This window comes from Podarcis melisellensis (genome assembly GCF_964234715.1).
Source record: "Podarcis melisellensis genome assembly, chromosome: 14".
NCBI lineage: Eukaryota > Metazoa > Chordata > Lepidosauria > Squamata > Lacertidae > Podarcis > Podarcis melisellensis.
The window spans coordinates 3205201-3326679 of record NC_138546.1 but is presented as its reverse complement, the minus strand read 5'-3'; the positions used below and the strand labels follow the sequence as shown (position 1 = coordinate 3326679).

At 46.6% G+C, this 121479-nt stretch overlaps 3 protein-coding genes across 7 annotated transcripts; all 3 read left to right on the top strand.

Moving 5' to 3' along the window:
* The first annotated feature begins 2786 nt into the window (after positions 1–2786).
* Positions 2787–17132, top strand: EIF3B (eukaryotic translation initiation factor 3 subunit B). Its single transcript, XM_081889205.1, has 18 exons — positions 2787–2987; positions 4744–4863; positions 4947–5004; positions 5649–5777; positions 6126–6283; positions 8155–8286; positions 8394–8460; positions 9124–9170; positions 9385–9595; positions 10574–10646; positions 12421–12543; positions 12953–13031; positions 13428–13566; positions 14087–14212; positions 15272–15349; positions 15876–15984; positions 16324–16440; positions 16539–17132. The coding sequence occupies exons 2-17, from the start codon at positions 4763–4765 to the stop codon at positions 16425–16427; spliced, it is 1734 nt and encodes a 577-aa protein (XP_081745331.1). The 5' UTR covers positions 2787–2987; positions 4744–4762; the 3' UTR covers positions 16428–16440; positions 16539–17132.
* A 1589-nt stretch (positions 17133–18721) lies between these two features.
* Positions 18722–55302, top strand: LOC309357117 (kinesin-like protein KIF19). The gene is made up of 20 exons (XM_081889103.1): positions 18722–18958; positions 21930–22010; positions 25832–25942; positions 28327–28414; positions 29333–29469; positions 30581–30706; positions 31224–31418; positions 32382–32534; positions 33619–33741; positions 34842–35010; positions 41785–41959; positions 44271–44457; positions 45646–45916; positions 47346–47467; positions 50024–50160; positions 50402–50504; positions 51941–52366; positions 54112–54268; positions 54434–54541; positions 54881–55302. The coding sequence occupies exons 1-20, from the start codon at positions 18833–18835 to the stop codon at positions 54964–54966; spliced, it is 3081 nt and encodes a 1026-aa protein (XP_081745229.1). The 5' UTR covers positions 18722–18832; the 3' UTR covers positions 54967–55302.
* Positions 55303–59065: 3763 nt separating this feature from the next.
* On the top strand, positions 59066–77163 carry CHST12 (carbohydrate sulfotransferase 12). Of its 5 annotated transcripts, none has more exons than XM_081889277.1 (3): positions 59066–59169; positions 72631–72773; positions 75404–77163. In XM_081889277.1, the coding sequence occupies exon 3, from the start codon at positions 75507–75509 to the stop codon at positions 76758–76760; it is 1254 nt and encodes a 417-aa protein (XP_081745403.1). In that variant the 5' UTR covers positions 59066–59169; positions 72631–72773; positions 75404–75506; the 3' UTR covers positions 76761–77163. The 5 variants fall into 5 exon arrangements, with proteins under 5 accessions (XP_081745403.1, XP_081745406.1, XP_081745407.1 ...); XM_081889280.1 differs by lacking the exon at positions 59066–59169 and adding an exon at positions 59632–59814; XM_081889281.1 differs by lacking the exon at positions 59066–59169 and adding an exon at positions 60898–61003.
* Positions 77164–121479: the final 44316 nt, after the last annotated feature.

Below are 121479 nucleotides of genomic sequence, written 5' to 3'. Positions count from 1 at the left end.
GGTGGTTTGGCAGTCCCCACCACTAGCGTGCCAGGGAGCAGCACCTTCGCTGTAGTGAAGTTGACAAGGTCCAGGACCAGTCCATGGACTACCACGTTGAGCAGCACTGGTGTAGACCATAGTGAGCAAGATGACTTTGTGGCCTGGCCATAAGACAAGCTTCCAGCATAGTCCTTCTGAGATAGAACAGGGAAAAGTGAGGGGGTCACTTCGCCATCTTGTTCGCCTACTCCAGCTCCCATCAAACAAAGGGTTTAAAGAGCCAGTGTGGCATAGTGGTTATAGAGTGTTGGACTAGGGCCTAGGAGGCCAAGGTTTAAATCCTGCCAATTGGCCATGACGCTTTGCACAGGTCTCAGGGCTTTGGGGGAATTAAATGGGGAGTGTATTCCAACTCCCATCATCCCTGACTGCTGGCCCTTCTCATTGGGGATAATGAGAGTCATAGTCCAACATCATTTGGGGAACCAGTGTGGAGAAGGGCTGTTCTAGAAGATCCTGGTCTATCAGACTGAAGAATATGCAAGGCACTTTGGTGGATTGGACGGCAAGGCCCACTTTGCCCAGCATCCTGTTTCTCAACTGTGTTGAGCCAGATGTACCGGTATCTGTAAATCTCACAGCAGGGCACTAGCCCTCTCCTGTGTCTTTTCTCCAGATTGTGGTGCAAAGATATATTGCCCCATTACATGCAGGGCTTTGTGTTCAGTATGCGTCAGGATAGCATGAGAAGGCCTTTGTGCTCGGGTCTTGCTTGTCTTCCTGGAAGCATCTGTTTGGCAACTGTGGGAACAGAATGCTGTACTAGACAGGACTTTGGTCTGATCCAGCAGGGCACTTCTGGTATTCTTATGATTCCTAGCAACTGTAGTTTTTAGTGATGCACTATCTGTTATCTCCAGGTAGGGCTGGGAGAGACACCTGCCTGTAACCCTGGAGACCTGTTGTCTGTTGATGGATAGACCTTATTTAGCTAGATTATAAGGCAGCTTCTTAGTTTATCTGTTTTAGACAGCTTTAGACAGCCATATGTGTAATGTCTTAACAGGTGAATTTGCCTGTTCTAAGTCTCATTAGCATTGATAGAATCTATAAAGAGATTTCCAATCTTAAAACTCTCAAATGCTTGTGGTGTTTAAAATATGCTGTTTCTTTATTTTTAATCTCACAGAAGTACCATTTGAGATGATTTACAATGTTTAAAATTTTATAAAAACATAAAATAACCAAGCAAGGAGGTGAGATCAGCAGCTGAAATGAAGTATAGAAACATTATCTGCCGTGTACAAGAGATTGTAAATAAATTGTCGTTAATTGACTAAAAACAGGAGACAAAGTGTTTGATTATCTAGCTGCAGCTGCCGACGAGGACTGCCTGGTTATCACACTGAAATGTGCTTCTACTCTAGGGAGGACATAGAGAAGGGCATTTGTCCCTGACACTTTTTAAAGATAAAGTGAAAAGTAGGTTTCAAAAGGCCATTTTAAATTGGAAGTCTATAGCATGTAAGTGCAGAATAAAATATTCTTAGTGATAACTAGTTTTAAGCCATGATTGTGTAAATCATCAGTATGTTAGAATACTGTATTTATTTAAGTCTAATGCGTCATCGAATCTAAAGCACACCTCAATTTTCTGAACCTTGAAACCAAAAAAAATTATTTGCTGGCGAATGTAAATGTGCCATCGAATCTAATGCACACCTTGATTTTTACAACATAATTTGGCCAAAAAAAGTGAGCAGTAGATTTGAGTAAATAAGGTATTTTGTTGGTTGTTTTGGTCATTCAGCAGCCCTGATAGTAAATACTGTGTTAGAGGCTAATGCTTTATAAGCGAATTTCTTTTATTGTAAAGGGAAAGATTGTGGTAGGGGCATACAAATTTATAGACTAGAGGATGAAGACTTGCACTTGTCTTGATTTGCTGTGTGATTAGAGCAAAGGCTTCTTTGAACCCATGGAAAACTTGTTAAACTGCTATAATTAAAGGGTTTGTAGCATCTTTATAATTATAAATAAAGCCATGTTCGATGTTCAAAGCGTTCAGTTTGGAGAAAGACTGGATGTGCCAGGTTACTTTCTTAGATTTTTGTAGTGGTGTGAAAGGATAGCAACCAACATTTGTAATAGCATCATTCCGCCCCAGTAGATTTCCCCCCCATCAGAATATAGAGAATTGAGTTTGCAAGCTCCATAAAAATGTGGATAGTGGAAGAAAAACAGCTTAGTGCTGTGGTGGCTGCTTGTCCTGGTTTAAGTGGCAGACTTCAAGGAGAGAGGCAGCCACTGGGAAGAATAGCTTGCCCCTAGATGGTCTACAGATGGGGGACTGTTCTTCTAAGCAAATCCTTGTTATACAAAAGGCAGTGAGAATGAGCTCTTGACGCAGCAAAGTAGAGAATGAAGTTTAGAAAAGCATGTAACAAATTACTTTGTTTACTCAGTATGTTTCTAGCAGCAGGATAGCTCGGTTGGTTAGCATGATGGTGATAATGCCAAGGTTGAAGGTTCAGTCAGCTGCATATTCCTGCATTGCAGGGAGTTGGGCTAGAAGGGACCTCCAGGTCCCTTCCAACTCTGCAATTCTGTGATCCTTATGCTAAAGGTCTATTAGTTTCTATAGTTAAAATACAGAAGACTGATTCCAATATGGAGTTTGCACTTCTGCTTTCAGCCTTTACCAAACACATGGCTAACCAAACCTAGAATATCCCAATTAGTTTTCTTTTATCCTGCAAATAAATTGTGGGCTTTGCTGTGTCTCTCATTCGCATACTTATCTTTTCCACAGAATTACTTGGAGATATTCTGCAAGAACGTCCACAGGAGGCTGATGGAATTGATTCAGTGATTGTGGTGGATAATGTTCCTCAGGTTGGACCAGACCGACTCGAGAAACTGAAAAATGTTATCCACAAGATTTTCTCAAAGTTTGGAAAAATTACCAATGAGTTTTACCCAGAAGCTGATGGGCAGACTAAAGGGTGAGTGACTGTCTTTTTTAGCTGTCATTGCTAGCCAGCCTAAAAACTAATTGACCAATCCTTCCCTCTCCAATGAGGTGCACCCCCACCTTTCCAGCAGGAAAGGGAAGGTAGGGAGACTACTAGCTTGGCCACTACATGGTGGATGGTGCCCTGAACGCCAGCATGGCCAGATCTTGAAAAGCTGCCTCTCCCTAGAAAACTTGTCACTAACTTTTCCTGTGAGGAAAGGAAGGTATGCTTTCTTGGGTAGGTGAGTTACACCAGGTGCTACGCTACCAAACAGGCAATCAGCCTTTAGCCGAGGAGCCTGTGGGGATTGCCACACAATTGTTAGGACACCCCAGCATACCTCAGCAGCTTCAATTTGAAAGGAAACCTGGTTAGTCACTTGTCATACTTACCAGAGGTTATTGATGCAGTCACCACAGTGAACACTGTGGCTGAAAATGAAAATGTCAGATCCTCTATGACAGGCATCTCCAACTCCCAAGAGACCGTGATCTACTCCTAGTTTAAAAAGAAAACTGGCAGTGATCTACCCATTGACATTGGAGGGTGGAGGAGCGGGGGGGGGGGTTGCCCAGAGTTGCAGAGCTTTTTTTTTTAGGAGGGAAGTACCCAGAGTTTTTTAGCTTTTCCCACTTTTTGTACACGATAAGGATCCTGCAACTTACCAGGATCAGCCAGGAATCTACCAGGGTAGATCACGATCTACTGGTTGGACATCCCTGCTCTATGATTATGGGTTTCCAGTGAGATATGGGACTGAAGTTTCAATGAACTTGCAACGTATAAGAACTGTTTTGCCAACAGTGGGCACATGCTATGAATTATTACTCAGGGGCGAAACTAGCTTTATTACACCTGGGTCACCCAGTTTGGCATCCCCCACGCACATTTGCGTACATGCACACAAACACACGCAGTTACCCCCTCTGGAGGCTTCACCTAGGGCGCCCCCCCCCCCGTAGCTATGGCATTGCATTACCCATGGACAGATAATACTTTTCGAAATTAATCTATGGGGAGTTGCCTGATAAAAGTAAGTTCTCTGTGAAATTAAACAAACATTTCGTAGAAGAATAAGTTTTTGTAAATTAAGTACTGACATTATCAAGTAGAGGAGGGAGGTTAAGATTAGCCAGGGTCTGCAGGGCGGTTTCACCCCTCCAAATGAACCACCAGCAGATAAAAAATCTGCCTGTCGCTAGTCGCCAGATCAAGAGCACCAGAGATCTTGCTTCCTTGTGCATTAAAATGCCTGGCATTCAGAATCATCTACCAGCCTTTCCCCCCTCATTCATTTCCCCTTTAGTGTCTCCCCTCTTGCCAGATGGCACATTATATGCTAATGTGGCAAACATATGGAGCCATAGCTCTATTTTTCAGCTGTTGCCATTGTCTCTGAGACAATGCAAATTGAAAAAAAATGTACCTTGCTCCTGCCCTTAAAATGGTGTATGCCACGCATGAGGGATTCTTGCACAGAGATAATTCTGAGGGCAGCAGCTGCAGGCCCAGCTTTCACTCATTGCACAGTGTCACATAGCATTTGGCACAATTATATAAACAAGCCTGAAATATGACTTTGGGGAAACAGTTGGTGTTGAATTCCGTTGAGTTGGAGTGTGGCTGATGTCACTGTTGAGGTTCGGCTGAATCCAGAGCATTGGGCCTTTCATTTCATGTATCACCTCTTTGGGCAATTTCAAATTAAGTTGTCAGCAATAACTAACTAGATGTTTTACTGCAGGTATATTTTCCTGGAATACATGTCTCCAACTCATGCTTCAGATGCCATTAAAAATGCAGATGGCTACAAGCTAGACAAGCAGCACACTTTCAGGGTCAACCTTTTCACTGACTTTGACAAGTGAGTATCGTCATTTCTTAAAAGCAGAAAAGATTGACTGTTTGAAATACAAAGAAGTATAACTGACTGAATCACATTTTCAGATACATGACAATCAGTGATGAGTGGGAAATTCCAGAAAAGCAGCCATTTAAAGACCTGGTGAGTTTTCAGATGCATGTATAGACTTTAAAGATCACTATGTCCATCAAGAGGCAATACTAAGTTTGTACCTGCGCAGGCTTGGAATCCCTCCATTGCGGGTCATGAACTCCTAATACTGTAGGTTGTTAAAGAATACTCCCACAGCTCAGCTTGAAATGTGAATGATACACTGTGGCAGGCAATCAGATACTTACTAAAATCTGAGCACCCCAGTGTTCTTTTTAAAAAATAAATATTTGTATATATGACTGCAAGATGCAAAATAATCTTGCCTGTAAAAATGTTAAGTGTTTGCAAACTTTTGTCAATGATCCTGATATAACATTTGCCCGTGTTACAGTGAACGTCTGCAGTTTTATGTCTTTCAACAAATGCAGATGAATATGGTGAATTTTGGCTTTCACTGTTGTGTCTTGGAACCATGGGAAGTTCACAAAGCCCCTAAGTGTGTCAGAATTCAGATCTGGATGTTCTCCAAATTTCACAAATTCAGTATAATACTCAGGAAATGTTGTGTCCAGCAAGTTGAGCTTTTATATTAGCTTTTCCATCGTTATTAACCCTGTCTCAAATAAAGACCAAATAGTATTTTTTTTTATAGGTCCTATCTTCTTAAACTGTTTTCCTTTTGACTTTTCCAGGGGAATTTGCGCTACTGGTTGGAGGACCCAGATTGTAGAGATCAGTACAGTGTGATCTTTGAATCTGGAGACAGAACCTCTATTTACTGGAATGATGTTAAGGATCCTGTCACAATTGAGGAGAGAGCTGTGAGTGTCCCTAGGAAGTATCTCTTTACTGAGAGCAGTCTTTTGTGCAGTGTCTGTAAAAAGGAAATATATAATGTGACTAAACATTCAGTTAGCATATGATTCAATGAATGTAATAGCTATTCAATACATTAGTGAATCACATCAGTTACATGGCTACCAGTTGACCATATTCACATATGAGATTTCTGTTTTTAGAATGCTGAGGGCCACAAATAAATTTAGAGGTCGATTGAAGTTAGATGTCATGCACCAGAGTAAGGGATTAATCCCAGATGCGTTTTTGTGCACCAATATGCAAATGAAATAGGATTCAAATGGTTATGCTATGCACTTTCCCCCTTGTAGCGATGGACAGAAACCTATGTACGCTGGTCTCCAAAGGGTACCTATCTGGCTACATTCCACATGAGGGGCATTGCTTTGTGGGGTGGAGAGAAATTCAAGCAGATTCAGAAGTTCAGCCACCAGGGGGTGCAACTCATTGACTTCTCACCTTGCGAAAGGTAGTGTATGAAATTAGTTGGTGGTGTTACTGTGGGAATCGGGTGTATAAAATATATTGCCTGTTACAGTTACGCACTCTATTTATTGATTTACCTATTGGGGGCTGTTACACCACATTTCAACCATATTCCTGGTATGGTTTTCAAGATAGAATAAAACAACATACAACTACAAACAAAACACTAAACTAAAACTTAAAGGATCATGGAAGTAGTGCAAAACATTGCCTGAAATGAAAAGAGCATAAAGTACGTATGAGGCTAACCACTCTGGGAAGAACATTTCACAGTTGAAGCAACACCTTCAAGAAGACCCTCAGGTGACAGGCACAGCCAAAGGAGACTCTGTACAGGATATGTTAATGTATGAGTAGATTACATTAGATCTGTTTGTTGTTGTTTGTACATGCAGCTCAGTTTTCAAGAGATCTTTTCATTCAGGACCAGTCAGGTCTGAGCAGTTTCCATAGCCACTTGGTGGAAACATTGGCTAAATTTATTAATAAGTTTGTAGATTTTCAGCTAGCAGAATTTGCAGGGTATGAAATATCAAACTGCGGCTATTTTTTTCTTGTGCTGAAGGTTCTCATACTCATGCTTTCTTGGCATAGCTTGTGTGAAATAGTTTGGGGGAAAAGTTGTTGAGTGAGGGCCCCCTGTCACACAGGAAGCTTCCCACTCGGCCTCCTAGCACAGAAGGGAAGGTGTTATGGCTCACCCTTGTCTTCTACCTCTTTTCTACATACATTCCTGGCTCCTGGAGTGGCAGGGACTCTTCAAGGCCTTTTGCTCCCAATTTTCTCTCTCTCTCTCTCTCTCTCTCTCTCTCTGTATTTGTCTGTTTTTCTTTCTAGCTAGGTCTTGTATATAGCATGATTCAAAACAGTTCTGCCATTTAGAGAGTGCAACTCTTGTTCTAATGAGAATTCCAAGTGGTCTGGAAGCAGCTTCCAAGACCTGTCATAGTTGATAGTGTAGTGCAGAGCTCTCCAAACTGTGTGTTGTGTGAATGCTCCCCACTCTCCTCCTGGGGCTGGAAAGGGGCTAGTTTAACCTCCAGTTTGCTAGGAAAAGTGAATTACTGTGTTGCAAAAAGTTGCATTTCCAAAAAGTATGTTGCCAACGTGAAAAGTTTGGAAAGCTCAGTTGTACCCCCACCCAAACTCTTGGTTGCCTCTTCAGTTCCTTGAACTAGCTAAGACTTCCTGCCTTTTGTTGGCTTTGAGTTGAGAACATAATTGGTCACAGACATTTGTGTTGTGGTTTGTGTTGAATCTCTCACATTTGTTTGCTGAAGGGTTGAAGCTGTTGGGAATGTTATATTTGGAGCCTTTGTGCTACAAACCACTATCATACCACATATGATTAATGCATAAACCTTAAAAGGGGGAAACAGGATGTTAGATGCTGATGTTTTTGAGGGCTCTGCCATTCACTCACTTGTCATTCTATTGCCTGCTTTTCTGCAGTCCAAGGAACTCTAAATAGCTGTTATGAAACTGACCAGTGTTTTGTTACTTTAATTCTAGAATTTGGCAAAGTTGAGTACTGCTTGAGTGACAAGGCCCTGGCATCAAGAATACAGTATCTTGGGTGCACCATGTAAAACACAAAATCTGCATTTTAATGGAAAAAACCTGCTTGATTCTTCACCATACATCAAGATGTGCTTTGCTGTCTTACAAAACGTCTACTAAGCATTGCAGTTTTGAAAGTATGCTTTCCCCCTGTGAAGTTGTATTCCTGGGAACAGAAACTAAGAAAGATAAAACATGCCCCTCTGATGAATTTCAAAGCAACTCAAATGTTTAAACTTGACATAAGACCACAGCTTTTATGTTTGTATAATTGATCTGTTCTTCTTTGTGAAGGTACCTGGTCACCTTCAGCCCTCTAATGGACACCCAGGATGACCCTCAAGCGATCATTATCTGGGATACCCTAACTGGACAGAAGAAGCGCGGATTCCACTGTGAAAGCTCAGCCCACTGGCCCATTTTTAAGTAGGTTGGGCAGATGGTTAACAAATTGCTTTTTTAAAAAAACAAACAAACATGGTTTTGTAATGGGAAAGAGAAACATATCCGATTTCTTGAAATTCTTTGCTTAGGTGGAGTCATGATGGTAAATTCTTTGCTCGGATGACATCTGACACTCTTAGCATCTATGAAACACCTGTAAGTCTTCCTTCCTTTCTGATGTAATATGATAGATTCTGTAACATGCCTATTCGCAGTCAAAATGTGCCAAAAGGTATACCGCTAATAAGAATATAAACTTAGTGGGCGATGTGCAAGCATTCATCCCATACCTATTCTGACTGCAGTGTTTGCACATCACCACTAATGCAACGTAAAAGATGTTGCTAGTTTGGCTTCAAATGTTGGACAGAGATTGCATTTTCTCTCACACACAAAACCTCCAGAAACCACCACAATTACTTGTGGAATAGCCTTCTTGTAGCTGTCTGTTAAGCTTTTTGAAATACTGTTTGTTCATAGTATTCTTTCCCCAACAAAAGTGAGGAAAAGGTGTATTGGCCCTTTTATGTCCAATAAAGACCATTTAAGGCTTTTGGTTTTTTTACATGTCTTAAGTATTAAAGTGATTCCCCATTTCTGTTTCTTGTGCTTGTGTTTATGTTAAGATGTTATTTTCTTCTTCGTTGATTGTTATGTTTATAGTTTCACAATGTTTTTATGCTTTGTTTTACATCACATTGGGGGGCTCTCTTAGGCAGAGAAGTAGAGTATAAACTTTAACAAAAATGTTATAAACTTAAATTGAGATAGATAGGTGTGTACTAGAATCAATTTTGACTTTATGTTCTCTCTTTCTAGTCAATGGGTCTGTTGGACAAGAAAAGTTTAAAAATCAATGGGATCAAGTGAGTATTTTTCTTTAGATCTTACTCTCCTTGCTGCTACTGCTGCTACTGTTATTTTTACCTTCGATATATCATTGTCCTCCTCACGGTGGCTCCCTCTCCTTTTCCAAAGTGTGAGAAATAGATTTCATTTGGCTCATGTGATGTATGGGTTTTTTATTTTAAAAATGTGCCTTAAACTAAATGGTTGCATGTTCTGTTTACCATCCCTCAGAGACTTCTCCTGGTCTCCAGGTGGCAACATAATTGCTTTTTGGGTGCCTGAAGACAAAGATATACCAGCAAGGGTGACGTTGATGCAGCTGCCCTCCAGACAGGAAATCAGAGTGCGGAATCTCTTCAATGTGGTGGACTGCAAGCTACATTGGCAAAAGAATGGGGATTATCTCTGTGTGAAAGTAGACAGGACCCCCAAAGGCACCCAGGTACGTGGCACCTAAGGTTCAATACAGAACTCTCTGATTTTGAAATCCCAACTTTTATATTATCAAAGCTAAGAGAACACTTGAAAGCCTTTTCTGTTTTTGATTGAAGCATTCTTGCTCAAAGAATGGCTGGGTGTAAATAATTTATTATTATTATTATTATTATTATTATTATTATTATTATTATTATTCCTCCACCTGCAACAGCTTCATGGTGCCTGATCTCCTCATATAAGTTGCATGGTTTGTGTTTCTGTCTATTCCCTCCTTTCTGTTTGCACTCTGTGTAAGCCCCATTGCTCTTTAACTACGGACTGCCAGTTCCTGCACTGGGCGAAAGCTTTTTAATGAACTCTTAGCACACGTTTGCTGCAGAACTGCAAGGATTACCAGAGAACATATTAAAGAATCCAATAATTTTATTCTAAATATAGATAGTTCACATGCTGCTATAAAACCTCCTGAATAGAAAATGACTCATGTTTACAATTACAGGGGTTGAGATTAAAATGAAGCTATCCCATCAGGCATGGACCTGTTTTCCACACAGTCTCCTGTGTGTCCCTACCCCCCTCCTGAGTGCAAATAGTTCCATTCTTCATAGTTGATGTCATGTGTGCCTGGAGATGGCGGTATCTTACTCTGACTAGTTTACTCCATAATAGCCTTGTCTAATATGTATTTCAGTTGAATACTTTGCAGTTCAGCCTTGTAGAAGAGAATAGATAACAGTGTCTGGAAGGCTAGCCTTGCTTTGGTTCTTCTTTGCTGCACTAATTCTAAAGTGCTGCAAGACACATCGTATTAAATAACAGTAGTGCATCTTGCTCTAAGTTATGAGATTTTAGGCACCCTAAACACTCAGATCCAAACAGCAGCAGGCCAGCTACTTCTGCTTTGTATTAAATGCACATCATCTCAAGTCCCTACCTGAGTAGATGACATGCCCACATCACCTTTTTTCTCCCCCCCCTGCAGGGTGTAGTGACCAACTTCGAAATCTTCCGCATGAGAGAGAAGCAGGTTCCTGTTGATGTGGTAGAAATGAAAGGTAAAGGATACATTTCACACAGCTTTAGCTCTCTATGCAGTACTTTTTGTCCTTCAGTGTATATCTAATTTAGAGTTTATAGTATATGAAATATAACAGAAGTGAAACACCACATAATGTAGCCACCAGGGTGCTGAAATGTATTCTTCCAATGCTACTCTCTGGACTCAGTCCTGAAGCTAGGATCAGAACCACTGTTCTAGGATCAGAACCACAGTGCCTGCAGTTCCCTTTTCCTGGAGGCAGTCCAGGAGACTACCATGGTTGATGGCATCAAATGCCTACGAGAAATCAAGAAGCAGGAGCAAGGTCACACTGCCCCATCCTGCTCTTTGCAAAGGTCATCCATCAGGGCGACCAAGGGGTGAACCCAGATTCGAATGGATCTAAATGATATGTGCCTTCCCAATAATGCTTGCAGCTGCCCCACCACAGCCCTCTTCACCACCTTTTCCCAAAGGGGGTATTTGCAAGTGGTTGATAGTTGTTCCAATCCAAAAGGGTCCAGAACCAGTTTCCTTACGAGCAGCCACACCACCGCCTCTTTCAATGCAGCAGGGACCATCCCCTCATGCAGTGAAGCTTTAACCACACTCTGGACCTAACCAGTCAGCCCTCCTGGACTAGATTTGATAAGCCAAGAGTGACTACAGTTGAGGGGAAATGGGGTGGTGCGCATTGCCGCCAGCAGCTTGCCACATCAGCTGATTGCATAAGGTGAAACTGATCCCACAAAACACCCCCGATAATGACACTATCAAGCAGAGCTGCAACAGGTGCGGAGTCAAGATCACTCCAAAGTTGAGGCTCTTCTCAAGCGTGCAGCCAATTGGTCATGATGGGTCTTAGAAAGTTCTAGAGGTCCCTCCACTCTAGGGGATGCAATGCGAGACCACACTGCCACATGGTAGGCACGGTTATGTGTTCTTACCGGTGTTGGGTCAGCTTCAGAGCGAGATTTGCACCATCTGCGCTCCAGTCTTCCTCTGGCCTGTTTCACAGTCCAACATTCTTCAGAGTACCAAGGAGCTGTTCAGGCTCTACAACACCAGAGAGGATGCTCATGAGCAGGCATAGGCAAACTCGGCCCTCCAGATGTTTTGGGACTACAATTCCCATCATCCCTGACCACTGGTCCTGTTAGCTAGGGGTGATGGGAGTTGTAGCCCCAAAACACCTGGAGTGCTGAGTTTGCCCATGCCTGCTCATGAGTGATCATGGCAACTTTGCATTTCATGTCGCCATTTTATAGGTAGGCAGGATCACCAGCTTTCTCCGCTGGAAAATCCCCCAGAGCATTGAGAAACACATCTGGTTCCATCAGTCTAGAGGGTGCGCCATCCACATGGCCCTCCTGCAGTGGGGACCTGCCACCCCCAGTCAAAACTTAACCTGATAATGGTCTGACCATCACAAGGAAGTGCATTGTGTTCGCCCATCTTCAGTCCATCCCTCATATCACTTGGGGTAAAGACACATCAAGAGAGTGCCGTGACTCGTGTGTTGGACCAAAGACCATCTGAAAGAGACCCGTGTTTGTCATGGAGTCTGAATTCTGTAGCTGGCCCAAGAGCAGCCTCCGCATGGATATTGAACTCTCCCGTGATTATCATTTTAGAGTCCTCTGAAAATATCCCAGAGACTACCAGCCTGATCAGGAATGCTGCTGGACAGCAGCATTTTGAATGTCTAGGAGACCCGCATGAATTAGAAGCCTTTTCAGAGGGGATTTGGCTAATTTTACAGGTTTAATGTAGGTCTTCCTCTCTTGCAGAAAGCATCATAGCGTTTGCTTGGGAGCCAAATGGAAGCAAGTTTGCTGTGTTGCATGGAGAGCCGCCACGAATATCCTGCTCTTTCTACCATGTGAAAAACAATGGGAAAATAGAGCTCATTAGTAAGTAGAATTCAAGAGGCTGTGCATGGGCTTGGAGTTTGAGGAGCTCTGTGTGTGTTGTTACAATCTGTTTTAAAATTCATTTGAACTTCATTTTGGCCAAATATCTTTGTCTTGCAAGACCTCTTGGATTTCTCAACTATTGAAATTTGGATAATGCAGCACTCGGTCATTTTTGTGACTGCAGATTTGCTGTAAAAGCTTATTGATGCTAAGTGAGGCTTCTTATATGAATGAGATTGTGTATCCTAGTTATTCCTGGTCTTGTCAACACTCAGGAGGCAGCATTAACGGGGGCATGAAGATTTTGATTACTTTGTTTTGTAAGGCTAAAATCTTTATTACAAAGGCATAATATCAACCTTATAAAGCAAGGATATTCGTCTCATGTATTTAAATCTTATTTCAGAAATGTTTGACAAGCAGCAGGCAAACACGATATTCTGGAGTCCTCAAGGGCAATTTGTGGTGTTGGCTGGTCTCAGGAGGTGAGTACTGTTTCTTGGCAAGCATATCTTGAGTAACAGAAGCTTTTTTAAAAAAAAGTTGGTTCTTAAAACAGGTTCCTTAGAGGGTGCCATCTTGGTCCACTGGAGCAAAAACCACACAGAGCTCTGTTTAATTTGAAATGGTTCTGCAGAGTTTTATTTCATCCTACAGAGTAAGAGTGATCGGCAGGTTAGTTTACCTTAATATAAAGGAAACTTGTGCCCTCTCCCAGACAAAGGACTTTATGAAGACTGTTTCATATCCAACTTCTCAGCTTTTAGATGATGGCACCTGATTCATACCCAGTTTCCAAAGAAATGTTTGTTCGATTGTTTCACAGCTTAAAAGTTGCCTGCATGTAATATATAAAATATTCTAATTATTTTTCTATGCAGCATGAATGGTGCCTTAGCTTTCGTTGATACATCTGACTGCACCATGATGAACATTGCTGAGCACTACACAGCCTCAGATGTTGAATGGGACCCCACAGGCCGCTATTTGGTGACTTCTGTCTCTTGGTGGAGTCACAAGGTATTATCAATACTTCCCCACCCCTTACCCTTATCCATCTTGAGCCTGTTAAGAGGTCTTGTGTTGTATTTGTTTTAGCTTGGATACCTTTTACCTATTAATATCATCATTAATAGCAATGCTCATTATTTCTTCTTGTCATTCTCATGCCTTGGTAGGCTTGGTGCATTGGTTCTGCTCTTAATTGTAGAAGAGGCTTGGGTAAAGGGGAGGAGATAATTGTGGGGCTTCCAATGTGTACTCAACTACTTAATGTGTTCTCCTCAAACAGTGAGATACTTTAGTTACTCTGGTGCCTGGCTTTCTGTGTTGGTACCTTGTTTATATGTAATTCAGATCTTTATAGTAAACATTTGCCATATACAAGTTAAGGCATCAGTTAATGGTCATTAGAAATCCTTTCACAACACCACAGAAGGGAATTTCAACGCTTTCAGCTTTTTAGGACTGCAAAGTGAGCGGCTGGGTGCGAAGAATGCTGCACCGCATGTGACACAACTTCACTGAACTCTCTTTCTAGGTGGACAATGCCTATTGGCTGTGGACTTTCCAGGGTCGCCTCCTACAGAAGAATAATAAAGACCGGTTCTGCCAGTTACTTTGGAGACCCAGGCCACCTACGTTGCTCACCCAGGATCAAATAAAGGTATGGTGTCCTTTGCGGTGGGAGGTTTGGTGTAACTTTTTGGTTTGATAATAAGAGAAGGAAGCTTGGTATTAGGAAAACAGCTCTAATGCTTCGGGAATTATAACACAGACAACAGTTGAAGCTCACCACAAGCTGGGGATAAGGAAGAGACATAGGTCAGCATTAGATCATATACTTTATGTGTTTCTGATCTCAAGTTCAATCCCTGACATCTCCAGTTAAATGTTCAGGTGGTAGGTGATGAAGAACATCTCTGAGATACTGGAGACCTGCTGCCAGTCAAAGTAGTCAGTATTGCACTACATGGGTCAGTGGCTTAACCTAGCAGATTGCCATGTCCACAAACCACTCCCCCAATTTGCAATTGCCTCCAGCAAGCCCAGCTGAGTTTATCCCTTTCCCACTGAACTGGGCCTCATTCTCCTGATTACATTGGGAGCATGACATTTGTTGATCCAGCCCCATTCTGATTCCTGGTGTGCTGCCTACAGCTCTTAGGAAGTGTACTTTTTACCAACATTAAGTAGTCTTGGGAAAAAGTATTTCTCATCTGCTGTTGTCTGGGGCTGCTGGAGAAGGGATACTTGCTCCCAGAGCAGCTTACAAGTATGTGGCTTGGGGGAGGAGATTTGGAAGTGTTTGGGGAATTATCCAAGCCAGAGAAAGACTTGGGGCCATAATGCTCTCTTGCTACTCGTGGAAGGCTTTGCAAATCACCAAGGAGGTCCATACTCTGCAGTAGTAAAATATTGGGTCGTAGTCAACTACCTTTTACTCAGACCCATTGAAATGAATAAACTTAAATTAGTTATGTTCATTAGTTTCATTGAGTCTACCATTGAGTAAAACTAAGTGGAATACCACTGTAGAACTAAGTATGTCTGATGGATTGCTGTAGTATCCTGTGCACGGTATTCGAAAGGCATGTATTTGACATCCTGCTTAGTTCACTTTTTCTTCTCAAAATATGCTGGGGCTATATGAAATGGCAGATTTGCTCAGTATAACATAAAATCATTTAAAAATACAATATGTAACACTTGTTTCCTGAAACAGCAAATCAAGAAAGATCTGAAGAGATACTCCAAAATATTTGAACAGAAGGATCGTCTGAGCCAGTCTAAAGCCTCAAAGGTAAGCTACCTTTTGATATCTTGGTGCTTTGGTTTTGAGTCCAGACACACCTATTTCCAGATCTAGAACCCTTGGATTCATTTTCCAAAGCTGCTTCTGGCAGGAACATTGTACAGTAAGGGAGTGCTGGGGCAGGGAGGTTGGAGCACACTGCAATATTGGAGCAGGGAAGTCAGTAAATGAGAACTCTTAATTCTTCTGCTGGAGAATATGGAACCTTTAGCAGTATTCAGTGTGGGGAAATGTCTGTAAATGCCTTTTCCTCCTTGTGGCATCATATGACCCAGATCTTGCTGCAATGAATTTCACAAAATGAAGCAGTCTGTTTGCACTAGTGAAAGGTATTTTGTCACCCCAGTCCTTCCCATATTTACATGGAAATAAGTCTCTTTGGTAATTTTAAGTAAGCATGTTTGGGATCAAAGCCTTGGAAAGTCCAGCTTCTCTCCCCATTTTGATTACTCCTGGGGAGGTTTCTAGCTGCATTTTGATTGAAGGTTTTATAGCAACCTCTTGTTTTCTGTAGGAACTGGTAGATAGAAGGCGAACAATGATGGAGGAGTTCAAAAAATACCGCAAGATGGCACAAGAGCTGTACATGGAGCAAAGGAATGAGCGGTTGGAGCTCCGCGGAGGTGAGTTGGCTTTCCAAGCATTCCTTGTCTTAGGCTGCAATCCTGTGCATGCTTACCGGAGAGTAAGCTGCAGTGAACTCAGCAGCCACATGAAGGCAAGTCTCTGTTAGGGAAAAATATTGGCAAAACTGTTACTGAAATAGTGTTGGGCTTACCTTAACAAAATAAATGATAAGCAAAATAATTAACAAAGAAGTTGATATGTGGCAGAACTAGTTGGTTTGAATGAGATGGCAGCTGTAGCTCTGCTCTAACGCAGCTAAGATTCTGTTTAATTATGGAGCCAGCATAATGCTGCCCTGAAATCATCCAGGTCTAATACTTTTTCTCTCTTTACAGGAGTGGACACAGATGAGCTGGACAGCAATGTGGATGACTGGGAGGAGGAAACTGTTGAATTTTTTATCAATGAAGAAATTATTACAGTTGCAGAGCCAGAGTAGTCCGAAAGCCGTGGTAAAACCCATTCACATTGTGTACTTGGGGTGGTAGGGAGGGGAAGCTTTGTTGAAATCCTGGAGACTGAGAGTTACCACCTTCTCCTTCCTTTGCAGCACCACCATATCTCGTACTGAGGAGGGATTTGTTCATTTCCAGAAGGTCTACACAACTTTGGACTTTTTAAAAATCCATATTCTCTCTCTGGAGGGTGAATGCGCAGGATTCATTCATTCTGACACATTGTAGTGCCTTCTAGTCCCCACTGCCTACCGTGGGGTCACTCGAAAGGCACTGCTTTTAAATTTTTATCCTTTATTGGGGGAGGGTTTAGTTTAATTTTGAAAAAAATCTACCACCAGTATTTGCTGCTTGACACTCCAGCAGTGCTGCTCTCAGCTGAGCAACTTGGAACTGTGGCCCTTACAACTGCAGCCTTGGCGCAACTTTCAGTGTCTTGCCACAAACTCACAATGCTTCTGTTTGCTGAAGACTGCTCCTGTGCCCAAACCGCACAGGTGGAAGTTGGTTTCATGTTGGGGAAGATCACCGAAAAAACTGTACTTCATACTATGTGCTTTAATTTGCGGAAGCAGCACTACAGTGGGCTCTACCCTCCTCCATTCAGATTGTGACTGGAGCTCTCCCAGGTTGAACATTGGAAATAAAGCAAACCTGTATGCTTAATAAAGAGGGCTGTGTTATATGAAGCTTTCTCACTTTCAAACTCATTCATGTGACGTTTGCCTGTAGCAAGTAACATCTTGCTATCTGCAAATTGAATTTGCATTCATTTGATTTTATATGCTTCCTCCATGCCCGACCACCAATAAGTGAGTTACAGATACATATTCTCAAGGTACATGGTCTCTGCAGCAACAAAATCAGATGCACTGGGGGTTTTATTTGCAAACAGCTTGAGTCTATTAAAAAAAACCCCAAAACAAAAGTGCCGTTTGAGTATTAGACCAATGTAGGGGGCCATTTGTTGCCTACTTTGAAGAGGAAGGCAAAGCTGTACTTAAGAGCTGCTAAGATCAGCTCCATCTGAGCATCATCGTCGTCATTTTATTTGTATGCTGCCTTTCCACAGTTAAAACAGTGCTCAAGGCGGCTTACAATACGAAAAGATTTACATAGTTACAAACAGCAAAGTAGTCATAAGAATAAACAAAACACATCAAAAATTACATAACCAAACTGAACAATTTCCACATAAAAATAAAGTTGCAAAAAATTATCAGTAACAGCAAAAACTCCCGACAAAACTCCCAAAATACCCCAGCAGCAGTTCTTGTGAAGCCTGTCAGGCCCCATCCTGGGCCAGGTAGAGAGAGGCAGGTCAGAGCCCAGTGCCTTGTAGTAGTAAATGGAAAAGAGGAACTCTTGAACCATAAAGGAGCATCTTCCATTGGAAACTAAAAGGTGGTTGACCTCCAATATATCAAACACATTGTGGCATTATAATAGGTAATGATATAGAATTCCTTCTGCTGCACAAACAGCTTTGAAGTTGGTGACAGTGCAGTAATCTTGGCACTGATCCACATATTTCAAGAAAGGTAAATGGATAGTACAGCATTCTGCACTTGTCTACATCAAGATATATTTCAGGGAGCAGGGTGACATTAAAACATGCCGTTCCTTTGTCTGCACTCCAAAGAAGGTAGCACATTTTGCTTACAAATTGGGATTACTCGGAGACATTAAAAATCTAGTGCAACAATGCCAAGCAGGTTTGTTAATAAGCCTTTGAATAGCTTTATGGAAGATTGATTTCCATGGAAGAAATAAGGCTGTAAATGACATAAGAGGTGACCCGAAGCCATCTCTTTCCCCCACCCCACCCAAAATCTGGTAGCTTTTAATGGTACACATTTCCACTTCCTAAATGAGCTGCCTAACTTGACAAAAACATGCAGGAACTCAAGGCCCCAATTTACTCCTATGATGTGATTTGGGAGAAGTAATAACTTAGTTTCCCATTTTGCTTTCTGAGCACCAGTTTTATATAGTCAAGACTTCTGAATAAGCATATTTGTCACCAGTGGATTGGGGGGGAAATGACACATTCTGATGTAAACATAGTGTTCCATGAAGTCGCATTCTTCTAATTGAACCTTTTTGCATAGGGTGGTTGTGACAAGGATAAAAATAGGGCCGCATATATCGCCCTGAATTCAAATGGGAAAGTGGAATGCAATTGTGAATCTCAATCTCTGCCGGCTGCTGCTTCTCTCTCCGGCAGCTGTGTGCACCTTCTGTTTCTACTCCCTCCACTCCATTGATGTCACCACCTGCTACCCGTGGGGAAATGGTAGCTTTTTCACCTGGCAGCCCTAAGCTGTGCCAAGCCAGCAGAGCGACTGCCTTTGTGAGTTGCTCTGAGTGAGTCTCTTTGGTTGACGCGATGGGTATCTCATCACCCAGATCGCCCAGCCCTGCAGAGAGGAGGGTTGCCAGGGGTTCTGCTACTGCTACAAACACCCCCAGCTCAGCTACCATGAAGGATTTGAGGGCAGAGGAGCAGTTGGTGGTGAGTCTTGGCAGCAACAGCAGCTTTTGCAACTCGGCCCCTTTAGATCTCTCTTTTTAGAAAAAAAGATGGGAATTTAAGAAGTTTCCTTGTACTGAGTCAGATGTAATTTGTTATTTAGTCGTGTCCGACTCTTCGTGACCCCATGGACCAGAACACGCCAGGCCCTCCTGTCTTCCACTGCCTCCCGCAGTTTGGTCAGACTCATGTTTGTAGCTTCGAGAACACTGTCAAACCATCTCGTCCTCTGTCGTCCCCTTCTTCTTGTGCCCTCCATCTTTCCCAACATCAGGGTCTTTTCCAGGGAGTCTTCTCTTCTCATTAGGTGGCCAAAGTACTGGAGCCTCAGCTTCAGGATCTGTCCTTCCAGTAAGCACTCAGGGCTGATTTCCTTCAGAATGGAGAGGTTTGATCTTCTTGCAGTCCATGGGACTCTCAAGAGTCTCCTCCAGCACCAGAATTCAAAAGCATCAATTTTTAGCGATCAGCCTTCTTTATGGTCCAGCTCTCACTTCCATACATCACTACTGGGAAAATCATAGCTTTAACTATACGGACCTTTGTTGGCAAAGTGATGTCACTGCTTTTTAAATGTATGTAAATAAGTGATGTACAATTCTTTGGGTGAAAGAGAGGGAACGGAGAAATCTTCGATTGGTTCGAGAGCAGACTTCTATTTGTTGCATTTATATTCCATCTTTTCTCCTCCATAGAAGTCAAAGTGGAGTACATGGTTCTCTATCTCCCCATTTTATCTTCACAACAACCCTGTGAGGTAGGTTAGGCTGAGAGGCTGTGACTGTTCCACGGTCATGCCTGGTGAGTTTTGTGCCCAAGTGGGGATTTGAACCCTGGTCTCCTAGATCCTAATCCAACATCCTTAACTAGTACACCACACTGGCTCTCTCCAGCCTTCCAGGTGTTTTGGTCTTGTAAGAAGCTGCCTTGGTCCATCTTGTTCAGTATTCCTTACACTGCCTGGCAGCAGCTCTCTAGGAACTCAAGCAAATTCCTAGCCCCACTTGGTGATTCCGGGGACTGGACCTGGGATCATCTGCAGGTATACCAAGATTCTCTACCACTGACCCAACAGCTCTTGTAGAGCTCATAGGATTGGAAGATCTGTCCCATCCCCAAATTCAAGAGATCCTTCTGCAGAGAGAACAAGCACTTCCCTCAGGCTCAGATACAGCCACACCGCTTTACATATCCCAGGGATAGTTAATACATGTGTGATCTGGTGTATGCAAACACATTTAAATAATAAATCCATTGTAAGGTGCAATTTCTTACGTTGCTGGGAGAGGGGTTGCTTGAAAGAGTCCGTCAAACTCTGCTATCATTCAAAAATATTTGTTTCATACCTGAAGTATTAAAAAGAAAAATCTGAAAGGCAGTAGGATTTCCTGGTTATGTGCCATTTCATCTGAATGCCCTGGCAGTTTGGGGTATTGCACAAAGGATCAGGGTAAACAGCCCTCAAAGAAATTCTAGCTCTCAAGGCCTCTTCTCATGAAGCAACAGCTAATCAAGGCTTGTTGTTGTGAAAATAGTTCTGTTCCCTGTAGGAACGGCGCTTGCAGCTCCAGGGCCAATCTCTGGCATATTCCCAACTTGATGACAATCCAGCTAAGAGCTAAAGTCAATTCCCTGATCTGAACATGTCCACTGCTTTTCACATTTTGTTCCCTTCCACGCCTCTGGATTTTGCAAAGATTTATTAGATCCAATAAGGGAGAGACAAACAGAGAAGTGAAGTTAAGGCCAGTCTCTGTAGTAGTAGTGATGTATTTCTAGTGACTTCAGACAAACATGGGTGGGTTTGGACAATCACTCTCTACATCCAGACTGTTTCTCTTTCCAAAATGTGGCACCACTAACCACACATATTTACACCAGCGCAAAATTAGTACAGGGGGAAATTGCGCAAGAAGAGAAGGGCAAGATGCAGACCATAAAACTGGCACTGAATGTACTGCATATCACTGAAAGTGTGTAGGATTGCCATATTTTGCTCCAGACACTATTTTCACTGGTTAAATCCTGGACATGTGGGAAATTCTGTATGGCAGCCCTAAAAGTGTGGTATTCAAAACAGTCCAGATATGCACAAGAATGGCTTGCCATCATGTTATTGGGATCTTTGTATTGCTCAAAATGCCTTACTTTGAAAAACCCTCATTTTCCTGCTCCATTTTCCTTAGAATTTTACCTTCACAGAGGTGGTAATACTGCCTGGGCTGTGAACATTTCACTTTAAAGGGGCTCACATGATGGAATCCTGTGCTGTACAATTAAAATCCCCTTCATGCTGACGAGTCAAGGGGAAAGTTACTGGTCTGGTCTTTGCCCTGATACACTAGTTTGCTTTGTGCAGGATTTCTTTTTTCCCCAAACAAGAAAGCTTTAAATCATACAAACTCCACTTCTAAGTAAACAGGACTGTCCAGAATTATTTACAGCTAATGCCTTTTAACACTGCATATGTGTTAAACATTCCTTTTCAACCAGGCCTTTGGCTGATTAAGCTTCCATGGCCTTTTAAATGTGATTGTGGGAGGGGAAGTTGTTTTGGGTTTTTTGCTCTATTTGTGCTTTTATCCTGTATTTTTATCTTGTGAACTGCCCTGAGATCTTTGGATGAAGGGTGATGTATAAATTTAATTAGTTAGTCAATTATAATATGATGATGATGATGCACTGTCCTCAAATTGCGGGTTTCCTTTTATTTAGTCTGCTAGCCTGAGTACCGTATTTTTCGCTCTATAACACGCACCCGACCATAACACGCACATAGTTTTTAGAGGAGGAAAATCCGTAGGCATGCCACCCGTAGGCATTCCCTCCTTAACACGCACAGACATTTCCCCTTACTTTCTAGGAGGAAAAAAGTGAGTGTTATGGTGCAAAAAATACGGTAACTTGACAGTTCGTGTGTTACAGGAAACCCAATTCTTGTTTCTGCCTGCAGGTAGCTCTCCGGATCCGTCCCATCAACGCAGCTGAGGTGGAGGAAGGAGCAAACATTATAGCTCACAGATTAGGTGACCAGGTGAGAAGATGGGCAGGTAGCTGCGGGTTGGATGGGAGGAACCATAGCCCAGTGGCAAAGCACCCGTTTGGCATGACATCTCCAAATAGAGATGAAATGCCCCCTGTTTGGAACACCAATGGAAAAAGAATGCTGTATGTACTAGATGGGTCTTTGGCCTGATCCACCAACCTGATTCTTACGTTATTAAATAGCCCCAGATTCAACCCCTGGCATCTCCAGGTAGGGCTGGGAAGAATATTTTGCTTATTAAATTTGTATCCCACTCTTTATCCAAGAAGATCAGGGCAACTTAACACAGCCACCCTCCCCTCCAATTTTTTTACCCAGTGAAGTAGGTAAAGCTAAGCAGAAGTGACTGGCGTAAAGTCGCAAAGGAAACTTCTTAATTGAGTTGAGATGTGAACCTAGCCCTCCCCATTCCCAGTCCAACACTAACCACGACACTCTCTTTTAAGAACATCACATTTAGAAAAACCGAGCAAAATGCATACATATTTGCAAACCCAGATTGCAATTTTCTGGTTGCAGAATTTCAAATGCAGGAATTCATATGCCTCCAGTAAAGTCATGTTGTGTGTGTATGTGTTTATTAGTTATTGCATCCTTTCTCCACCCTGCCTTTCTTCCAAGATAGCAACACAAGGTAACTCACAACTCAGAATACACAATGCAAAATACAATATTACAAGATACAATAAAAGCAGCCTGAAATCAAAGAGGAATCATCAGCAATAAATGATCAGCATCATCTGCCCCAAAATCAACACCAGCTAAGTCCCAGATGGTATAAAATCCAGGGAGTGGTTGTTGCAGAGTGTTCCTGTTATGTCTGTTAAATTAATTTGGGAGGAACCAATGAAAATTCAGTGTCAGTCTTTGAAACACTATTGGTCTCTCAATGCATGAACAGAATACCCCTTGAACCTTGAACACACATGCAAACATTCATACTTTTGTCTCTTTCACTGGCTACGTTCTAGGTGCAGAACACTGATTTCAGTCCGCACTAAGACTAGCAGGCATGCATTACTGCTAGTTGCCACCAGCCATCAAAAACAATTGAAGAAATGACTTCTACCCACTGGTGCCCATTGAGACATACATATAGCTGTTAACTATGCAAAGGATTAGTGACAAGACCAACATCCTAACACAGTACTGATATTCAGAGCCAGTGTGGTGTACCAGTTAAAGTGTTGGACTAGGATGTGGGAGTTCAAATCCCCCACTCAGCCATGACTTAGGGCTAGTCGCTGCCTCACAGCCTAATCTCCCTCTCAGGGTTGTTTTGGGGATTAAATGAGGAGTGGGGAAACCAAGTATGCCATCTAGACTCTTGGAGAAAAAGTGGCATATAAATGAAATGAATAAATAATTTGGTGGCTTTTGTCTTGCTTCTTCCCATGTTTTCATCGCTGCTTGGCATCTGTGCTCTAACTTGTTTCTGTTTTAGAAGGGCATATAATTTCTAATCTATTGCAAACAATTCCCTAATTGTGCATTTATCCAAGTTGCTGCCACACTTTCTCTGGAGCACTGGGGCAAATGGTTCCTTGAAGCAGTCCCTTGAGGCTGAATGTGGCTTCTCTTGATGTGTTTTCAGCGGAGAAAAAGGAATATATTTTTCCTTCAGCATGGGGGAAATTTACTCCCAGAAGAATCCAAATAAACTTTAACTTTCCATTTAAGAAATCAAACTTCTATTTTCAACTATGCATGGGACCAAGGTCACGTTCACGCCATGCATTTTAAAGACATCAAGAGTCATGGCTCCCTCCAAAGAATTCTGATTATTATTATTATTATTATTTTATTTAAACCCCACCCATCTGACTGAGTTTCCCCAGCTACTCTGAGCGGCTCAGAAAAGAATATTAAAAACATTATAAGACATCATACATTTAAAACTTCCCTAACCAGGGCGGCTTTTAGATGTCTTCTAAAAGTCAGATAGTTGTTTATTTCCTTGATATCTGGTGGGAGGGCATTTATTTCCTTGACATCTGGTGGGAGGGTGTTCCACAGGGCGGGTGCCACTACTGAGAAGGCCCTCTGCCCTGTTCCCTGTAACCTTACTTCTTGCAGCCAGGGACCCGCCAGAAGGCCCTCGGTGCTGGACCTCAGTGTCTGGGCAGAACGATGGGGGTGGAGACACTCCTTCAGGTATACTGGACCAAGGCCGTTTGTAAAGGGTGTGTGGAAAGTTGTTAGGAGGTCCCTAACTGAATTATTAAGAATCTGGGAAGCGGGGGTCAGTCTGGATGATATTATGTGTCCCTTCCACACCTGTGGTCCTGTGTATGTGTGACAGAATCCATAAGAGGAAACTCACCAAACTAGTTCCTTTGTAAATGGAATGGTTTTGGCTGGCCTGTGATTTATATGTCTAAAAAGCTTGCCACAGAGACAAATGTGTGGGCCTTTTCTTACCTGGCCGGATGCCACATCACCCTGAAGTGAAGAACAATAGCCCAAGTTGAGGTTGCTGTCTGAGTGAGCTGGCTAAAAGCTGCAGAGACAAAGACATGTTTGCTCTGTCCTGGAATTCCCTGGAAACTTAATGGGGAGGCGAGATCAGTTGCAGTGTTAATGCTGTGAGCTCCTCTCCATCCTATGCTCATATATTGTATATATATAAAACCATATATCCTAAAGGCACTGCAGTCTCCTGTGACCTTCATTCAAAGGAAACCGAATCCCTGAGAATGGGGTTGCTTGTAGTATTATAATTCCAAGCACCCTTGCTTAAAGCATTTAATCCTTCACACATTGCATTATGAAGACACTGAGATAGGGTTCTTTGAAGGATTTTTTACATCAGGTCTTCATCTCTTGATCTCCCCCCCCAAAAAAAACCCCCCTTTTTTTTACTTTGTTTTCAACAGTACCCAATAGCTAAGAGTAAGCCCTGACAAGGAGCCTGTGTGTTCCACCCCCTGAAAGCTGACTAAATGTGCAGCTATATAAATTAGCATGTGCAACTTTTGTGCGCATTTGTGTCATGGCTCTCCACCCCAGTTCTTCTAAGCAGTGCTCCAGCTTTTGAGATTTTGCAACCATTTCTTACCTCTTTAGGACAAGGTGTCCATTCTAAAGAGAAGTAATATGCAAAATTTACCTCTTTGGGGTTCACAATGCATACTTCTTTCATGGAAACATTTTGAACCCAGTACCAAGCTACTAATTCCACCCAAGGGTAAAGGTAAAGGTAAAGGGACCCCTGACAATTAGGTCCAGTCGTGGCCGACTCTGGGGTTGCGGCGCTCATCTCGCTTTATTGGCCGAGGGAGCCGGCGTACAGCTTCCGGGTCATGTGGCCAGCATGACTAAGCCACTTCTGGTGAACCAGAGCAGCGCACAGAAACGCCGTCTACTTGCACTTTGATGTGCTTTCGAACTGCTAGGTTGGCAGTAGCAAGGACCGAGCAATGGGAGCTCACCCCGTCACGGGGATTCGAACTGCCGACCTTCTGATCGGCAAGTCCTAGGCTCTGTGGTTTAATCTGCAGCGTCACCGAGTATTAGGCACTTAAACTGGAAATGTGGTAAATGGCTGTGACTGTTCGGGCAAGCTATTGCTTGATGTCCTTGATAAGTTTTGGATAGCACCTCCTATCAGATTGGTGAAGACGGCTTTTCATAAGCATTAATAGGCATATGGCAACAAAAGGGGATGGTTCTACACTGGAGACTTAGCCTGTGTCCGGCCCTATCCTGGGAGCGCCAGATTCAGTGCTTGAAGTTAACATCTGGTTTGGTTTTGGCACCATCACTATACTTGCCCAAACTCAAGGTGTGAATCCATTTCTCCATAACAGATGGTGGTTTTGATGGATCCAATGGAAGACCCAGATGACGTTTTGCGAGCTAACAGGTCCCGGGAGAAGGCATTCATCTTTGACATGGTGTTTTGCCACAGGGCAACCCAGGTAAAATTAGATTTCCCACCCATCTCTTAAGCAACCTGGATGCCATAGGCAGGGCCGGGACAAAGGCGTTTTGCCACCGGAGACAGAGGGCAAGGTATAAAATCTAATTAAGAACTTTAGAGGTTTTATTGTTTGCCAAGAAAATTATGTGTCTATGGTTATTTTTGTAATTTGTGTATAATTTGGTATTTGTGTTCTTGTGTGTGTGGTTTTTCTTGATGTATAAATAAATAAATAAATAAATAAATAAATGATGATGATGATGATGAACTTTAGAGGCCCAGAGCACTGAAATGATTACCATATGTAATTCAAAGCAAAATGCCAAACTGTCAAATGAAATTTTATTTTTTGAAATCGCACAAACTTACATGTGTGCTGAAACATACGTGCACATATATGACGTGCAACACATGACAGGAATCCAATCTACATTAGTGGGAAACCCCCCTGGTTTAAGTGGGTATAAGTAATAGAAAGGGAACAGAGAAGTTGGGGAAGAGTGTGGAGAGCAGTGTAAGGAAATCTAACAAACTTCTGATCCTTCCTAAGATGACTCCATTGATTATTTTCATTGAAATATCAATTGCCCAATTATTTTTAATAATAATAATAAAGCTTTTATACATGTGTGTCCCTGTTTCGCTGGTGTCCTGAGCACGTGCCTAGTCTGCCTGCTGGGTAATCCTGCACTGTGTCTATTGATCTAAAACAAATCTGTGCTGCTTCAGCAGCTACACTTTGGAACTCCCTGCCTCTTGATGTCAGCCAGGTTCCTTCACTGCATTCTTTTTTGGTGCTGATAAAAAACTGATAAAAAAAATTCTTGTTTAGACAAGCTAATCCAAAGGATTAAAAATGCTGATGTGAATTTTAACCTGCTTTAGTTAAACTTTTTGTATGTTTTATAATATTTTGGTCTTTTTTGCTTGATGTTATTGTTTTAACTTTTTGTGAATGAGAGGGTTGATGTTCCACCCCCCCCCCACAACCAAGCAGTGTATAAATTTTATGAAACAATAAACAAGCAAGCAAGCAAGCAAGCAAACGTGTTAGAAGCACTGCAGGAAGTTGGCTCTGCAGTTCTATGTTTCTGAGAAATAGATTTCTGAATTCTAATTTTAAAACAGAGAGGTATTTGTGGGGAAGGATCTCTCCACCTCCATCTCCCTTGTACATTTGCTCTGAGCAGTTTCTCTTAGGCAGACATGATCTGTTTGTATTCATCCTGACTCTTCTGTCTAACTCACTGGGGACGGCATTACCAAATTCTAAGCCTGAAGCAGAGTTGAGACCTGGAGGTCTCCTTGGGGAACGAATGAGGTCATATTTTCCTTGCCTGTTCGTTCTACAGGTTTGTTCTACAGATGAATGTGCTGATCTGAAACTTGCCCTGTTAGGCCAGGTTGTATAATTTCGTATCCCCGCCCCCCTTCGTAGGGCTTTGGGGAGCAGGTGTGAGGGCTCTGGCAGGGCCCTAGAATCTTCCTCCCATCTTCCCAAACCTTAGTTAGCACTTTCCTAGCTTTGGGAGGGGGGTGGGAGGCCTCTAGGACCCTGCCAGAGCCTTGAGCCTCCTTCCCAAAGCCCAGTGCCTTGGGAAGACAGTGAGAGGGCTGCAAGGTGGGCAGGTGCCAAATTTTGGCCTTCCTCCTCACCTGCATGACAAGGCAGTGTGTGGCCTGCAGGCAGTGGCGTAGCGTGGGTTGTCAGCACCCGGGGCAAGGCAAGTAATTTGCGCCCCCTAAACCTAACCCCCGGAGGTTGCGCCCGGTGCGGCCGGCCCCCCCTGCACCCCCCACGCTACGCCACTGCCTGCAGGTTCTGTGTCAAAGTATTTGTCATGGTCCGGTTCATGGGCGATTGAAGTCCCAGCTGGGGACGTCGGGACCGGGGGCAAGATGGTGGGGTGGGAGCAGGAACTGGAGTCCAGAAGCCAGAAGTCGGGAAGCCAAGGGTCCGAGGGTCAGGAAGCAAGGAGTCATGAAGTCAGGGGTCCGAGGATCAAGAAGCAAGGAGTCAAGAGCCAACGTAGCAAGGCAGGGAACGTGTTGCTGTGGCAAAGAGCTGAAGGGAAATGCTGACCCTATATCCCTTCCCTTATATCCCTTCCCAGCTCTTGCCACCAGGAGCTGTGAGTTACCAATCAGCCTCACCTCACAAACTTAGGAAGACCCCAGTCCTGGTCACAGGGCGCGGCTCCTGCACGCACACCAGATCGTATTCTTGTGACCCACTTGGTATTCAAGTGTTACTGGACTCCAGTTCCCAGCACACAGAATGATGGGAGTTGGAGTCCATCATCATCTGAAGATCCACAGATTCCCCTCCTCTGCATTAAGCTCGATCTGAAAGCTTGATCTGCTGCTCCTTATCGTTCCTAGGAGGAGGTGTACCTGTCCACAACAAAAAATCTCGTCGAAGGAGTCATTTCTGGCTACAACACTACCATTTTTGCATATGGCCCCACAGGTAAAGTGGAGAGTGAGATACGCGATGTTGGTGTTAGAGGTGGGCATGGTTGGGCAATGGCTAAAAGATTGCAAGGTATTCTCTCCCCCCCCCCATTTAGTCATAACCCTGGATGACCTCCAGCTGTTATATGGGAAGATTCTAAAGGAGGTTTGAGAGGAGAATTAATACAGAAAGCCTCTCAACTGGAAAGAAAATCTAAGAAGTAACCAAACAGCTGATTTAGATCAAGAGCACAGAAGAGTTTGTTCCCTCAGACCACACAGAAAATTGGAAACAATAAGAAAACAATGACTATCATAAATTGTGCTCAGGTGGAAAGCATATTTGAAATATTTAAAACGATGATGTTTCATAAAAGGCAACAAACCTGATATACTGTTAGCAGCACAAATTAAAACAATAAGAAGGTACGTGGTTAAAAACACTCAGGCCGGAGTGTGGCACTCAAATCAGAAGTGTAACACTCAAAACTGAGCATGTTTGGCTTCCAAAAAAAGTTTGCAAACTGCAACACTTACTTCCGGGTTTGCAGTGTTTGGGTTCCAAGTTGTTTGAGTACTAAGATGTTTGAGAACCAAGGTACCTCTGTACTGTAATATTGTTATGACAGGGTGCAGCAAAAGGGCAGCAAACAAAATCACCATGGAAGACGAGGTGGGAAGTCGACCAATCAATCAATCAATCAATCAATAGGTATTGGAGTGTATATGTTAAAATTTTTCCTTTTTCTTGAAATTTAATAAAATATTTTTTAAAAAAAATGCTAGGGATTCATTTTGAGGAGTGGACTGGGAGTGGATTGAGCCTCTCAGTTTGTGGGCTGCATCAAAGACTTGCAAGTTGGGAATTAGAGTCATTTCCAAAATGTTTGACTTTCTTACATCCCCCCCTCCACCTTCCTGTGTTTTCAACCAGGTGCTGGGAAAACCTACACTATGCTGGGGACGGATTCTGAACCCGGCATTTATATCCGCACTCTCAACGACCTCTTCAGAGCTATAGAAGCCACCAGTGGGGACATGGATTATTCCGTCTGCATGTCATACCTGGAGGTGAGATGGCTGGGCTGTGAGCTGTCAGAGGTAGATCTGAGGCAGAAGGGGCTCCAAGTTGACTTCGAGGTCAACTTGGGGGTGGAGACACCTGCTGGCAAATGAGGGGCTGTGGCTCACCTGCCCCACTTGCAGAAGGTCCCATGTTCCACCCCCAGCCTCTCAAGAGATTCCTGCAGGAAATCTAGGAGAAAGGCTACCAGTCAGTGTAGATCAGGCATAGGCAACCTCGGCCCTCCAGATGTTTTGAGACTACAATTCCCATCATCCCTGACCAGTGGTCCTGCTAGCTAGGGATCATGGGAGTTGTAGGCCAATCTGGAGGGCCAAGGTTGAGGAAGCCTGGCGTAGACAATACAGTCATACCTCGTGTTGTGAACGCTTTGGGTTGCGCGTTTTCGGGTTGCGGACTGCGCTGAGCCTGGAAGTACCGGAATGGGTTAATTCTGGGCTTCGGCGCTTGTGCATGCGCAGAAGCACAAAATGACATCATGCGCGTGCGCAGAAGTGGCACTGCAGGTTGTGAACGCTGCGGGTTGCGAACGTGCCTCCTGCATGGATCACGTTCGCAACCCGAAGTATGACTGTACAGTGGTACCTCGGGTTACATATGCTTCAGGTTACGTACGCTTCAGGTTACACACTCTGCTAACCTAGAAATAGTGCTTCAGGTTGAGAACTTTGCTTCAGGATCAAAACAGAAATCGGGTTCTGGTGGTGCGGTGGCAGCAGGAGGCCCCATTAGCTAAAGTGGTGCTTCAGGTTAAGAACAGTTTCAGGTTAAGAACGGACCTCCGGGACGAATTAAGTACTTAACCTGAGGTACCACTGTACTGAGCTAGATGAGCCAGTGGTCTGACTCAGTAGAAGCTTCCTATGTTCTAAGTGGCATCACTTATGGATGGAAAATCCAAATGGTCTCCAGCCCTTCTCAGCGACACCACCAGAGATGCATTGCAGGTCACACCTGTACCCACTTAGGCTGCAAGTGGGGACCCCCAGCTGCCTTGTGCAGTGAGCCCCCAAGGCTACAGGACTGGAGAGACTCCATTGGAACCAGTCTCTCTGCCCTAAACCCAACTCTCTCCTTTGTTGCCCTTCCTTTTCAAAGATTTATAACGAAGTCATCCGAGACCTTCTGAACCCGTCTTCGGGATTTCTCGAGCTGAGAGAGGACTCCAAGGGGAGCATTCAGATTGCAGGGATAACGGAAGTCTCCACCACTAATGCACAGGAGGTAAATTTGACTGGCTTTCAGTGGGAGAGGGAAGAATGCTAGAGCTACAATTCTCAGAGTGGTTGAAGAAGAAGAGGAGGAGTTTGGACTTGATATCCCGCTTTATCACTACCCTAAGGAGTCTCAAAGCGGATCACAATCTCCTTCTCCTTCCTTCCCCACAACAAACACTCTGTGAGGTGAGTGGGGCTGAGAGACTTCAGAGAAGTGTGACTGGCCCAAGGTCACCCAGCAGCTGCATGTGGAGGAGCGGAGACGCGAACCCGGTCCCCCAGATTAGGAGACTACTGCTCCTAACCACTACACCACACTGAATAATCAATCCCTCTCCACAGGGAATTCTGGGAATTGTAGCCCAGGGTGGGTGGTGGAATAGGAACCTCCTAAGAACTACGAGCCCCTCCCCCACTTTCTTTCCAAATTTGGCTCACTCCCAAAAACATGGTTGCACAAGTTCCTGACCTGATCCATGGCTGATCCTGGCCCTCTGTCTCCCCACTCGTATGGCTTTTGCTAGATCATGCAGCTGTTGACGAAAGGGAACAAGGAACGGACCCAGGAGCCTACGGCAGCGAACAAGACCTCTTCGCGTTCCCACGCAGTCCTGCAAGTGCTGGTGAAGCAGACGAGTCGGGTGAAGGACATCAACGAGGAAGTGAGGGTGGGAAGACTTTTCATGGTGGACCTGGCCGGATCGGAAAGAGCAGCCCAGGTAACCTTGACTATTCCCTCCTCTACCTTGTAATAAACAAAAACCTGCCCTTATTCCCTTATGGGGGACACAAGAGCCTTATAGAGCCCTTTGCAGGTTCTCCATCAATCGGAGGCCAACCAGAGAATATTGAGAAGCAAAGCAGCTAGTAAGCCTGATCTTTATTGATCTGTTGCAACAGGGTGCCCCCTTCACATGCAGGAGAAGGAGGACGACCCAGAACCCAGGTGTCTCCGCCCTTATATAGACATTTTAAATTGCCAGCCCTGGAGTCCAAGCCCACCCCCAGAAACATCATACATACATCACAGAAAGGGGTGGTCTACAACAGAAATCTGAGTGCCTTGTTTACCTCCTGCCTGGCAGGTTACCTGTTAATGCTTACTTGATCGGATACCCTGGGGAGCCTGGCCAGTCTTTTGTAATGATAAATACTTAGTTCCTGAGCCAGGTCACAGGCTCACCCTATTCATACACAGACATACCCTTCAGACAGGATTTGTGAATGTAAAGACAATGGGGAGGCTTTTCCATTTCCCTTGACCTTGCAGAGAAATCATTTGGTCGGTTTGGGAGTCAAAATGGTTTCCAGGCTGTTTTCCTGCGCTGCTTCAGACATGTGGTTCATATATTTATGTACGTGTTTGCTTGGTACATTTATGAACATTTATTTTATATATGAGACCTTATTTTTTTTATTTCAACCTCCCACCCACCCTCCAATCTGTTCACCTCCCAACTGTAATGACTCCGCTTCTGGCTTGGAAGCCATTGAAATATAGGGTCGGAAGGGACCCCAAGGCTCATCTAGTCTAACCCCCCTGAAAGGCAGAACTATTTTGCCCAACGTGGGGCTCGAACTTGCTACCCTGAGATTAAGAGTCTCATGCTCTGCTGGCTGAGCTATCTGAAAATCCCTTCTTTTCCCCATTGAAAACAACTGACCCGCTGCATCCTTCACAGACACAGAACCGGGGCAAGCGAATGAAGGAGGGGGCGCATATTAATCGGTCGCTTCTCGCCTTGGGAAACTGCATCAATGCGCTGAGTGAAAAGGGGGCCAGTCGGAACCAGTACGTCAATTTCCGAGACAGCAAGCTCACGCGTTTGCTGAAGGTACTGCCGCTTTCCTGCTTGGGGGAATTAGAAAGTCCGTTCTCAAACTTTTTTCTCTGGGCCAGGCTTTTGGAATAAAAATCGGCTTGCACCACGCCGAATTTTCTATTGGTAAAAAATACATTGGAGAACGAAAAGCAACTCTTAGCAGTGCTTGATTTAGAACAAAGATCACAACTACTTTATCACATGGTAATGGGACATCTAGAAAGTATAAAACAATGCAGCTGCATAAGAACATGAATCATTCCCCAAATATAATTATATATATATATATATTTAATTTTTTATTGGTATTTTATTTACAACATAACATAAACCACCCACCCACCCCAATACACAAATCCACCCTCATTAAACATGAACATAGCATACAGTGAGCATAACATACAACAATACAAACAACCAAATAAAAGACTTCCTTTATCCAAATATAATTATAAACAAGCCTGCTACATAGGTACCTGAAGTATGTGTACAGGCTCAACGAGAGCCTGCTTTTGTTGTGTGATCCCATTTATGTTAGGTCTGATTTGAGACAAACAAACTCTGATCTCTTCATCAACACAAAGAAGCTTTTCTCTTTCCCGATGTTTCATATTTGTCAGAAAAGATATTTTGAATATCTTTGAGTATTCTGCAAATAACAAAAATAAAAATAAAAATTGGATACTGTACTGCACATAAATGTTTCTTTGATTGCCCTTGAATCTCCCCACCACAGTCGCCATCCTCTCCTGCCAGACCCTTTGAGAGCCACTGGCATAATGAATACAGGCGGCGGAGGCATCTCACAAGTCCCGCAGATCCCTAGTCTCTTGTGACAGAGTGTTCCACCAAGTCGGGGCCAGTACTGAAAAGGCCCTGGCCCTAGTTGAGACCAATCTAACCACCTTGCGACTTGGCACCTCCAAAATGGTGTCATTTGTGGACCCTAAGGTCCTCCGCGGGGCATACCAGGAATACTTCAGGAATGTAGCAGATTATTGCTAATATATGAGAGTCTTTAATAGCACTGCTTTCAGAGGGCTGAGCTTGGCCAGCCATTACTAGCCAGCTATAAATGGAAATGTCACCCATGTAGGACTCGCTCGGAGGTAACAGCAGGACAGTGATGATTGCTCACGTCAGCCCGGCCAGCACCTCCTTTGAAGAATCTCGGACCACCTTGATCTACGCCTATCGAGCAAAAAACATCAAAACTAGGGTAAGGCGCTCTGTTCTGCTTCCTGCTTTTAAAAACTATTTATTTATTATCAGATTCTTACAATTGCAATGCCATGCGCACACAAAATAAAATGCCCCACCTTCGCCCAGAAGATAAGAGTGTCGGCAACACATCCAAAATGACATCCAAATGACATGATTAGCGTCTATTCCAGACAACCATTTGTATAGAAGGCAGTACACAATTTATGGTGCCCAAAAGGTTTTACAAATGTGAGGTGAGTCCTCTGTTTTCCTTTTCAGCTGTGTACATAATAAAGCTGTACCAATCAGCTGGAAAAGAATCTGTTCTTCAAACCTTGCGTTGATTTTATTGGTTTTCCACGAGTGCTATTTGCCGTACTTTTATCGTACCAGTTTGTCAAAGAAGCAACTCCTGAATTCTTCCAGTATCTTGCTATTACAAGCTTGGCTGCTACAAAAGGCAACTTATATGGGGTTTAAGCTGTGTTATCTCCTGTAAAAGGGACGCGGGTGGCACTGCAGGTTCCAGGAGTCGAACGGACTCCCAGAATGCATTGTCAACCAAGGTACAACTGTACTTGATTTTCAGTAGAAGTGATAACTCTTCATTCACAGGTGCTGTTTGCATCAGGTAGTATTTTAAAGACCTACATTGGCTCCCAGTATGTTTCCAAGCACAAATCAAAGTGTTGGTGTTGACCTTTAAAGCCCTAAATGGCCTCAGTCCAGTAGACCTGAAGGAGCATCTCCACGCCCATCGTTCAGCCTGGACGCTGAGGTCCAGCGCTGAGCGCCTTCTGGCGGTTCCCTCATTATGAGAAGTGAGGTTACAGGGAACCAGGCAGAGGGCCTTCTCGGTAGTGGCGCCCGCCCTGTGGAACGCCCTCCCACCAGATGTCAAAGAGAAAAATAACTATCTGACATTTAGAAGACATCTGAAGGCAGCCCTGTTCAGGGAAGTTTTTAATGTGTGATATTTTAATGTATTTTTAATCCTTGTTGGAAGCCTCCCAGAGTGGCTGGGGAAGCCCAGCCAGATGGGCGGGGTACAAATAATAAATTGTTGTTGTTGTTATTAAAACTGATTGCATCACTAGGTGTTCTCTGCCCCGGCAGGTGAAGCGCAACCTCCTCAACGTCTCATACCACATTGCACAATACACCAGCATCATTTCGGACCTGCGCCGGCAGATCGAATGCTTGAAGGCGAAGCTGGAAAATCAAGAGAGGGAGAAGCGTCTTCTCAGTCCTGCGGTCAAAGATGTCCAAGGCAGAGGAGATGGAGGTGGTTGGGTTGTCCTCTTCACTGTCTTGCTCCGTCCAGTAGGGCTTGCTTCTAGGATGCTCAGAGCTGCACCCTAAGCCTGGGGTGGAGAAAACTGTGGCACTCCAGATATTATCAGACGCCACCTCCCATCAGTACCAGGCAGCAATGGTCAGGAATGATGAGAGTTGTACGTCCAACATGGATAGATTGCAGCAAGTTCCCTCACACCCTTGGCTCTTTCACTGGTCCTACAGATTGTTGTCAGATTCCAGCTCCCAACAGCCCTAGACCATGTGGCCAGTGATCAAACCAAACCAAACATTTATTGTCATGTTCAATGACCAGCATTTTGTGACAATAATTTTATTAATTTTCAATTATAATCCAATAATAGCCTCATTATAACAATACCAATTTATAATGCAACCAGTAACATCAATCATTCAAATACCAAATTATATCATTTAGATAAGGTGGGGCCCCCACATGCTAGAACTGATGGTTTGATTATTTTCTTTATTTCTGTGTTCCAAAATCTCCATGATTTCAGTTACATTCTGTGATGGGATAATGAGCTGCTTGTGCGTAAAAGCTTGATCCCTCTGGTGTTTGGCAGTTCAGCCAAACCGAGGCACTAACGGAGCCTCCCAAGGCATGACTCCGTTAGTCGCTGGTAGAATCTGACAGTGGGCGTCTACGAAATTTACGCCAACATAAAAGTTGTTTCACGGACATGCGCCTTCGTGACTCTCTACGTGACAGCTTCCGGCGAAGGGTGGGAGTTGCCAACGGGGGTCTTGTTACCTCTGCACTATTCTCACTAGAAGTATCCCAGAGCCCTCCCTCCTCCGACTCCCCTTTTGCCGGAGCTTCTGCTCTCCCCCTGCTGGTTCCCTCCTCCGCTGCAGAATCTCTCCGAGTCTGCTGGAGCCTCTGCACCAACTCTCTTTCCGATGACAGTTCCCTGACATCCACCTCCCCCTCAGGGCCCCCTTCACCCCCCGCGTCCTCTCCCACTGGCGGTGAGGGCGGAAAGCCCCTAAAGGAACTCTCCTCGTCGTCCGAGGATTCAAACACTTCTAACCATGGCGTACCGTCTCTCTCCCCGTCTTCCTCTTCTTCGTCGGAGTCGGCTTCCTCACCCACCCCTGACTCTGGGAACCCTCCAAACTCTCCTTCCTCATCAGTGGTCCCAAAGTGTTCCCTTCTAAATCGTGCCACGGGTTGCGGTTTTTTTGGGAAACGCCGATGAAATGTTTCTATTAAAACCTCGTCATTGACTACCTCAGCGGGTACCCAAGTGTTTTCCGACTCTACTTCCCCCTCCCATTCTACCAGATATTCCACCTGATCCCCCTTCCACCTGGAATCAATGATTCCTGCCACGTTCATGTCGCGTTCTCTCTCTTCTATCACGGGCGTTCGGGAGACCTCTCTCTCACGCTCCCCCCCCCCATTCACGTCCCTCTCGGTACGGCGACAGTAATGACCTGTGAAATACTGGGTGCAATTTCATGTGACTGGGCAGTCTGAGTTTGAATGCTACTGGGTTCACCTGCTGTATGACCTCAAAGGGTCCCAATCTTTTGGGTTTCAGTTTCTTACAACCCCCCTTGAAAGGTAGTCCCTGGGTGGATAGCCACACCCGGTCTCCCACCCTTATAGTTTCACCTTCCCTCCTATTTTTGTCTGCTTGCTTTTTATATTCTTCCTTGGCTCTCTCTAAGTTAAGTTGTAGCTGACGGTGGATGGCTTCCATCTCTTCAACAAAATGTTCCGCCACCGGCACACTCCACCTCTCCCCTCCTTCCCCTGGAAATGCCCTGGGATGACACCCATAATTTGCCAGAAAGGGACTCAGCCCTGTGGACACGTTCTCAGCGTTGTTGTAGGCAAATTCTGCCAGAGGTAACTTATCTACCCAATCATTTTCTCGGTCCTTTACATAACACCTCAGGTATTGTTGTAAAATCCCGTTTGCCCTTTCCGCTTGCCCATTTGTTTCCGGGTGCCGGGCAGTGGAGAAATTGATTTCCACGTGCAGTAAGCTCATAAGTTTCCTCCAGAACCTGGAAGTAAACTGTTTCCCTCTGTCGCTGACCACCCTCAAGGGGGCGCCATGCAACCGGAAAATATGCTCTACGAACAACTTGGCGGTTTCCTCCGCTGTGACCGCATGAGAACAGGCTATAAAATGACACATCTTAGTTAATAGATCTACCACTACCATGACCGCCGTTTTGCCCTTGGATTTTGGCAGGTCCGTCATAAAATCTATGGAGACTGCCTCCCATGGCCGTTCTGGTGTGGGTAAGGGTTGTAAGAGCCCCGCTGGCGCCACCCTCTCCCCTTTCGCTCGCTGGCACCTGTCGCAACCCCTGACATATTCCCGTACATCCTCCCTCACCTTGGGCCACCAAAATTCCCTGGTAACCAACCACATGGTTTTGTGCTGTCCAAAATGCCCCGCTGTGGGGCTATCATGCAACTGCTTGAGTACTCTGCCCCTCAGTTCCCCATCGGGTATGTACAGTGCCCCTTTGTAATACAACGCCCCACTCTTTTCTTCAAACCCCCCTGTGTTCTCCGCTGTCCTCCTGAGTTCTCTGAGTTTCTCTTGGGCGTATTCGTCGTTCTCCGTACCCTCTAACAGTTCTTTCTGCCCCACCAAAGCCGCCCCACACACCCAGCGGTCTTCAGGGATTACGTGCCTTGCTTCCGGCGCCCCCTCCCCCTCTAAGTACTCAGGCTTTCTGGAAAGAGCGTCCGCCCTTACGTTCTCGGACCCTGGCACGTAACGAATCTCAAAATTGAATTTGGAGAACTCCTGGGCCCATCTCACTTGTCTCTGGTTCAGCACTCGGGCTGTTCTCCAGTACTCCAGATTTTTGTGGTCAGTCCGGACTTGAACCTTGTGCTGCGCCCCAATCAGCAAGTGCCGCCATCTCCGGAATGCTTCATGAATGGCGAGCAGTTCTCGGTCGTATACTGTGTAGTTCCTCTCGGATTTGTTCAACTTCCGCGAGAAGAATGCACACGGTCTCCATTCAGACGCATCTTTCCCCGGCTGGAGAAGCACGGCCCCTACCGCTCGGTCTGACGCGTCCGTCTCCACTCGCATTGGTTGCCGTAGATCCACGTGCAAAAGTTGCTCCTCCGACGCAAACGCTGCCTTTAAGCGTTCGAATGCCCCTTGCGCTTCTTCCGTCCAAGCAAATTTTTTCTTGCTGCTAAGACAATCCGTGATGGGCGCTGTTAAATGGGCAAAGTTCTTGATGAACTTCCTATAGAAGTTTCCGAAGCCCAGGAACCTTTGCACGTCCTTCTTGGTCTTTGGTGTTTTCCATTCCAGTACCGCTTGAACCTTGCCAGGATCCATAGCCAACCCCTTGTCAGACAACCGGTACCCCAGGAATTCCACCTCCCTGCTATGAAACTGGCATTTCTCCAGTTTCACCCACAGCCGATTTTCTCGCAGTTTGTTCAGTACTTCTCTAACATCTCGCACATGCTGCTCCTCATTCTCTGAGTACACCAGGACGTCATCTAAGAACGCCACGCAGTTCTTGTAGAGCAATGGCCCCAGGACGTGATTCATAAATGATTGAAAGCAGGCGGAGCCCGCTTGTAATCCAAAAGGCATAACTAAGTACTCAAACGCCCCCAAGGGGGTGAACATAGTGGTTTTCCACTCATCCCCCTTCCTCACACGTATCAAGTTATATGCCCCCCTAAGGTCCAGCTTGGTAAAAATCTTCCCTTTTCTCACCCGTGTCAGAATGTCATCAATTCTGGGCATAGGGAAAGTCACTGGTTCTGACACAGCATTTAGGGCCCTGAAATCACACACAAGCCTGGGTTTGCCCGTGTTTTTTTTGTCCACAAAGAACACTGGGCTGCCCCCCACCGCTCGTGACTCTCTGATGAAACCTCGCTTGAGGTTCTTGTCAATGAACTCCCTTAACTCCTGCATCTCACGGTCTGACATAGCATACAGCTTGCCCACTGGCAATTGTGCTCCTGGGAGTAAGGTGATTTGACAGTCAAAGGGTCTGTGCGGGGGCAGTTTATCTGCTTCCTTTTCACTGAAGACGTCAACCAAATCAGCGTATTGTGGTGGCACCTTCCCCTTGTCAGTCACTTCCATCCCTGCTAGAGTGGCTCTGGCCCCTGCCTGACCCTCTCCCTCCTTGCAGTGTTCTAGGCAATGTGCTGAACCAAAGGAAACAACCCTCTGATGCCAGCCTACTAGCGGATCGTGTAGTGCCAGCCAGCTCATTCCCAGAATGATGGGAGCTCCTCCCAAGGTGGCTACATTAAACGCTATCAGTTCTGTGTGTCTAGCCACCCTCATAATCATTGGTACAGTCTGTTGGCTCACTTCTCCCCCCAACAGTTCCCTCCCATCAATCGTGGTTACTTGCAAAGGCTTACTTAATGGGAGAGTTTGTATCTGGTGTTCAGCAGCAAACTCCTTACTCATGAAATTACAGGAGCTGCCTGAATCCAATAGCGCTTTTATCTTTAGTGGGTGTCCGTTTGGCAGTTCCAGCAACACCTCTATCACAAGCGCTGGTCTTGGAGGTTCCGGCGTGGGCACATTCACTACTCCCTGGCCTGGCTGCTGTGCCCTGATGTTGGCAACCAGGCGTTGGCTTTTACTTGCTCCTCTATTTCTCCTTCCTCCTTTCCCCCAACAGTTCCCGCCATGCCCTGCCATTCCTTCCTTTGCGGACAAACTCTGGCAAAGTGCCCTGGCTGTTGGCAGAGATAACATCTCTTTGCACTCTTTCCCTCCTTCTTCCGCCCTTCACTGGTGTTTGAAACTGCGCGCGCGCGCGCTGTTCCCAGTTCCATCGGCTCTGCGGGCGGGAAAGACGGCTCCGGAATCTCTGGAATGCGGAAGTCCTTCCAACGTTCCCCCTTTCCTTCCCGCTTTTCCAAAGCTCTTGCTTCTAGGCGCGCTCCTATGGACAGTGCAGATTTAGTCAGCTGGTCCATAGACTCCGCCCTGGGCGCCCGGGAAAGTTCATCTTTCACGGTCGGAGAGAGCCCTTCTTCAAATAACATTTGAATAGGTTCACTTGCTAGATCCCACCCCAGTCTATGAATAAGCATAGTGAACTCAGTCCAGTACTCACGTACAGATCGGCTCCCCTGTTTGCACCCCATCAACTGCCTCCGCACCACCCCCTGCTCAATCTCGCTGGAAAACATCAAGTCCATGGCGCGAAAAAACTTCCTCGTGTCCTTTAAGATATCATTATTCGCTGCCATCAGGGGTCGAACCCAGTCCCTCGCCCCTCCCTCTAGATGGCTAATTACGTACGCCACTCTAGAGTTCTCATCGGTGAAGTCATCAAACAGTAGATTGAGAGCATATTGCATCTCCGTTCTAAAGGCTTGATAGTTCCTGGGATCCCCCCCAAATCTCTGCACCAATCCAGGCACCTTTCTGGCAAGTGGGGCGGTTTTCCCCTTATCCGCATCTTGAGCCCTCCTCTCCTCAAGCCTCGCCGTTTGCAGCGCGAGCTGGACCTCCATCGCTCTGTACCTTTCCTCCAGGCTTGGACCTGCGCCCGCTCCAGCTCCTGCGGTTCCGGCTGGTTCGCTCATGATGCCCTCTGCTTGCACAAGCAGCTTACAAAGACTGTCAGATTGCTGTGATGGGATAATGAGCTGCTTGTGCGTAAAAGCTTGATCCCTCTGGTGTTTGGCAGTTCAGCCAAACCGAGGCACTAACGGAGCCTCCCAAGGCATGACTCCGTTAGTCGCTGGTAGAATCTGACAGTGGGCGTCTACGAAATTTACGCCAACATAAAAGTTGTTTCACGGACATGCGCCTTCGTGACTCTCTACGTGACAGCTTCCGGCGAAGGGTGGGAGTTGCCAACGGGGGTCTTGTTACCTCTGCACTATTCTCACTAGAAGTATCCCAGAGCCCTCCCTCCTCCGACTCCCCTTTTGCCGGAGCTTCTGCTCTCCCCCTGCTGGTTCCCTCCTCCGCTGCAGAATCTCTCCGAGTCTGCTGGAGCCTCTGCACCAACTCTCTTTCCGATGACAGTTCCCTGACACATTCCAGTCATCATAATAATCCCTTATACAACAGCTGCAATATTTATAACTTCTATTCGTGTTAAAACTACGGGTGAGGAAATGATCAGGATTAAGAAAAGAATAAGAAGCAGATGTGTCTATAAGAGGGAAAAATAATAATAAAAGAAAACAACTAAATGTAGCAGTGGATCATAGAATTGTAGAATTGGATGGAACCCAAAGGATCATCTTGTCCAAGCCCCTACAAGGCAGGAATCCCAGCTAATGAGTGAAATAAAACAGGCACCATTAAAAAAAAAGTTTTAGTCCCGTCACCAACTCCAAAGAGAGAAATTCCATGATTTTGGGTCCTGGCAGATTTTGCCTGCTTCAGCACAGAACATGGCCACCCTGGGAGTGATAGATGCTTTTTGATCTGCAAGGATTAAAAGGAACATACGGCGTTTCTGATCCTCCTGGCAGGTTTAGTAAGAGGGGCATGATAAAGGTTTAGCACAGGTGTCAGTAGAAGGAGCAGTGCAGGAGGACATGGGGTCCCCACGACCTCTCCAAAGTCTCAGGGACACTTGTGTTTGGCCAATGGCCAAGGTCCAGGGATGACAGGAGTCGTAGGGCAGCAACATCTGGAAGGCTTGCGGCTTGCTCCTCTCTGCCCTGGGTGCTAGAAACACCCTTAAAAAAGAAAAGGGGTGGAAGCAGAGGTGGGAAAGTGCCTGTGCTCTTGTTTTCCCACAGCAGAGGCTCCCCATGACCCTGGAGAGTACAGCCGTCAGCAGATGAACAAGTTGCGGGAACAGCTGGTCGGGGCTTTCAAGGAGCAGATGGACATGAGACGCAGCCTGATGGAGCTTGAGAAGACAGACATGGAGCTGCATGTAGACACCTCCAGGCATCTGCTAACGATTGCCGAGTGAGCTGAGGGACTGATGGGCAACTTTGCCTTTTTTGGGGGGGGGGGTCCTCTAAGGTGAAAAGAACTGGGTGGTATTAACGATGCACCTAAGAAGGGTGGCTACTTCTGCCCAGAGAGAGAGAGAGAGAGAGAGATCTGCATAAAATTGGCCGGTGCTAATTTATATCAACAGATGTAAATAAAGATTTAGGTAAGTAGCTGTGTTGGTCTGACGCAGTCGGAATAAAAAATAAAAAAATTGTCCAGTAGCACCTTAGAGCACCAGGCAGAGGGCCTTCTCGGTAGTGGCACCTGCCCTCCCAGCAGATGTCAAGGCAATAAACAACTATTTTACTTTTAAAAGACAAATGTTTAGGGAAGTTTTTAATGTCTGATGCTGTATTGTTTTTAATATTCGGTGGAAGCTGCCCAGAATGGCTGTGGAAACCCAGCCAGTTTGGTGGGGTATAAATAATAAATTATTATTATTATTATTATTATTATTATTATTAGAGACCAACTAAGTTTGTTCTGGGTATAAGCTTTCGTGTGCATGCACACTTCTTCAGATGCATGCACACAAAAGCTTACACCCAGAACAAAATTAGTTGGTCTCTAAGGTGCTACTGGACAATTTTTTTATTTATTCAGGTGCAAATATAGAAACTTTACTACTAGCAGGCTCATGCCTGGCGTTGTTCAGGAATTCTGAGGAACCAAAATAATAATAATAATAAATCAGCGCAGGTGGTTAAATTCATTGTGGTTTTGAAAGGTGCGGTCCAACGTCTTAATTCGAAATGGCACTCTGTGGTATCCAAACATGGACAAAAAACTTGCTCCCTCATCTTAGGAACCGTCATGCAAAATGGGCGGTGTATAAATAATAAATTATTATTATAGATATAGGAAGCAATGTCCAAATGCCCTTACCTGTTGGACCAATGCCCAGCAAACTGGGAAACAGAGAGCTTTCGTTAATATATAAAAAGGTAAAGGGACCCCTGACCGTTAGGTCCAGTCACGAACGACTCTGGGGTTGCGGCGCTCATCTCGCTTTACTGGCCGAGGGAGCTGGCGTTTGTCCGCAGACAGCTTCCGGGTCATGTGGCCAGCATGACTAAGCCACTTCTGGTGAACCAGAGCAGCGCACGGAAACGCCGTTTACCTTCCTGCCAGAGTGGTACCTATTTATCTACTTTCGAACTGCTAGGTTGGCAGGAGCAGGGACCGAGCAAGGGGAGCTCACCCCGTCGTGGGGATTTGAACCGTCGACTGTTTGGCAAGTCCTAGGCTCTGTGGTTTAGACCACAGCGCTACCTGCACACCTCTTCCCTTAATATATAGTAGGTAATAATTTTATAGAAATACAGTCTCAAGGTTATTGGGCAATGCTGGGAAGAGGTAAATGGTGTGCTTGCTCACCTTTGCTTCCCAGGTGCTCACTATGGAAAGGCAGCTTCAGGGCTCCTGCTTGAACCAGGCACTATTTTTGGCCCATCAAGGGATTCAATTAATCCACAAGGCCATTTTCCCCTGGACCACACACATCAGCTGAAGTCACTGGCGACATCAGCTAGTGGGTAGGAGGACAGGGTTCAATCCTGCGCTGGCTACATGATCCTGTTCCCAAGCAAGGAACAAGGTTACACAGGTGAAGGCAGCAAGATTTAATCCCTGGCTCCCAAAGTGCAAACATCCCTGCAGCTACCACCTTGTCTTTATAACAGCAGTTCCAGGGGTTGCGAAAGTTCTTGGGTGAACACTAGAGGGCACTGTAGCCTCTGATAAAGGAGGCTGCCCAATTACTGGGAGTCTTGATAATAATCATGCCAGGAGAAAACTTTATTTATTTATTTAAACTTCTAATACACTGATTTTTTTAAAAACAAACAAACCTGAAAGCAGTTTATAAAGACAATAAAACAATAACATTATTAATAAAAGTGATTGAAAACAACTATTTCAAAAAATTAAAATTACCAATAAACTCAAGAATGGATTAAAACACACACCAACATGTCTGAGCTGGCTTGTCTAAAGAAAAATGTTACTTTTTCCTGGCAAGCACCAAAAAGAGGGCCTCCTGATGTCAATAGGCAGGGAGTTCCAAAGTTACGTGCTGCTGCCACACTTAAAGATTGATTCCTTACAAACCCAGAACTGGTGTTCTGTAGCTCCCGGTTCCACAGATGGAAGCGTTCAAGGGGGCAGATATAGGGCAATGCGATCCCGCAGGTAAACTGGTCCCAAGTTGTTCAGAGTTTTACACACTAATAGGCCTTGCCAAGGTGTAAACAACCTTAATCTACCTGTCCTTTGTTTGTAGCTGGGAACAAGAAAAGGCCCACCAGACTGACAGGTATCCCAGCAAGCAGCAGGTGGGTGCGAAAGATGAGGAAGCCATGGAGGAGGCAGAGCGAGAAGAAGATTCGCCAGAGCCTCACGAAGTCCTGGTAGCCAAGGAGGAGATCAGCATGTTCTTATCTGAGCAACGGAAAACAGCTGTCTTGAAGGTAACACACTGCATCCCTCTATGAAAGCCGTGTTGTTGTTGTCTTGTGATGGGCCGAACCTGAGGCTGAAAAACAATATTTTATTTTATTTTTTAAAAGATATGCATGTCTGGAAATGAGCTTTTTAATTAGGGATTCTCCTCGAACCTCGCTGTGCTAGAGTCCACAATTAGACCTTGGAAGTTCTGCTTTGCCAGATACCGTGTCCCGCTCCTCGTTTAATTCGCACGACAACCCTGAGAGGTAGACTGAGCTGAGAGAGAACCAAGTGGGAATTTGAATCCTGGTTTTTCCCAGGTCCCAGTCCTGCTCTCTAGACACTACGCGGCTGAATGATGGGAGATTTGGGACAGGTGCTTCATAACCCTTTTACATGTGTTTTGGAACGGGGGGCATTATTGGGTTGCTTTTGTTTTTCTTACGTATTTTCTGTGTGTGTGTGTGTGTGTGTGTATAGTGATTTTGTGTTGTGAACTGCCCTGAGATCTGCAGGTATGAGACAGGATGCAAATTTTAATAATAGCAACGATAATCGTGGTAGTAATGATGATGCTGGTGCTGGCTGAGGTTTCGTTTAGTTGCTAATTAGAGGGTCAGAGTATTGCTTTGCTTCTTGAGTATTCTTAATGTTGTTTGTATTATTTATACGGCTAGTATGTTCTTTTTGTTTTTCCATAAATGCCATATTATATGAAATATCAATGTATTATATGACACATCCCCTTTCCCCCTTAGTAATATATACAGTACTGTATATTTTTCTTTGCTGTAAGTCACTTGGAGGTCTTTTGGTCACAGGTGACTAATATGTTGAATCAATACTACTACTACTACTACTACTACTACTACTAATAAAATAAATGGGTCAATCACATCTGAAAGTTTTCCAGTCTTTTCACTTAATATGCATTTCTTACTTTCACTAATTACATTTAAATCTCATAACTCATGTCTCTCTTCTTTGCAATATTTCATATATTTCTTCTTACAAAACTTCTTGTAGTCCTACTAGCGTAATTCGTTGATTACAGTTGCTCTTCAAACAGTTCGTATATTTCTTCCAATCTTCTGTAAATCTCTGGTCCTGCAGGTTTCGAATCCTTCCTGTCATTTTATCCAATTCTGCGTAGTCCATTAATTTTGTCTGCCATTCTTCTTTCCTCGGCACCTCTCCCCTTCCTAACTTAGGCCGACCTGGAGCAGCGCCTGGCAAATGCCAAAAAGAAGGTTTTGCAGATGGAGAAGCTGCTGCCTGAGCAAATCACCAGTGAGGGCCAGAGGGAAGTCCTGAGGCTCCTTTGCAAAGCCCACGAGCTGGAAGTCGGGAAGACCGAGTTGCAGGCCAACGCCTTGCGCAAGGAGACCCTGCTGTGCCAGAAGGACTTGGTCATCCACAGCCACCAGCAGCACAGGCACCTCTGCCAAGAGATAATCCAGCAGCAGCAGCAGCTGATAAGGGGTGAGTGGGCGGGGCCAGAGGCCAAAGTGGGCGGGGCCCTCACCTGTCAGACCAGATTCCAGGCACACCCAAGACAGAGGTTTCTAGGAAGGACCACACGGGGAGGAGACACTAGCCCAGCCCTGGTCTCTGTTGTGTTTTACAGAGGTTGTGGGCAGTTCTGGGGTGCCATAGAACCACGGAACTGGAGAGTTGGAAGGGACCCCTAGTGGCATCTAGTCCAGCCCTCTGCAATGCAGGAATCTCAAAGCATTCCTGACAGGTGGCCCTCCAACCTCTGTGTGTTTTAACAAACTTTTTAAAATAAAAGAATGGAAATGGTTTATTGAATATTTACAGATAAATTGTAAACAGATAAGAACATTGGCAGGATCATTGTAATAACCTGAGGCTTTATAAGAGTTTTAAAGTAGATAAATAAATGAGCAAATTAAGTGAATTTGGATATGCAGAAGATAGTGAAAATAAATTTGAGGAACGGCAGAAAGAGGGGGAAAGAAGTCGAGTTTTGAAACGTTAAAATGATTTAAAAATGAATGAAATGTATAAACCTGAAAAGCATAAACAAAATTTAAGAAAGAAAGAAAGAAAGAAAGAAAGAAAGAAAGAAAGAAAGAAAGAAAGAAAGAAAGAAAGAAAGAAAGAAAGAAAATGCTGCCAATGGTCCATTTGTGATACCTTATTTGTCTGCAGAATTAAGCCTCCCCTCTGGAAGGACCCAATGGGATATTTGTTGCTATCTTACATTAATTGCCCATCTTTCTTCCACGCTGGTGCCGATGCGGTACCCATCCAAGGGCTCTTCGCCCTCAGCAGAAGAGGACAGCTGTTTGCCACCTGAGGAACGGGTCCCTTCTGTGAGAATGTTTCCCTCTTAACCAGAGCAAACAAGCGTCTTCCATGAGGCAGCCCTTCAGATAATAATAATAATAATAATAATAATAATAATAATAATAATAATAATAATTTATTTGTACCCCACCCATCTGGCTGAGTTTCCCCAGCCACTTTGGGTGGCTTCCAACAAGGATTAAAAATACATTAAAATGTCACACATTAAAAACCTCCGTAAACAGGGCTGCCTTCAGATGTCTTCTAAATGTCACATAGTTGTTTATCTCTTTGACATCTGATGGGAGGGTGTTGCACAGGGCAGGGGCCACCACCGAGAAGGCCCTCTTCCTGGTTCCCTGTAACTTCGCTTCTCACAGTGAGGGAACTGCCAGAAGGCCCTCCGAGCTGGACCTCAGTGTCCAGGCAGAATGATGGGGGTGGAGACGCTCCTTCAGGGATACTGGGATACAGATATTTGGAAATGGCTGTCACATCACCTCTCCATCTTCCCTTCTCCAGGCTGTACAAACTCAGCTCCACACAACCCATCTGTTTTTGTGCCCTCACCTGTGTAAGCTTCCTTCCTTTTCTCCAGACCACAACATCCCCATTCCAGAGCCACTGGGAAAACTGTACCAGCTGCATATCCGTGAGTTGGAGGAAGGGACCCTGGGCCGGCTTCTGGCACTTCACTCTCTGATGTCCGGAGCGCTCCAGGTGAGGCAGAGCTATCCTTCCTTTTCTTGAAATAGGAACAGGGACATAGGAAGTTGCCCTCGACAGGGACAGGACCATCAGTTCAGCTGGCTTAGTACTGTCTGCACTGACTGGCAGCAGCTCTCCAGGCAGGAGGCTCCCCCAGCTTCAAACTGAAAATGCCAAGGGATTGAACCTGAGTGCAAAGCAGATGTTCTGCCATTGAGCCATGGTCCTTCCCCATACCTCACTGTTCTCTAGGGAGGAAGGGAAAACAAAACACGGGGCAGCCCTTGAAACTGTCCCAGAAACTCCAGCAGGAGCAGAATGCTGCAGCGAGGTTCCTCACAGGGTCTCTGCCATGGGAGCATATTCACCCAGTGCTTTACCAATTGCACTGGCTCCCAGTGGAGTATAGGGTCAGGTTCAAGGTGCTGGTTTTGACCTTTAAAGCACTTTGTGGCTTAGGGCCCTCGTATTTACGGGACTGCCTCTCCTGGTCTGCCCCACAGAGGACCTTGAGGTCCATGAATAACCATTTTAGAGGTCCCGGGCCCTAAGGAAGTCAGACTATCCTCCACCAGGGCCAGGGCCTTCTCAGTGATGGCTCTGACCTGGTGGAATGCTTTGTCCCATGAGACCAGGGCCCTGCAGGATTTAATCTCCTTTCTGTAAGACAGAGCTATTCTACCTGGCCTTTAATTTGAATTCAACCTGATCTTTTATTTCCCTTCTTTCCCCCCTCCCTTTTATGAAGATCACCCGCTCTGGGACCCCACAGCTAATTCTTCCCTGGTCTCCTCGCTGGCCCAAATAGGACTAATTCAGCCAGCTAGTCCTGGTGATCATCTAATGTTTATTGGATGGATTTCCCCCCTAAATTGATTTTTGAATTCTGAATTTATTGTTATTCACTTTTTATACTGTATTTTAAGCTGTTTTTTGTTGCATCAATTAAGTGTTTTATATTTGTTGTTAGCCGCCCTGAGCCCAGTTTTCTGAACCGGGAAGGGCAGGGTATAAATAAAAATTTATTATTATTTATTATTAACCTGGGGCCAGGCGGTGCAAAGGTAGGGCATGCTGGATTTTCCAGCTTTCAAATTCCAAAAAGGAGGGGTGCTAAAAACATGTAGCATGAATCGGGAACTCAGAAGATATTCTGATTAAATTACTTTTGCTTGGTAAGTAAAATGTGTGAAACATTGCATTAAAATAATTGAAAATGATTGCCACGTATGGTCACACCTTCGAAGTTGAACGGAATCTGTTTCGAAAGTCCATTCGGCTTCCAAAAAGTTTGAAAACCAAAGTGCGGCTTCTGATTGTCTGCAGGAAGCTCCTGCAGCCAATCAGAAGCTGTGGAAGCCCCATTGGACGTTCGGCTTCAAAAAATAGTTAGCAAACCGGAACAGTCACTTCCAGGTTTGCGATGTTTGGGAGCCAAAACGTTCGGGAACTAAGCTGTTCAAAAACCAAGGTACGACTGTACTGTCAGTTATATTGTTAATTCATTTGTTATTATTTAGCATTGCCTGACATTATAAGAAGGTGAAATTAAAATCCTTTGGTTTTCCATCAAACATAGACTTACCAAACTAAATGTTGTCCATTCACAAGAACAAGAGCAGATTTGAATTCTTCACACCCGAGAGCGTATTTTTAAGACCCCCTACTGAAGAAATTTTCAAAAATTAAGTTCCACCCCTGAAATGACATGCCCTGGTACATGAATATCCAACAGGTCGAGTGGTTGGGCACCGGTTGTTAGAAGTCGATCGCGGGGTAATTTTTGTCTGTGTCATCACTGTTCCCCCCTAAAAAATGGTTGACAATTTCGACCTTCCTCCCTAATAAAAGCTCAACAACTTTGACCTGAACCCAACCCCAAAAGGTAGACAATAATGTCTTCTTTCTTTAAAAAAAGCTCAGAAACTTCTTTGACCTGCCCTCCCATGGGTAGATCACTGCCAGTTTTTCATTCTGTGAGTAGATCACAATCTCCCTGCCCTAGTGTGAAGGATCAGCCTTGACCAGCCTTCTGGCAGCTGCTTGCCATTTGTGGGTGTGGCTGCCCCTTTTCCTGTCTGTCTATCTGATGATCAGCGATTTGCCACTTAATCAGGCTGCCAGCCTGGGTTGAGACGCCCCTGGGCCTATGCCAGCACATTGTCTATTTTATTCCCCCCTCTTTTTGCTGCTAAAATAGGATGGGCTCTCAGAGGGTCAGGGGGGAAAAATGCTCAGAGTGGTTTGGGTTTTGCCCTTCCTGTTCTAGGACATAGCTACAGTTGCCAGGGAAGTTGTCTGAAGAAGCAAACAAGAAGATTTTTTATATTTCATTTTACAACGTATATAAAACAGAGAGAGGGGTTATAACAACAGGTGAAAATTAAAAGATGAAAGACAGAACTATGGAATAGGCAGATGTGGAATGAGCACAATTGCACAAAATAACAAAAGACGGAAGCAACTATCCACCCAGCTATAAAATCTGTGATGGGAAGGTAGTCGATTCTAGAGTGCAGATCCACCGGGTGATAGAGATTTCCCCCTCTTGTCTTCCTTCCCTGATAGGATGGCTCTGCTCACGATAAGGTTCAGCCCCTGGAACTGAACAAAGAAGAGAACCAAAAAGGATTGCTGGAGCACAAGAAAGATTTTGTTTGGGGGTCAAAAATTGAGCTACCCCCAATTGTTGTGGAATCGGACAGGTACTTGCATTCTTTACAAAGCCCTCTCTGGTCCTTCCCCCACTGCACTCTTGCAGTCAAACACCTCCCTCTGGGAAGGGCCTGGGGCTCTTCTAACACAACAGCCCTCGCAGAAATGGCCAATCCCCTGTTTTCCATCTGATTTTGCCCGGGCTCATCCGGTGTTGTCTGCTTAATGAGTCAGAGGGGTTGCACTTCCTGGCCGTCCATCTCTCCCTCTCTCTTTTCTCGATGTTCTTAGCGACAGCTACAGATCGTCTAAAAACACCCCGGCCAAAAGGAACCATGACTGGAGCCACACCCCTGCTTTGGCCGACTTGCTAAGAACTCCTGTTCGCCAACAGGTCAGTTGGTCAACATCATCCTCTCCCTTTCATAGCACTGACAACAACCCTCTGGGAGGTTAGACTGCAAGAGAACATTTGGCAACCTGTCAGGCTCTGGGCAGCCAGCATTACCAAGGTTCTAGTCCCTGGGGCGCAACAAAGAGAGAGGGCTGTTGTCATCAGGCCCTGCTTCTAGGTTTTCACAATGGCTGCTTACTCTCAAATAGCCATATTTCATTTAACCCCCTTTTTTGAGCAGGGCATCTTCACAACATGTAACTGGATAGCTTGGTCAGTAGAGCGTGAGACTCTTAATTTCAGGATCATAGGTTTGAGTCCCACATGGGGGCAATATTCTTACATTGCATGGAGTTGGACTACATGACCCTTGTAGTCTTTTCCAACTCTGCAATTCTCCTTTCGCAAAATAATTCCCTCTTCTTTCCCCCCTGTTCAGCTTCTCTTTTTTCTGCTTCTCCTTGAAAACTCAATATTGACTATATTTTTTAACTCAATGGAACACCTGTGCACTTTCTCCAGGCATAGAGGATCCATCCCACTGATATTCTGGCTGGATTACTTAGCCACTTCTGTATCAGGGATGGGGAGCCTGTGGCCTTTCAGATGTTGCAAACTCAAACTCCCATCTGCTCCAGCCATCATGGCCAATGGTCCAAGATGGTGGAACTTGGAGTTCAGGAGCATGTGGGTGGAGAATGACAGAACATTGTTCTAAATTGTGCTCCAGCTATTTTATTTCCTTCCCTGTCGTCTCTCTCTCTTCTTTAGGTATCAGATGTGGTGCTTTTGTATCCTTCTCTCTCTGCCCCAGTTGCTGCAGGATAGTCATGAGCAGGAGGGCATGGGATGGAGGTCAATCCTTAACACATAAACATTTGGGTTTGGGGGACAGAGGCAGTTCCCACTTGGTGAGCTGCATGTTATCTGGATTCTAGAAACGGATGCTATTCTGCTTCCTGCCAAAAGCTCAGCAGCATCGTCTGGCTCCTGCCAAATCATGCCAGACTTGGTGGGTCTTTGGTGTGATGCAGTGGCCCAACTCTCCCATGTTCTTGTGCTTCAGGGCTCAAGGGGAGCAGGCGTATGGTCCAAAAAAGACAAGGCTGAAGCCTCAGAGAAGCACGGTCAAAACCCAACAGGGGTCAAGAGCCAAGGGAACAGGACCTTAGCCAAAGTCCTCACACCAGAGACAAGTTGCTTGGGATGAGCAGCAAGCCGTGAAGCTAAGCCTTCTTTATAGGGCCTAGTGGACAGGGATTGGCCCTGGAGGGTCAGCTGACCAGGTGCTTAGGCAGGGCGGTACTGCAGCCTAGATGGCACTGTTGAGCCACTGAGCTCAGTGTTGCAACGGAACTGCCTTTTGCATTGAAATATTTGCTGAGTAATAAACACAGAGAGAGCAAATGCTGAGTGTTGCTTGCTTTGGTTTCTAGAAGGTGGCCTCAGGCATCCCTTTGCGAAAGATGGCCTCCAAGCTACAGACCCCTCCTTCCCGCGACTCCGGTTGCAAAAAGTCCGATGAGGACATCTCCAGCAGCTCTCTGAGCCAGGAAGCTTTGAGGGAGATTGCTGAGGGCACCAGACGGATTGCTCTGATTGCTGCCCGTCGCCGTTCCCGAGCTCAGGACAGAGACCCCAGTGGGGAGGTCTCTTCCGTCCATGGTTTTGAAGAAGGGACTCTGGAGCTGCATCCCAGCTCCCCTCTGGGGCACCTCTTGAAGGATACGGAGAGCGTCCACGGCCTCAGCATGGAGCCCCAGAGAGAAAAACGGCCACAGCACAAGGCTCAGAAGGAGCAGCTCTTGGAATGGAAAGCCGGGAAGAAGAGATCGCGCTCCCTTGACCCTACCTCCCCCAGGGTGCGTCTGCTTTGGGGGGAAATGGGCGTATTCGCAGGTCCATTCAGTAGAAAAATGAGGCAAAGGGGGAGAGCAGTATCTGAACAGTGTCTGCTAGGGATCGTTCCAGTTGCTGTGTACTCTGCACTGCTACAACAGCCACCAGCATTTTGCTTCACACAGGCCAAATTCTGCGCCATGAAAAGCGAGATTCTGCAACATGCATAAATTACGCACTGAAGCACATGCACGTGCTTCCAATTCGTTGCGCAGTTCTTTTCTTGCTGTTGTTGTTACTCTTTTGCACCAATTCTTCTACAGTCGTTTACGGAATAATAATAATAATAATAATAATAATAATAATAATAATAATATATTTATACTCTGCCCATCTGGCTGGGTCCCCCCAGCCACTCTGGGTGGCTTCCAACAAAACACTAAAATACAATAATCTATTAAACATTAAAAGCTTCCCTAAACAGGTGTGCCTTTAGATGTCTTCTAAATCCGTTCCGGAAGTCCGTTTGACTTCCAAAACGTTTAGAAACCAAAGCACAGTTTCCGATTGGCTGCAGGAAGGTCCTGCAGCCAATCGGAAGCCCCGCCGTATGTTTGGCTCCCAAATGTAGTTCGCAAACCAGAACAGTCACTTCGGAGTTTGCGGCGTTTGGGAGCCTAAACGCTCGAGAACTAAACTGTTTGAAAACCAAGGTACGACTGTATTAACAAGGAGAAAGGACAAGGAATTCTACTGTTTAAGTTGCAGAGTAGGAAACTCAGGTCTGCTGAGGCTTCAGATTCTGCAGGTGTTTTGCATTCCAACTTTTAAACGCCAGCTGAAAACATTTCTGTTCTGCCAGGCCTCTGCAGGCAATTAAGACTACATCCTTCCACAATGGGTACTTGATTTTTGTTTTTCTAACTTTTTAACATGTTCTTGCTGTAAGGCTTTATGTATTTTTATTGTCATCCACCCTGATTTTTTTATGCAATAGTAAAGGTAAAGGTAAAGAACCCCCGACAGTTAAGTCCAGTTGCAGACGACTCTGGGGTTGTGGCACTCATCTCGCTCTATAGGCCAAAGGAGCTGGTGTTTGTCTGCAGACAGTTTTTCCAAGTCATGTGGCCAGCATGACTAAGCTGCTTCTGGCGAAACCAGAGCAGTGCATGGAAATGCTAAAGGTAAAGATAAAGGGACCTTAGGTCCAGTCGTAGCCGACTCTGGGATTGCAGTGCTCATCTCGCTTTATTGGCTGAGGGAGCCGGCGTACAGCTTCCGGGTCATGTGGCCAGCATGACTAAGCTGCTTCTGGTGAACCAGAGCAGCACACGGAAACGCTGTTTACCTTCCCGCCGGAGTGGTACCTATTTATCTACCTGCACTTTGACGTGCTTTCGAACTGCTAGGTGGGCAGGAGCAGGGACCGAACAATGGGAGCTCACCCCGTTGTGGGGATTCGAACCGCCGACCTTCTGATCGGCAAGTCCTAGGCTCTGTGGCTTAACCTACAGCGCCACCCACATCCCTCACAGAAACTCTAGTGGTCTATAAATATTTATATATATATAAATAAAGAAATGTGTGGAGGGCCACAGGTTCCACAGCCCTGACTTAACAGCTCAATGGCAGAGCAAATGTCTCACAGGCTGAAGGAGCCATGTTCAGTCCTAGTTTTTTGTAAGATCGTGTTGCTGGTGTTGGAAAAGCCCCCTGCCTGAGATACAACTTTCTCCCCACCCCACCACCTCCTTGTCCCGTCCTGCAGGCTCCCCAAGTAAAGCACCGGGTTCCCTCCAGCCATGCAGGTGATGGACCAGACGTTCAGCTGCCCAAAATCAAGTCACCCGATGTCGTCATGAGCAGCCTTCCCCACATCCTTCCAGCTGCCACAAAAATCAAATTCTCTGTTGGCCAAGAAACAGGTAAACTGTCACCCGATGGGTCTTTCGGCGTTGGTCTAGGCAGCAGGCCTACTCAGAAGTAAACCCTGATGGATTTGATGAAATTACTCTCAAATTGGTAGAGGGGGTCCCCCTCTCCACAACACACACACATTTACTCTCCCTCCTCTTCCCGTTCCTCTCCAGAAGAAAACCCCTTGCAGATTCTGGCTATCAGCAGCGCTGCTCCCAGCACCATCCAGCAGAGCAACGCAGGTCAAATGCGAGGGCAGATTCTCCAGAAGCGGGTCAAAGGTCAGTATGGGGGGCTATGAATGGGCAGGGCATAAAACTCCAAACTGCACAAACCATCAGCATCAGGATCCAAAGGTCTGGAACCTTTTCCCCTTCCACCTAATTAGTGTGCAGGATTGCCCTGCCTCCTTCAGGAGGGCGTTCCCTTAATAGGGGGCCACCACAGAGAATGCCCTGCCTTGGGTCACTGCCTTGCCTTCTAGGCAGACCATCAGCAGGAACTCTCAGGCAGAACCTAGGGCTTGGGGTGGTTGGTACTGGGGAAATAAGCAATAGCTGAGCAGCCTCAGGTTCAGGATCAGGAGATTTCTCCCAATAGCCATCTGCTTTTGCACCCAGGGCCTGCAGAGACCACCAGTGGGCAGAAAAAGCAGCAGCAGCAGCAGCAAGTCCCCAACTCCAGGAACCCAGCAAAGACAAAATAAAGGCTAATGGGAAATGGCTCCTCTCTTGCCACCCAGATGTAGATGGGTTCTACTCTAAGATGCATTTAAAATATTGGCATTTGTGGATGATGAGAATGAATGTTTAGATTATTGCCCACAGATCATCTTGTAGCATTGGGCTTTCACTTAAACTGTATTCATTGTGGTTTATATTTCGCATCAGCTTTGTTTTTTTGTAAACCGCTCTGGTATATTATGTGTGCTGTCTATAAATTTCGCAAGATGATAAATAAACACAATCAGGACATGGAGGACATTCGAGCCCACGTGCAAAATTGCATTTTTAAAAAAACGTATTTTATTAGGATTTTCATAGCATAACATTAACAAAAGCAAAAATTCCCTCCATATTCACACCATAGCTGTCAACTTTCAGATCTGAAAATAAGGGATCAGCAGCCTCACCTGTCCCGGGGACAGTCTACGGGATATCTAACAATCCAGGATAGCAGTGGGAAACGGTGCTGGAATAAGGGAATTTCCTGCAAAAAAAGTGAAGGTTGACAGCTGTGATTCACACTGCCCGGCATATTCACCTCCTCCTCCTTCCTTCCCTAGTCTTGGCCACTTATTTTTATTTTTGCAGTCAAATATGTCTATTTACACACAGTTCGGGTAATACATCCTGCAAACATTCCCCAAACCAGCAGGCTTTTAATGCACTGCTCTGGTTCGCTGGTTGCAGCTGTCGGGCCTGAAACATGCGCACCTCCTCCTGCAACACAAGAAGGGAATTTCCTCTGCTCTCTCGCTTGCTTGTTTTTGGGAGGGAGCCACGTCAGAAGCCAGCCGTGAGGGAAAACAACCTCGATTCAGTTAGGAAGTCTCTGAAGCATGAAAGAGATGTGGAGGAATTACAGAAGATGATTTGAGCTCTCCCAGGAGGCAGGAGGGAGGTGTGTGTGGGGGAGAGAACTTTTTGGAGCTCTGCAGGGTGAAGAGAGGACTCATCCAAGAAGGCCTAACAGAAGAGCCCTTCATCCCCCATGGCCGGAGTCCAAGCGACTTGGACTGATGATGGGTTTACACCATGCAGCCTGCGCCCCTGTCAAAACATTTTCACAAAGGCTTTAGATCATTTGGACTTCACATGGTGGTGAAGGGAGAGGAGGAACTCTGATGTGCAGGAGATAAGGCGTGGGTGCCTGGAGAAGAGGAGGGTGTTTTTGCATTGTTGCGTGATACCCCAATCTCTCTCTCTCTCTTTTTACTGTTCACTCTAGCACACCAAAAAGAAAAAATACCCATAAACACAAAACAAAAAGAACATCAATACATCAACTAATCATCTCAAAACCTTCAAGTAAAAATGGTTTTTTTCTATAGACCCAACTTCCCACCTACTCCTGACTTCAATTTCACATCCGTTATATACTGCCACGACATAACAAGTTAAATTAAAGTTTAATCATCTTTAGTCTATCTTAAATTTTACATCATACTTAGAACTGCTACTGAAATTATTTGAATGCTGCGATGGACTTTAAACTACTATTATTTTTTCTCAGATAAATTTTGAAGACTTCCCATTTTGATATAAATACCTGTATTGGTTTATTTTTTATTTTTTCTAACAAGCTCTCTAATTCCGCATATTCAGCCAATTTTTGTATCCATTCTAATCTTAATGGGACATTGTCACTCTTCCAGTTTGCCACGATGAGCACCCTCACCTTTTTGGGAATGTCCAAATCTGTAATTCCCCAAAGGAAAGCTTCTGGTTTTTTTATTAAAGGATGTTTTTAACATTTTTTTCCAATTCTATATGGATATCCTCCCAGAACACCTTGATTTCTTTACACTGTGCCACCCCAATCTCTGAGTGGTGAGAAATGTCAGAGGTGCCTACGCTTAAGCAGGGTTCGGTTTCATTGGACTGAGGGTCACCGGAGACTGTGATGTATTTAGGATATGGTGGTTTTGTTTACACAACCTGGGCCTAGGATGGAGGAGCTCAGAGCATTAACACCTCAACAGATCTTGCTTACTCATTAGGTTTCTGCTCATTATAAAGCAGCTGTGTCTGTGTCTGCAGCTTCAAGTATCAGCCCAAGACTCACACGCACAACTCTCATAGACACAGCTGCTCTTCACCTCTTGTTCTCCATCCTAGGACGATGTGGCATCCAGCCATTTGAGGTGGAGAAAGCCCCGCCCATTTTCTCTGTGAACCTCTTTGCATATGTAAATAGCAGTACTTAAGGGCCAAGGCCATTCCCTTAACAGAGGAACTTGTTTGGCTGGTTCAAAGCCTCTTCCACTAGATTACAAGCAGGATTGGAAGGGACCCCAGGTATCCTCCAGACTGACACCCCCCCCAAAGAAAACCTCATTACAGTAGATTTTATCGCTGGGATGAAACTGTAGAAGCAAAGGCAAATGAGCTGCTTCTCCCTCTGGCTGGACCTGTGGTTCTGTCCACATGCTTGGAAAGGCATTTCCACATAGGAAACCCACCTAAAGACAATCCATAGTGCCAGAATTGGGGGGGGGGGCTTGTGCAAAGCAAGCACTTTCCAGAGAAAGTGAGAATGATGGAATTTAGGGGAGCATGGTGCCCTTTGCTGGTTTTGGAGTCTCTGGGAAATGGTCTGCCATGGTACCCTCTGGAGAAGCCTCACCCCAAACATTTGTAAATCATTTATAAATACCGTATTTTTCGCCCTATAGGGGGCACCAGCCCATAGGGTGCACTTATTTTTTTGGAGGGGGGAAATAAAGAAAAAAATTATCCCCCCCCCCCCGCAAGCTCTGGGAGCGATGGCGAGGTTGCGCTCAACCTCGCCATCGCTCTCGGAGCTTGCTGCTATCCGAAGTCTGGGGAGCACGGCGCTGAACTCCCGCCAGGCTCTGCAGGCTTACGGATAGCTGCCCGAAGCCCGAGGTGCACAGTGCCGCGCCCCCCAGACTTCGGGCTGCAAGCACCTATCCGCAAGCCTGCGGAGCCCAGCGGAAGCCCCCGCCGGGCACTGCAGGCTTGCGGATAGCTGCCCTAAGCCTGGGGTGCACAGTGCTGCGCTCCCCAGGCTGCAGGCAGCTATCCACAAGCCTTCGGAGCCCGCGGGAGTTCCCACCGGGCTCCACAGGCTTGCGGATAGTTTCCTGAAGCCTGGAGAGTGAGAGGGGTCGGTGTGCACCGACCTCTCTCACTCTCTAGGCTTCAGCGAAAGCCTGCGTCCGCTCCATAGGACGCACACACATTTCCCCTTCATTTTTGGAGGGAAAAAAGTGCGTCCTATAGGGCGAAATATACGGTAAATCAGAGCAAGAGACAGTCAAATATGGTGGCCACATGGTCACCAAAAACCCAAAGTTGTCTGATTTCCTCACTGCAAAACTTCTGCCAAAGTGTGGCATCAGTTTGGATTAGATAAGAAAATGATTACAAAACTTTCGGACAACATTGGGTTTTGGGGTGACCCTGTTTGAGTGTCTATTGCTCCGTTTCTGGGGTACTATAAAACGCAGGGTTTTCGCTACAAAATGATTACTAAACTTTGGCAACAGTTTCGAAGGGATCCCAGGTTTTGGGGTTCATAGTTAATGAAGCTGCAACATTTTTATAAATACACGCACCTTGAATTTCTCCTAGAAAGAGTAAATGTGAATTGCACGGGAGAAGGAGGTGTTACAGGCCAGTAGTTTGTAAAGGTTTTCTACAATCAAGAGGTATTAAAAAAAAAATATTGGCGCGTAAGATCCTGCCCCCCTCAATACACTCTGGCATGGCAGCGCCCTTGCTGCATTTTCTGCAAAAAGCGTTAATCTGATTTAATATGGAACACGCGTTGGCATTTTGATGCTGCCGGTTGCTTCATGCGGACACTGAAAAACGACAGAGCAGCACCGATCCCGCAATAAACCCTCATCTTCCGGACTTCCAAGCCCCTTCCTTCCTCTCCGACCCTCGATTTCCAGGCGGGGATCCTCCGGTGACGCGCGATCCAAGGCCGGCCAGGCGCCCCCTGCTCGGCTGGGAGGGGCTGCGAGGCGCCTGCGCTCGCTCGCTCGCTCGGAGGCCCCCCCGGGCCGGCCTTCTCGCGAGACGGGGCGGCGCCGGCCGAGCCGGAGGTGGAGCGGCTGCCGGGCGCGCGGTCTGGCTGGCTGGCCCGGGGAGGGAGGCAGGCAGGGAGGCGCCTCGGCGGCGGGAGGTTCCGCTGGCCCAGCGGCCCCGGGCAGGAGGTGAGATGGGCACCGGCGCTCGGGGGAGCCGGAGGCGCGGCGGGGCGCGCTGGTGGGGCATCCGATCCGGGCGGGCGCTGCGCGTAATGCCGGCTGGATGGAGGAGCCGCCGGGCTTTTATTTTCCGGGGTGGGGCGCGGGGGGGCTGAGCGGAGAGATGCTGCTGCCCCCCAACTTCCCGGCCCCGAGCTCTCGCCCACGTGGATGCGCGGGGCTGCCCGGCGACCGGGAGGAGGGCGCGCGTCTCCGTCCAGCCCGTGCGCAACGGGGCAGGAGGCGCACGGCAGCCGGCCGGGTTCCGCGGGACGGGCCCGGCTCCCCGTCGCCAAAGGGCTGCCGAAGGTCACGCCGCGCGCCAGGGGTGGCGAGGGGGTGCTGCTTCTCCCACCCCTCGTCTCGCCCCCCGGGACTTGGAGAGGCTGCCCGAGTCGCGCGCCGCGATGGGGCGGGAGAGGATTTCCTCCCGCGCCGGAGCGCGTTTGCGAAAGACCCGCCTGAGTCTTCGGGATTCGGAGGAAAGACCTCCTTGTTTTAATTCGGTTTTTTTATCATTGCGGCCACTTCGTTCCCGGTTGATATCTGCGCTCAAAAGGAAGACGGGGCATCATTTCTTCCCCCGCTCAGGTCGCCTTTGCAAGTTGCCAGGTAGCCGAACAGACACCTGTGGACACACTTGGATAGCAGCCGGCGATGGGGAGGTGCAGCACCTGGTGCTGGTTTTGTGCTTTGGTTTCCTCTCACTTCGCTTCTAGTTTGCCGGTTCTAGTTTTCCTTCTGTTTTTTTAATGGGAAATGCGACTGCATTGTACCACATGAAGTTAGGAGTGGTCTTTTATTATTATTACTTTAAGACTCATAAACAGCTTCGTCCCCCAGATGTTAGATTAGGATCAAAGATATCTGGCTGTGAGCATATCATACGTTTAAAGCAGACAACACATCCAATTAGTGCCTGGAAACTGTAGTTTGACAAGAGTGCTGGGAATTGTAGATCTGTGAGGAGGTAAACTACAGTTCCCATGATTAGGGGGGCAGGTGTGTCTTGTGTACAGGGGCCTCTGACAGATTCAAAGTAGATCGGGAACATTTTATTACTTCTGGTTCTCTAACAGTGAAATTTACTCTCCATTCTCTGATTCTAAGGGTCAGGCCTTTGCACCTGGCTCTGTGTAGTGAATATTGGGGTGCTTATATAAAAGCAAAGTAGATCCCCACAAACCCGAAGTCTGCTCACCCCTGATATAGACAACTGTTAATATTTGATTATTATCATTATCATTCTTATTAATTACCTGCCCTTAATCCTGAGGTCACAGGGTGGGTTACAACACCAGAACACAATACAGTTGTTAAGTACTTCAGGTTAAGTACTTCGTTCCGGAGGTCTTTACTTAACCTGAAACTGTTCTTAACCTGAAGCACCACCTTAGCTAATGGGGCCTCTTGCCGCTGCCGCTGCGCCACCAGAGCACAATTTCTGTTCTCATCCTGAAGCAAAGTTCTTAACCTGAAGCACTATTTCTGGGTTAGCGGAGTCTGTAACATGAAGCGTATGTAACCTGAGGTACCACTGTAAATGATAACCCAGGTTCACTGTGACAGAGCAGCATTTCTGAGAGACAACACAGTGGGCAGCATGGTGGGGCGCCTCCATTCACCCCAGGGCAGCATTCCCTAATGGACAGCCTCCTGGTGGTCACATGTCAGTGGTGGGCGGGGCCAGAGGAAACAAAATTGGGCAGGGCACAAAACCCACAGATTCCTGTGCATACATACCTCCTTTGAGACAGGCAAGGACCCCAGCCAACCAGGTGTGGAGCAGAGCTAGTGCAAGGTATGTACTGGGAAGAGTCCCAGGGGCCACATAAGAAGCCCTGGAGGGCCGCATCTGACCCAGACCTCAGATTTCCTCAACCCTGGTGTATAGCACAGTGCTCACTGTGAAACTCTGCTTGGCTCTCGACTTATTTAATTGAACATTTATAAGCCCAACTAGCTTAGCATGTTGTTATGCTCTGTGAGGTTGGGGGCTTTTGGAAGCTAGGGGCTGTTTCCATAGAATGAGGGAGAGTAAGAGCGGCTGGCTGTAGGTTCGATTGTGGTGGGTCCCACTTTGAATTGTGTTGGGGTGGATACTTCCAACCTGTTTATGAAGTTCAGGCTTGGGGGCTGGCTCCTTCGTGCTGGTGGGGCTTGTTCCACTTGTCGGCAGTTGGTGTCTTATGGAGAAATATCCCCCTTCCCCTTTTTCTTTTTTGTTCTGGTAGGCCTAAAAGTCCTTCTGTGGTTAGCAATAGCCAAAGCTGACTCAGGCTTCTGCCTAGCTATCTCCTCTGAGTCGGACTGAAAATCAATGAGAACGTGAAATCAGGAGTGTTAAAATGAGAACTGGTGCGTAAGCAGTAATCCCTCTTATATGCTCAGGGGGAAAGGGCTTCCCCCACTGTCAATTTGCTTCCAAGTGAGAGGTGTCAGAGTTTAGCATCCTGCAGGGCTCCTCTATGTGTGAACTGTGTCACTTTGCAAAATCTTCGCAGTTTCCCTCTCCATCTACCATGTGGACCCTCAATAAACCCGTGCAGCTCCCATGTGGCTATCAGGGACTGCATATTCTAACTCGGTGTATCTGAGCCAGTGAAATCTAGGAGCCAAATGGCACCTTAAATCTAGGTTATGGCTGCCACAAGGATACACCCATTTTGTGTGTGTGCAGGATTACGAAGGTCTGTGGGGAAGTGCGGCACCCAAAGACACACACGTCTTTGGGTGCTGCGCTGCCACATGAACCAGCTGATTTGCGGGGCAGCGCAGCACCAAAAGAGGCGTATCTTTTGCGGCTGTGCTGCCCAACAGACCAGCTGCGTGGTGCAGCACCGCAGCCACACCAGACAGCTAGATGGAGATGTTAGGGGCCAAACCTGGCGACTAGACACCTCCGCTTCCTCGCAAAAGGCCAGTCACCTGTTGCAAAATGCAACTGGTGCCCAGCTAATTTCAAACACTGATGAGCAAAAACTCTGGGTGGGCAACAAGTCTGATGAGCGGACGTAACCCCGCCCTTTCTTGGAATTCCTTGTCATGCAGAGGCTGAAAAGAGTTTTACTGTAGCAAAGGGGCTCAACATGGAAGTTTGCGCCATTAGCTCCAGGCTGCTTCTTCTAATGTCTAAGAAACTGATGGTGGAATGATGAACATCACTCATTCCAGATGCTGCCAGGGGTTTTGCATGAGAGCTCGTTGCAGGACAGTGGTTTCAAGGTGGCCTGAAAATTAACATGGTTGTAATAATCCCATTGATTATTATTATTTTTTTAAGAAGCATGTACAGTCATACCTCTTGTTACGTTCGGTTCGGTTCAGGTTATGTTCTTTCAGGATACATCCCGCAGTGACCCGGAAGTAACGGAATGGGTTACTTCTGGGTTTCACTGCTCGCGCATGCACAGAGGCTCAAAATGATGTCATGCGCAGAAGCAGCGAATCGCGACATGCACAGACGCGGGTTGCATTCTGCTCATGTTGCAAACGGGGCTCTGGAACGGATCCCATTCGCAACTAGAGGTACCACTGTACAGTATTAGTCCACTGGTCACATTCACACTGTGCATTTGAAGCACTATGATACCACTTCAATTAATCAGGACTTCCCCCAAAGAATTATGGGACTTGTAGTTTGAAAATGAGGTCCTTAAATGGTCTAGCTAAGATTCCTGCATTGCAAGGGCTTGGGCTAGATGACCGTTGGGGTTCCTTCAAACTCCACACTTCTATGATTCATAAGTTCACATTTGCATTTGCAAAATGACTAGAGTCTGATCCAGGAGGCTCTGACCAGGATCAAGCAACAGGCTCTGAATTTTGACACTACACATTTAATTTAGAATCATAGAATTGTAGAGCTGGAAGGGACCACAAGGGCCATTTATTGTCCAATGTGGGGCTCGATCCCACACAATCCTGAGATTAAAAGTCCATTTCTTTACCAAATGAGCTATTACTTGGATATTTATCTTGTAGCTTGACTCTTTTAGTAGGGCAGGTTGTGAAACTTGGGATGGAGTGAGGTTGCTGCAGTTACTTAGGGGAAGTGAAAAGGGGGAACTTGGAGACGTGTTTCCTCCACGCTTGCATGAAAGAGTTGTGATATGGGGTGCAGAAACCAGAAAGTTAACGCTGCTTCTGCTGCGCAGGGTACATAACAGCCCCTATATCTGGGTTGCACAGACAACCTGCTTGCAGAAATGTGTTCCTATTACGACATATTCTGGAGGCAGCAATGCTTCTGAAAGCCAGTTGGTCTAAACTACAGGAAGGAAGAGTTGGCCTTGGGACATCTGATTGGCCACTATGAGAACAGAATGCTGGCCCTAATAAAACAACAACAACAACACACAAGATACACAATAATTTAAAATATTGTACAATCATACCTCATGTTACGTTCTTTCAGGTTACGTCCCGCAGCGACCCAGAAGTACCGGAAAGGGTTACTTCTGGGTTTTGCCGCATGCACAGAAGCGCAAAATGACATCACACGCATGCGCAGAAGTGGCGAATCACAACCTGTGTGTGCGCAGACGCGCCGCTGTTGGTTGCACTCTTTTCATGTTGCGAACGGGCCTCTGGAACAGATCCCGTTCGGAACCAGAGGTACCACTGTGCTCTAATACAGTATATTGGATTTCAGCTGTGAGCTGCATTAGAGGTCACTGTCCGACTGAAACGTGAGATAAAGAAAGATAAATCTGTATCTAACTGTCTTCTTTGACGATCCCTTGTAGCCAAGTAAGATTGTCTTCTATAAACACTGTTTTAACAGTGAGTCCGTAAGTGGCTGTGGAGGCCAGTTCTGGATCCACAGGTCCTTCCGCAGTGGGGACATAGGTTTCCAGGCAGGAGTTGATCACAGTGAGGGTTTGCCAAGCGTGCCTTCCTCTTAGCACGTTTCTCCCTTGCGTCCTGATTTCAAGTGTCTTCAAAGCCCATGACACCTTTGGTAAAGGCTGTTCTCCCGTTGGAGCACTCGCAGGCCAGTGTTTCTCAATTCTCGGTGTTTATACTACAGTGTCCGGCTGAAAGTTGAGATAAAGAAAGAAGTAGTAAATCTGTACCTATAACTGTAAAGCAGTCGGTGCCCTTGGGATATTATTCGGACTGCAAGTTCCATCATTCTTGGCTATTGGCTGCTGGGGCTTCTGGGAGCTGAAGTCCTACAAAATTTGGAAGGCAAGCATATTGGCAGGCCTTGTCCGTAAACATAAATGCAGCCAGTGACTACGGAGTGGAAAATTTGTATGACTGTGGAATTTTTCTGTGGAAGAATTTCCATGAATTGTTGCCTAAAATTCATTAGTGACATAATAAATAACAAAAATTGAAAAAGTGTTTTGCGGTCCCTTAAGGACATTCATTTTACTACAACAAAGTGCTCAGGGGTAGCATATTATGGGATGAGCTTTCATGGAGTCAACAGTTCAGTGCATGACTTGTTATCCTGTGTTACACCTGGCTGGAGAGGAATTGTAAGCTGCGAGATAAGAGGAGAATGAAATGCGGATTGTACCATCTGTGACGACCACTAACAGTGGCAATTTTGCAAAATGTTGGTAGTAGATAATTTGCAGAGCACTGGTGTCGATAGCACAAGCGTCCTTGCATTGATAAGCCAATAAGCACAGAGAGCATAATAAAAATCCAAGCTGTTGATTCAGCCCACGAGCAAACTTTTTCAGCCATGGGCCGGTTCACTGTCTCTCAGACCTTGTGGGGGACCGGACTATATTTTTTGGGGGGAAATGAACGAATTCCTATGCCCCCCAAATAACCCAGGGATGCATTTTAAATAAAAGGACACATTCTACTCATGTAAAATCACGCTGATTCCCGGACCGTCTGCTGGCCGGATTTCGAAAGCGATCGGGCGGGATCCGGCCCATGGGCCATAGTTTTAATCTCCCTTTGAAGTTCATTGGTTCAAGGATGACCACTTTAGTTATACAGCAGCCTAGGAGGTTGATGTATTTGGATTTATGGATATTGCTGGTGTCAGATTTGTGTACTCTTTTGCATATAGAGTCTGGCCTGTTTGTGATATGTCGTATGCAGAAAGGAAATTAATTTCAGACCGATAGTGGAATATACACATTAGAAGGTGGGTCTGTGAATGAAACCCTGATGCAATGTTGTTAAATCCACAGTAGACAGAAGAATAGATTTAGCATCTGGATCTGAACTGTTTTAAAGTTGTCTGTGACTTCTTTCATGTGACTTGAAAGCACGCAAAAGTATTTAGGCATGCTAAGATGCCTTCCATGTATATATTTGGGTTTCTGTGTCATAATATGTGTACAAATATCCCAGTAACTTCCAAGTGATTGCGTGAATAAGTTTCATTATAATGTTTTAAATCACATTTAAGTACATTTATCAACAGCCCCATCAATCAATTTATTTGGCTAGGGAGAGAACTTTTTCAAGATTTTATCCAGCATGTAAAATTGGCATGCAGCACCTCTTAAAAGTTTTAATCCAAAAGTCTGAGTGGTGCAATGCCTTTATTAGAAGCAATTAAAATGTCCCAATGTAGAGGCAGATTTTTAAGTTCAAGAGACCCTTCATCAGGCTAGAAACATGTAGAACATCTTTATTATGTAACCAGGGTGGTGCAGTGGTTGGTCTAGACAGCTGGGAGACTTGGGTTCAAATCTCCACTCAACCTTGAAGCTAACTTGGTGACCTTGAGCGAGTCATCATTTCTCAACCATGGCTACCTTTCAGGGTTGTTGTGAAGATAAAATGGGGAGGGGAAAACCGTGTATGCCTCCTTGGAAGAATGATGGGGGTATAAATGGAAGAATTAAAACAGAAAATAAAACCGAAATGACCAAAAAACAACAACCCTTCCAGTAGCACCTTAGAGACCAACTAAGTTTGTTATTGGTATGAGCTTTCTTGTGAATGCACACGTCTTCAGATACACTGAAACAGAAGTCACAAGACCCTTATATATAGTGAGAGGGTGGGGAGGGGTATTACTCAGAAGGGTGGTGGGAATGGGTGATTGACAGCAGGTGGTGCTGTGGTCTAAACCACAGAGCCTAGGGTTTGCTGATCAGAAGGTTGGCAGTTTGAATCCCCACAACGGGTTGAGCTCCCGTTGCTCGGTCCCTGCTCCTGCCCACCTAGCAGTTCAAAAGGATGTCAAAGTGCAACCGCTCTGGTGGGAAGGTAAACGGCGTTTCTGTGCGCTGCTCTGGTTCGCCAGAAGCGGCTTAGTCACGCTGGCCGCATGACCCAGAAGCTGTCTGTGGACAAACGCCAGCTCCCTCGGCCAGTAAAGCAAGATAAGTGCTGCAACCCCAGAGTCATTCGCGACTGGACCTAAGGTCAGGGGTCCCTTTACCTTTACCTTTAAGGTGGTACTGGTACTGGAAAGAATTATTTTATTTTGTTTCGGCTATGGCAGACCGACAGGGCTACCTACCTGTAACTAGAAAATGCAAGGAGAGAGAAGAAGCTGAGTGTGATGTAAAAGACCGTAATCTGTAATAGTTTTGAAATGACAAGCAGAAAGGATAGGTGCAAAACAGATTCAGGTTCCAGTTGATTTATACGATGGGGGGGGGATCCTGGTTCAAAACTTTCCAGAAAGCCTGCACCACCAAATGCAACAAGGCTCATTTGCTCACTGGTGTTTGCACAGAGTGGGGAACAGTTTATGGTCTGTTTGTCTGTTGACAGTGGCCTGCAAACCTCCTTTTTCAGCCCCTCCTCCTCAGGTTCAATGTTTTTTGCTTGGCCTCTCCTCTGAGTCAGTCATCACGTTCCCCCAGTGTCTTCCGAGGCAAGTGAACCAAAGTTCTTAGCCAAGAAAAACCAGATTGACTGTGCCCACTGAGCAGATTTCCTTTTAGTTAGAAATTATAGGCTGATCTCACTATTAAATAATGATTATAAATTATTTGCCAATATATTGGCAAATCGATTAAAAGCAGTACTAAAAGACCTAATTCACCAAGATCAAGCTGGCTTTCTTTTTTCTTTTTTCTAATTTTTTAAAATTAATTTTCTTTTCCATCATTACAAACATCTCATATCAATAACATACATATCAAGCTGTCTTTCTACCTGGTCAACAGATGAAAGATAATATAAGGAATATAACAGACATAATAGAGTATCTGGAGGCCAGGAACGAAAAGCAAGCGGCTGTGATGTTTATTGACACAGAGAAGGCTTTTGATAATGTTTCTTGGACTTTCATGAAAAAGACAATAAAAATGATGGCGTTAGGAGAGTCATTTCTTAGAGGAATTGGCTCTATATATTCTGAGCAGAATACTGTGCACTGGTCACGACACTTTGGGGCTTCGGGGAAATTCTAGTTAGGCCATGAGGTTTTATTGCTGTGATGGCAGGGATAGCTCAGTCAATAGAGCATGAGACGCAGGGTTGTGGATTGCAGTGGATTGGACTTGATAACCCTGGTGGTCCCTTCCAACTCTACAATTCTGTGATACTATGGTGCAAGTGCTGACTCAAGATACAAGAAAGATTTTCTCTCCCTTACCTAACCTGACAGTGGCCTGCAAACCTCCTCTTTCAGCCCCTCCTCAGGTTCAATGTTTTTTTGCTTGGCCTCTCCTGAGTCAGTCATCACGTTCCCCCAGTGTCTGGAGGAGACTCTTGAGAGTCCCATGGACTGCAAGAAGATCAAACCTATCCATTCTGAAGGAAATCAGCCCTGAGTGCTCACTGGAAGGACAGGTCCTGAAGCTGAGGCGCCAGTCCTTTGGCCACCTCATGAGAAGAGAAGACTCCCTGGAAAAGACCCTGAAGTTGGGAAAGATGGAGGGCACAAGGAGAAGGGGACGACAGAGGACGAGATGGTTGGACAGTGTTCTTGAAGCTACCAGCATGAGTCTGACCAAACTGCGGGAGGCAGTGGAAGACAGGAGTGCCTGGCGTGCTCTGGTCCAGGGGGTCACGAAGAGTCGGACACGACTAAACGACTAAACAACAACACCTAACGCTTGGTGTCCAATGATGTTGAATGTTGGAAGATTCAGAATGGATCAAAGAAAACACTTCATTGCTCAGTGCATGGTTAAACTGTGGAACTCACTTCCTCAGGAGGGAGTGATGACCACCAACTTGGATGGCTTTAAAAGCAGATTAGACACATTCATGGAGGTGGAGTCTATCAGTGGCTACTACTAGCCTTGAGAGGTACGCTCTGCCTCCAGAGTTGGAAACTGTAAATGCTACTAACTGCAGGTTGCCACCGGAGGAGATTTGCTCCTGCTCTGTGGTTTCCCACAGGCATTTGGTTGGCCACTGTGAGAACAGGATGCTGGACAAGACAGTCATTGGCCTGATCCAGAAGGTCTCTACTGATGTGCTTGCTCTCTCATCTGTCCCTTCCAGAGGACTGGCTAAGCGTCATCAGAGCACATTTTGTACTCTTGGGTATTAAGAGCAACGTAGGAAACTGCCTTCTTCCAAGTCAGATCCTTGGTCCATCTAGCACAGTATTGTCTACACTGACAGGCAGCAGTTCTTCAGGGTTTCAGATGGAGAGTCTATCCCAGATGCCAGGGGGAAAGTGGATGGTTCAGATTTGCAATGGACAATTTATGGAGAAGAACAGACCTTTTAGAGGTTTTAAGCTGTGTTTAATGCTTGGTCTGGGTGGAGTAGTTGAGTGTGGGTATGTCTGGGGCTCTGCAAAGGAATGTAGCCAGCTCCAGGGCTCCAGTTAAAGTATATTTATTGAAGAAGTAAGGCACACACAGAGAGAAATAGAAACTGGCAATTAAAGAAAAAACTGCACTGAACAGGAAACATAAAGTCCTTGTAAGTGCCCCCGTCACAGAAGATCTTACAGGAGGAACTTGGGTACTGGGAACACAGTTCCTGGTTTGTTTTTATTTCACGATGTGCTTTGTGTTCTCTTTGGTATTTTTATGTTATGAACCACCCTGTGATCTTTGGATATACTATTAATAATAATATTAATAACAATAATAATAGTTGCGTGAGAGGAGAAGGGAGATGCTTCTCTCTTGCAGCAACATGGAGGGCAAAAAACATTAGGAAGCTGACTTTTTATTTAACCTATGGCAATTCATGAAGGGAGGAGTGGCGGGGAGAGAGGTAGCTGGTTAGGAAGAGAATACCCTAACATGTGTCCCAGTAGTGATGCATGGAAGTGAGAGCTGGACCATAAAGAAGGCTGATCGCTGAAGAATGGATGCTTTTGAATTCTGGTGCTGGAGGAGACTCTTGAGAGTCCCATGGACTGCAAGAAGATCAAACCTCTCCATTCTGAAGGAAATCAGCCCTGAGTGCTCACTGGAAGGACAGATCCTGAAGCTGAGGCTCCAAGACTTTGGCCACCTCATGAGAAGACTCCCTGGAAAAGTCCCTGATGTTGGGAAGGATGGAGGGCACACGGAGAAGGGGAAGACAGAGGACGAGATGGTTGGACAGTGTTTTCAAAGCTGCCAGCATGAGTTTGACCAAGAGGCAGTGGAAGACAGGAGTGCCTGGCGTGCTCTGGCCCATGGGGTCACGAAGAGTCGGACACGACTAAATGACTAAACAACAAACAATGGAGTGTAGTGGTTAGATTGTCAGAGTAAGACCTGAGTTCAAATCCCCCGCTCAGCCACGAAGCTCACTGGGGTGACCTCGGAAGCCAGAAGAAGAAGAGTTTGGATTTGATATCCCGCCTTTCACTCCCTTTAAGGAGTCTCAAAGCGGCTAACATTCTCCTTTCCATTCCTCCCCCACAACAAACACTCTGTGGGGTGAGTGGGGCTGAGAGACTTCAAAGAAGTGTGACTGGCCCAAGGTCACCCAGCAGTTACATGTGGAGGAGCGGAGACACGAACCCGGTTCCCCAGATTAGGAGACTACCGCTCTCTGCCAGTCCCTGCCTCTCAGGTTACCCTACCTCGCTTGGCTGTTGTGCGGATAAATTGAGCAGGGGCAGAACCACATATGGCACCTTGAGCCCTTTTTTGGGGGGGGAGGTAATAATAATAATAATAATTAATAATAATTTTATCATTTGTATCCAAGCCTAGGGCTTGCCGATCAGAAGGTCGGCGGTTCCAATCCCCGTGACGGACTGAGCTCCCGTTGCTCGGTCCCTGCTCCTGCCAACCTAGCAGTTTGGAAGCATGTCAGAGTGCAAGTAGATAAATAGGTACCACTCCAGTAGGAAGGTAAATGACGTTTCCGTATGCTGCTCTGGTTTGCCAGAAGTGGCTTTGACATGCTGGCCACATGACCCGGAAGCTGTCTGTGGACAAACGCCGCAGTCATTCATTTATGAGGAATATTACACCTTTTTTCTTTTTTGTGTACAGTAATACTTGTCGATCTGTGATAATAACAATTACGAACGTACTCTGAAAACAAGAATATGTATAATTGTAAGAAGTCAAGTCATGATGTAAAGAAATACCTGTGAGTAATAAAGGAAAAACTAATAAAAAACAAAAATTCCACCCCTAACCATGGGGGCGGGGTTGTGCGGAGAGCTCCTACTGCCCCATCCTCCCATTCCAGAACAGCTGCACAACTTTAAAACGACATTTGTTTTTCGGCATTGCTCCTGAGAGTCAGCTGATGGCGCCCCTCCCTTCCCAGCAGCTGGCAGAGGCACATGTAAAGGAGTTCTGTCAGGCGGAGGCGACGCTGGAAAAAGTTGCTGCTCTCCCCTTTTCATGAGGGCTTCACAAGGGAGAGGCTCGGTTGCGAAGGACAACGGTCAGTGTCTATAGAGGAGGGCTGCTTGTTCCAGAGGTCTCCTCGCCCCCCACACAACCTGCCACGTTTTCCAGAGACCGAAAAAGGTTACGTCAGCTGCCTCCCCCCCTCTTGCCTTGGGGAGCTGCACCACCGCTGTTTAAACGGGGCTCTTGCCTCGAAAACGTTGCGTGCCGAAAGGACAGGCAGCGAGGGCAGGAAAGGGCAAGCAAAATGGCCAAGCGGGTGGAGGGAAACACCCCGCCCTTGGGGGATGGTTGCAGCATTTTGGGGCTTTTCTAGAGGAAAGGCGAGTCGGAGGAGTTGAAGTTTATAAAATTGTACATGGCACGGTACCAAAAGCTCTTCTCTTCCTCTCTTGTAATGCTTGTGGGCATCCATTGAAGCCGAATGCTTGAAGATCCAGGGCAGGTTTTAATAAAAGTCCATCTTCGCGCCGCACATAGTTAAACTGTGGAACTCCCTCCCACAGTTTTGACCGTGTTGACCACCAACTTGGATGACTTTAAAAGAAGCTTTGACTTTTAGAAGACGTTTGAAGGCAGCCCTGTGTAGAGAAGTTTTCAATGTTTGGCGTTTTGCTGTGCTTAATGTTTTAACTTGTTGGAAGCCAACCCAGAGTGGTCGGAGCAACCCAGTTAGATAGGTGGCATATTAATAACAACAACAATATTGACATATTTGTGGGCTGTCAATGGCTAGAGGCCGTGTGTCTATATATACTCTGCCTTCGTCACTGGGAGTAGCAATGCATCTGGATGAGAGTTGCTGGGAAACACAGGGGAAGAGAACGATTCTGTGCTCCGATCCTGTTTGTTGGTTTCCCAGGGGAAATCTGAATGTCCACTGTGAGAACAGGATGCTGGACAAGGTGAGCCATTGGCCTGATCCAGCCAGCTCTTCTTATGCAGATTTATATACTTAATCAAATTCTAATTGCTCTCCCATCCTTCCTCTGGCACCGTTTCATAAAGAGCCAGCAATAGTGGTTAGTGAGCTGGATTTAGGCTGGGTTCAAACTGGCTTGTTGGTCTTGTGGCAACCACTAACTCTCAGCCCAGCCAAACCCACAGGGTTGTTGGTTAGGATGAGAAAAGTGGGATGACCTGTGAGCTCATTCTCAACTCCTTGGGAAAAATAGAGGGTTTGTTTGTTTGCTTGTTTAAGAAAAACATGAAATACTTTGGTTATCAAGCCCAAAAATATCTTCAGAATGGCATACACAGAAATGTCAAAATTTGCCGGAAGAATAAGAAATCAAGATAACAAACTTTTTAAAATAAAAGAATGGAAATGGTTTATTGAATATTTATAGTTAAATTGTAAACAGATAAGCTCATTGGCAGGATTATTGTAATAACCTGCAGTTTTATAAGAGTATGTCTTTAGAGTAGATGAGTAAATGAGCAAATTAAGTTAATTTGCATATGCAGAGGACATTAAAAATAAATTTAAGAAACCGCAGAAAGAGGGGGAAGGAAGTCGAGTTTTGAAATGTTAAAATGATTGTAAAATTAGTGAAATGTATAAACTTGGAAAGTATAAATAAAATTTGAAAAACAAACAAACAAAGACTTCTGGGATACAGTTTCACACCAGCCCTTGTACGTTAGGAACCCGGAACACTGCTTTATTCTCAGGGTGACCCTTGATCCATTTATCCCAATATTATCTGTTCCGCAGCTGATCTCCCGGGCAGAGAAGTCTTTCCTGGTTCCTCATCCTTTCTGGAGATGCCAGTGATTGAACCTGGGACCACCTGCATGCAGAACATAAAGCATCACAACGGATGCTCCTGATGAATAGAAGAAGCTGCCACATACCAGGTCAGATGATGTGTCCATTTACTTCAGTATTGCCTCCTCTGGCTGGCAGTGGCTCTCTAGCCCATCAGGCTGCGGCTTGAGGTTCTCTTAACTGGAAGTGGAAGTCCTTACCTTCTGTAAGCTGGTCACGTGCTAAACCACTGGCCTGTGGTCCCTCCCCATTGCAGGGGTATCTGGGACATGTTCTAGGCTGGGCACTCAATACGGCCTCTGGTCTCATTTCATGTGACTCCTGAAGCTGCCCTATTCTTCTGAGTTCCTTCCTTCCTGTTCATTTTCTGCAGTTTTTAAAGTTTCTGTTGTAGTTTCAGGATAATTATTGGACGGATGGACCGTAATTTATCTGATAAAAATAAGTGGGTGGTTTCTTTTAAAACCTTTCCCTGGTTGTATAGCTTATAATTGCATGGTTGACAATAAAAAATAAATAAAATCTCCTCCCACGAGCTATCGGAGAACAAATTGGTAGACTTCTGCCAGCTATGTATATATGTTTGTGTATGTAGCACACCAAAGCCAGAAAGGCGCTACTTTCACTTGCTTCTCAGACCTCTAGCTGTATTGGTCTGCTTTACTAAAATAAAACCCAGTGCACTTGTTTGAAAGTAGCCTTGAAAGTTAAACTCAGTGGGGCTTACTTCTGAGTAGACCGGTATAGCGTTGGGCATTCTATTCTGAACTAGCCATGGTGGAAATTATAACAGAGAGGTCTTTAGTAACCCAGGACTCTGGTTTCTCTTGCTCCATCCATTGCTGGCCTTTGGCCTCTGAGTCCTTACCCGGAGGGAATGTGGCTTTTGACAGAATTAAAAGTTTCCATCCCCTGATGGAAAGTGCTACCAAACCCCTGGGGCCTCTGTCTTGTCTTGCGCAAGGCGAGAATTCCTCTTAAAACAGACATTTAAAAACCCAGACATATGCAGTTGTGGCTACGTGTTTGAAGGGAAATCAGTAGTAATGGCAAGTTTCTTGTCCATCACACCTGATTGTCTGCTGGAACAGGGATGACTAAGCTGTGGCCTTCCAGAAGTTGCCGAACCCCAGCTCCCATCGTCCCTGACCATTGGTCATGCTTTGCTGGGGTTGATGGGAGTTGGAATCCAGCATCATCTTAGGAAGAACTATAGTATTGCAGAGTTGGAAGGGACCACCAGGATCATCTAGTCCAGTGTTTTTCAACCACTGTTCCGCGGCACACTAGTGTGCCGCAAGATGTTGCCTGGTGTGCCGTGGGAAAAATTGAAAAATTCAAAAGATTTAAAAATAAACAATTTTATAATTTTTCATATTTCTGTTTACTTACTATTTCATAATAAAGTAATTATAAAATACTTTATTTGTGTTTATTTGATTCCTATTCAAGAGAATTGCTTTATATATAGTCAATATAGGCACAGAGTTAAATTTTTTAACATTTTCTAATGGTGGTGTGCCTCGTGATTTTTTTCATGAAACAAGTGTGCCTTTGCCCAAAAAAGGTTGAAAAACACTGATCTAGTCCAACCCCCTGAAATGCAGGAAGCTTTTTCCCATCATAGGGTTTGAACCTATAACCCTGAGGTTAAGAGTCACCGTAGGGCAGTGTTCCCCAACCTTGGGCCTCCAGCTGTTTTTGGACTACAACTCCCATCATCCCTTGCTAGCAAGACCAGTGGTCAAGGATGATGGGAATTGTAGTCCAAAAACAGCTGGAGGCCCAAGGTTGGGGAACACTGCCGTAGGGGGCACACACTCCCTGCCCTTTGCCTTTGGGCCAATCAGCATCTAAAGCAGCGGTTCTCAACCTGTGAGTCCCCAGATGTTGTTGGACTACAACTCCCATCATCCCTGAGCTCTGGCCTTGCTAGCTAGGGGTGATGGGAGTTATAGTCCAACAACATCTGGGGACCCACAGGTTGAGAACCGCTGCTTTAGATGCTGATTGGCCCAAAGGCAAAGGGCAGGGTGCTCAAAAGCACAGTGAAGGCTCCTGGCTGATGTCTATCGGCAGGGAGTTCCAAAGTGTGAGGGCTGCCACACTAAAAGGTGATTTTCTTACAAATGCAAAAGAGGTCTTTTTTGGAGCTGTCAAGTGGGCAAATATGGGTAAGGGAATCTTCCATATACAGTGGTACCTTGGGTTAAGAACTTTGCCTTAGGATGAGAACAGAAATCATCAGCAGCAGGAGGCCCCATTAGCTAAAGTGGTACCTCAGGTTAAGAACAATTTCAGGTTAAGAACGGACCTCCAGAGTGAATTAAGTACGTAACCAGAGGTACCACTGTATTGTATGAATTATACTCTTTAGCTTCCTTTTTAGTGTGTGTGTGTGTGTGTGTGTGTGTACACACACACACAAGATTTCCTTGGTTTACAAAAGTACATGCCTTGTCTCTTTTTTCAGGTTGTACAGTTTTCTTACAATTTAGTTGCAATTGTTGTGAGACATTAGTGTTGAATACAGTATAAGGCGGGGGAAGAAGAGGGGGGATCTCTCTTCAGCTTCCTTGAATCACCCTCCCATATTTCCAATTTGGGTACTTCATTTTGAATGGCCCCTCCCCACTGCAGCCGCTCGCCTCTTCTGTTCTGTCTTTCTGACCATCTTGTGTGGAGAAGGAGACTAACCTTGTATTTGACCTCCTTACAGGTTCCCCACTGTCCTCAAACGGCCATGCTGGCTCTCAGAGATTTCCAGCAGAGCTGGAGGTGAGCGCGGCATGAGGTAGCCACTGCCGACGCCTCCGGCCAGAATGACCAAAGCACGCCTCTTCCGCCTCTCGGTGGTGCTGGGCTCCATCTTCATGATCCTGCTGATCATCGTCTACTGGGACAACGTGGGGACGGCCCACTTCTACTTGCACACGACCTTCTCCAGGCCTCACGGGGTCCTCCCCACCGTGGCCAAGGACGGAGGCCAAGACTCGATGTCGGACGTTGACGAGTTCTTGGAGAAGCTCCTGAGCTCTGACCTGAAACGCGATGTGGGTCTCGGTCAGAAGACAGAGCCGCCTGCCCCGCACGCCTCCGCGAGGCCCGTCGCCGGCAACTTGGAGGAGAACGTGAGGGGCTACGACTGGTCCACTCGTGACGCCGGCGCGATCTTGGACCAGGAGCAACTGCAGGCGGAGCGGCGCCGGACGCTGAGGGAGCTGTGCGCCAACTCCAGCTTCGCCTTCCCCACCAAGGAGCGCTCCTTTGACGACATCCCCAACTACGAGCTGAACCACCTCATCGTGGATGACCGCCACGGCGTCATCTACTGCTACGTCCCCAAAGTGGCCTGCACCAACTGGAAGCGGGTGATGATCGTGCTGAGCGAGAGCCTGATGGACCAGGGCGTGCCGTACGCAGACCCCTTGGACATCCCCCGCGAGCACGTCCACAACACCAGCACCCACTTCACCTTCAACAAGTTCTGGCGCCGCTACGGCAAGTTCTCTCGCCACCTCATGAAGATCAAGTTGAAGAAGTACACCAAGTTCCTCTTCGTCCGAGACCCTTTCGTGAGGCTCATCTCGGCCTTCCGCAGCAAGTTCGAGCTGGAGAACGAGGAGTTCTACCGCCGGTTTGCCATCCCGATGCTGAAACTTTACTCCAACCACACCAGCCTGCCGACCTCGGTGAGCGACGCCTTTGAGGCGGGCCTCAGGGTCTCCTTCTCGGACTTCATCCAGTACCTCCTGGACCCCCGGACCGAGAAGCTGGCCCCGTTCAACGAGCATTGGAGGCAGGTATACCGCCTCTGCCACCCGTGCCAGATCGAGTACGACTTTGTGGGCAAGCTGGAGACTTTAGATGAGGATGCAGCTCACCTGCTGCAGCTCCTGAAGGTGGAACACCTTCTTCGCTTCCCTCCCAGCTACCGGAACAGGACAGCCAGCAGCTGGGAGGACGACTGGTTTGCCAAAATCCCCGTGGCCTGGAGGCGGCAGCTGTACAAGCTGTACGAAGCGGACTTCGTCCTTTTCGGTTACCCCAAGCCAGAAAGCTTGCTTCAGAACTGAGCGAGGCAGAACGGAGGGAAAGAGAGCATTTGAAATACCAAAATATCTCCTCTTCTTTTTCCAGAGCCCTTCCGTTGACATAACACAAGTGCAACTTTTTTCTATACTCTTTTTTTTAAAAACAAAAACAAAACCACCCCATTGCTCGGACGCATGGAATCTCCCATTGCAGGAAGACTTTCCCCTTCCTCTTGTTCCGATTCATTTTATGAAATGTACCATTTTTTTTGTTTTTCTGTTAGGATATAAGCTTGTCCACTCCACCAGCTGTATTCTTTCGGGTGCTTTTTATTAATGCATTTTTTTAATTAAAAGAGAGCACGAGAAAGAGAGAATATTAATATATTAAAATATTTAATACAAATCAGTGTTGTGGAGTAGGGGAATAAAGGGGCGCACCATCTTTCATTGCAGCTGTTCAGCTGTGAGTGTCCGCTGGAATTTTTCTAGCTGGGGAAGGCAGCAAAGTCAAACACTGTAAGTGTGTTCAGGGGAGCAGACTAGCTTCCCACAATACTTTTTGAAAATAATAATGCAGGTACAGTTTGCCTTATACCTCGGGTTCTACAAATGCTAGAAACTCTCTCCTTGAATGAATCTTTATTGCTAAAAGCTATAAGCCGTCCCAATTGGTCCCAATGCGTAGGACACAAATAATTGATTTAAAAGCGAACAGCAGCAGCAGCAAAGCAAACATACAAAAATGCAAAAATCACTCTTGCAGAAGTTAAGCACTCCACATCGCACACTCCCCCTTGTGATACTTGTCTTGGTGCCTAGCTCTCAATTTACTTGCAGCCAAGGCAAATTTTGCAACCCGTGCAGTCATAAATCCATTATTGCCAGCCAGCAAAATAGAGATTTGCTCAAGGGGTGGTCGGCTGGAAAGAGAGAGCAAAGGATGTAATTGAGGAATTTTTGTCTAGAAGATGCATCATAACAAATAGTGTTGAATGTCCTCCATGTTTCCCGACTTTGGTACACAGGGGTGTTATTGACGCTTCCCGTTAGATATGCGGAGGGCATGCACTGAAAACTCAAAGCTGTAAATGCTTTTCTAAGTGGTGTATTCTCTCTCCTCCTTAATGAAAGCTGGAAAATGGGGGGAGGGGGTATGGTTCGTCTGGAGTGGGTGGGACACCTCTCCCTTCACCCCATAAGAATGTAAGAAGAGCCTGCTATATCTGGCCAGTGATCCGAGCAGTCCAGCATCCTGTTCTCACAGTGGAAGACCAAATAATGACTGTGGGAAACCAGCAAGCAGCACCTGAGCACAAGAGCCCTCTCTCCTCCCATGGCATCCAGCGACTGGTACCCGTTCCCGCAGACATCCATGATGCCCAGCTTCTTGTTGGTGGGGCACTGTAGACATACCTGAGTTTTGTAAAGATGGATAGAGCAAAAGGGCCAGTTTTCAAATTGATGCTTGGCCAGCTGCAGCAATCTACTAAAGGGTGTAGAACAGCCTTTCTCAACCTGTGGGTCCCCAGATGTTGATGAACTACAACTCCCATCACCCCTAGCTAGCAAGGCCAGAGCTCAGGGATGATGGGGGTTGTAGTCCAACATCTGGGGACCCACAGGTTGAGAACTGCTGGTGTAGAACAACAACAATAATATAATCTATTACTTATACCCTGCCCATCTGTCCCGGTCTCCCCAGCTACTCTGGGCGGCTCCCAACAAAATAATAAAAACACGATAAAACATCAAACATTACAAACTTCCCTAAACAGGGCTGCCTTCAGATGTCTTCTAAAAGTCAGATAGTTGGTGGGTAGGCATTCCACAGGACGGGCACCACCACTGAGAAGGCCCTCTGCCTGGTTCGCTGTAGCTTCACTTCTCGCAGGGAGGGAGCCGCCAGAAGGCACTTTGAGCTGGGCCTCAGGGTCTGGGCAGAACAATGGGGGATGGAGACGTTCCTTCAGGTATACTGAGCCAAGGCCGTTTACCAGGGACAAGGGAACCTATTATTGAGCTGCAAAGGGCTTTATATGTTAGCGCCAACAACTCTCTGAACTTGGCCTGGTAGCAAATCAGGCGTAGAGAGGCTGGTATAATTTAGGCACTCCACACATGTTTAAAGCAGCTCTGTTTTCCATTTTCCAAAGATGATCCCTGTGGCAGTGTCACACTGCCCTCTTAACCTGTGGCTCCCTCCCCTTCTCTCTCGCTGCCCCCAAGAAGTTCATGCAGCAGCACGGCACATTTAATTCATTCCTGCTCATCCTGCAGGAGCCCAGAGTGGCAATACACTTCAGGGCAGCAAAGAACTTGGAACAGGGCAGTTGCGGTGAGAGCGGTGCTTCCATTTTCCCTGCAAAAGCACCACATGGTGCAAAGCGATGCTCTGGACAGCAGCCGAGTTGCTGAAATGCTAAGGACAAGAAGTGTCCTCGCTTCTAAATGCAATATCTCAGTCTGTGCCTAAATGCCCTTGTGGTGTACTCGTTACCCATGATGCAACGCTGCCAGCTGAAAACCTTCTCTTCTTGTTATATAGCTTTGCTGCCAAAATCTCAGAATCACAGCCAGGGGAAACATGAGCAAAACAAGGGCCTTGGAAGATTTCAGCGCAGAAAGAAAAACAAACAAGGCTCGCTTTGTCAGAAGGGGAGTCTGAACGCATCAGAACAAATAAATGTGATGAAAATAAGTTAAATTGGCATTTGTTTATTTTTAAAGAGCAATTTCCATCAAAAAATGTATTGGGAACATCACTTAAGAGGGCCAAGTGATGTAATATGGCCGCTGGACAGAACTGGCTTCAGACTAATCTTTTGCAATATGGAGAGGTCATGTTTCCTTGAATTATGAGTTCATTGTTACTTCGTGTGCAGAAGAAAGTGTTGGAGGTGGAAGGAAGGGGTGTGGATGTTTCAGTACTTGGTTTGGCATTGCATGTTGTGTTAACTTAAAACAACATTGGGGTGCTCATCAACTTTGCAGATGGCATCTCCCCTTTGTAGCCTCATGACAGTTCTGTGAGTTTGGTTAGGCTGAGGGTGAGTGTCTGGTGCAAGGTCACACGGGGAGTTTCATGCCTAAGTGGGGGTTTGACCTTTGGTCCCCGAGGCCGTAGTCTCACACTGCATGAGTGGCGCTGTGGTCTAAACCACTGAGCCTCTTGGGCTTGCTGATCAGAAGGTTGGCGGTTCGAATCCCCATGACAGAGTGAGCTCCCGTTGCTCTGTCCCAGCTCCTGCCAACCTAGCAGTTCGAAAGCACACCAGTGCAAGTAGATAAATAAGTACCACTCTGGCGGGAAGGTAAACGGTGTTTCCGAGCACTCTGGTGTTCCATTGCTCCAGAAGAAGTTTAGTCATGTTGGCCACATGACCTGGAAATCTGTCTGTGGACAAACGCCTGCTCCCTTGGCCTGAAAGCAAAATGAGTGCCACAACCCCATAGTTGCCTTTGACAGGACATAACCGTCCAGGAGTCCTTTACCTTTTACCTTTCTAACACAAACAAACAAATTGATAAGAGGACCATACACTGATCAAATCTCAGCAGAGCCCATTTGGGGAGCAGAGCCCTTTCAAAGCCACAACAACCATTCTAGGGCAGATGGGGCTCATCTACCTGGGAAGGTAGCCCATGAAGGACAACTCTGACCCTAAGTTGGATGGTGCCTTGTACTCCTCCTTCCGGCAACTCCTGCAGCCGATCTGGTGCCAAACATCTTGCTCTGCTTTCCTTTGGACCACATCAGTGAGGCAGAGAGGAGAGTCTTGTTGTCTGGGCATCCCAGGATCTCCAGACACACAGCCCAGGTTTGCACCCTGGAGAGGTCACTTTGGTGCCATTAGCACAGCAGTTTTACTTCACCCCCGGACACACACTCCGTTGTCTCTCGAGACAAATGCCAACAACAACAATGTGGAGAAGGAAGCTGGCCAGGTCCCATCCAACTATTAAGCTGAAGCACTGTCATTCCGTGGGACGCGGGTGGCGCTGTGGGTTAAACCACAGAGCCTAGGACTTGCTGATCAGAAGGTTGGCAGTTCGAATCCCCACGACGGTGTGAGCTCCCGTTGCTCGGTCCCTGCTCCTGCCAACCTAGCAGTTCGAAAGCACGTCAAAGTGCAAGTAGATAAATAGGTACCACTCCGGCGGGAAGGTGAACGGCGCTTCCGTGCGCTGCTCTGGTTTGCCAGAAGTGGCTTTGTCATGCTGGCCACATGACCCGAAAGCTGTACGCTGGCTCTCTCGGCCAATAAAGCGAGATGAGCGCCGCAACCCCAGAGTCGGCCACAACTGGACCTAATGGTCAGGGTCCCTTTACCTTTACCTTACTGTCATTTCACTTCAGACAGTTATGGCTTCCCTCAGAGAGTCCTGGGAACTATAGTTTGTAAAGGGTGCTGAGAGGATTTAGGAGGTCTCTCAGTTCCTGGAGTTCCTCAGGAAGAGGGATTAATGGTTGAACCCCTCTGGGAACTGTACTTCTGCAAGAGGGATACGGGGCTCCTACCGTTTCTCAGAGGGAAGCAGGTGGCACTGTGGTCTAAACCACAGAGCCTAGGACTTGCTGATCAGAAGGTTGGCAGTTCGAATCCCCCGATGGGGTGAGCTCCCATTGCTTGGTCCCTTCTCCTGCCCACCTAGCAGTTCGAAAGCACGTGAAAGTGCAAGTAGATAAATAGGTACCGCTCTGGCGGGAAAGTAAACAGCATTTCTGTGCGCTGCTCTGGTTCGCCAGAAGTGGCTTAGTCATGCTGGCCACATGACCCGGAAGCTGTACGCCGGCTCCCTTGGCCAATAAAGCGAGATGAGCGCTGCAACCCCAGAGTTGTCCATGACTGGACCTAATGGTCAGGGGTCCCTTTACCTTTACCTTTTTAACATTTCTCAGCACCTTTTAAACTATGCTTCCCATAGTTGTTTCTGGAGAAACCATGACTGTTGAAGTCAGGGGTCAGCAAACTAAGGCCCATGGACTGGAAGTGTCCCGTGGAGGTCGTTTGACCGGCCCACGAGCCACCCAATTTGAGATGCCCGCTTGCGTGCTGCGCTAAACTGGTGCAGGGCTGCATGGGGACTCGCTTCCTCAGTGCCGGAAATCACGTCTGCACAGGCACTGAAAATTGCAGGCGCACAGACGCCAAAAATCACGGGTGCGCACACGATCCGGCCCATGGAGGGATCTCCATGGGACCGATCCGGCCCAGGCAAGATAAACCTTGCTGACCCCTGGTTAAAGTGATAGGATTCTGCTTTAAATGAGATACAACGCCACCAGTTAATATTTAGTGGGGTTGTGGTGCCCGTTCTGAAGGGCAGGTGGCGCCATAGGCCAATATAAGGAAAGTCCTGGGCTGCTGAAGAATTCTCATAAGAGTTTCAACAAGGAAGTCATTGTGGTGTCCTTTGTGGGGTTTCCCAAAGGGCTTTGACATCTTATTGCCTCTGCTCCACCAGGCCTGAATAGGCATTATCCCTGGGGAAGTGAGGGGGAAGCTTGCAACAGTTCCAGAAGAACTGTCCTTGTAGAAACCACATTCTGGGAAAGGCTGAAACACATCTTTAAACCCACACCATAACAAGAGCCTATGGAATCAGGCCCACGGCCCACCTAGTCCAGCATCTTGTTTTCTCGGCCAACCAGATGCCTGTGGGAAACCTGCAACCAGGATTTGAGCACAAGAGTAATGCTGGCCCTGTGGTTTCCAGCGACATGCATTCAGAAACATTGCCTCCAACCAGTCATCAATAGCCGTCTCCTCCACCTCTTGGAAATTGTTATCAGTGTTGCCAGAGGTCAATTGAGAGCCAAACTGCATAAGGGCTTAGAACTGGGAACATCTGCGGCCCTCCAGATGTTGCTGCTGATCCCCACCAAGGATGGATGGGATGATGAGAGTGGTACAGTGGTACCTCGGGTTAAGAACTTAATTCGTTCTGGAGGTCTGTTCTTAACCTGAAAGTGTTCTTAACCTGAAGCACCACTTTAGCTAATGGGGCCTCCCGCTGCCGCTGCACGATTTCTGTTCTCATCCTGAAGCAAAGTTCTCAACCCGAGGTACTATTTCTGGGTTAGCGGAGTCTGTAACCTGAAGCGTCTGTAACCCGAGGTACCACTGTACTTGCACTTTTTTGGCGTGCTTTCAAACTGCTAGGTTGGCAGGAGCTGGGACAGAGCAACAGGAACTCACCCTGTATGTAACCTGAAGCATATGTAACCCGAGGTACCACTGTACGCCACTGGCATCTGAAGGGCATCAGGTTCCCCATTCCTGATTTAAATGTAGCCCAGCAAGATCAGATTGAAGGCCCATGTAGCTGTGCACCCAGCATTCTCCTGCTGAATAGTTCTACCCATGCACTATTATTCTGTGGTACACTGTTCCTGGACAAGGGGGCTCCACTTCGCAAAGCTGCCTAAGAGCCATTAATGACCTCGTTCATGAATTTGCCTAATCCTGCTTTAAAACCACCGAAGTCTGCAGGTTCTTGTATTTATTCCCCCGCCCCATGCAACTCTACGTTACAAAGATGTCTGCAAGTGTGACCTGAAGGCTGGCAACATCAACCCCACCTGTGGGAACCCCTTGCAGAGGACCGCAGAGCCTGGAGACAGGCAGTCAGGCTGTGCATCCATAGAAGTGGCCAGAGGAGGACAGACCGCTGGGAGGAGCGCAGAGAGAATTGCCGTGCAGCAAAATTGGACGCCTTCCTCTGCCCCAGCTGCAACAAAACATGTCTCTCCCATATCGGTCTCTACAGCCACAGCAGGCGCTGTAACTCTCCAACAGTTTGACTTCACTCCCAATACGGCACACCTCCATTGTCTCCTGAGACAGACGGATGCCAACAGCCCACATACACCTTCAGGTGTGAAAGCAAATTGGGATGGGGGCGGGGCTGACCCTGGTTTTCCCATGCACATAGCATTTGGTGATCCCCACTAAGCTTAACCAACTAAGCAGCTGGAGACTCTGTTGCTAATCCCAGGTCCCCATAGCACATGTGTTTGTCTAATCATTTTATCATATTTACATTCCCCCCTCCCTTTCCTCATGGAATAAAACACTGTAAAGATAAACAACACGAGGAAGAATCTACAGGTGGGCAAACAGAGGTGCACCTGTTAGCACAGGTCTCTGTTTGAAAATGTTTTACCACTGTGTTTGCATTGTTCTGCAAATGTGGCCAGGTCATTTGTCTCCAAAAGCGGCTCAGTCCCTGGTATCTTTTCTGTAACAACAGCACCAACTAAACGAAAGAGAGGAGGGGTAGAGATGAATGAGATACAATGTAGTAGTAGTAGTAGTAGTAATAATAATAATAATAATAATAATAATAATAATAATAATAATAATAATTTATTTATACCCCACCCATCTGGCTGAGTTTCCCCAGAGCCCCACTCTGGGCGGCTCCCAATCAAGTGTTAAAAACAATACAGCATTAAATATTAAATATTAAAAACTTCCCTAAATAGGGCTGCCTTCAGATGTCTTTTAAAGATAAGATAGATGCTTATTTCCTTGACATCTGATGGGAGAGCGTTCCACAGGGCAGGTGCCACTACCGAGAAGGCCCTCTGTCTGGTTCCCTGTAACCTCATTTCTCACAATGAGGGAACTGCCAGAAGGCCCTCAGCACTGGATCTCAGTGTCCGGACTGAACAATGGGGATGGAGACGCTCCTTCAGGTACACAGGATGTTGTGTGTCAGGGCTGCTGATTGGGGTACAGGGGTACACATGTATCAGGCCCCATGTCAGTCTCTTGGCTTTCTTTAAAATAAAATGAAAAAAGTAAATCTATTGGACATTTCTAAAGAAAGTTATGAAACAAAATGTGCTGATAACTCTAAAGTTTTGTCACTCGGGCAGCAGCATTTTCTAGGGATGTTTAATCACTAAGCTCTCAGGAGGAGAATACTGGGATGGTTTGCTTCTCAAACTTGGGTCCCCAGCTGTTGTTGGACTACAACTCCCATCAACCCTGGTCACTGGTTCTGCTAACTAAGGATGATGGGAGTTGTAGTCCAACAACAGCTGGAGCCCTGAGTTTGAGGAACACTGGAGCCCTTTCACAACTGCCCTGTGAGGTTCGCTAGGCTGACAGTTGGCAATTCAGACACCAAATTTGTGAAACTTTGCTTGTTGTGGATCAAGGCCAGCATACGCTTTGTGTGTTTGTTTTGATATTTTGCTGTAAAGGCCAGGGCTACGAAACCTTGCAGTTAAAGCAAGGAGGCTGCTCTTACATGATCTGTTAATGGTATAAGAAGAGCCTGCTTCTTATATATATCTAACCCAGCATCCTGTTCTCACAGTGGCCAGCCCTTGAAAAGCCAGTAAGCAGGACGGGAGCATAATAGCAATTTCCCTTCCTACAGTTTCCAAGAACTAGTATTCAGAAGCATACTACCAGGCAGAGGGCCTTCTTGGCATTGGTACCCTCCCATCGGACGTCAAGAAGATAAAGAACTACTCAATTTTTAGAAGACAAGACCTTGCAGAAATCCACTATGTGGAATACCGCAGACTTCTTACAGCGGCTAGACTAAATGTCCTTGACTCTGCGATATTGTGGGGAAGGTACAGGGGAGTACCATATGCCCAGAGAACCTGTCATTGTGCCATGGGTGTGGCTGAGTCCACCGAACACATTCTCTTGACTTGCCCTTCTTATGCAGAGCTTAGACAAAATTTTATAGACCCACTCCTATGTCAATTTAGCTTCCTACCCGAAGAAAACCAGGTTTTACACTTGCTGAATAATGTCACTAGAGCTATACCTTCCTTGGTGGCCAAATTTCTTTTTTTAGCTTTTAAGCGTCGCAAGACTATAATTGACTGTATTGATATGGGGCTATCTGTTTAGCCCATTTTAATGTTGGCTAAGTTCTAAAATCTTCCTGGATGTTTTAACTGTGTATTGACAAATGTATTTTTTTCTGACTGACGGTCGAATAAAAGGTTGATGATGATGATGATGATATATGAAGGCAGCCCTGTATTGGGAAGTTTATAAAGTCTGATGCTTTACTATGTTATTATACGTGCTGTAAGCTGCCCAGAGTGGCTGGGGAAACCCAGGCCAGATGGGTGGGGTATAAATAATAAAATTGTTGTAATTATCATTGCCTCCAACTGCGGATGAGAGCATAGCCACAGTTTCGAGTAGCCATTGATAATAGACTTTCTCCTCCATGGATTTGTTTAATCCTCTTTAGCTCAGTCGGTAGAGCATGAGACTCTTAATTTCACGGGTTCGAGCCCCATGACAGGCAAAAAGGTTCCTGCCCCAACAGGGGGTTGGACTAGATGACCCTTGCAGCCCGTTCCAACGCTATACAGTGGTACCTCGGGTTAAGTACTTAATTCGTTCCGGAGGTCCGTTCTTAACCTGAAACTGCTCTTAACCTGAAGCACTACTTTAGCCAATAGGGCCTCCTGCTGCCGCCGCCGCGTCACCACCGCGCAATTTCTGTTCTCATCCTGAAGCAAAGTTCTTAACCCAAGGTAATATTTCTGGGTTAGCAGAGTCTGTAACCTGAAATGTATGTAACCTGAGGCGTATGTAACCCGAGGTACCACTGTAATTATACGATTCTTTTAAAGCCATTCAAGTTTGTGGTCATCCCTGCATGTGTTTGATTTCCTCTTCTCCTGCCTTCTATTATTTGCAACAGCCCTGTGAGGTAGGCTAGGCTAAGTTAGTATATGTACATCAGCACCAGTTATTTCCAATAGACTGCAGCGCGTGGGCTGTACCCAGCTCAGGAAATCCTGTTTGCATCCCTGCTGAGTGTTTGCAAAGAGGATCTGTGACTTTTCAGGCCTATAGTTAACTGTAATTATTATATTCTGAAGATGATTCATCCTTTGCGGGTTTCAGATCTGTCAGTCTTTCCAGTCACTGCACTGTCATTAGAGACTGTCCCGTAATCTTGTAGATTAAGGATTCGCGTGAGAAGAAGGGAAAGAAAGCAAATCCTTAACCGCCGGGCATGCCACTTAAATATTGTGCCCCCGGAGGTAGGATTCAGGCGTCCTCATGGTGGTATAAATGGGGGGGGGGCGGCATTTGGCTTGCCCAGAAAAGCAGCTAGAAAATATCATCAAATAAACAAATACATAGCTTTTGGGAGAATGAACCTCGCTGCAGCAACCCATCTAATTTTACTATTTTTCTCTCTGTCTAATTTTTGTCTCTTAGGACAGCGACAGCAATGCACGAGCAAATTCAGTTTTAGGGGTCCTTGCATTTAAGGACCCCATACAAATTTGCTTGTGGGTTGCAATTTGTGGCCATCGAAAAGCAGTGTTGCGTAGTGGTTAGAATGTTGGGCTAGGGCTGAAGAAACTCGGGTTTCAAATCCCTGCTGGGCCCTTGAAACTTGCAAAGAAGGATGTAGGTCTGCACAGAATTTGCATCTCCTAATTTGTTTTATTTAGACACCAAGTTAGAAAGAGCAACTATGATTTGAATAGAAATGCAGTGTGTCCCATAATAGTCAGGAGGACTATGACTTCCTATGGCTGCTCACTGTTGAGGGTTCTTTATCTTTACGTTGGCCTGGACCAGGCAGCACTACAAACAGAGGACTATCTTCCATAAATCAGGGTTACATGCACACCACACATTTTTTTTATTAAGTTTTACAATTTAAATTTCTCTGGCTCTTTCTAAATATAATAGTACTGCTTACATTACTATATCTTAACTTCATAGTCTTTTATCTACATATATTCTCATTACTATCATTTTATATCATTACCATATAATTTCTCTTTTACTTAATTGTCTTCAGAACATTGTTCTGTATCTTATACCTTCTTTTTTTGGTGATTGTAAGTGTTTAATCAAACCCTGCCAGTTAAATTCATTTCTTTACAATATTTCTGCGCATACAACATGTATAGTTCCCAATCTTTTTAAAAGTCTCTATTGTCTCTGTTTCTTAGTCTTTCTGTCAGTTTTGCCATTTCTGTGTATTCCATCATTTTGGCTTGCCAGTCCTCCTTCGTTTGCATTTTATCATCTTTCCATCTTTGGGCTAATAGAATCAAGTCAAGGCATACATAAATAAGTTCTTCAACTCCTTTGGCAAAGCTTGTCCTATAATACCTAATAAAAAGGCTTCTCGGTTGTTGTTTTTACAAAAGTTATTTTAAACATTTTTTTCATCTCATTATAAATCATACCCCAATAATTTTTAATAAATTTACAATTCCACCACATGTGATAAAATCCTGCACACCACAAGCACTCTTGTGCCATTTGAACAGTCCTCCCCATAGAACTGTGGGAAATATAGCTGGATAAGGGTGCTGAAAATTCAGAGAGCACCAGACCTCAGCACCCTGAATAAACTGCAGTTCCCAGGGTTATATGGGACAGGACTCTTAAAGTAGTATAAGAGTGCTTTAAATATATGTGACGACAGCAGTGAGGATACTACTGGCGCAGAGATGGAAAGAAAGTTCTGATGAAGGTGATGGACTACGCCGAAATGGCAAAACTGACTGGGAAAATTAGAAACTAGGAAGAGAATAATTTTAAGAAGGAATGGGGAAAATTATAATGTATTTAAGAGAACACGGTAAACAACTAAAAACCCTTTGGCAGGATCTGAGTAATGCTTGTAAAGTACGAAAAACTATGGAGAAATGGTTTATTATTCTTTTAACAAATTAGAATAAATAAGATAAACAGTTGGGGGGTGGGGAGAGATTGACAATGGTGTCCATGGAAGGGCAGAGGGAAGTGAAAGGATTCAGAGAATCCTAAATGAAGAGGTGAATGATGTGTTTGAATTTAAGTGTGTTATGTGAAACTTAATAAAAATATATTTCAAAAAAAAAAAAGTGTGGTGTTGGTGTAATGCAAAGCAAAAGGCCATCCTAGTAAGCATAATCGTTTTAACGCCAATACAAGTTTGACACAAATTCCTTGAGCTCCTCTGCCAGTCTCTAATTCATGCATAATCTGTCTTCACCCCCCTCGCTGCCTGCCTGCCAGGAAAAGAGGTATATCCTCTAATGCTGTTTACCTACAAAGGAGCCTTCCATCCCTGGCTGTTGACACAGTGACCTCAGGGCCAACAAAACCACCTGGGAAAGTGGCTGCAGGTGAAAACCCCTCTGTCAACACCCATCACTCCTTTTCTCCCTCCTGCCTCCCCCTCCCGGGAACAGGGATGTGCAAGTCAAAGACCAGGATATCATCGGAGGGTTTCAGGTTTTGTCTCGAAAGGTTGGTCCTCGCCTGGAGCATAACAGCCCTGGCACCGGCTAAGATACACATCACGCTGTTGATTGTGTTGGTGGAACATGAGAACGCCAGGAGAGCCCCAAAGGTCCATCTGGTGTGAAGTCTTGCTTCTCAGGGGGGTGAGCGGATGCCTCTGGGAATCCTGCAAACAGGGCTTGGAGGCCCAGACTCACGTCCATGGAGGTGGCTGGATAGTAGTGAGGTTTTTTTTGGGGGGGGAGACACACATCTGGAACAGTTCACAGAATTGGATTGAGATTTATTTCTTACAGTTGAAATGGGTTGAAGAGGGCTTCCTGCCGGGTTTAATGCACTGGAGCGTCACCTCCGGAGCTCTGGGTTCAAATCCCGACATCACTCAGGAAATGAGCTTTGAAGGATTTATGCTCGGTTCCAGGGAGTGATGGGACACACATTTAAGAAGCATCCCACATGGTGTGATTGGCAGGGAGTCTGCTTGGCCTGGTTGGAGTTCAGGGAGGGATAGAAGATGGGGTGGGGGCGAAGGAGGGAAACAGAAGGTGGGGAAGCAGAAGGAGAGAAAGCGTTCTGGCTGGGCGAAACAGCTGGATGGCCTACAGAACCGTGAAGGCGATTCTTCCACACATATGTCTGGGAAATTTAAAGCAGAAGAGCTTTCCAAAGACCACCCGACGCGCAAGCCGGTTTGTGCGTTTGTCGCCAACCTAAATTTTTGCCGCCGCGTTTCCAGGGATGAAGTGCTTCAGATGAGCACCATTGCAGATCATTGTTGGCAACGGCTTTGAGGGAGAAAGCTTCTCACATGCTAGGCACATGGCTAACAGCACAATCCGAACCCTGTCTGAGCCGAAGGAAGTCCCACTGCATTCAAAGAAAGTCATATTGCATTTGTAAGCAGCCTTAATTGTGTTCTACTCCCTGGTATGTGGGTTTGAGAGCCAGTGTGGTGCAGTGGTTAAGAGCAGTGGACTCGTAATCTGGTGAACCGGGTTCGCATCTCCGCTCCTCCACATGCAGCTGCTGGGTGACCTTGGGCCAGTCACACTTCTCTGAAGTCTCTCAGCCCCACTCACCCCACAGAGTGTTTGTTGTGGGGGAGGAAGGGAAAGGAGAATGTTAGCCGCTTGGAGACTCCTTAAAGGGAGTGAAAGGCGGGATATCAAATCCAAACTCTTCTTCTTCTTCTTGAGGATTGCAGCTGCACATCTCCTTGTGGAACTCCCTGCCTGTTGAGCAACTGCTTGGTTGGACAGCAGGCTAAAGCATTTAAAGAAGAAGAAAAAAGGGGGAAGACCCTTGAAGTTCTTCAACAGCCTTCCTTAGTCTGGTACCTCCCAGTTGGTTTGGAATTGTAGTCCAAAACGTCTGGAGGACACTAAGTTAGAGAAAGCAGCTCTTAGCTAAAAGATGGATCCCTCACAATATTCAACCCAGTTCCAATTCTCTGCTCCCTCTAAAGAGCAGGCGGAGGCCTTTATCTCCCAACAGGACCAGGAGATAAACTGGCAGGCCACTTACAATGTCTTGTCTGGTCAGATGCAGCCTACAGAGGGTTGTCTACCCTTGCTCTTCTGCATCCATTCAGGAGAGCCAACTTGGTCCTGGGGTCGTGGGTGCCATGCAGCGTGCATGGCCCTGGCACTGAAATTTGTGGGTGCCCAGCCCCTTCGTGGGAATTTTGTGGGTGCTCGAGCACCGAGGTCCCCAGGGAGTTGGCACCTATGCGCCCATTAGATTGGCTTTTAACTCTCTCTAATTACTGATGCGATTTCATTTTCGTTTATGTAATTTTCAGATTCCTGGAGGGCTCCCCAGTGCCAAATCAGGGGTAAAAGACAAGCAGGCTGGTGTCTCCCACCTGGGTCCTTGCATCGAGCATCACCCCCATGAATGCGTTTTCTGTATGCCCAAAGTTCAGGAACATCCTTGGATGCTAGTAAGGACACTCTGTTCTTCTCAGTCATGCCAGGAAACTTTTAATTCGTTGCTGGGTCGCTCCCAAAGATGTCTGAAAGGAACGGTCAACAAGTGGCTTCCGTGGGAGCTGGCTGGCATCTTCACCACCACACTGGGATTCTCAAATAGAGGCTGTCCATATTCCAGTGAAGATCTGGAAATTCCTTTTCCAAAAAAAAAGAAGAAGACAGTTTAGGGCGAGGAAAAAGAGAAATCAATAATAACAATAATAAATGCATTGCTCATTATGTGTTTGAGTTTCAGATGTGCTAGTTTCCCCCTAGCCTCACAACAAGAACTGGCTCTGCAAATACTGAACTCTGCCAATATTAATGCATTTAGCATGCCTGGTGTCCTGACTCTTTTTATTTTTGCAGGGAAGGCTGTTGCTTAGATTTCTATTTTACAGGAAGCTTTCCATGTCCTCGTTCAACCTTCCCAGCATCGGCCACAAGAATGTGGGTTCAGAAGCAGGCACAAGGAATGAGGGGGTGGGGTGGGATATCTCCCCAGTGTGAGAGATGGCCTCTTCCTCTCAAAGCTATCATTATATGTGATAGTGAAATTCCTCTGTTGGTATTGAATGCCATTCATTGGTTGTCATGTTCCTTTGCTCAAAAAGGGCTAATGCTCGGTTCCCTTTTTTGTAAGTAAATTTTTATTGGGATTTTTAACATAACAGGATTAAAATCAGCAAACTGTAAAAAGAAAAGAAAATACAGCAAACCATAGCATTGTAGTTGCACTGAGTAATGCAGAACACGATAAGTGCCTGGGAACAATCCTGAAAGCATTCTATAAAGGAACCATCAATTAAGCTGCCTTAAAAGAATGAACCGAAGTCAAGCTGGCGGTAAAATGGACGCATCATTCAGATTTATATCAGAAACAAACTGGAATGGCTCTGCTTAATTTTTTTTCTCCCCTGGCTGGGCTGCATCCCTGAGTCAATTCATCCTTCATAGCTAGTTGCCCGATCTGGGCAAACCAAAATTTAACCAAAAGACCCTTCAGAAGTTTCCAATGACACCCAATTTCTAGACGGGCTCCAAGCAGTCATGTAATATCAGATCTTGGTGGGTCAAAGAATGTCTGCCGAAACAGAGAAGAGATAACAAGGGGTCTGGTTGCTGTGTGATTTGACTAACATGGGTAAATACAGTGGTACCTCGGTTTAAGAACAGCCCTGTTTAGGAACAATTTGGTTTACAAACTACACAAAACCAGAAGCAGTGTCTCGGTTTCCGAATTTTACCTCGGTCTAAGAATGGAATCTGAACGGTGGAAGGGCACCAACGGCAGGAGGCCTCATTAGGGAAAGCGCGCCTCAGTTTAAGAACAGTTTCAGTTTAAGAACAGACTTCTGGAACGGATTAAGTTTGTAAACCGAGGTACCACTGTACTGTCTCCCCAAAAATCTGGTACAGGCCCACCACAAGTGGAAATGGGTTCCCTTAATCTGCCAACGATACGATAAGAGACTCTAATTAATATAATCAGGAGGAGGCTAATGCCAGACTCCATTTGGGGCTGGAGGCCGAGATTTTGGCCCTAAACCCCAAGGATGTAGATTAAATTGCCTGGGATTTTTCTTCTTCCCTTCCTTCTGGCTGCTGGCCAGATTTGTCTGGGAGCCCAATATATCTAACTATCTATCTATAGACACATCCTGGATCCTGTTGACAGGTAACCCGTTGCCAGCAGTTGAAGGCATGTTTGGTTTCCAAAGGTTTAGGCCAAACTAAATATCTGACCATGTTTCCCCTTCCAAGGATTTTTGGCCTCACTGTTGCCACACCCTCCCAGCTCCATTAGCTGTGCTGGGCATCTGGGCACCTTGCGAATGCATGATGTCATGGGAGCCAGGGTGGTGGTGTGGTTAGTCAGGCTAGGTCCTGGGAGACCAGGGTTCAAATCCCCACTCAGCCATGAAGATCACTAGGTGACTTTGGAGTCAGTCACAGCCTTACCTACCTCACAGGGTTGTTGTGTAGATTAAATGAGAGGAGAACCGTGCACACCACCTCAAGCTCTTGGGAGGAAAAAGTGGTTATAATAGGACTTGAATGGGGTAACTGTGTCCCTGAAGGACCAGGTGTGCAGCCTGGGAGTCATTTTGGACTCACAGCTGTCCATGGAGGCGCAGGTCAATTCTGTGTCCAGGGCAGCTGTCTACCAGCTCCATCTGGTGCACAGGCTGAGACCCTACCAGCCTGCGGACTGTCTTGCCAGAGTGGCGCATGCTCTGGTTATCTCCCACTTGGACTACTGCAATGTGCTTTATGTGGGGCTACCTTTGAAGGTGACCCGGAAACTACAATTAATCCAGAATGCGGCAGCTAAACTGGTGACTGGGAGTGGCTGCCGGGACCACATAACATCGGTTCTGAGAGATCTGCATTGGCTCCCAGTACTTTTCCGAGCACAATTCAATGTGTTGGTGCTGACCTTTAAAGCCCTAAACGGCCTCAGTCCTGTATACCTGAAGGAGCATCTCCACCCCCATCATTCAGCCCAGACACGCCCAGAGGTCCAGTGCTGAGGGCCTTCTGGCGGTTCCCTTGCTGCGAGAAGTGAGGTTACTACAGGGAACCAGACAGAGGGCCTTCTCAGTAGTGGCTCCTGCCCTGTGGAATGCCCTCCCATCAGATGTCAAGGAAATAAGCAGCTATCTTATCTTTAAAAGACATCTGAAGGCAGCCCTGTTTAGGGAAGTTTTTAATATTTAATGCTGTATTGTTTTTAACACTAGATTGGAAGCCACCCAGTGTGGGGAAACTCAGCCAGATAGGCGGGGTATAAATTATTATTATTATTATTATTAGGATAGGTCATTCACTAGAGTGTGAGACTCTTAATCTCAGGGGTTGTGGGTTCGAGTCCCACGTTTGGTGAAAGATTCCATCATTGCAGAGGGTTGGACTAGATGATCCTTGTGGCCCCTTCCAATGCTATGATTCTATGACGTGTGATCAGTAAATCAATAAATGAATGTCTTTCCGGAAGCATATTAACTAGATCTCTCAGGGTTTCATAATGGTGACTTCGTCCTGGAAGCAATTTGACAGATAAAATGATTGACATTATTTAAGGGGAGGGAAAGTATAATAATAATAATAATAATAATAATAATAATAATAATAATAATAATATGCCATGCTGGGCCAGTACATCAACATTACAGAAAGACATTTTGAACCAATGCAGCCCTGGTTCTCACATTCCCCCTCCCCACTCTTTTCTCATGTGAATGCTATTAATTCCCAGAGGTTTTCTGAGCTAGTCTCCCAGGTTACCATTTAATCTGCATCACTGTGGGGGCCGAGCCGCCTGTCAGCGAGAGATGTCATGTGTCATCCAGCTGCGGCTGTCTAGGTCTGGCTTGTACACCCCTCTCCTGAGTCCCCTCTCCGGGGGAGCTTTGGCCAGCTAACAAGGCATGACCATCTTCAGGGCGGACGTGAGACAAGCGAATCTTGACATACCACCATCCTTGACATTCTGCAAGGTGGGCGCTTAGGGTTAATTGAGATCAGCATTTTTGGAGGGGCAAGAGGGGAGCCAAAAAAATCCAGGGTTGGCTGGTCTCTTGTACCATAAAGAAGGCTGATCGCTGAAGAATTGATGCTTTTGAATTCTGGTGCTGGAGGAGACTCTTGAGAGTCCCATGGACTGCAAGAAGATCAAACCTCTCCATTCTGAAGGAAATCAGCCCTGAGTGCTCACTGGAAGGACAGATCCTGAAGCTGAGGCTCCAAGACTTTGGCCACCTCATGAGAAGAGAAGACTCCCTGGAAAAGACCCTGATGTTGGGAAAGATGGAGGGCACAAGGAGAAGGGGACGACAGAGGATGAGATGGTTGGATAGTGTTCTTGAAGCTACCAGCAGGAGTTTGACCAAACTGTGGGAGACAGTGGAAGACAGAAGTGCCTGGCGTGCTCTGGTCCATGGGGTCACGAAGAGTCGGACACGACTAAATGACTAAACAACAACAACAACAAAGCTGCTCTCTTCTCCAACTGCAACAGTCCCATTTCAGATCGACAACCTATTTTGAAGCTGGATATTCACAAAGTGTTCTCCAAATAGTTGTATAGACATCCAGTTATATTGTTAAGTGCAACCAGTTATCTTGTTAAGTGCAACCTCAGACTCTGAACAACAAGAGACTCTGCAGTTGCACACAGTTTGGTTTCCTTGGAAGGCAGGCCAATGGAGATGATGGCGTATTTGGGATATATGGTTTTATTTATACACAGATAAAACCGTAACCTGGTGAAGTGGATTATTTTAGAAATGGTGTGTTGTTGTTTTTTCAGGATAAACATAAACATAGAAAGCTCACAGCGGTACTCTTCTTACACCACAAGACGGGGCTCCCTGACTGACCTTCCTGCTGATTTATCTGCAGGCATCCCTGGATTTATGAAGAGCAGCCAGCGTGACTTCCAAAGTAATGAGTTTTGCAGATGGCGGAGCTTCTCTCAGGTTGCAGTCCTGTGGGAGCGGGCGGCACAGAGAGTCCCTGCTCTGTTTATAAACAGAGGCAGGGTGATTAAGATAAGAAAAGGGCTGGTAATTAAATTAAAGCCAAGGAAGTTGTCAGAGATGGGCTTAAAGGCTTCTCCAGGCATCCCAGCCTTTAAAGCCATCAAACAGGAGAATTCCAGTATTGCTACTGGGCCTCGAGAGAGAGAGAGAGGTGGCGGGGTTTGAATTTCATGGCGATGACTTAATTTGCTCTTCTGGTTTCATCTGGGCAAACAGAGACCAATTACAATAGACTGGGTCAAGAAGAAAGGGGCTGAAGAGGCCAGATCCTATAACGGAGTATCTAGGTAAAAAAAGGTAAAGGACCCCTGGACGGTTAAGTCCAGTCAAAGGCGACTCTGGGGTTGTGGCGCTCATCTCAGTTTCAGGCCAAGGGAGCCAGTGTTTGTCCAAAGACAGCTTTCCGGGTCATGTGGCCAGCAGGACTAAACCGCTTCTGGCGCAACGGAACACCGTGATGGAAACCAGAGCGCACGGAAACGCTGTTTACCTTCCCACCGCAGTGGTACCTATTTATCTACAGTGGTACCTCGGGTTAAGAACTTAATTCATTCTGGAGGTCTGTTCTTAACCTGAAACTGTTCTTAACCTGAAGCACCACTTTAGCTAATGGGGCCTCCCGCTGCCGCTGCACGATTTATATTCTCATACTGAAGCAAAGTTATTCACCCGAGGTACTATTTCTGGGTTAGCGGAGTCTGTAACCTGAAGCGTCTGTAACCTGAGGTGTCTGTAACCTGAGGTCCCACTGTACTTGCACTTTTTTTGCCTGCTTTCGAACTGCTAGTTTGGCAGGAGCTGGGACAGAGCAACAGGAGCTCACCCCGTCGTGCAGATTCGAACCGCCAATCTTCTGATTGGCAAGCCCAAGGGGCTCACTGGTTTAGACTGCAGCGCCACCCGCATCCCGCAATGGGGTATCTAGAGTCTACCTACGAAACACCTAGGCTGGTCCGGGAGGTCTGGGAGAGTTTGGAGGTCTGGTAGAGTTTGTGAGAATGGAACACATCAAGGATGTGTGTGGAATGTTTGCAGTTCATAAGCACACCCCCTAAAACAGGAAACGTTCAAAGTTACAGGCTACTTACAGGTCAAGTTAGAGCACTAGCAGAGACTGGAACATCCCTCGCCTCTCTAGAGCATTGGGCAGCATGGATGGGCAAATCTTCCCATGGAGACTCAGCATGGCATAGTGGCTAGAGTGTCAGACTAGGACATGGGAAACCAGGGTTCAAATCCCCACTTAGCCATGAAGCTCATTGGGTGACCTTGGACCAGTCACAGTCTTTCAGCCTCACTTGCCTCACAGGGTTGTTGTGGGGGGTTAAATGAGGGGGGGGGGCGAGGGCAGAGAACCACCTCCAGCACCTTGAGTTCTTTGGAGGAAAAGGTGGGATATAAATGCAACAAACAAACAAAAATAGAGTGCTGGAGGTAAAGGTAAAGGGACCCCTGGCCATTAGGTCCAGTTGTGGCCGACTCTGGGGTTGCGGTGCTCATCTCGCTTTATTGGCCGAGGGAGCCAGCATACAGCTTCCGGGTCATGTAGCCAGCATGACTAAGCTGCTTCTGGAGAACCAGAGCAGCGCACGGAAACCCCGTTTACCTTCCTGCTGGAGTGGTATCTATTTATCTACTTGCACTTTGATGTGCTTTCGAACTGCTAGGTTGGCAGGAGCTGGGACCAAGCAACGGGAGCTCACCCCATCGTGGGGATTCGAACTGCCGACCTTCTGATCGGCAAGTCCTAGGCTCTGTGGTTTAACCCACAGTGCCACCCGCGTCCCAGAGTGCTGGAGACTAGGGTCTAAATCTGGAGACTAAATCCCCATTTTGCAGTGAACCTTGCTGGGTGACCTTGGGGGCTAGTCTTCTCTCAGCCTGACCTCCCTCACAGGATTGCTGTGAGAATTAAATGAGGAGGGGGAGAACCATGTCTACCACTATTAGGATTTGGGAGAAGAATGAGTAATAAATGGTTTGCTTCTGTCCATTTCTGCTTTCCCCTTCTTAAACCCAATTCTCCACCTTGTCACATCAGTCTGTGAAGTCCCAAAATGTGCAAATTTATTCCGCTGTGCACATTCTCTCTGAGGCTGTCCCTAATGCACACATTTTCACGAGAAACCTTTCCTAATATAATGCATTTTGCACATTATTTTTGCCCATTACTTGCATTTCACACCCATCCCCCCAAATCTTTGCATACATTTTTGCTGCATTAGAGATATGTCCAGAAACACGGAGAATTCTGCAAGATCTTCGCTGCATTTTGGTCTGTGCATTGTTTTGGAAAGCCCTAATCAGGTTAGCTCGCTTTAACAGGAGAACGGAACCAAATTTCTTCCCTGTCCCTTTATTAGCCAGGCAAGTGACTGAAGACAAGAGCTTCTGTTTCTTGGCCGGGGGGGGGGGGGATGAGGGAGGATTATATGCACTCTGCTCCCCCTTCCCTTCATGCATAACTCTCCAATTAGCGTCCCCTCTCCTTTTTCTCTTCTTCAAAGCTTCCACAGCCATTAATCTGCTTTGGGGCATTAGTGCTGGGCCTGAGCATCATAAGATCATTTCTCCTTTCACCTTCCCACCGGGTCCCACACGCTCTAATAGTTTTTCAGTCTTTTGTCATGCGTGCAAAATGCTCAACAGGCCTTTGGGTGCTGCTGACCTTCATCCACTTGGGCTCTGGTCCTTTGAGGTTTAGTGGAGGGCGACCCCCAAAGGGATGGGGTGGGGAGTGAGAAGATTGCCAAGGCAGGATTCATTGCTAGGTAAGAGGGCATCATCCACTTGTGGGGCTGAGAGCTTGCCTCCCCCAGAGACAGGCTTCTGGAGAGAGAGAACTGATACCAGGCAATACTAGCAGCCTTCTCTAGATCTCCAGAACAGCAAACTCTCATGCATGATGGGAATTGTAGTCCAAAACATCCCTAGGGCACTAGGCTGGAGGAGACTGGTCTACCCTGACTGGCAGGGTCTCAAGCAATGAAGGGTTTCTCCTATAATTGTTGATTGGCGTCTGTCTTTCTCGGGAGGTGTGCGCCTATGGATGGATGCAGGACCTGCTGTTGTTGGGTCTGCTAATCAGACCTTTTTATTGTCCCAGGCGCTGCTAATAAGAGCCTGTAGACAGGAGATCCAATATACTTTTGTTTATTCAATTGAACAAAGCGCATAAACATCTCCAAAGAAAGGGAAGGAAAACATTCATTTTCCCCTCTCTCCTCCTTTCTTCCTTCTGCTTTCCGATTGGTTAAGACTTACAGCTTAAAGATTTCCCAGAACACCCATTTCATGTCTTACTGCTTGGCATGTGAAGGAGGGGAGCACACACACCCCATGTGCATTTAGATTAGCCTTAGCCCTGCCCTGGGTGTGTCTTCTAATATTCATGATGTCCTAATAGGCTCCAGAACATGTGCAGAGTCCCCAAAGTAGCACCTGCTATTTCTTTTTGTTATCTCGGATTGTAAATCTTTCACTCTACAGCCCTTGAGCAATAAAATGCCTCCTTAACACATTCCAAGCAAGAGCTGATAAAAGGTAATTAAGGAGTCCCTAACAAATAGACAAAGGAAGAGATTCAACTTCAAAAGACCAGGTTGATGGACTGCAAATTAGCTTTCTTTAGCATAACACTTGATAGGTACTCCAGCAGGGAAACAGAGACAGCAAGCACAATTTTATACAGAAGCTGGTTATTTTATATAAAAACAGGATCACTAATCATTTCTGACCCCACACTGTGGCTGTAGAAACCGATATGGGAGAGATATGTTTTGTTGCAGCTGGGGCAGGTGAAGGCATCTGGTTTGCTATGGATGCATGACCTGACTGTCTCTCTCCAGGCGCTACAACCCACACGACATTGCCAGTCTTCATGTCATGTTTGCAAACATCTCTGTAATGCATAGTTGGTGTTTCAGCAGGCCTGGTGCTTTAAGCCAGAACACTTCCTTGGGGATCCTGCCATCTTCCATTCTCTGGACATGACTGAGTCACATAGTAACATAAAAAACATAAGAATAGCCCTACTGATGTTGGCACACACGTTCTTCCCAAGCACTGGAATAAAATTTGGGAACCGCGACCCTTAAATTCTGTTTCCAGTTTTCTGAGGGAAAACTCCTTAAGATTCTTCTACAGGTGGTACTGCACTCCTTTGCAAAAGTCAAAAATGTTTTCTTCTATATCACCTAATAAAATTGGTTGCAATAAACTTGGTACATATTATCATTTATAGTGGGAATGCAATATTTTTCAAATTTACGTGCGACAGAAATGATAAATATTACTAAAGAAATTATTGTATGGTGTCCAGAATTAATGTTGTGTCCAGAATTAATGTTGTTGAATATTTTTGATTATACCATTGTAAATGTACTGTAGAAAGAATTGGTCATATATATGACCTTGGCAGCAGGACCAGTAATTGCAACTCAGTGGAAAACAGTGCAAAAATCTAACACTGAATAATTGGTATCTCTCACTTTGGAATATAGCTATAATGGAGAAAATCATACACAATTTGAGATTTCGACAAGGACTAGAACAGGGGTAAGCAACCTAAGATCTGTGGGCTGGATCCAGCCCAATCGCCTTCTCAATCGCATACGGTCCAAGAATTAGCTTGTTTTTACATGAGTAGAATGTGTGCTTTTATTTAAAATGCATCTCTGGGTTATTTGTGGGGCATAGGAATTCATTCATTTTTTAAATTCAAAATATAGTCTGGCCCACCACATGGACTGAGGGGCGGTGGACCAGCCACGGCTGAAAAAGGTTGCTGACCCCTGGACTAGAACCTCCAGATACTTCTTATATGATTTTTGACATATGCAACAGAACCATCATTTTCAAGACTCTTGTCACAAGCCTGGGAAATCTGGAACTATGGCTTGATGATCTGAGAAAGCTGATCACCTTTACTTGGACTGCTATTTTAACTCGTGTGGAAATACTAATTCTACTTGCCTGTCTTACAGTATTCATAGAATCATAGAATCATAGAGTTGGAAGAGACCACAAGGGCCATCGAGTCCAACCCCCTGCCAAGCAGGAAACCCCATCAGAGCACTCCTGACATATGGTTGTCAAGCCTCTGCTTAAAGACCTCCAAAGAAGGAGACTCCACCACACTCCTTGGCAGCAAATTCCACTGTCAAACAGCTCTTACTGTCAGGAAGTTCTTCCTAATGTTTAGGTGGAATCTTCTTTCTTATAGTTTGTATCCATTGCTCCATGTCCGCTTCTCTGGAGCAGCAGAAAACAACCTTTCTCCCTCCTCTATGTGACATCCTTTTATATATTTGAACATGGCTACCATATCACCCCTTAACCTCCTCTTCTCCAGGCTAAACATGCCCAGCTCCCTTAGCCGTTCCTCATAAGGCATCGTTTCCAGGCCTTTGACCATTTTGTTTGCCCTCCTCTGGACACATTCCAGTTTGTCAGTGTCCTTCTTGAACTGTGGTGCCCATTGTTGTTCACCTTTTAGTTTGTTTCTGTTGTCATAAGTGTTCTCTCATTATAAAATGGAATATTATTAAAATATTATTTAAAAGATGAGCCCTGTGGCTGGATCAGGCCAGTGGTCCATCTAGTCCAGCATCCTGTTCTCACAGTGACCAACCCAATGGGAAGCCCAGAAGCAGGTTGGGCGGCAAAGCACAGCCGTTACAGCTAGTAAGCACTGATATTCTCCAGGCACCGGCAACCATCACTGTGAACACAGATCACCTGAGACATGTGAAATCCTTCCTGCCAGGTGATGCCAATTTCCTTATAGAACCTGACCATCCGCCGCCAGGATATTGGATGGTCTTGGCTTCCTGGCCAGGATCCAGAGAACCAGCCAGTTCCCAAGAACTCAGAAAAGAACGGCAACCATCCCTGCTCTGAATGAAAGAACTGTGAACGCTGAGCTCAGCAAGGAGCTCAAACCATTAATTCTGTGAATGAGCTTCAGGAACTCCTTAAGGTCCAAACTAGGAAAATCTCCATTCCCTCCTGTTGCCCCAGAAACCAGGCGGAAGAGAGATGCATTCTTCTCCTCTGCTTTGAGTTCAGCCTCCTCGGTGGGCACTTTTGCCTGCTGGGAAAGAGTCCAGTTTTTCTTTCTTTCTTTCTTAAAAGGAGGAGGAGGAGGAGGAGGGGGAAGGACTCTTCCTGGAAAGATTTCTAGATTTCAAAGCTGCCTGGCACGATCGGAGGTGGCTCCGTGGGACTCTGGCAGCTTTGTAATTTGAAACAGTGGGATTAGCGTGGTCCAGCCAGCGGCTCTGGTTATTCAAAAGAGCGGCAGACTGGGCTGGAGAGACAAGCCAGCATTCCAAGAACCTTCTCCGTCCAGACCAGGAGGAGGAACTGGGACAAAGGGCCAAGGCGACAAAGCTCTTGGGAGAAACTCCAAGCACACTTTCTACTTGCGGAATAAGTTCCCTTGGATACAGTTTCTATTCCAGCTCCAGAGTTCTGATTTAGGGCGGCCAGATCTCCCGCTTTCTCAAAGGCACTCCTCTATTTGAAGGAGGCGTCAGGGCACAGCCATCTGTTCAAAGGAGTTATAGAACCATAGAATTGTAGAATTGTAGAGATGGAAGGGAGCCGAGGGTCATCTAGTCCAACCCCCTAAAATGCAGGAATAAAAGCTAAATCCACCAATCTGAAGTATTTTAATAAGCCAATGAAGGTTAAAAAAAAAAAGGTAAAGGATCCCTGGATGGTTAAGTCCAGTCAAAGGTGACTATGGGGTTGCAGCGCTCATCTCGCTTTCAGGCCGAGGGAGCAGGCGTTTGTCCACAGACCGCTTTCCGGGACATGTGGCCAGCAGGACTAAACCACTTCTGGCCATTTATCTTCCCACTGCCGCAGTACCTATTTATCTACTTGCACTGGTTTGCCTTTGAACTGCTAGGTTGGCAGGAGCTGGGACAGAGCAACAGGAGCTCACTCTATTGCAGGGATTCGAACCGCCAACCTTCTGATCCGCAAGCCCAAGAGGCTCAGTGGTTTAGACCACAGTGCCACCTGCATCCCACGTATAAGCCTATGAAGGGGAGGGGGGTGGGAGTCCCAAAGTTGCCTATCATTACTGAGCACCTGGTCACCTGTAGATGTTTTGTGTTTCTACTTAAAGTACAGCCATTCTAAATTTGCATATAGATGCAAATTTTATGCAAACCAGTCTCCTCTTTTGACCTAAGAACATAACAAACGTAAGAGGAGCCTGTTGTGATCAAGCCAATAGCCCACCAGATCCCTGTTCTCACAGTGGCCAAACTGATGCCTGTGGGGAGCCAGCAAGCAGGATTTGAGCACAAGAGCTGCTCTCCCCTCCTGTGGCTTCCAGAGACTGGGATTCAGAAGTATTTCTGCCTCTGACCATGGAGGCAGAGCAGAGCCGTCATGGCTAATAGCCATTGAAAGCCTTCTCCTCCATGAATTTGTCCATCCTGTGGAAGTGAGTTCCACAGTTTAACCACGTGCTGCATGGAGAAGTATGCATGGAGAGTCCTGTACAGTGTGCAGGCACCGTATGAGGACGAGGAGAGGCACTGCGCAGAGAGGGACAGCTGTGCAGCGCCCCTTCAGCGAAGCGCCTCTCCTGGGAAGCGGGAGGAGGAATGGAAGGGCCACTTTGGGTGAACCAGAGCAGCACACAGAAACACCACTTACCTTCCCGCCGGAGCGGTACCTATTTATCTACTTGCACTTGACGTGCTTTTGAACTGCTAGGTTGGCAGGAGCTGGGACCGAGCAACGGGAGCTCACCCCGTCACGGGGATTTGAACCGCCGACTTTCTGATCGGCAAGCCCTAGGCTCTGTGGTTTAGACCACAGCGCCACCCGTGTCCCTGTGCTCAGGTTGTACACAAGTGTAAATAAAACCACATGTCCTAATGGCACCACCATCTCCTCTGACCTTTGCGTTAAGGAAACCGAACCTGGGAAAGGGCTTGGAACCCCTGGAATCTCTCGCCGTTTGGAGATTCGGGCACAGGAGCAGTCTGCGCGGTGACATTTTGTAGGCCCAACTTGTGATTCCTCTAAAACCAGTCGGGCAACACGCCAGAGAGTGAGGTGGTACCTCACTGATGTTCTCCAGGAAAAGGGCACCCTTGTCTCATCCTGCAACAGCTTGCCAGAAGTTCTCTCACCGCTGCTTGTTTTGATGAAGGCACCTCTCCCACGCCCAAATGCCATGACTGAATCCTAGGGGCCAGTCTAGACACGTTTGGTGCCTCGAAAGACATTTGGGGCTTGGGCCTCGTAGGGCAATAGCCACCCCGCTGTCCAGATCCACACCCAGTTTATGCTATGCCTCTCTGTCCCTTGGGTTGGATGGAGGGCTTTGGGCTTCCAGAATGAATGCTGATGTCCCCAGCCCACACTTCCAAGGTCACCGTGACTGTTTCCCCTCTCCTTAGGACACAACAGAAGAGCTTTTCAATAACACTTCCTTTGAAAAATAATCCATCTTGCTCTGTTTTTGGAAACTGTGCTGCGTACAGAACAGGAAGAAGTTAATTACTGTCCAGGGGTGTGTGGGCGTGTGTTCCAAAATGTTTGAAATGTTTAATTTTCTTGAAAGAGAAAAGGGCTCTGATCTCTGTTAGATTCCCTCCGTGTTTACACAGAGGGTTTCTATTAGCAAAGTCAACAGCCCAGGCTGCTGATGGGCTGGGCCTGTGTCTCTTCTCTTCCTCCAAACAGGAACCTTTCCCAAGGGAGGTGTGTGATGCTGTTGTGCAAAAGCTCCCCTCCGCCCTGAAGCCAGGCAAGGAACTGCAGTTGCTTCAGCAACCAGGCTTAAGGTGGAAGGAACACAGACTTAAACGGTGGAACTCACTTCCACAGGACCCAGTGATGGCCACGAATTCAGATGGCTTTAGAAGAGGACTGGGCAAATTCATGGAGGAGAAGGCTATCAATTGTGTGGCAAGACCCTCAAGCCAACCCCCCCATTAGGATAAATAAATTCACACGGACACAGATATTTTGTTTAAAGTTTGGGGGCAAAAATTTGGCCACAACTTTATTGATTACAGGAATGACAGTGGTATTGGCTTAGGCAAGACTATATCCGACCCCTGACCCCTTTGCAGGAAGTCTGTAAGGGTAAACCACCCAAAGGGAAATTGCTTCGGGGGAATCCGCCTGCATCTGCCCTGGTGTTCCCAGAGGCCTGGCATGGCCCTCACCCTCAAGTGTACTTCGGACAGGAACCAGGCCCCGGATTCCTTTAATGGAGTACCCTTGAAACTGGAGGGGCAGGCAATGGCCGACCTCCCCTCCCCCGTTCACAATAAGCCAATGCCTAACTGCCAAACCTTACAAAGTTGTGACGATTGCTAAGAGGTAGGCAAAAACCAAGTGGCCTGTGCCAATTTGCCAAATGGAAAAAAATACTACCCAGCCCTCAACTCAAGCTGGGCAACCAACCGAAGTCCAAAGCAAGACCAAAGGATCTAAATTAAAGGGAGGGTGGGCGGGTGTTCAGCAGCGCAAAACAGGAGCCTGGCACACGTTGCACTGCTGCTTTTATACTTTTCCCCACTATGACCCCATGACATGATTGGGCAATAGCCCTGGGTGTCTGTGGTGCCACCCCGGCGTGCGTGACAGCTCCACCCACGTCGGGGGGAAGGACACCAGGTTGAGAGCCTGCCCACAACCAGGACCATCTATTGAGATGATCCCATTAACTACTATCTGCAATGTCTGTGCTCTGCTGTACACCAATCCCTGGGGAATCACAGGTGGGAAGAATGTTCCTTAGTGGCATTAATATGTGTTTTTGTCCATTGTTATAAAATGTCGTAATCGTCTGTTGGCTGCAAATAAAGAAAGGTTGGATGTTCTACTGTTGATAAAATAGTGCACCTCTGAGCACGCACAGAGTGCTTCTTGATGACTGCTGAATGGCCACAACCAGGCAAACACAAGATGGAACTAGAAAGGGCCTAGGATGGCCATGTATTCATCACTGGAAAAGGACACAGATTTGCATAAAATTTGAATGTCCCGTTTTGCATGTTTGAATGCAGATTTAGAAGTGATGGCTATCATTCTCCACCTCACCCATCTGTGGGAGACTGCATGAGCAGGTGATTGGCAGACTTGCTCAGTCTGCTGTTCAGGGGCTCACCGCAGACGGGCATCTTCAAGATCTTCCTTCTTTGTCTTCAACAGAGCCGTCTTTCCCATAGGGCTTAGTGGTGCATCGCGCCAGGGTGCCAGCCTCTCAGGGGCGCCCCAGCAAGTGGGGGAGCTGTGTGGCTTTGCAGGCGGCCCCCCCTTGCCTTGCAGGCCCGCCAGCTGTGCCCCATCAACCATAAGGCTGGGCGGGCATGCAGCTTCCCTCCCAAGCTTCTGCGGGTATCGCTCTCCTCCCGAGGAGGCTTGGGAGGGGGGCAACTTCACTCCCAGGCCTCTGTGGGGATTGATCTCCTGCAGCGGCATGGGGGAGAGTTGTGCCCCCCAATGGCTGGCAGTGCAACACTATCTGCGGTGATTTGGGGGCACTGGGTGGATATTTGCACCCCGACGCCGCATCTGCTAAAGACAGCCCTGGTTTTTCAAACTAGACTGGGCTTGGACAGCCCTTCCAAAAACTACTCTCCTGTGTAAAGTGGGACACGTGGCCTCTGTTGGATCTCTGGACCAGGACCTACCTGCAGCTGTGCAAGGAGGGCAGGGACCAGGACCCTGGACAGGCGGGCAGCATTGGCAGCTAGGCATGCACTACTTGCCATGGCAGCTGTATAAAGCCTGCTTGCCTTGGGGGCAGGGTCAGTCCCAAAGAGGTTATTCCAAAGGGATTCACACCAAAGGGGCTGCCTCAGGTGGCAGATGCTTGGGTGTTAGAGGACTGTTTCGTTTAAACTGCAGGTCAGAAAACCACAGTTTGAAATGCTTTCCTGCAGAAAAAAAATCTCCCTATTGGGATAAAACCAGGAGAACAGAACCTTCCCCCCTTAAAAGCTAGGTGTTGTTGTTGTTGTTTCAATTTGCATGGAGTATTGATATGGGGAACGATCCGAACTGGCGCACGCACACCCTGCACTCTGAAGTGGAGCGATCCGATTTACCACCTCGTTCTGTTGCATGTGGACACTAGACCTGATACAAAATATGCAAACACTGGGGCGTTTTTGTTGCAGGGTTGAAGGTATGGAATGGGCTGCAGCCCAAGGGTACCTGCTTTGCATTGCAAAACATCCCAGGAATCTCCAGTTAGGGCTGGGAGAGACCGAAGCACAAAACCTCGGAGAGCCATTGCCAGTCCATGCAGGTAATACTAGGGTTACCAGACCTCCACATCTGAGCTGAAGCCTCCAGGTTTGTCTGACCCTCTGTGGGTGGCAAATGGACACCTTGAATCTCCAGGTGGGCGAGAGAGCCTTTAATAACAATAAAAATTATTAAGAATTTTTATGTGTGTGCGGCTTGCAAGCTTCATAGAATCGTAGAGTTGGAAGGGACAATTAGTGTCATCTAGTCCAAATCCTTGCAACGCAGAAATCTTTTTGCCCAACATGAGGCAAGTTATGGCAGAGACACTCCAAGGGAGTCTCCCCTGCTTCACTTCCCTCTTCCAATTAACCTCCGTCTCCAGGGCTCACATCCATGACCTCACCAGGGAACACCCCCAGGTCTCAGGCTCTGAGATGCTCCTGGACCTGGAAACTCTAATGCTGAGCTAAGTGGCTAGCCAACGGACTTACTTCCAAAGGCCTTCTGGTGGCATCTGAAGGCAGCCCTGTTTAGGGCAGCTTTTATGTTTAACAGACTGCTGTATTTTAATACAGTGGTACCTTAGGTTGGGACGCAGGTGGCGCTGTGGGTTAAAGCCTCAGCGCCTAGGACTTGCCGATCGAAAGGTCGGCGGTTCGAATCCCTGCGGTGGGGTGCGCTCCCGCTGCTCGGTCCCAGCGCCTGCCAACCTAGCAGTTCGAAAGCACCTCCGGGTGCAAGTAGATAAATAGGGACCGCTTACCAGCGGGAAGGTAAACGGCGTTTCCGTGTGCAGCTCTGGCTCGCCAGAGCAGCGATGTCACGCTGGCCATGTGACCCGGAAGTGTCTCCGGACAGCGCTGGCCCCTGGCCTCTTAAGTGAGATGGGCGCACAACCCCAGAGTCTGTCAAGACTGGCCCGTACGGGCAGGGGTACCTTTACCTTTACCTTTTTACCTTAGGTTACATAAGCTTCAAGTTACAGACTCCGCTAACCCTGAAATATTACCTCAGGTTAAGAACTTTGCTTCAGGATGAGAACAGAAATCGTGCTCTGGCGGCACGGTGGCAGTAGGAGGCCCCATTAGCTGAAGTGGTGCTTCAGGTTAAGAACAGTTTCAGGTTAAGAACGGACCTCCGGAATGAATTAAGTATTTAACCCGAGGTACCACTGTACTTTGTTGGAAGCCACCCAGGGTGGCTGGGGAGACCCAGCCAGATGGATGGGGTATGTATAAATAAATTATTATTATTATTATTATTATTATTATTATTATTATTATTATTACTGAAGGGGTTCAGAATAGTTTAGGTCTGCCCCATGGGGGCATGAAAACATACAGTGTGTCTCTCTCTGGGGCGTTGCCAGCCACTGTGCGAGTGGTTTGTGGCATGAATCCTGGGCGGCGTTTGGTTGGCAAGGTTTGCAGAAGCCTTATCTCCCCCTCGGTGCCCTATTGTGGGGAGAGATTGATTCTTTCCGCTGCTCCTTTTCCTCCTGGAGCGGCTCCGAGAGGATGATGGACTCTGTTCAATTTCCTTGATGAAAAAGAGGGCAGCAAGGATGCCCTCCGCCGTAAGCATATCCCCCGCTTGGCCTTTTGAAAAATTATGGTTATGATTATTAGAAGGAAGTTGTGGATAACAGGACATGCCCTGCAGCCACGCGGCCGCCTCTGCGCCAGAGCTAAGCGACGCCTTGTGCTTCCTCAGACCCTGCATCGTATTTGTGTGTCTGCGATGGGGAGGGAATGGGATGGAGGAGAAACGGGGCAGTGGAACAGGGCCTGGTTTCTATTCTCCACTCACAATCCTGCCTTGAGCTGCTCAAGCATCCTCACCCATTTGCCCCATGTGTTGGGTACCTAACAGATGCCAGGTCACTAGCACAAGGCCAGTCTAAGGCATTTTGCTGCCCGAGGCAAAGGATGGGATGGTGCCTGCCTCTCCATTCAGGAGTTGACTGCACTGGCTGTTGACTCTTATTTGAACACTCACAACAAGGCAATGCAAGGCATGTGAGCTCTGCACACCTTGCTGCCACACCTCAACCTCTGCTGCCCGAGGCAGCTGCCTAATGGAAGGGCCGGCACTGCACCAGCAAGACAGCTGCCTCAGGTAGCAGATTCTAGGGAACAGGCGGAGGTAAGTACAGTGGAACCTCATTTTTTGAACGCTTCAGAAGTCGAACACTTCAGCTTTTGGACACCGACAGCCCAGAAGTGAATGCTTCTGTTTTGGAACGTGCCTCAGAAGTCGAATTCTCCATTTTTTCAATGGATTTTGCCAACCAGCAATTGCGCCTTGGTTGTCGAATGTTTCGGAAGTCGAACGGTCTTCTGGGGTGAATTACATCCGAGAACTGAGTTTCCACTGTATTGTAGATAAGTGGTTGCGTCAAGTAGCCGTCCTTGCAGCCCCTAACACAGCAGTTTATCCCATTTCCCCGACGTTTCCCTGACGACACACCCACACTTTTGCTGGATCTGTATTTTGATCGTATTGTGTACTGATTAATTCCCCCACGTCCAAGAACTTTTCTCCTTGTTCTGCAGCTGTGCCTTGTGAAAACCCGATCTTAGCCACCAGATCGAAGCTCAGTTAAGCAAAAATTTGGGTTTTCTGTACGTCAAATAAGATCCGGTTCAGCGGTTAAGATCAAATTTTTGCAAGACCCAGCTGCAGAACAACGGGAAAAGCTCTTGGACCTGGGAGAATTAATCAGTACATAATGCAATCAAAATATGAGTCAAGGAGAAGTGTGGATGAGCTCTTACTGTTAATTTCCATGTTGTATTTGAGCTGCCACATGGCATAAAAGCCACTTCTATAAATGCACTGGAATATAGCGCAAATGTTGTGCTCGTTTCTGTGTTCTTTTCTTCCAGAAAAAAATAAACAGTTTGCAAGTAACACAGAAACAAGCACCATAGGTAAAGGTAAAGGGACCCCTGACCATTCGGTCCAGTCACAGACGACTCTGGGGTTGTGGCGCTCATCTCGCTTTACTGGCCGAGGGAGCCGGTGTACAACTTCCGGATCATGTGGCCAGCATGACTAAGCCGCTTCTGGCGAACAAGAGCAGCGCACGGAAACGCCGTTTACCTTCCCACTGGAGTGGTACCTATTTATCCGCTTGCACTTTAACGGCTTTCGAACTGCTAGGTTGGCAGGAGCTAGGACCGAGCAATGGGAGCTCACTCCGTCGTGGGGATTTGAACCGCCGACCTTCTGATCGCCAAGCCCCAGGCTCTGTGGTTTAATCCACAGTGCCACCCACATCCCATCTAAACAAGCACCATAGTTGTGCTAAATTCTGCTGTATTTATGGAAGTGTCATTGATGGCAATATCCAGACAACCAAGAGTGGGGGGCAAAGAAAGACCTGTGGGGTGTGTGGATTGGGGAGAGTCCTAGGGGCCGCTTCAAGAGAATTGAAGGGCCACATTTGGCCTGCAGGCCTGGGGCTTCCCACTCCTGGTTTCTGAGAGTTGGGGGGGGGATTGATTTTGTCTTTGGCCGGAGAAGAAGCATGCTTGAAACACTGAACAGCTCATGAGACGTAGAATTCCTTCATGTCTCTAAACCATTCTTCTATCAGGGTGAAACTGGGACTCTTCATTCAAATCCTTTATGCTCACACAGGGCAAGTAGGAGTTTGTTTGTGTGGGGACACAAGCAAAATAAAATCCAGGCAGATCAGGACTTCTTATTTAGGCAGCTGGGGCAGCAGTTATTGTTTTTAATTTGCTGCTTGATGGATTGCCTATTGGAGCAGCTCCAGAGTGACTCTATTTTTAAAGTATGTCTCCCACCCCCAGAGATGACTCCCGATCAACTTGGGAAGATCTATATTTGTAATATTTCTCTCCCTCTCTCCTTCTCTGTCACTTCTTATCTCTCCACTGGGAAAATTGTTGGCCGCTACGTCAGCCAAATATGTGCGCTTTTTCTCTCTCGGCATCTTAGAAAACATGAGCCAAAGTTTCCTCTCCTCTCATCTCCTCTCTCTCCCCCTCTCCCTCTCCCCCTCCCTCCCTCCCTCCCTCCCTCCCTCCCTCTCTCTCTCTCTCTCTCTCTCTCTCGCTCATATTTTGTATTTTCTGATGATCACAAGTCTTTCCTTTTCCTTTCCTTTTTGCAAAGGAAATTTGCAAAATTGTTCAAAAAAGTCGAGGCTCTGACATCTTGAAATGTAAACGTCTCCCACACGAATATTGGATGAGGCACGTGAATGAATAATATTTGCAAGGCAAATATATTGCAGAAGCCCATCTCCCCACACGCTGCCCCTCTGCAGTCCCCCAGCCCCCACATTTGGGTGTGTTTGTGGTGGAGGACACAGCACATTTCCTGCTTGCACTTTCAATCCTTAGTACCTCTGGCTAACAGGATTCCAGGCTCCAGGTGATGGGAAAGACCCCCTTTGGCCCTGCCTGAGAACTCTTACTGCCAGGAGCCATCCAGGATACCAGCAAAGGCACTAGACCCATTGGGGACAAACGCTGTGGCCCTGGCAGCACTGACGCATCAGACGGCAGCAGAGGGAGGAAGGGAAGGGATGCAGGGCCACTCCATCAGTTTACCTGAGAAACTAGCAACAATTGGCTCTCAGAAGAAGAAAAGTGTCAAGGACTGGCTGGGCGCTGAGACATTTGCTACTTCTCCTCTGCAGTCTGCTAGTTGGGCGAGAGAAGTGTGCTCCTTCTCTTCCTCTTCACAGCACTGAGCAGGGTCCAGTAGGTACCTGGGGACCTGTTATGTACTGAGTTGAATAGGATCCAAAAGGCAGCAGTCTGTTGGTCCTAGAACAATAGGATTCAGAACGCAGCTGTCTGATTGGTCCTAGAACACCTAGAACCCAGAATGCAGCAGTCTGATTGGTCCACAGGAGCCACCCAATCCAGCTCCAGGTGGAAGTGAATCCGCAACCTGATTGGCCTACAGGAGAATCCTGGAATTAGCCAATCACGTGGGGCCCATTGTGTAAATAATGTATATAAAGCAGACATTCCTCCTCACCACTATGAGCTGAATAAAGGTAAAGTTAAAGGGACCCCTGACCATTAGGTCCAGTCGTGGCCGACTCTGGGGTTGCGGCGCTAAGCCGCTTCTGGCAAACCAGAGCAGCACATGGAAACACCATTTACCTTCCCGCCAGAGCAGTACCTATTTATCTACTTGCACTTTGACGTGCTTTCGAACTGCTAGCTTGGCAGGAGCAGGGGCCCAGCAATGGGAGTTCACCCCGTTGCGGGGATTCGAACCCCAGACCTTCTGATCGGCAAGTCCTAGGCTCTGTGGTTTAACCCACAGCGCTACCCGCGTTTCACCCGTTTATTATGAATAAAGCGCATGAAATCCACTCTCAACTCCGAGTATATTTCAGGACCACATCAGGACTTCTCATGTGGAAACGCTGTCTTCCCTCCGGCAATCCAGTTTTGCTGCAGGGTGCATTTCGCACAGTCTGGAAAGTTCATCACTGCTGTTCAAGTGCAACACACTTCACGATGCAAACATGCCTTCGCAGCCCCGGTTGCCTACTCTTTGCTTGGGATGAAAGCCCCGCTTTGTCTGGCAGGACTCACCAAAGGTTCATCCAGACTTCCACTTTCCCCGACACTTTCCCCTGGGGAAACCTGATCTTTGGTGCTCATTCGGAATAAACAGCCATTTGGGTTTGACGTTTGCCCTGATATAAAGCTAAAGAGGGGGTTTTCACTAGGAAAGGAGTGGGGCAGGAAAACCACCCAAGCCCATGCCTAGAAAGTGTGGGTCAAGCAGAAAACTGCTCAGATCCATGCTTTCTAGTCAAGTGGTACAAGTGGAAGTATGGAAGAGCCCTAAATGAGCATGGAAACGATTGCAGCTGTTGTTTGCTGCAACATTCATCATTAATATTATTTGCATCCCACTTAATATGCAGAAATCCCAGTGTGTTTCCATAAAACACAGGGAGAGCATTAGAAATAAAAAATGCATATAGGGTGTTTAAAACAAAACAAAAAACCCTAAGGAAATATATCGGAAGAAACAGAGAAGCCATCAGTAAAGCATTCAGTTAAATATCAATAAATAATAAAAACAGAAGCTCATATAAGGTTCATCACAATCTTCTGTTTCAACAGGCGCTTTTGAGTTTTAAAATGTGGTTGAGTGTGTGTTGCACACACACACACACACACACACACACACACACACACACACACACACCACCCCTGGGCCAAGGTGACCTTTCTGTGGTCAAGTAGCAGGAAAACGGCAGCGACACAACACCAGGCTCCCGGCAGGCGGTGTCACGTGTGGGGTGCCAAGCAGGAAAAGGGTGTTTCCTGTTCCTGAAAGCTTGTCCAGAACTGTAGCAAAGGAAGGAAGAGGACGGGGAGAGGAAGGGCACGGCACAGCATCCACCTTGGGGTAGGACAGGGTTGCTGGCGCCCTCCTAGCGCTGACCCCGCCGGTGCCGAGGGCAGACTGGCAAAAGGAGGTTCCTGGCACGACATGCTGCTTGGCAAAGGCTACGTCTCTCCTTCTGCCTTCCGACCTGCCTGCGCAGTGAGGGAAGGAAGGATCCTGGCAAAGAACAGGATGGTGAATATAGAGGCAGGGACCAGACGAAAAGCGTTTGGGGCTTTTTAGCTCAGAGAAAAGGTGAGCAAGTGATGTCATGCTAGAAATTCATAGAATTATGCACAGCACGGAGACAATGGGTAGAGGAACGTGTTTTTTCCCTACCCCTTTTGCAACATCCAATGCAGCTGAAGATTCAGAGGAGATAAAGGATAGGTCTTCTTCACACAGCACATAGTTAAACTATGGAACTCACACCCACAGGACGCAATGATGGGCACCAATTGTGTCGCTTTAAAAGAGAATTAGGCAAATTCATGGAGAGAGGTATTGATGGCTACTAGCAACCATGGCTATGCTCTGCCTCCAGAAGCAGCCAATGTTTCTGAATACCAGTTCCTGGAAACCACAGGAGGGAAGAGGGAGCTTGGGTTCGAGTCCTGCTTCTGGGTTTCCCCTTGGGCTGGCCACTGTGAGAACAGGATGCTGGACTAGGTGGGCCACTGGCCTGATCCAGCCCCAGGCTCATCTTATGTTCTGCCTTCTGACTGGTCCGCAGCCGCAACAGTGACAAAGAGATGGACGACACAGGGGGAAGTAGTGACAGCAACACAGGTGGAATATACACATATAAAAAACCCCCTGTGAAAATGCTTTTATTAAAAAAAAGCGTTTTGAAAAATACATTGGCTTTGGCATAGCTCTCTATTGCCATCTAGTGTCACCTTTGTATATTGCACTTAACAACACATTTAAAACGTTTTGCTTGCAGCTGTATAGCTGAGTCAACAGAGGCGGGGACCAGTCAGAATGGGACTATCCCTCATCAACAGGGACAGTTTCCACATGCATACATGGTTTATATATTGGCTATAGATCCAATATCTGGTGCATACCCAGACTCCCAGGTCATGGATCAACCGCATGTTTTCTTCTGGTTAAAATGGATTTCTCCCAGCAGCATATTAGGGAGAGACTGGAATGTCTTCTGCAGGATAATGTGCTAAAGTTTGGCAGAGCAAAGGGCCTTGGGTTTCTCCTTTGCTCTGACGGCAACAGAAATATTGCATGCATTCGTGGGGCCGTCCCTTGTCAGTGCTGGAAAGCAACAGTGCTGAAGTTGTGTTGCGCCACCCCGCCCCACGACGCCTGTGATTTCATAAAGTCTGTCTCTGCTCCAGGAAAATCATTAGCTGCAGGAGCTCAGACAGAGAAATACCTTCCTCCAAGGTTTTCTCAAGCATGGCTGTCTTAACAAGAGCAATATGCTGGCCAAACATTTATCACAACTCGGATATTGTTTTGTCACGCACTAAGAATGATATCCAGCTGTCTCCAAATGCATCAGTGAGGATCAAAGCTCATTTGGAGTAAAAACACACCAGTATTTTGTAAAGAAAAGAAAAGAAAAGGATAGATACGGGTTAGATATGGATTAAGGCGAATGTTGATTCTGTACCTCTTCCCAAACCAGCTGCACACTAGATGAGGTATAAGCGAGTGTTTTTGCACAGTCATGGACAACAGCCTGCTCCTTGATCTCAGGAACCTTCCTGCAAAATTGTTATGTACTACTGGGCCAGCAGGGGGATACTGTAGATAGTTATGGAAATGAAGGATCGAAAGTGACGTTCAGTGATTGGATAGTTTTAGAAAGTTGCTACAGTAACGTTGCACTGGAGCTCTATATAAGCAGGCTCACTGAGCCCTTCAGTCAGTTCTGTTCTGGCCTCTGAATAAACAAGAGCTGTTTGAAGAATCGCTGTGTCGTCTGATATGTTCACCCACAACTTAACAAAAAAATTGTTTTGATTGCTTTAATTTAGTCTATTCCATCCCACCTTAGGATCTCATACCGAAGAGGTTCCAGTAAAACATGACCCAAATACACTCCTTCCTTGGAGGTTTTTAAGTAGAACTTGAATGGCCATTTATACCCCGCCCTCCCCGGCCAGAGCCGGGCTCAGGGTGGCTAACACCAATAAAATCACAGTAAAAACATAATGGGGGGGGGAACCAATTTAAAATACAGGTTAAGATGCAATTTAAAATGCAGTCTCGTTTTCAAAGTAGCCGATAGATCAAGACCATAAGGGGAGGGAAACATAAGGGTCAGACTGAGTCCAAACCAAAGGCCAGGCAGAACAGCTCTGTCTTGCAGGCCCTGCGGAAAGATGTCAAGTCCCGCAAGGCCCTGGTCTCTTGTGACAGAGCGTTCCACCAAGTCGGGACCAGTACTGAAAAGGCCCTGGCCCTAGTTGAGACCAATCTAACCACCTTGCGACCTGGGACCTCCAAGGTGTTGTCATTTGTGGACCTTAAGGTCCTCCACAGGGCATACTCTTGGGGGTCCCTTACACTTCTATGATTCCATGAAAGTTTTCCACAAAACACTGTTAGTGCATTCATGTTTCGTTTTTTATGCATTTTTAGATTTTTGTTTTCCAGGTGCTTTTACGATTGTGTGTGGCTTTGAGACATTTTTATGGTAAGTGACCCCCAAAAATTGTAAGATTGTCGCGTCATCAGAGCAATAAACCTTCTGCAGCAAAGTGGCAGAGAGGCTGCAACTGCAAGCGGCCGGGAGACAGCAACTGCGATTGCATGCACACTCCTGCTCTAAGAATAGCTCCGGCAAATATTTATACTTTCGCCTGTCCTAGCGCTCAATGGACAGCCAGGCATGGTGCTGGGTTTTTAAATAGAAAGGTTTGACCGGACGGTGGCTTGTGAGAACTAGGGGAAAGGCTAATGGGAAACAGAAGTTCGAGTCCTGCTCGCATCTGAGTTTAGGCATAGGCAAAATAAAAACACAAGCTGTCAGATGAACTTTGCCGTCAACCTGTCATGCAAGGCGGCAAGAAAAGAAGGAGAAAGGTTCATGCAGCTCAGTGGGAGAGAATCTGCTCTGCATGCACAAGGTTCTGGGTTCAATTCCTGCTGTCTACAAGTAGGGCTGGGTCTACCTGAAGCCCTGGAGAGGGGCTGCCAGAGCCAGGTGCTTTAAATGTGTTGGGTGTGGGTGACGCGCAGCAACCCTTTTGAAATTTGGGCTGGAATAGTGTTATGTACTGAGTTGAATAGGATCCTAAATGCAGCAGTCTGATTGGTTCTAGAACAATAGGATCCAAAATACAGCAGTCTGATTGGTCCTAGAACAATAGGATCCAAAATGCAGCAGTCTGATTGGTCCTAGAACAATAGGATTCAGAAAGCAGCTGTCTGATTGGTCCTAGAACAATGCAGCAGTATGATTGGTCCACAGGAGCCACCCAATCCAGCTCCAGGTGGAAGTGAATCCACAACCTGATTGGCCTACAGGAGAATCCCGGAATTAGCCAATCACGTGGGGCCCATTGTGTAAATAATGTATATAATGCAAATATTTTGGGGGAATTTACATTCCTCCTTACCACTATGAGCTGAATAAAGAGCATGAAATCCACTCTCGACTCCAAGTATATTTCAAATAGACATGGTCTTTTACTTAACCAGGGTGTGAGCCAGGTATGGGGAACCTCTGGCCCTCCTGATATCATCGAACAACATTAGAATCATAGAATCATAGAGTTGGAAGGGACCACAAGGGCCATCGAGTCTAACCCCCTGCCAAGCACGAAACACCATCAGAGCACTCCTGACATAATAGAATAGAAGATTGACCAGAGGTCAGAGCAACATCTGGCGGGCAGCGGATTGGGGAAGGCTGAAACAGACAACATTAGGCTGGCCCGGGGTTTCCCAAACTTGGCTCTCCAGTTGTTTCTGGACTACAACTCCCATCATCCCTAGCTAGCAGGACCAGTGGTCAGGGATGATGGGAACTGTAGTCCAAAAACAGCTGGAGACCCAAGTTTGGGAAAACCTGGGCTGGAGCAATGGAGGCTGGGCCTTGGGGCACATGGGGCACTGACCCACCAGCCTCAGGGCTGATCCTTTGGCCCTGATCTTTCCAGGCAGAGCTTTAACGTTCCGTGTGCGAGTGGTGAGGGATTTCCCGCCCAGTGAAAACCCGCTCTTTAAAGCTGAATCAGAGCAAATGTCAATTTGGGTTTTCTGCAGACCGACATTTGCTTTAAAGCTCAGAATGTTTTGCAGGGAAAGCTCTGGAGCAAAACCATGGATGTTTGGGCACAGAGCTTTGCACTGCAGACTGTGTCTGGAAAGAGCAGAAGACAGGTAAGTGTGGATAAGCCCTCTGTCTGCTCTTGGCCATTCCATATGCCTGCCTTTTTTCTTACAATCAGCCCAGGACGTATCCTTGGCTGTACACTCCGTCCTCCTCCTCCTCAGTCTCAGTGTTGACCCTGTAGAAGTGAGCAGGGAGGGCAATGGGGACAAAACTAGAATTAGTCAGCTCTGCTATTGGCTAGGGCGCCACCTACTGTCCGACTCCCTGCCTTCTGCCCTACCAGTTCCAGTGGCCACCAACCATTGGTTCTGGAGCCACCTATTGCTGGGCCCCACCGGTCTTCTGCCCCACCAATTCCAAGGGGCACTGCTAGGCTAGACTCAACATGGGGGATTGGTGTCCCCCCAGGCGTCGTCCCATCTCCAATTCACCTCTGGCCATGTGGCCAATGGTTGGGCATGATGATGGGGCCCAGAGTCCAGCAACAACTCTGTCGTCAGCCAACCCAACAGAGGTCCGGCTCGGGCCTGCGTCTTTTGGGAAGCGAAGACTTCACAGATGCAACTGAATCCAGAGCTTGCGAAGAGTCTGAAGGGAGAAGCTTTTTGCCTCTCTCTGACTTAACTTAACATGGGAGCCAGTGTGGTGTAGTGGTTAGGAGCGGTAGTCTTGTAATCTGGGGAACCGGGTTCGCGTCTCTGCTCCTCCACATGCAGCTGCTGGGTGACCTTGGGCCAGTCACACTTTGAAGTCTCTCAGCCCCACTCACCTCACAGAGTGTTTGTTGTGGGGGAGGAAGGGAAAGGAGAATGTGAGCCGCTTTGAGACTCCTTAAAGGGAGTGAAAGGCGGGATATCAAATCCAAACTCTTCTTCTTCTTCTCCGCTGAGGAAACCTGGGTCCCAGCTTTGCGGCTCAAACCGAGCAACGCTCACACATGTGGCGATGAACGAACGAGAGGCTGAGTGGTGGGCGACTGAAGAGAAAAGAGCTTCCTTTGTTGGGTTTTGGAAGGAACAGCTCCCCAAGCTCTTCATTTATGGGGCTCTGGCCTTCCTCCGTCCCCCCGCCTTTCTTCAACGGGTTGCTCAAAGCAAGGCCTCCTGTGAATGAAATAATTTCGCCCATCCCATCCTCCCATCCTCAGCACCATCTGCTCTCCGAAAAACCCCAGTCCAAACAGAAAGAAGCAACACACACACACACACAGTCTTTTTGTGACATGTTGCCCCCCAGCCTCATTCCTTTGCTTCTTATAAAACTCCCCCTTGAATGAGGGCAAGGTGAGGGGGGGCTGTTCCTCCCCCCCCAACCCTCTGCCTTTTACCCAGTTCTGTAAAGAAATGTTAAAGTGTGTCTGAGGACAATGCCATGTCCCTTTCGCCACCTAGCAGCTGCCGCTGGCACAAAAGACGAGCGAAGGGCGGGGTGGGGGTCCGTCCCCCACGCAAAGGGGCGCTTGGTGACCTGAAAGGGAAACCCTTAGAAAGGGGCAGAATAAATATCCCCTCCTTTCACCCTCCCCCTTAACAAGAGGGGAGAGAATCAAACGGTTTTGTTAAGCTGGAAGGGGGGTGTTCCCGGCACCGGTTAACACGGCTCCTTCTTCATCCGTGTCCTGACGTCAGGAATTTAACTCACTTCTCATCTTGTCTTTCTTTCCCTGGGCAGAAAATTGAATTAGTCTCAAGCAAGTGGCTTCCTAAGGGGGCGAAGAGAAAGTGGGGAAGGAGACAGAAATAAAGGGAAGAAGTCAGCTTCCGTTCACTGGCAGAGAGTGGGGTTTTGCTTATTGTGGGTTGAAGAAGCAAAAGATGAATTGCAGGGATAAAGGAATAGATCCTTCCTTCCTTCCTTCCTTCCTTCCTTCCTTCCTTCCTTCCTTCCTTCCTTCCTTCCTTCCTTTTCCTCTTTTACACGAGCATTCACTGATCTCAATTAACTCAGCCTGACACATGAGGCTGCAGTACCTTCCCTCTACCTTCAAAGCACATTCAAAGCAATTCTTTCCCTTAAATAATTCTGGGCACTGTAGTTTGCACACACCACAGAGGTCCAATTCGCAGCAGCCCTTAACAAACCACAGCACCCAGAATTCTTTGAGGGGAGAAATGTGCTTCGAACGTACTCAGCAGTGCACACACAGTCTAATAGAGGAAAGCCACCCCATTGGTTTGCCTCTGCGAATTATGGAAGAACAGGAGCCCACTGAGGGAAGAAGGAATGGAAAGATTCCTGCACCTGGAAAGTCTGGCCACAGTAGTTAGTTGCATTGGTTACTTCAAGGCTGGATTACTGCAGTATGTTCTATGTGGGGCTTCCCTTGGGCTTGATCCAGAAGCTGCATTTAATGCAGAATGCTGCAGCACGATTGCTGAGAGGGGTGAGGTCTTGTCACCATATGACACCTGTGCTCAGAGACCTAGCAACTAGGTCGCAACTAGGGCCAGGGCCTTTTCAGACCTGGCTCCGACTTGGTGGAACTCTCTGTCCCAAGAGACCAGGGCCCTGCAGGACTAGACATCTTTCCGCAGGGCCTGCAGGACAGAGCTGTTCCTCCTGGCCTTTGGTTTGGACTCAGTTTGACCCTTCTGTTTCCCTCCCCTTGTGGTTTTTGATCTATGGGCTATTTTTAAAATGAGGCTGCATTTTAAATTGCATTTTAACCTGCATTTTAAATTGCTTTTTTCCTATTATGTTTTTACTGTAATTTTATTGGTATTAGCCGCCTTGAGCCCGGATCTGGCCGGGGTAAAAATAAAATTATTATTATTATTATTATTATTATTATTATTATTATTATTATTATTATGCAATCACAGAATGTTAGAATTGTAGAGTTGGAAGATACCCAAAGGTCATCTAGTCCAACCCCTGCGATGCAGGAATCTCAGTTAAAGCATCCATGACAGGTGGCCATCCAACCTCTGCTTAAAAACCTCCAAGGAAAGAGAGCCCTCCACTTTCTGAGGTTGTCTGTTGAACAGCTCTTACCACCAGCAAGCCCTTCCTGATGTTCAGTTGGAATCCCCTTTCTTGTATCTGGAGTCCAATAAATGTGCTTAAAAGCGCCAACAGACTCCTCCTTGGTTGCCCAGAAGTTGCCACTCGTCTTCCATCACCAACGATGCCTGGGAGATACCTGAGCAGAGCAGGAAGCCATCAAAGCTGAGAGATTCATCCTAAACAAGGTTCCTTCCCCTGTAAAACCAGATAAACATTTGTTGTTCCCTTGCAACAGTTTCCAGCCTTCTTCAAGCAACCGCACTGCCTGGGAAGGCTCCCAAGGGCCAGATAAAGAGCCCTGGAGGGCCACATCCAGCCCCTGGGCCTGAGCTTCCCCTTCCTGGTGTGGACAGCTCTGAAGTGGATGGACCACTTCCCTGACTGAGCATAAAGCACACTGCTATGTTCCTGTGAGCCAGTGTGGTGTAGTGGTTCAGAGCTATGGACTCGTAATCTGGTGAACCGGGTTTGCTTCCCTGCTCCTCCACATGCAGCTGCTGAGTGACCTTGGGCCACTCACACTTCTCTGAAGTTTCTCAGCCTCACTCACCTCACAGAGTGTTTGCTGTGGGGTGGGGGGAGGGAAAGGAGATTGTGAACCGCTTTGAGACTCCTTAAAGGTAAAGGGACCCCTGACCATTAGGTCCAGTCGTGGCCGACTCTGAGGTTGTGGCGCTCATCTCGCTTTATTGGCCGAGGGAGCTGGCGTACCAGTATGGCGTGGCCAGTATGACTAAGCCGCTTCTGGCGAACCAGAGCAGCGCACGGAAACGCCGTTTACCTTCCCACCGGAGCGGTATCTATTTATCTACTTGCACTTTGACGTGCTTTCGAACTGCTAGGTGGGCAGGAGCAGGGACCGAGCAACGGGAGCTCACCCTGTTGTGGGGATTCGAACCGCCAACCTTCTGATTGGCAAGTCCTAGGCTCTGTGGTTTAACCCACAGTGCCACCAGTGTCCCTTGAGACTCCTTAGGGTAGTGATAAAGCGGGGTATCAAATCCAAACTCCTCTTCTTCTTCTATGATGGGACAGATCAGC

Bases quoted from the DNA above. Each gene is read 5' to 3' on its own strand.
- EIF3B (XM_081889205.1), top strand. From the start codon at position 4,763: ATGTCTCCAACTCATGCTTCAGATGCCATTAAAAATGCAGATGGCTAC. The intron at 6,284-8,154 runs GTAGTGTATGAA...TTCTTTGTGAAG, and splicing joins GACTTCTCACCTTGCGAAAG to GTACCTGGTCACCTTCAGCC. The intron at 13,567-14,086 runs GTATTATCAATA...CTCTCTTTCTAG, and splicing joins TCTCTTGGTGGAGTCACAAG to GTGGACAATGCCTATTGGCT.
- LOC309357117 (XM_081889103.1), top strand. From the start codon at position 18,833: ATGGGTATCTCATCACCCAGATCGCCCAGCCCTGCAGAGAGGAGGGTT. The intron at 32,535-33,618 runs GTACTGCCGCTT...TCACCCATGTAG, and splicing joins AGCTCACGCGTTTGCTGAAG to GACTCGCTCGGAGGTAACAG. The intron at 44,458-45,645 runs GTAACACACTGC...TTCCTAACTTAG, and splicing joins GGAAAACAGCTGTCTTGAAG to GCCGACCTGGAGCAGCGCCT.
- CHST12 (XM_081889277.1), top strand. From the start codon at position 75,507: ATGACCAAAGCACGCCTCTTCCGCCTCTCGGTGGTGCTGGGCTCCATC.